General features: G+C 42.6%; 9 protein-coding genes across 9 annotated transcripts; 4 read left to right on the top strand and 5 right to left on the bottom strand.

Annotated features, from left to right (window-relative positions):
* The first annotated feature begins 21847 nt into the window (after positions 1-21847).
* Positions 21848-28396, top strand: LOC128719619 (protein N-terminal asparagine amidohydrolase). The gene is made up of 6 exons (XM_053813246.1): positions 21848-21970; positions 22694-22823; positions 22902-23084; positions 27758-27966; positions 28031-28192; positions 28271-28396. The coding sequence occupies exons 1-6, from the start codon at positions 21848-21850 to the stop codon at positions 28394-28396; spliced, it is 933 nt and encodes a 310-aa protein (XP_053669221.1).
* Positions 28397-30625: 2229 nt separating this feature from the next.
* On the bottom strand, positions 30626-39820 carry LOC128708913 (uncharacterized). Its single transcript, XM_053803893.1, has 5 exons — positions 39760-39820; positions 32533-32732; positions 32187-32464; positions 31596-31774; positions 30626-30717 (listed from the first exon to the last, which is right to left on the bottom strand). The coding sequence occupies exons 1-5, from the start codon at positions 39818-39820 to the stop codon at positions 30626-30628; spliced, it is 810 nt and encodes a 269-aa protein (XP_053659868.1).
* A 12983-nt stretch (positions 39821-52803) lies between these two features.
* LOC128718678 (cytochrome P450 6g1-like) lies at positions 52804-57023 on the top strand. Its single transcript, XM_053812298.1, has 6 exons — positions 52804-53144; positions 53250-53397; positions 55726-56146; positions 56221-56327; positions 56398-56673; positions 56736-57023. The coding sequence occupies exons 1-6, from the start codon at positions 52804-52806 to the stop codon at positions 57021-57023; spliced, it is 1581 nt and encodes a 526-aa protein (XP_053668273.1).
* A 50-nt stretch (positions 57024-57073) lies between these two features.
* LOC128707760 (probable methyltransferase-like protein 25) lies at positions 57074-58622 on the bottom strand. The gene is made up of 2 exons (XM_053802719.1): positions 57990-58622; positions 57074-57925 (listed from the first exon to the last, which is right to left on the bottom strand). The coding sequence occupies exons 1-2, from the start codon at positions 58620-58622 to the stop codon at positions 57074-57076; spliced, it is 1485 nt and encodes a 494-aa protein (XP_053658694.1).
* LOC128707761 (protein LTO1 homolog) lies at positions 58606-59052 on the bottom strand. The gene has a single exon (XM_053802720.1). The coding sequence runs from the start codon at positions 59050-59052 to the stop codon at positions 58606-58608; it is 447 nt and encodes a 148-aa protein (XP_053658695.1).
* Positions 59053-59864: 812 nt separating this feature from the next.
* LOC128707310 (protein preli-like) lies at positions 59865-61108 on the top strand. Its single transcript, XM_053802262.1, has 3 exons — positions 59865-59956; positions 60473-60686; positions 60761-61108. Exons 1-3 carry the CDS (start codon positions 59865-59867, stop codon positions 61106-61108), a joined length of 654 nt encoding a protein of 217 aa, XP_053658237.1.
* Positions 61109-62379: 1271 nt separating this feature from the next.
* On the bottom strand, positions 62380-63487 carry LOC128707994 (uncharacterized). The gene is made up of 3 exons (XM_053802950.1): positions 63233-63487; positions 62725-63162; positions 62380-62655 (listed from the first exon to the last, which is right to left on the bottom strand). Exons 1-3 carry the CDS (start codon positions 63485-63487, stop codon positions 62380-62382), a joined length of 969 nt encoding a protein of 322 aa, XP_053658925.1.
* A 6250-nt stretch (positions 63488-69737) lies between these two features.
* LOC128718676 (calmodulin) lies at positions 69738-102409 on the bottom strand. Its single transcript, XM_053812297.1, has 4 exons — positions 102182-102409; positions 86995-87169; positions 74093-74335; positions 69738-69854 (listed from the first exon to the last, which is right to left on the bottom strand). The coding sequence occupies exons 1-4, from the start codon at positions 102407-102409 to the stop codon at positions 69826-69828; spliced, it is 675 nt and encodes a 224-aa protein (XP_053668272.1). The 3' UTR covers positions 69738-69825.
* A 6792-nt stretch (positions 102410-109201) lies between these two features.
* LOC128707067 (gamma-tubulin complex component 6) lies at positions 109202-114174 on the top strand. Its single transcript, XM_053802012.1, has 4 exons — positions 109202-109621; positions 109682-110258; positions 110326-111041; positions 111169-114174. The coding sequence occupies exons 1-4, from the start codon at positions 109202-109204 to the stop codon at positions 114172-114174; spliced, it is 4719 nt and encodes a 1572-aa protein (XP_053657987.1).
* Positions 114175-128132: the final 13958 nt, after the last annotated feature.

Raw genomic sequence — 128132 nt, 5'->3', positions numbered from 1 at the left:
ATCCGGAGGTCAGGTCGCTGATAGTGCGGTGCGTTACGACGGTTACGAACGGAGCGCGTTTCCAGTGCTTTATGCGCGATCACCTTCGCATGATCTCGAATGTTTCTGTTCTGTTTGTGTGGTGATCGTGCCGAACCGTATGAAGTAGGGCACCAAACATTGAACGTAAATGGTGATTTGAAGGGTTGTTGCCAAGTGCCGGGTATTTACAAACGGAGTTTGTTTACCATAATATTGTGCTAGCGGACAACGTATGGAGATCTTTTAGTGAGTGTTTGTTTGCTGTATATTATCTTACTTGTATAAATTACTATCCAATGTGTCAAAGTAGTAGAATATTTAATAGAAAACCCCATAAAGATGACTGAGTTTGTTCTCAAGGATTTTTTGAGTTAGTATATCGTTTTACTCAGTCTTTATCGTTCATAAATTCAGCCAGTGAGCTTATAAGTTGAACTTATTCATTTTACCCAGTATAACGCAAGTGATGCCCGGTTACAATACTGTTTCTTTTCATATCATGCCATTGCTCAAAAAACAGTTCTGCAAATTGCTTTAATTTTTTATGTCAAATTGAGTGACATGATATCGATTTTTTTAATTCTTTGTATCAACAAGATGCAACTATGTTGATATTTCTTTCTGTGTGTTGAATATTGAGTGTATTTTGTTGTATATTTTGCTTCGCATGTTCAACTTCTAGCCATTGTTCATGCATTTTGTGGCAATGTATGCGCCTAGATATGATTTTACTATTGTCTCGCTCGGATCTTGCCGGCATGAACGAAACAAAACAGGGGCGCAAACCAGGCGGAGATGAAAAATAAAACTCTCGGGATGGAAACCCAAGCGAGGAAACGAAAACCAGCACCAGAGGCACCGGAGAGAAAAATGTATACCTACAAATGCTTCCCGGTTCTTGCCGGCGCACGATAATAATCTTCCTTGCGCGGTGAAACGCCATCGCCCGGCAATGGCGTTGTTCGCCCTGGTAAAGAGTCAAGAGTAAATAATATTTAACATATTCCAAGTCGGTTGTCTGGGACCTGGCCGCCAGGCCTAGTGTTGCGCAGAATGTGTGTGAGTGTGTGTGTGTCGTGGTGTCTCCATATGCGCTGTGGCTTACGCTGATCTTGAGCTGCGTCGCCCGATCAGTGTGCTTCTCCACCAAAACTGCTATTTGTCGTCTTTGTAGAAAACTCTAGGAAGCTGCACTCGGATCGCCACTGCTCTGCCACCGCGGCCGGTTCGTCATCATCACCCAGCATTTTGCAGGCGTAGCTTTAGCCATCGCTTTAAAGACCCCGTACATCCCCAACGGAGAACAGAGAACAGCTGAAGAAGTACAGCAACTTTGCCGTATGCCACACTTCTTACCAAGCTACACGAAAAAAAAGGCCTTGCCCGTGGAGAAGAGTTAAACATCGACAGAAAAGTAAAACAACAAGCCGGTCGGCTTGCTGCGGCAAACTGGAAACGTAAACTCCCAATGCTGCGCAGCAGAAGGGGGAAAAAAACATTAAATCGACCATCGAAAGACTCGAGGGGGTCGAGATGGTTTTACTGCGCACCCGTCTATCACCCTGGAGGTGATTGGGTTCGGTGTTCGGGCCGTTGTTTGGACCGCAACAGAGCGCAAAAAAGGGCCTGCGGGAGCAAGCTTTGGCATTGATGGGAGCTCGCCAGCCCAGATGATTTGTGTGGGAAGTTAATAGCCGATCACTTTTGACAGCACTTCGGTAAAATTCTTTGAGGAACCTAATTGCATTACTGCAGCGTTTCGTTCACCTCATGCAAGGATGTGCATCATCTTAATAGCAACAAAATTCTAGAGTAAAATCATAGCAATAGACGAAAAGACGAGCTTCAAGTTAATAGCGGGGATTAGATGATATCTAACAGTTAATTTAAAATTTAAAAATTGCATAAAAAAATTAAAAAAACATGCATTAAATTAATGTAATTTTTGTCTGAATAATAATTAAAATTAATTTCATTTATTTAAAAAAAAAATTATATTCAAAAATAGTTATAATTTCAAATTTAATAAAATCTAGAGTAAATTTTATAAAAAAAAAATGGGTTTACTATGTTTAATTTGTATAAAACAAGAAAAATTTAAATTATTCCGCTAATTGCTCGACCTTTTATTTTTAACTCTCATTTTCTCTGTTTCTTAATAAATTAAGAGTTATTTACTTTTGCTTTATTATTTATTGTAATTAGTTTTTTTTATACCAATTAATGATGAAATCTTGTAATTTATAATTTTTAAATCAAACATTTTCCAAGAGTGTGTTTACCTGCTAGTCAAAATTAAACTCCTCTCTCTCTTAGTGTTCTTTACCCGTTGGGCGATGCACTCGCTGGAAATTTCAATGCGGCGCCAGGCGAGAAAAGCCTTCATGTGGACTTCTTTCCATATCCATTCTCTTCGCTCGCTGTCTCGCTTGTATGTGCGCCATGGCGACACTTGCATACGGTGCGGTTCTGGATATTCTGGTTGTTCCACCCCTTGTGCCTCGCAAGTACCACTCTAGTGCCGAGGACACTTGGAGCCCGTTCAGGGATCATATACGATAAAACACAACACCGTAGCTCTCGCGCGCACTGAGAATGCAGCGTAATGTGCATCAGCTACCATCGCGATGCGTGTTCGCTTGTTGCACCGATTTTATGCGCGACGACGGCGTTGGACGCAATGTTGCCAGGCGACCACCGATGCGCTTCTTGAAGTGATGCCTCGTCTAATCTCGATGTGAGCGTGCGCGCGGTTTTTTTTTTGTCCCAACTGTCCTCCGTACCGTGAAGATTTATTTGAGGTTAAACTTTTGCACCGGGTAGACATTAGTTTGCGGCTTTACTGCAACCGGTACACCTGGTCAAATACGATCACGATGGCAGGATTTAGCCAACTTTGATTAAACACTTCTAAACGATTTTCTCTTTCGCTCCTTAACTTAATTTGATAATATATAATAGCAGAAAGGGGAACAACAAAAAACAATACGGGGGAACAGCAGAAGGACGATTTGCGCAGGGGAAAAGTAATGGAAATAACTAATAGTATTATAAAAATTAGTCAAGCTCGCCCGGAACGCAGCTTCAACCCGTCCCGTTCCTACCCTAGGCGGGTGCAATAAAGCCCAACCTCACGGTGCAGTGAAATATATATTCGCAATTAATCTTAGGCTGGCAATCTTGTTCCACCACAACACAGAGAGAGTGAGAGAGAGACCACGGTTGCGGTTTTCATGTTGTTCGGGCTCGATCTTGGGTCCACCGACAGTACACCGCGATCGTCAGCGCGCCCGGGAGTTGTACTGCAGTACAGCATCTTCACCGCGCCGGGCTTCGTGCGATAAGACAAAAACCATACAAAAAAGAAGCACAAAACATAGCTTCTACGTTTGCCCACTTGGCGGTGGCGGTGGACCGAGCGATGACCGTGCGCAAGGCAAACTGCACAAAATCCCAGGTTGCCGCTAGATATCCAGAACGTTCGCCCCCGGGTTCACCCTAATTCCTAGACCACGGGTGTGCAGCCAGACGAAGCAACAGGACCCCACCCCCAGGACAGTGCGATACTTTATCGCGTCCGCCAACGATGGTACCGTGCTTCGTATTGTTGTTGGCCACGGACCGGAGCAGCTTATTCCAGTTGGATACCGAATGGGTTTTTAAACTTCCCTACCAATGCGCATACTGCTGCTGCTATCGAGCGAGATCAGTTTTGTAGACCACGTCGCTTCCCTGTTTGCTGCGGCGTGCACAACAACATCGGCCACAGGCCACCAGCCGGCTAACGGTGGGGCGGAATTTTAATGGTACGGATTTAATTCTTACTGCCAGCAACATATCCGCAAGCGCCATTGGAAGGCGGCAATCCACCCCCTTCCACACCACACCACGACGCGAAAGAAGATGTTCAACCGTCAACCGTTCCGTTCCGTTCCATTTAGTTTTATGTGGCCGAACCTGACCGACCTGACGGCGATCGTTTCTCGACTTCCTGCTCGCATTGGTCGATGGACACCCCGAAAGCGAAACAGCGAAGAAAATCGAACCGAATTGGCCTTTTTTTCCGTTGCGCGTTGCCCTCCCTTAGGTTGGCCACCGGTGGTGTGATCCAACGTTCCAACAGGTAACAGTGCTTCTCATTGTTGGCATGAAGTGCACTAGATGCACTCGCGTACGATCCACCCATCCGTTTGGTGAATTGCATTTACGACACATCGACATCGTGGAGTATATTTAGTTGCTGGTCCTGGGCGTGATGGATGGATGTACGGCTCTAGTGGGAATGTTTTCGAGTAAATAAAAGTGATGGCAATCAGTGGTTCCTGGCCAATCCATATTAAATCGCGGTACACCAGCAGATGTACTTGGCACGAAATGTATTTGTTCGATTTTATTTGTATTTTATAGTTTTATTATTTTACATTTCTATTTTTGCATCTTGACATGGCGACGTACTAGGTCGAACTGGTCATATTTGGTTTACTAGAACTATTTTGCCATATAACTGGAGGGTCAGTCCTTGTTACGGGGCAATGGTCCGAATGGCACTGGTCTTGTCGTGTGACACCACGCGCTCTTATCAAATACTCCTGGCCGCCATAAAATAAATACGTATCATAGGGTATGATGACCATCTAGGGCATGCCTGTAATTTGTGGCTTAGTAGACTTAATTGTACCACGTAGCTGGATAGTCAGTCCTTGCTGCATGGGATTGGTCTGGATGGGATTATGAAGCGGTCCTGTCAGTCCTGTCGAAGACCGGCGCCGCTAACAATACACCACCGGTTGTCTAATCGTAGGATATATTTGAATATAGTTGGAATATTAAAAACATTAATAGTTACAGATACTATTTTTAAACGATTGTTTATTTTGGAACGATTGGGCCATGATGTGCCAAGAGTAACAGTTACATTTGATTTGAAATGCATATTTTTCCAACCAATTTTAAAATGTGCAGTGAAAATCGTGATTACGATTCGCCGTTTCGATGTCTGAATTGTGGCGCAATTTGTAACAAAAAAAAGTATTAAAATACCTTAAATGCTGTAGAGAATATTAAAAATTATCACAAATAATTTTTTTGTACACTTTGGCAAGATCAAAAACAGTTGTTTTCACAGAGATTTCATGGTCGATTCCCGTTGGTTTGCAGAGTCTCAATCACGTTGAGTTTTTTCAAGTTTCAGAGTCTCTTAAGGATTTATTAACAATTTCAACTTTATTAACAAAATCAACAATTTTATCTATTAATGCTAAGAAATGTTGGGCGGCCCGGTGGCATGATGGTAGCGGCGCCGGTCTTCACACGAACGGACCGGACCAAAATCTCATCCGGGCCAATCCCGCGTAGCAAGGACTGACTATCCGGCTACGTGGTAAAATAAAAAATAAATAAATGCTAAGTAATGTCCTGTCAAAAGTAGATAATCCGTTCTCTGAAAAAATATCTTAAAAAATACCAATCTTGGTGTTTGGCCATGGTGTGCAAACATATCTTTGGTCTCACTCTTCATATTTTGTTCAATGACTACAAAAAAAAAAACGGATTTTTACTTATCATTTCACAATGCTGATATCAAATTGAACTGAAATCATAGACAATAAAATGGAAATGTACAGTGTGTAAAGGGCCACCCGTCCTCAAAATGAACACTCACGAGTTGAGCGAATAAATGGGGTCTCTCAGCACTATTCGTACTGTAATTGGCCGGAATCATACTCTAGGCCAGTTTTTTTGTATGCGTTTTGACGTATCCAGGCTTATCTGTTTTCAGCTCTCCATGCAAATGGCAAGTCAAGTAAAGCCTAAGAAAATAAGATTAGATAATTTTTCTAATGAAAATTTCTGGTCAGTTGAGTTTCTCGACAAATGTCAAAACAAACCATTTTGTTGCCTCCTCTAAACCAGGTTAGGACATGAGTTTAGGTTTATTCTAAATTTTTTCTCGATTTTGTCTCAAATTGTTGTTCTACATAAAGGATCCCTTACTTCATTCGCTATGGCTATGTGCTTTACGAATCTGTACAGAATGATACAGCCTGGATTATTTGACAGATACTGGTTGATAGCTTAAGCTATTTAACTTGTGGTATGATCTGCCCCATTATTGCAACGATAGAACGACGAAATTTTGGAATTCAATTTAATTATTCTATTAGATATTCTTGAACATAAGTTTTATTATTAAGTCTTTATTAAAGAGATGACTATATTATATTAAAATTTATCATAATTTGTATGAATTGACTATTGTTTAAGAAACAAACTGCTGCAATATAATACGTGTCTTCGACGCCAATTCATGCTTAGCCTGATTCCTTAATATTGATGATGGAGTATAAATTTCCGCTACGTTAAATCACAGAAAAAAAACAAAAGGTTCCAAAAATGCTCGTTGCATTTGTCGCCAGTGAACCGCTGCGCCCCGGAATGGTAGATGTTGTCGAACGAATTGTGGACATTATTTAAATTGAATCCTGCCAACTGACGGGTGATCGGGCACCTTATAATGGCGGGCGTACAGTCTGCTGACGGAGCTGACCCTCAACACGTGGACGAGATGGGCAAGCGTACCCACATCGGATCGAAAGTGTCAGCGTCGGCGATGAAGATGCGAAGGGCTTATAGATGTACGTGATGTTACGGTTGATTAAAATTTGCGACATTTCTCACGACTTGGAAGCGTCGCCAATTTTGCCCTTTTTTTCGAACAAATTGTGCATAACACGCTGTGTCACTGCTGTGGGGTGTTGGGTTTGTCTCGATAGATTTATCTTGCCGTTCTACCATACCAGCGCTAGTTCTGCCGGTAGTTCTCACCAGTTAGAAAGAAGCTTTTGCCGTTACCGGCCAGGACTGCAAGGAAAGGTTTGTCAAGAAAATCCTTGCGATGCTATCGTACGATGCGAGTGTGTGTCCCTAGCAGTAAACTAGGACCATAACTGTCCGGCGAAACGACCGCTTCAGCAGTGTTAGCTTTAAAATGGTTTGAACTATAACTTCTAGCCGAACCCAGCCTGTGCCGTCGCACTCGATGGAGGCGTGTGAAAGCGAGAAATGTTAGCCATCTGTAGAGAGCACCGCAGCACCGCAGTTCGCGCTGACCTGGTGCAATGCGATCGGAAATTGTTTCATTTTCATTCTTTACGGTTATCCCTTTTTGCGGATGCCCGGTGCAGTATCGTATAATTAGTTCGTTAACTTTTGTTTTTCGTCGCTCGAACTGAACCAACCGCTCCGATGGTGCGGTGAATTTATGAGCGAATTTTTTTTTGTTCACCTACACAGAAAACAGAATAAAAAATTCTCTCCAACCGCGTCCAGTTATCGCCGACGGGTTTGTTTTGAATTTGAGCCTATTGTTGGGAGAAGGTTGGGTCGGTTCGGGAAATGGAAGTGAAAACACCAATAAGAAGTGTAATGAAACCTGCAAGTATGCCCGTGTACAGTTCTTGCCAACTGATGCGTTTGCCCTTGAAAAAGTCATCCAATGTTATGATGCGAATGTTTGTTTACGAATTTTTTCTCTGGTCGCTTTATTGTTGATTCACCGCTACTAATTTATTATGCAATTTATGCATGTGTGTAAAGTATAGGTTTGATGTAGAATGGTTTTGCTTACTCTTCATGCTTTCGTTTATTTTAATTTTGAAATCTCAAATTGTTCATTTGTATATTTTCATACCTTCGTTCTTTCGTTGTTTTCTTTTGCTTAATCTAAAGTTTTGTAACCTTTCTTATTATTTAGTTTTATATTCTTTTGTTTTTTATGTCATTTTTTCTATATTACCCCCCCTCTACCCTTTTTTTGTTTGTGCCTTTTTTACCAATTTGTAATTATTAGCTTTAAGTTTCATCTACTTTTTTAAGTTTTGATATTTTTGCTTTTGTTTTTTATTATAATTGAGTTTTCGATTTTATTTTCAATTTTGTTCATGTTTTAACTTTTTTCCTTCTGTTTGATATTGTTGTTTTGATTGTTGTTCGAAGTTCTCGACCTTTTTTTGACCTGTTTTTGTTTTTTTTTTAAATATTTGATTTTTCGATTTTGTTTCATATTTTTTTATACTATCTTTTTTTTTCAGTTTGATACTGTTCTTCTTTCGTTTGATTGTTGTTCGATATTCTCGTATTTATTTTACTCCGCACTTTTTTTATTAATTCATACAAAACGGCTTCAAAGAAAGTAGTAAAAATCATTAATTTGTAGGCAGTAGTATTACGTTTTCTTACTTGATCTTAATTTTTTTCCAAACGTATGATCAGTTTATGATGCTAAACACACAGTGCAACATTTTCGCTATGATTAATGTTGTTAATAAAATTACACTCACTGTACATCTCGCAGCAGAGCGTCTATTGCCCGCAGCTCTTGGGTGGAAGAAGGAAGTAACCATCAACTTCTTGCGAGCGTTGGACGATGACGTATGGCAAAAGCTGTTCGGTTACGTGCTTCGGTGGCGTCGGCCCTCTATCCCTGCAATCCTTCATGTACGTTTTGCTATCTTTGGAGCTTTGTGCTTTTGACGTTTATTTTCGCAACACAAAGCCCGATCGCGCACGGTACACACGGTAAAAAGATCTTCGGTTCAAGATATTGTTGCCATCCCGCGTGCGCACGTGGTTTGGCCACCACAACCGTGGCTGCTGCACACAAACCTTCCGATGGACGGGACACACCGAAACACTCGGTACGGCACTATCCCACGGAGAGGGAGTGGAGCAAAAAAATGTGCGGGTTACTTTTGCGCGTACGGCTGGCAGAAGATTATAGCGAACGCGCATAAAACCGAACGACCCAGCGCGAACCACAGAGTGCATTCGTTGCACTTCACACCACGCTGGAACTCATTTAGTTGGCTGTATGCAAGACGCGGTCGAGGGAAGAGGTGACCGTGAAGGAATGGGGAGAAAAAGCAGCAACAAAAAAAAGCACTCGCGGCAGACGATAATAATGCGCGCAAAGTAAATGATATTTCATTGCCCGTATGGACCCCAACTATGGGCCGAGGCTCACATTTCGCATGGTCATAAAACATGCTGTCATAGTCCGACTCGCGCCCAGCAACGAGCGGTTCGCTGGGTGTGTTAAAGCACCTGAAGAACAAAACAAAAAGGGAAATAAAGAAGGATGGGTTTTTTTTTCCCCCACTTCACATCCCAGATTTGCGCTTGGGAACCCACATCCACCAAGTGCATCGAAGACACAGCGCGGTCCGCAGTAGACGGCGCACAGGTTTTCACTGCTCTTGCGTGGTGGAATCATTTTTTACAATCATTACTATTATTACGTGAAATCATAAAATTATTAACATGAGAAGCAAACAACAACACGAACGTGCGCACGTACCGAGCACCGAGACCGCGATTTTGTGCCCGTCTCATATCCCCGGTAATTGGGTGAAGGAAGTAACCTTACCGGCGTGGTAAATGATGCCCGTGGCTTTTATGTCTTTTTTGTTTTGTTTTGTTTTCGACAATCCGTGTGCACACGGTGTGAATCATCGAGTGGTACCTTGTCGGTTGGGTAAGGTGCAGATGGTCGGATCATTTCGCGGTGCGGAATTAGGATAAATAGCATTGCAATGCATCGATTTTTATCACCCCACAGTACAGGCAGTACAGTTAGATGGCGTTTTATTGCACTGAAATGTCCGACACGGTTTGACCGGGAAACCCCGGGAAATGACTCTAACAGGCAATGTTAAGGAATGCGCTGTTTTAATAGCGTAAAACATTTTGCTTTTAATTCATTTATGAAACCTTCGACATATTTACTGCTTAGCATGATTTTAATAGATGTATTTTAAATTATTTATAAGCTTTGAAAAATCGAATTTGATAAATAATAATAATAAAATAATACCGTAATGCAAACAGTTTGCTAATATTTTGCAAATCTTTTGTGAAATTTTGTTAAATTTTCAAAATATCTAGTGTTATCCTAATAGTCTTACATACTGTACAGTACCATTGTCAGTTTTTCTGAGTTGTTTGTAGTAGATTCTCTTTTCGGCACCAAAATCTTTGCCACAAGCACTTTTATATCGCTAAGCTTAATAAGTCAGTTCTGTCCTGCGTACGGAGGTTGTGATGGGATTTCATAACAGAGTCGCACTACTAGCACTACCATCGATTTTTATTTTTTTATTTTTGAACTATTTTTTAAATGTTGTGGTGTATTTTCAAACGTTCAAATCATTTTATATACGAACAAATTCAAACATTGTATCATTACTAGTGTTGGGCGAATGCAATCCAAATTCATCAACCGGAATGAATTGTTTAACTGATTGAATGGGTCATAATCTCTTTTCGGAAGATTTATGACTTCTCTTACATATTTGATTTCCACAAGTTCCAGAAATCCAACGATTATATTCCATGAGATCCAGGACTTCTCATAAAATCTCCAGCAATCTTCAAATTGTTGCGATTTCTTTTCTTAATTTGATGGTTTCTTGAATTCCATAAGTATCTGAAATTAAAAACAAATCATGAATCTACAAACAATAAAAAAATTACAAAGATATATGAATTGTTATGAATTTATGATTAAACTAAGGTTATGGTTTTGTTTTGCAATTTTTAGAATAAACAATTTATATTTTGATGAAATTTAAAAAATATTAACACCAAATATTATTGATATTTGGTGATTGATCAATCCATAAGGATTTCATAATATATTGGTATTTTACTCATGGTGTTAATGAATTTGCGAAAACGATTTATTTAAAACATCACTAACCAGTACCAATTCAAAGCGAGTAATCTATTTCTTCGTTAAAATATTAAACCTGCACCTCAAAGCCAATAATTGAAAGCATTACTCAAAGAATATTTTTCCCTGCCTCTTATATGCGATAAGCCGCTGGTCTCTCTCCCACGGCAATGGCCATTCTGAGTGCCATTTACATGCCGCTTTTCTTGCATCCATGCCCCCAAATCGTGCTGACCGGCGTCAACTGACAACAAGCTGACAGGCAAACATAGAACAATCACGAATCCATACGAGCACATGATTTTGCAAATGAAATGCAAACCGTATCAAACCTTCTCGCCACCGGTCCTGTCAACCGCTCCCACTGTCCCGCACGATTCACTTGGATTTTTCTCCCGTCCCACCGCGGCACGGGTTGGTGCCGAAATGCGGACTGGAGAAGAACCGTTCGGCCGGCAGCTTCGACCAACGCCAACACCCGCCATCGTTGGTGTCCGCTTTCCAAAATCGAATATCGGCATCAATCGACATCCTAGCGTGTCGTCGTAACCCGATAATGTATTCTAATGAATTCCATTTTCAATTTCACCGCCGTAATGTTTAATTAACTCTGCTGCAAGTGGACGGAGCGTGTGTGTGTGTGTTTGTCGGTAGCTTAAGACACCACCATACGGAACGAATATATTAATCAAATATGTAGCTCGTACTCGGTTGCCCTCACCAGAGTCAGTAGCACTGCTACCGGTCGACTCGTCTTCGACGCCCATCGACTTCAGGAGTGACCACACAATCCGAGCGTTTCAGATACTTTCAAATGTTTCGCCCAACGGACATGGTGAACTTGGAAATTGATTCTCACAAGCCAATTGCTCCAAGCTGACCGAATTCTGGGGAGGGCTGGTGTTGTCAAACCTAACCTTATGTCGACAATAATCTCGAACAAGAAGGGTGATAAAACCTTGTGCGAATTAGACAAAATAACGTATTATTATTATCGCCGGACTACTTTCGCCCATGCTGTTATCGCCGTCCATTCTGCCAGCCACGCTTTATCATTTGGTCCATTCCGGACCATCGTTCGGGCTACTTCTTGCTTTCTGCATTGATCTAATGATGGCGCCAGTCCCTCTCCACTTCTTTAGACACCTAACTTGATTGGCCAACCCATTCAGTCCAATCGCATCAACCCCGCGCTCGGTGTTGATAAGATAACAGGCGCACATGTACCCACACTCTTGCGCCCGTGTGCATCTTCCCGATGTGGAGCACGTGGAGATTAGACGCGCCCCGGGGAAAAGTTTGACAGGTCCGTTCGGTCCGGTGCTCATAACAGCAAAGCGAGATACGGGAGGGAAACGCGACGCGATCGCACTTGCTCCAGTGTTGCTCCTCACTACAATCTGCCGCAGTTGCGCCTTTGATAACGTTTGCCCGCATGTGCTCATCATATTGGGCCCTTATCAATAATTTCGTGAAAAAAGGTTCCGGGCTACAGTCATGGATTTTAAGAACCGCGAGAAGGTTACGATCAGACGAATTCGTAATCGGTTCCCCCTTGCGGGGGAACAATACATGTCGATGGACTGTGCGCGTGTGTGTCTCTGTTCGTAACATAAAGAAATAACAGAAGTAAGGTGAAATCAAAATGTGTTTTTTTTTTCTTGTTGCTTTTTCATTCGTCACTCCATCATCCAGTAAACAAATTCTTGTCCAATCAGTGGAAAAGCCAAACAAAAATGTTGATTTATGGTAGTTGCTTCTCTTCGGCGTGCGTATATGATGCTTGTACAATTGTCGAACATTCGAAAATTAACCGCAAATCGCATGGAAAGTCGGAAATGTATGGCTTTTTCATTAAGTAAATTGATTTGTATAACACGTTATTCATTGTATTAGGAAAATTAGTAATGTTGAAGCATAGAATAAGAAGAGTTTACTTTCTTTTTAATGAAAATCCCGAAAGTGATGGTACACTAACATAGGTTTCCGGATGGAGGGAACTTTAAAATAGCGGATTGTCTTGCTCGAAAAGTGGAATTATCAAAGATATAATCCACGAGAACTCAACAAATCTTATTAACCTCCTATTTGAAATATGGAGTTATGTTTAGTATCAGAAATTCTCTAACACCCTGTTTGATATAGCCAATCGTCCAGATATCTCTGATAGATAGTGGGTCACTACTTCCCAGGACATCACTACTAAATATCTGACAAGTTACCCTAAGTCTCAGTAGTGTTTCAATTTATTCATGATGCTCTTTAACTACTCCCATGTGACAGGTTATAATTTATTCTAAGGTGAAATTATATGAAATAGAAAAGTCACATAAATTTGTCAAACACTGGAAATTAAAAACCACTGCATCTTTTGTGCTACAAGTTTGGAATCAAAGCTGTTAAGTGTCTACATAGATTTGCAATATAAAATTATATTAACATAATATTTACATAAATCGTTTAAAGTTACTTAAACTGATGCTAAAATTGGATACAGAACACTTTAGAATAGAAATGTTGATGTATCCAAAAACGCTGTATTTATAAATGAGCAACGTACACAACAATTATAAAAATAAACCAAAAATATTGAAAGAAGCATAAAACCTATTATCATCCTCTTAAGTTATTGAAATTTCGTCCAAAATGATTGTTATTTTATCACATGAGGTCACGAAATCTCGAAGATATTAAATATTGAGATATGAATGTATATTTTCTTGTTACTTTTATTAAATATATTTCATTCTATTTCTTCCCACTTTACAGACATATAATGCGACAATCCTATTGACAGCGGAAAAGGTACGGTCGAGCCGCTGATCATCCCATCCTCCTGGTGAGCGCTTGACAGTCAGCTGAGCCACTTAATCGAGTACGGCACGTACCGGCGAGAATCGAGAGTGGTGGATCGTGTGTCCAACAGTGCAGCAGCTCTCAGCAGCATCTGTCCGTCCGTGGAGCGTGCGGGTATTCCCAGTCGCTTGCGCTCAGTCATCCCACAACCTCGTCCGGGTGAACATCTTGAGCACCACGCTCGTCCGCGTATGCTTCCACAGTGGTGGATTGGCAATCGTTCAACCTGGTGTAAACCGCAGTGAAATGATTTCGGTGCATGAAGTGTGCTGGTGATGCGAAGAAAAAAAGATATTTAAAATCGAATAAAACCCTTCCACAACCCGTTGTGGAAAGTGAAGTAATGATCTTACACACTTGCAGACAACGCGACTGCCTGTGGCTGTTGGTCGATTAGGTCGACTGTTTGTACTATTTCATGGGTTCGAAAACAAACTGATAGAAGCTGCTACTATTATTGTTTGATATATCTTCTCGTGTGCTTATGGTTTCGATGATAGTGAACTGATTAGATGCGATTGTGGAAGTGGTAGTGGTATGTAGAAAAGTGGAACGCAAGTGCTTCGCAAGTGTTGGTGAGTAGTGGAAAGTAAAGTGTGGAAGTGATTTGTTTCCCGGTACCGATTACGATCGTTCGACAGCGTTTATTTAGTTTTTTTTTTTACCGGACCGGTACAGGAGTGGGTCTGGCCTGCCTGCTTGTTGTTTGCAACGTGAGTGATCCAATTGATTGACCGCATGTAAGCATTTTTGTATTACTTATTCTCTGACGTATCTCTCTTGTTTGTTGGTTTTTTTTTCTCTATAATTCATACGATGATATTGATTTTGAACTTCATTTTTTATGTGTTTTCATAAAGCTTGCGATATCCAACGCGATTGTAGCCACTTTTATATAAGCAGTGGCACTGCTCTGCACTACTGCATCAGATTAGATCTGTGCTTCAACCTCATGCCAACATTTAATCGGAATATCTAGCCATGATCAGGGTTGCGTCTCGTTGCGACTCCACCGGCTTGAACGCCAACAAACTGTAAGACCACAGGCAAAGTCTGCCAAGAATCGGCTTTATCTCACATCCGCGCACTACTTTCTTGCTTGCTTTCGCAACTCTTCCGGGATCGTGATCATCGATCGGTTGGCCCAATGGAACCAATATATCACCACCCGTAGGTATAAAAGAGGCAAAAACCTCCCGCACATCTCGTTGCTGACCCCGTACCACGTACGATTAGTTCGTGCCCAAAATCGCTCCCCACAAACCACCGGGGTGTAACTATGGCAGCAAGCAACCAAGCGCTCAATTGCTAACCTCTGGCCATTCCTGTTTTTTTTTTTGCCAGCCCGCAAGGCATCGCGGAGGTAACTAAAAAAAAAAAAGCGCCCGACGATATCCACTCACGAAAGTGCAGTTCAGGCCGGGTCTGATTAATGAAATAGATTGAAACTGTTCAATTCGTACCGTTTAATTAGTTTCGCTTTGCAGGCTGAAGATCTAGGTCGAACCGTTTATCCAAGGCGGCTGTGAAGTATCTGGTCGGGATTTCCGCAAGGTCCGTCCGTCATACTGCCGGGCCTGTAATGGCTCGATCGTAATGTGCAGATTGATGGCGCACTGCCCCAAAATGCCCGCGGGATGTGGGACCGAACCGCGCGGTGTTTGGAAGATATTCAGCAAATGAATAATTACCATACTGTGTGTGTTCGAAAAATAGCTATCTTAACGAATCTTCGCCGATGAAATGCGAATTTCAAGCGAAGATCATGATGCGCTGCTCGCTGTATACCGGGGCGTGCGGGGTTTATTCCATGTCGTGCCGGGTTCGGTGGTTTGTTTTCCTCCGTAATCTAATGTGTGCTGTTTGTTGCTGGGGTGTTGCTGGCGTGGTCGAAGTGCTCAGCGGGACAAACCCGCTGGAAGTTTAGGTTCCATCAATTACAATAATGATGACCGCCAGTTTGCAGGTACAGGTCGATAAATCTTCCACTGGGAGTGTGAGGCGCTCCTAACGAGTGAGAATTCTTTGTTGGCATAACATGGGCTTGCTTTCTCACCAACTCGTAACTTTCTCTCCAGAAGTTATAGTTTTCCTTAACAATTTCTACAATAATTTATTTTTGTTCAGCAGAACATCTATTGCATCATTAAAAACGCTTCCAGCCTCTCATTGCTCAATGTTTTCAACTCGCGCCTGTTTGTCATTTGAATCGACTTTATGATTTATGGATTAGTTGTACCCATTTGACGCACCTTCCGAAGACGCCGAAGATTTGTGGCCGCAGGCAAGACAACCCTTGCAGAGCATCATCCGTCCTGCACCATAACCAAGCGCTACAGGTGGCCAACAACAGTTTATCGACACCCGAATCATTTCTCACTGCTTAGACCGTGAACCCCGTACCGTGCATGACGCTACATTATGTACACTTTTTAATTGTTAACCGATACTGCGCACAGGCTCAGGCTTTTTGTGATTGCGGCTAGTAATCAATTTCAAAACTTCATATCGAACGTTGACAACGGTTCGTTCAATTAATCAATTCTCTGCCGAGGGGTGCCGAGTGTTTGTTTTGAGTGTGGAATTTCTCACACAATTAAATTAATTCCATGCTCACGTATCGGACACCACACTCCGGTGTGAGATTAATAATGGGATTTGTAACCGATCATTAACAATACCGAGATGCGAGGGTCTTGTCTTGAGCTGGCGCTATTAATTACTGTTGCTGTGGGGTTTCACGTGACATTAAATTCTTGGTCGCATATTTGCATTGCGGATGTAGCAGGTTGCAACGCTAACCCTGTGTTGTTAGCAACGATTTTTATTCTAATTGAATTAGATTTTTTAAATGGTACTGTCGCTATTGGATGTACAATTTATTGTTCAGTTAACGTAATTTGAAGTTTAAATATAATAAGAATTCATCTAAACATACTAAAAATACATACTTTTTAAGAATTACTGTACTAGAACGTTTTTTAGGATTTTTAGAACACTTTCGAAATATTCTACCGTTCCTCAATTTGTTTGCTAATCGAAGTTGAAGGATGTCTGCCACTTTCTTGACCTTTTGCATATTTAAATCAGTTCTATTCATAGCTGTCTCGTCTCGTACATCGCTACACTCCTATGTGCAAAAACTGAAGAGTTGGCCTCAAATTTCGCACTTAAACTCAACAACTCTGCAATTGCAAGATTTTATTAGAAAAAATGCTTTAGTTAAAAGTATTGTTTTCTTTTCAAATATTATATATCTTCCATGCTGTCTTGCTTTTGAATGGAAATGCCTTAATGTTCTAACAATATCCATCACAAAAGGGTCTCCGTTGCTCTTTCATATCTTACCAGCATACTGCCCGTTCCCAGCCTAAGCTACAATTAAACCCCGCTTTAAACTGGCAAAATATGCCTTTCCATATCATTTTCGTCTCACTTTCAACACAGTTTAGGGCAACCCTGAGACAGACGGGTGGGCACTGCCTTCCCAAAACAACCCTATAATTTCTACACCTCATTACGTGGTTCGTTTTCTACAATCACCACACAATTGCCTTCCTTTCATCAGTTCGCTCCACCATCCCTGATCCAGCGTCGAATGTAACCTATTTGTTCTAGCATTGTCATCCGACTGTCGATGAGGGAGACATTGGTGCAGCAAAGAGCAAAAAAAAAACCCCCCGACTGTCTACCATCCACCGATTAGTTATGGGCATGATCGACACTCGAGTATACGGTGCCTCGAGTTGCAAATTGGTATGGAAAGGCTCCGCCTCTTCAAACTGGCAGGAGGAATGAATTAATGATAACAGCTCGCCCTCTTGACGTACCAACCAACCCCGCTCGGACGGCAAATACCCCAGAGCCGCAGCGTCTCACATCAAATCTGAAACTATATCTGAGATATCTGACATGGGCACCGTTTCATTACCGGCGAACGCCACTTCATCTTCCGTGCGCGGTTTCAACTCTTGCGCCACAACACCCTAACAATGCCTTCGACAGGTACGAAGCGGTGGGTCAGTGGGCAAATTTACACAACAGTGCACGCGCACCGCCAAGAGAATGCTGAGATGACAGAGAATTAATGCAACTGCATCCACCGCGATGCCCCATTCCACGACAATGCATCGACACAAAGGCCTAGAATGGAGCAATGGTGGCCGTCGGTTTGTCGTGGAAACCCCGGCGAGAGGTGGGAACGACTGGCGGGGAAGATTTAGATAATGACTTACTCAGTGCTTACCGTCGGTAATTAGCATTTTGTACGATTGATACTTTATGACGACATGGTCATGATTAGCCCGCTGGGCTGATTGAAGGCACAATAACTGCCCGGATGTTTGGTTCCGACCGAGGTGCGAATGGTATTAAATTTAATTTTCGGTACTCCCACACCCGTAAAATGTGACCATGGTACGTAATGGACGCATCGCTCAGACAAGCCGAGGAAATGGATATGCAAAACGGATATTAATCTCCAATTGCATCCTTATACGGGGGAGTTTCCCCGGTCTGTGTGACGAGCAATGCTTGACTTTTGGATGTGTGTCATTTGACACCGAATGTCCGTCATTATAGATTTTCCACGAGTGCACGTCAATTACATGCCCGATTGGATAATGTCTGATTGCTCCGCCGGTTGTTACATCAAATGGGCAACTCGGGTTATTAGTTCCACGTATTTCCATAATGCTGTTTTATTGGGCGTACTATAAATGTTGTTAATGTCTTTTTATCATATAATTTATTCATCTGCCCAACACTGAACGACCCTATTCCGGATGTAAGTTACATCTCCCGACACATCTGAACATCATCAATCAGTCACCCTCCCACTGTTTATCGCTATCTCTGGCTAAATGTTATTAAATAATTAAAGCGTCTTAACGATCCATCCAACTCCACCGAAACCCCATTTCCGAATGTGTCGCCAGCATATCGCAAAAAGTTATTCAATTACGGTGCCAATACTTAGTGCTTCTGGCAATTCGTTGGCAGAAATGGTACGATCGTTTTAAAACGATGGTGATGGTGATGATCATGATGATGAAATAAATGGCAGCAGTTAATCAAACATAGCCTTAATTGCTAGCGATCTTCCAACCGAACGAGACGGAGTGCGGCTACCGTGCTGTGTCGGGAAGATGGGACCCGCAAGTCGCAAGGTACCCTAGAAATGGGTGGCAAATTCTTGTGTGAGAAACATTTACCGTGCGTTGTAACGTCTTTTTCCTTGCATTTCTTGTTGCTTGTGTACAGTTTTCTGGGGCGATTTTTTTTTCTCTCTCGTTGTCTTTATTTTTTCATCTGCACAGACGATTTACACGATCAGGGCAGAAGAATGTGGACGATGTATCGACATTAATTAAAATTGATGCACACCGTCATCTAAATTACGTTTACTGGTTTCTGTTGCCGACACGGTGATGTAGTGTCAGTATCGATGATCACGTATTTTGTTATAGCTTCAGAACAATTCGTACGCCTCTGAGACATGGACTTTGTCCAAAACTGACGAAACCCTCTTAGCCGCGATCGAGAGGAAGATGCTCAGGAGGATTTTTTGTGTGGAAGGACAATGGAGGAGTCGCTACAATGACGAGCAGTGGTACAGGAGATTAAACTCGGCAGGGTCCAGTGGGCTGGTCACGTCATGAGAGTGACACCGGATGACCCAATCCGTAAAGTCCTTGTGGATCGCCGACATGAACAGAGAAGACGTGGTAGGCCCAAATTAAGATGGAGCTCCGGCAGAAAGCCCGGGTTTATGGATTGGCAGACGACCGAGCTCGACCGTGAGCGTTTTATAATTTTATAATTTTTATTTTATAATCGGTCTAGATAGCCTCTAGACCGAGGTACTAGAATTAATGTCCAGAAATTGCCGATCACCAAATGGAAATGAGAAATTGAATGAAAAGATCTTCCATTTTTTCCTTTTCAATAATTATTAGAATAACATTAGCAAAACTAATAATTAGAGTAACATTAGTAAAGTAATTGTTTGAAATATTCAAATCTACTATAAGCTTAAGTCATTTCTGATGAAGTATTATGTTGCAGTGTTCAACTTTCTAGTTTAAACTTTTCTCTTTGTGAATTATAAGTAATGAAGCGAGGAAACTAACTCTTTTTCATTCCTTGAACTGATATACATATTTAGACAATCAATTCAAGCCCACTTTTATTGCTTAATGTATAATATTTGACCCTAATCTGTTTCTCTGTACTTAACTGTTTAAGGTCTACGATGTACCGCTGTTGACTTCCACATGAATCTAACCAAATATTTGCTTTGCTACATTGTTAGCGGATGTAAATCTAATGCCTCTAAATTTTAGAAAATGTTGTAAATTTCTTAAATCACTCCAATTTTTATGTAAAGTACTTGAACTTAAACTTAAACTTAGCAAGACATTTTGTTCATTTTCTATCGCTTTAACACTTCCAACATATTTAACCGGCTCAATTCAAAATCTAGCAATAATTAACATATTACACGACACATTGCTCCGGGCCTCGCTAATCATCTGCATACACATACATCAAACGTCATCACCACTGATGAAAAACAATCAATCGACCAGCGGACTTGCTATGGAGCATGAAAATTCTTTCAATTGCCGCATACACATTGTTGCACTTTTCGCCGTACTTCCAGGCAGGGGACTGCGGGCTGCAAATGCAATTACGGTTCACCACCAACAGGGGGAAAGAATGTTGATTGCGTCGGCAAACCAACAATGCACTCATTTGATCGTTCCCCGTCGAACGAGAGGACCGTCGAAGGACGACTGCGACGTAATGATGTGCACTGTTTGTATTGTGACTGACGCTGGGCCGTTGCCGGGGTATGTAGCAGCATGTAGGAAAAGCAACAACCATTAGACGCACCTTTTTTTTTTTTTTGTTGCTTCGCCGATCGGATTCGGAATCGCTGCATCGATCATGCTTACCTTCACGATCACCCAGACAGCCAGCTTTTGACTTGCAGTGTATGTGTTTATCTTTGGTGGAGAAACACCGGTGAATTATGATTTCTCGCCGCACAGCAATCTTCCCATTCATTGGCTGCGCTGTACACTACTGTCGCAGTTACGATCGCGACGTTTTGTGGCCACAGTTCCTGAAGTGAAGCTTCCAAAGCATTGTGGCATAGGAAGCATAGAAATTATCGCTCGAACAAGCGGACTGGGCAACAGGGCACTGGGATAAGGGGGAGTCGCGCAGGAAATAGGCTTCAAATCAGCTCACCGCCGAATGGCGTGTGCGTCGGCCTGCCTGCAATGAAGTTGGTTTATCATTAATCATCCATCATCATACGCCTCGGCGCAACGGATAGGCGAGGTTGCTTCACGGGTTCCGACAAGAGTCCCGGTGAGTGAAGAGACACATTCATCCCCGGTACCGTACCGCGGACAATGATAGTTTGCGGCTCGCATTGGGTTTTGGAGGAAAAATAGAAGACGGCAAGCAACCCGGCGGCGGCGGCGGTAAAAATCACTGAATTGTGGCTATCCCGCGCGGTATATCCAGCGTATAATCTCTATAATTTAATCAAGCATCAAAACGCAATATGACAGCTTGGATCGTCGAAGGGTGCGCCGCCTGTGTTGGTTTGTATGACGCGTTGCGTTGCGCAGACAAACCACCGGGGCACCACCTGGGGGTCTTCTCCTCTCCAGGACGCACTGTAGCATAAAATGTCAAAAACGGAATCCGGCGGGAGATGGCGGTATGTCGTCGCCTCAATAGCGAATGGGGTGGATTGATGCGACGACCTCGCAGGTGACTCCGGTTTGCATCATCATCTTCTACATCGTTCAGGGTGTGTGTAGTGTCCCGCACACTCCATAATGTCCAACAGCATGAATGATTAATCAAAACATCAAATCAAACCATCCCAAAACAAACTGTGTGAACGGCATCACCGCGGTCCGTGTGCACTATTCCGTGCCCGTACTCCGTGTCATTCTGTGTGGAGCTATTCCGTCCGCATCACCGATCCTTGGGAAGTGCGATCGTTGCCGTAGATTAGAAATAAAAGCGTCACCATCCGTCAAGATGACTATCGCATTAAAAAGGACTTTCTCTCTTCTGTTTTCAGATTTGCCACAACCACCGGAAGTGAACCGAACGCTCGAAGGAAGCTGTCCGTTCGCGTGGCTTTGTTCACGCGTTATTTATATTTGCCCATCAACACACACACACGCAAGACGTGGACGGTTGCTCTCCATCATGGTGCTGGTACTGAACGGTGTGATACAGGATGAGCGCCCCATCAATACCCATGCACTGTTCCTGGAGCATCCCGTATACCGTGAAACGGCCACACAGCTTCTCTCCATACCAACAAAAACGGTAAGTTACGCTTCTTTAGTTCCGGGTGATTTATTCAAGAGTATCGATTCTAGAGAATTATTTTTGGAAGAAAGATGGATGTTAAGCATATGAAAGACATAAGACTTCAACTGTTGTAGACAGAAAATTAAAACAATTACCAAACTTCACGAAAGACTCTGGACAACATCATCCGACCAACGGTTGATCAAAGTAGAGGATGTAAAACTCCAATGATATCACTGATGGAAGTCAATCTTTTAAAGATCCAGACATAGAAAATATCTCTCGGCACGACGTCCTCCACTTCCTCAATATTTCAAGAGGTATCTGCAATTGAAAAAGTCTTCAGAAAAAGAACAAAAATGGAAATAGATTACAGAGTATTAATTGAATAAAGGCAATAACATCAATAGCCTAAGTTACTCAAGTCCTCCAGATATTCAGGAACAAGATATACGATATGTACCAAACATGATCTCGCCACTAGAGCTATTTTCAGGCAATTTAGACAGGTGTTAAGATAGGAATGTTAGAGTTTTTAAAGAGATTATTAACGTGTTCGGAACTCGTAAACCGAATTAATCTGTCAAAGTCAACACTAATCGAAGAGATTAAAGTAGAATACTTTCAAACGAAGGGAGAATAACATTTCCATAGGAAGATGAACTCAATATTCTTAAAAATAATAAAACTATATGCTAAAGATACTTATTGAAGATTCTTTCTATTGTCCCATTACAGGTAGGTGCTCCAGGATTGCTGTACGTTTGTCAGCGCGAGATGGCTGCAGTGGCACCACACGATCGAAACGTCAACATTATTGGATCCGATGATGCAACGACATGCATAATCGTAGTCGTACGACACTCAGGTATTTAGCTTTTAATGGAAAACCCATAAATAGTAGTTCCTTTGCTTTGTCATGTCTAACTTCTCTTCCCTTTTGCAGGATCTGGAGCGATCGCGCTGGCACATCTGGACGGTAACGGTACGGACGAGGCCGTGTCGGCAATGGTGGCCCGCGTACAGGAACTTGCATTCGGCTATCCCGAGGGACGCATCGAGCTACAGCTTATTGGCGGCTTCAGCGACCCACAAGGCTACGCGGAAGATCTCTTCAGCAACATTATGCGTAAGTGTGTGTGTGTGCGGCTTCTTTCTGCCCATCTGCTAGCCATAAAGTGTTTTACAGTTTTACAACCACGGTTCCGCGGTCGATTGTCCGCCAAACCATTAACCTAGCGAAAACCTAGCCGGTCAAACGCATGACAGACAAATGCCGGCCCGAGTCGCACATTTATCGAGAAAAGGTGTGGAATTTGTCTTCCGAACCTTATTCGCGGAGGTGTGCAATCTTTCACCTGGACAAAACAAAATACGCTTGCCAAGGTGCTGCATACCTGGAGTTTTGCTTGCGAGTCGGTCAGAGGTTGCGAATGGTTTGGCGTTTAGTGTCTATAAAAATCGGAAATGGGCAAATGAGACTGGTACGCCGAGAACATACAAGGCGCAAAAGAGCACAATGATTCACTTGCTGGGGCACATCACAGTGCGAGGTTCGCTATAATTATGGAATTGAAATCTATTTAAAACGATCAAACGGCCGACGAGCAAAAGGTGAACCGTCATCGTTGGGTTTCTCTGCGCTTTCCTTTCGTTTTATGTTCGGCGGGACAACATAAAGCTCGATAGTCCATAAATGTGATGTGGTAAGCAGTACTGGTAAATGGGTGGATTACATTTCTTTCCAAAGCCGTGGATACATCACGAGGAAGGCTCGTCTATAAATCATCATAATATTGATATTCGCAATAGCCGATTCGATTCGGAGTTTCAGTTGTGGCGGTTGGATTCGTGGGTTGCATGGGCATTTTTTTTTTGTCTCTAAATTTGAAAGCATAAATCGCAGTATGAGTGCACATGAGATATTGTTTCAATCACACTTTACGTTATTATTTTCAATTATCGATACGATTTACGTTGCCATTTAGGAAGAGGACTTAGAACATGACTGTATGTACAATGCACATGTAATGATTCCAAACAAAGACTCTCCTACACCTACTGACGGAGGAAAGTCACTCACCAATAAAGCTTAGTCAAAATTTAATGACGGTATATGGATGCCACATCGGTAGACGATCGCACTGAAGTATGGTTTAAGCACAAAATCCTAAACCGTTTCGAATATTCTCCCGAAACCCCCTCCGGGGCTTGCATATATCGTCACATCGACCGATAAATCCCTATGGGAAGCGAACAGCTTTCTAAAATTGATGATAGAAAAAGATTAGGTAACACCATTAGTATTTCTATTTTCCCCCACCTGTTCTCTGGGTGATGCTGTCCCGGGTGTGGTGCACTGCATCCTTGCCTTATAAACATATAAGCAGCACCAGTGATGGGCGACTGTGTGTGAATACTGGCCAAACGTACCATCCCATATTAGATGCCGAGAGCACTGACCATTTTTCCTTACCACCATTAAAGGGCTAGACAAATCGTGCAATGTCCCCACATACTCGTTCCGGTTTCCAATTCTCCCCGAGGTGGCGTTTGATAAACAACCTTATCGAATTGCTCGTACGAGATATTGGAGGATTTGCTTGAATAATTGGGCGCTTTTTTCCCTGAAAATAAAGCTACCTCAAAATAATGGAAAACCGAGCATAGTGACCTTATGTTGTGGAAAATTGGATGCCTTCTGCTAAAGTAATCCCTCATTCATTTTAATCACAATGTTTCATAATACTGTTCTGTATTTGATTAAATTATTTTTTTTCCTTTTTCAATAGAATCATTAAAGGTAAAATGTAATTTAAATACAGTAATATAAATACAGTACAGTTGACTGGATTCATTGAAATATTTTGTAAGATAGTAGTATTTTAGATGAAATATAGACAGTTTTGATATCTTTATGTATCTTTTCTGCTCGTATTATGTAATATTTTGATGAAGAAACCGTTTTTTTTTTGGTGGTTTGAACAAGAACAGAAATTTACGTCTTTAAACATAAAAAATTGTTTTACGGATCAAAGTCTTTTTCCTTCATGGGCTATTAAAATATCAAACATACTCAATTAAAAGTAAGAATTAATTTTTATAGGTTTAGGAACAAGTGTAACTTATATAAATTTGTCAAGAGAGGAAGAGATTACAATGGCAATGGAAGACTTATGCAAAGTTTACTATAAATTGTTATATACCAAGGCACACATGGTTCGTATTTTACACACTTCCATCGTCTTTTTTTATTATGGCATAATTATAATTTAATTATAAATTCTTATTTTTAATATGATTTTTCAATTTAATTTGCTTGCAATATTATCTATCCGGAGGTGTCCACTGTCGGACAAATGCCGTACGTAATGCATTCGCTAATCACCCAAGTTTACATGCGACTTAATACGCTATTAAGTCCACCGACACGATATTTATTGCACGAATCAAGCAACCCCCCCTCGAGGGCTGTATGATTCTCGATACTCATTCATCATTCATCTCGACGGATCTTTACACACGATCGTAACGTCCGCCCGGGTGGTGGTGTAAGAAATTTAATTATAGTGATTGTAACATCTCGTAAATTATAATTGACCGCCGGAATATGGGACCGCTCGAGCCGATGGGTGGGATATATCACCCACGGCGAGGATGCCACCGCACAAGATGCCTTCCACGGCCATTTATGCATGCCGGTCAGCATGCATGTATGCTGGTGATGGGATTCTAGGACACCAACAAAAAAAAAAAAGAAACCAGTACCGGGAGGCTAATTGTGACAACGACATCACAAAACCATAAGGGTACGCGTACAGTCATCGTGCCGGTGGAGAGCGAAGAGGAGATTATGGTTCTTAAGAAGTGTTAATCACCCACGAACTGGTTGGGTGCGTTGTTCTGCGCGACTCCACGATCCCACTCCAAACTGCCATTACGTTCATTACACGGCACTTTGCCTTTTTCCTCGCATTAGTCACGAGTCTCCTGAGGCTTTAATTGAATGAAGAATAATGTGTTTAATTGACATCAGGCCGAGTGTAAGAGAGATCGAATTGGAAGAATGAATGTAACGTACTTTAGGTTCGTTCAAGTACTTGAAGCGTATGAGAAAAAACAATAAGTTTCGTTTTTGTTTTCTTGCGCCTTTTCCTTCCAATCCAATATGAATGAACAGTCCGCCGGCCACGCATCACCCTTTTTCGAAGATAGCACTTACGCTCCTCATTCTAATGGCCACTTAATTCAATCAAATGCAAACCACTACCACTACCAGCGGGGGGGCCTTTTAGCTGCTAACGGTGGCCAGTTCGGTCAGCACAGTTGACGGCAAAAGGTCAATTAGAAAATAATTAAATCAAAAAATTGACACCAATCAAGCACCGTTCGCTGAAGAGCGCGTCTTCCAGTTGATGTTTGGGAGGGGGAGATGAACTGATCTTTCCGTTGAGAAGATGCTATAAAAAAATGGTTTTTTGTGCTGTGGAACGTGAAACTTGAGCGACAAAAGTGAAAATAACAAGAGTTCTTACTTGCATTACACTTAGGGAATGTCTATTTACAATGGTTTAAGGTTCTGAAATAGATGCACTGTTAGTAAAGACAGTAATTTTTAACATAACAAAACTATCAAGCTTCTTGAAGTCTCTTGTGACACTACATTCCTTCGAATTCTTGACTTGGCATTACTGATTTTGCTTGAAAATCCTTTACAAAAACTAAATATTTGCTATACTTTGAATACTTATCAATTATTGACCGCACATATCTGTCAAGAACTCAAACATTCAGTACGACTACCAAGGTACGAACTAGTGATGGGAACTCCGGAGTGAATATATGAAACCATTCCGACTCCGAAGCCGAAAAACCGGATTAAACTGCAGAAAAAATCCGAACTCAAATCCGAATCTCCAGATTATTCTGAAGTTTACTTCGGTTCGCCCGTAGTTTCGGCCTACGAATTCAACTCCGAAGAAATTCTACAGGCAGCCAATACACTCCGGTGATTCCGTGTTATTTAATTACCACCAAATTCTACGAATTTTTCCAATTTGTTCCGGGTTGAACTACTCCAAAGTACTCCCACTCGAACCAACTCCGAATATCTGCGAAGTAACGCTCAATACTGATCCAAGTATGCCGATTTGCATAAGGATCATCAATTTGTGATAGACAGTCGATTTCTCCAGGATGCTTCTTTTGATGTGATGTTAGCAAGAGTTGTACTGTCCTCGTATTATTCAATATAGAAATATTCCATGATAAGTTCATCAAGGAATATTATCAAAAAATTAAATCCTCATCCTCAAGAAAGCATGTTCCTAATGTCATGTTTAAAGAAATGAACTCTATTTGGAGTATTCTACTTGTCCGGTGCTACGCTACAATCGCCTCGCGGTCTTGGCCTGCTGCAGGAGTCCTCTGAACCACTCACGGTCGAGCTCCGTCTTCAGACAATCCATAATGCCGGCCTTTCTGCCGGGACTCCACCTTCATTTGGGCCAACCACACCTCCTCTGTCCATGTAGACTAGCTAAAAGGACTTGACGGGCTGGGTCGTCTAGTGTCATTCTCATGACGTGATCAACCCATCGGAGCCTGGTCTAGTCTAATCCGCTAATTAAGTTTCTCCGTAGAGCTCATAGAGCTCGTCCTTGTAGTGTCTCCAACATTGTCCTTCCAGACATACCATTGTCCTTCCATTTTATTCTTCTAAAATCTAAAACCACATATCTATAAGTTGTCTTAGTCTTAATCTTTCCAATGTCAACTAATTTCTTATCTTACGCCTTTCAGAATCATTCCACAAGCATCCACTGGAGATTGACCTGACACAGTCGTGCGTCGGCGAGCTGAACACAATCGTGCGCGATGACGTGAACTGGCCGATCATATACGGTGTCGGCGTGAACATTAAGACGGGCGAAATCTTTCCCGCCACCTTCCCGGACAAGGGTCCGGATCTGCCGCTACGAATGGCGCGCCATTTTACTGGTAGCCATCAGGTATGGTATAGACCGCCGGTTTGCTTACAACAGCTCAGTACCATAATGGTGCCTATTATTGCAGGTGCTGGACATATACGATGCGGCAGTAGGCATGTTACGGATCGGACCATTCAATTACGATCCGCTGCGAGGCGTTGATCTTTGGTTGGCGCAAAGTGATGAGTTTATACTAAAGCATCTCTCCACCAGTCCGGATGTAGAACCGCCCCACTTTGCCATGCAAGTGAGTAGTAGCAGCTTCGGCAGTAGAATTGAAAAACAGATGAATAGTACAATATGTTTTTTTTTCCTTTCGACTCAGGTTCGTGCCACACTTAGATACATACAGGACAATCAATTTCCGGCAGTTACCGTGTTTCGCAACAACAATCCACACTACTTCCGGCGGGACGAAACGACAGGCTGTTGGGCACCGGTTCGATATTGAGCTAGGCGTTGCAAATGTTTTGACTTGAACATTAAATCATAAAACAAAAAATGCATGACTAGGATCGTAATCCTCTGCCCCTTGTCGATCTATTTCCCTTTCCTACAAACCCATTGATAGGTTCCCAAAACGTAAGGTGATGTAAAAAAAGGGGAAACCCCTCCCTATCTCTCCATCTCTCTCTCTCTTTTTCGCTTCCCATATTTATCGAAAAAAAAAGAAACTATCGTGCCAATATATGAAGTGGTGGCTATCCTCGTTAGTTGTCAATATTATTCCAACAATTTGTTACGTTACGTTTACTCTACTTACTTCTGGACATGGATACATAATTTTAGTGCCTTTTTATTTGTTCCGTTGCACACATTGATTCCCGTTTCGCGCATTGTTAGGAAATAATTTAAAGGACAAGGAACAAGGTATGCAGAAAAGGGAGGAAGGGTGTGCTTCATATGTACAATTGGTCTAACTTTTAACCTTTCCTCCTAATACGATATTGGTAGTTTGTGTACTAGAAAAAAAAAAACAAGATTAAACAATACACTCGTACACATAATAATGCTGTAAACGATTACCCTTGCTCGGTATTGAAAACTACTTGCGCAGTGATTGCAAAGCTATTTCAACAAACAATAAATGAATTTAAGTATGTTTCATTAGGAGGGTTGTGTTACTTCTGGTGTTTCTTTTTGTACAAATTTAATGTCACAAATAGCTGCATCAAATAGGTTTCATAACTAAAGATATTTGTCAGAAGTGAATTAATGAAATAATTTTCCTGTTTTTCTTGTTTTAGGTCCTTCAAAAAGTTGGCGAACTTTACCTTTTCCTGCTATTGTTACACATCGAATATCAAAAATGGTTCTCGATTTTCACATTTATGCTCATTTATGCTTTTAAGACGCATTGGTGCCGTCTCAAACAATAGAAAGTACCCTAACGACTGCTAGCATTAGTCAAGAGATGATTGGCTTAGTCAATGAAGAAAGAAGTCCAAAACTCGCCGTCTACTAAAGCTAATGGATTATCGAGTGTGTTGTTCTATGATAATCCCTTGAAGACTTCATTTCCCAATTGTGATTCAATCGTAACCCCTAATGATTAGGGAGAATAAGGATCAATACGTCCACGAAGAAATGCTTGCTGGTTGGAAGCCTTCGATCGTATCACAGCCCAATTAAGAGCTAGAGTTGTTCAACGAGCATAAGTTGTATTAATCTTTGACGTAATATGGAATCAGAACTTCACGATCTACTTGAGCTAATTGATGGAGCAGATTGGTGGTCAATGGCGAAAGCCACCAAGGTCATGAAAGTGGGCTCAACGCCAAGAATGCTCCTCTAGGAAACTGCTCGTCTGTCAATTTTTCGGATGCAATGATAATGCCAGGACTCCGGGAATTCAATTAATTAAACAAAAAACCACATACTCCAATAACTTCGGTTTTTAAATATTATCGTAATTTTATTCGGCAACGGTGTGTTAACGTAAGGATCATTATGATCGTCTCGTACATCTTTGACTAAAACAACACATTTAAATTAATCACGGACACGCGCACTGCCACTGGACTCGGTGGCAACAGAATGATCACATGAAGCATAGAATCGTTTCCATAATGTGTAATGTTGCTATTGCGAATTTTCCACTAGTCACTTCATAGAGACAAAACAAAACACAGACTCTCACACTTTCCACGCAGCGGGTTAATAATTTAAACATTTACAAAATATATTTTAAATATATTTCTACATCCATTCGTTGAATGCACGGGCCTGGTTGCCCGATCCGTGGTCCGGTGAAACAACTCCGCTCCCGAAAGGCACAACGTATTTCGTTTGACGAAACGACACTGACCGAACTGGTGTGTGTACAAACAAGCGCATTCTAAAGCAGAAACAAACAATTATTTACAACAGGTCCTCCCGCTACACCACTACCCATCGGCGCCACCCTTAGCGGGCACCGAATGAGATGGAGCGCAAGTATAAGTTGGGAACGGGAACGGGGATGGGAAAGTAAGGTGGATGATGGGTACCGGTGGTGGTAGTGTGTAGCTACTTTCGTTACAGGCGTATGTGAGGGTGCTTCCTCCACCTGCACATTGACACACGCGTGGAGAAAACCGTGGGAAGACCAGGATTAAGACTGCTTCCGTCCAAGCGTACGCCAACCCGGAACGGACAGGCATTCGATCTGCTTCCACACATCCTGGAACACCCGGTGACCCTAGAACATGGTCAGCATTCGTGCAAGTGTCACAGTAATGGCGGTGCACAGGAACACCTGCAGTGTGGCGGCAGTTACTCGGAAGGCGGCACCTGCGGGAAGGAAGAAACCAGGAGAAAAGCATGCATCAAATAGAAGTAGACGAATCAACACACTCCCTGTTGGGCATTTAGCTGGGATGGGAGCCTCTGTAATTTTAATCCGATAAAAGCCCAAGCGAAGGTTGATTGTCAGTATGTGAAATTCGAAATCTTTTAGAATAATATTGTATGAAAAGTTGTGTTGTGTTATAAAACTAAATGCCGTTCGAATCGTCTCGAAACTCAACTCGCATCGACGCAAGGTTTAACACGTTTTAACTAATAGTTGGCGATTCTGAATCAGATTAATGAGGCTTAACGAATCTTTATACCGAAAAAACGAATCCGCAAGCGACTCTGAACATGCTGCATAAATAAGAAATTACTTAAAAACTGCTGTTGCTTCGACTACATGGACCAATAATAAAGCTAAAGTTGTGTTGCTTCTAGCGATATCTAATAGTTTTAAATTACAATAGTTGGTTAAGAAGCTAACTTCTGCATGTCGCTTCCAAGATTCGCAAGTATTGGAGATCTATGAATCGTTTGATTCCAAGGAGGTTTCACTAAAGATTCAAGTAAATGATGTTCTTCAAAAGATTAATCAGGTCGCTTCGGCTCTATACAATCCAATCCAACGTGTTCATTATTAGACAAAATTTAGATATTTTGTATGTTTTTATGTACTAAAATATATTACTTTATGGTACTGCAATGAACAAGAGTTCCAATTTGATAAAATTTCCCAGATTATACATTCAAAAAAAATATATACACATATTACAAAATTTCAATTTTAAATGCCAATGTGCTGGTTTATTATTGATCGTAGCTTCGTTAATGATTGCTTCACAATATGTTGTTTGTTTCTTCGTCCGAAGACAACTTACCCTGATAAGGCATGCTGCTGTGTAGCGTGTAGTCCGTTGCCGGTATCGTCACATCGCACTGTAGCTCCAAGTCTTTGTTCGGATCCGGTAGGATGTACTGTACGGAAACGTTGTAATAGCCCGTGTATTCCTGTACTTGCTCGAAAGCCACCGCGTCTGACACCCTTTGATCGTCAATGCTGAAACGGAATGAATATTACCATCAGTATGAGTCGTAAAAGTAAGATAAAAACTTAATGCAAAAATTCAGTCTTTCTGAGGTGGACCGATACCGTGAATTGTAAGTTAAGTATGTAAATTTTGGTAAAATATTGAACCACCTCATGTGTTACTCATTTAAAATAACAATCAAATTAAGTTATTTTAAAAACGAACAGAAAATAAGTTGCTAAGCAGCAGCGGAATTTATTTTCGTAATGCCGCTACTCGCCAATAGATGGCGCCACACGAAAAGCTAGTTGAATATGTCGGCTGTGAAGGCTTTACGTTTCGATTGCTTGTATTGCTTGTAGTAAAGAAATCCCAGCTTTTAATATGCAATTTGTTCTAGTATTACTAAATTTCAATTCATTTCGAATAGATAAAACTCACCGCAAAGCAACATCAGGCAGCGGGTATATTTCCCCCACGTTACAAAACACCACCGTACTTCCGTTCGTTTCCCGCTGGAAGCCCAACGAAAAGTCCGTCTCGGGTACGATCATCTGCAGATGGGCGGTGCTCGATACCAGCTCTTCGAACGTCGACACCTGGCACGTGTAGTTGCCGGTGTAGTTGGCCATTGGGTTGATGAACTTTATAACACTGTGCTTGTGGAGCCGATCGTCCGATTCGGAGTAGTCTAGATCGATGTGTCCCTTGAAGGAACTCTGCAAAAAAAAGAGAGAATTTTACACACCCCTGTTCCATTCACAGTTCGTTCGAATACAACACATACAAACACGATCGGATTTCTAGACGGTATCCATTGGTAAAATTGCAGATCGTTGTGTTTCCACTTCAGCACGAAACCCTTCGATGAATCGTCGTCGATGTCGTAATCACAGCCGAGTATGAGCGGTTTACTTTCGCCTTCCTCGCGCGATATGCTGTACGACGAAGGTACGCGCACTTTGGTGATTTTCAGAGCGGTGATAACTGGAAATACATATAGAAACGTTTAAAAATAAAGCGTTAATACAATGAAATGTCATGAAGAATAGCTCTAAACATATTAACAAACATAGGAATAACAGGTATACACGTACAAAATCGTTAATAAAAGCGGAATTAAAATATACCTTCTACGCAACGAAAAAGACAGAATAGTTAAAATGAGAAGGTGAGTGAACAGAGTTGCCATAATAGTAGTAAATTAAATGCTCATTCGCAATGAAAACTTTAGGGATTGTTGATTCATCGGGTCAAGCTAACCCCATAACACTTGGCTCGATATTTGGTTTGAATCCTATGCCTTTTGATAAAGCCTTTACAGCCTACTCGATCTTCAATCTTCCTCAATGTCATCGAAGAGAAGAGAGCAGCAACCTCATACATTCTCACAAATTTGCAATACACCAAGTCAAATGTGGTAATGGTTACATTAGTGCGATATAAATTTATTTCATTTAATGTTTTATTTTTCATTTATTATTTCATTATTCAGCCAATAAACTTAAAATTGTTGGCTATTAACAGTTACTTAATTTCACGGATAACCGAGCTAAAACGTTACCATAATATTTTAGAACATTTGTTCTAAACTAATATGTACTAATAAAGGTCATTATAAAGAAATTAAGATCCTGAGTACTAAAAGAGTAGTTACAACATTTTACAAAATTAATTAATTGCTAAGTGAAAAAGACTTTTTTTTTTCAAAAACTACAATTTGATACATTGCCAACATGAAATGTTTCGTACTGTAACGGGCAAACGCTTAAAGTTTGAAAAAAACAAATACCGAAAAACATCTTCATTGCCATTGCATGGTGTATTGGTGTGTTACCGTACAGTTTCGCACTGCAGAAACGTTTGAAATTGGTGCCAACAATCAGCATTCAACCGTTGTGCGGCGTTGTTCTGGTGTTGTACACAAACAAACGCTATCTTGAAAGCGATTTCCAACCTCTGGCGTTTCAGCTCAACGTTGTCCACCCTTCGCTACTTGCCTTCGCTTGTCACCCCGCTTGGCCTATTTTCATCACCGACCACCACTTGAGGTTCGTACAGGATCGTTGAAAACCGAACCCATATGCCTTCCTAACGCGGCGCGTTTGGAAAGTAAACTGTCCAACGCTTAGAGACGACGGTACGTTACTGGGTATTTTGATAATATACTAACCACCATCATGCAACGGACTCGGACGAACACAGACAAACAAGCATAACGATGAAACGTTGCAACAAAAAACACAACACCACTCCTTTACGCGCACGGCAGTCAGCAGTGGTGGGAAGTATACCGAGTACACAGTATTCAAAGTAGCAACATTTATCGGTCCAACAACATCCGGGCCGGGAAGGTTGCTAATGGATGGGCAAATAGCTTTAGGCAAGCGCGCGTAGCCAAAGGCATAAATCAAACGTCATAAGTCGTCAACGAGGTACTGGGCGTTTGATGCTACTTGTGAAGGGAGGAAAAAACATCCAAATGTTAATAAGCGGTAAAAGCCATTAGAGCGATTGTTCATAAACCAAACTGAAAAGAATGTTTTGTAGTGAAGTAAAAACAATCAAGTACGATTGTTCAGTATAAACCAAAAAATATTGAACGAAATGATTACTTATAAAAAAAGGTAATTGAAAAAAAGGGAAGTATTAACTGCTTTCGATATAAAAACAAAAGGACAGAAACGAAAAAAAACTAAAGAGAAATTGACAAGTCAAGAATTTTTTGATTATCAAATTTAAGTCGATTTAGTTGTGGGCATAGACTGTCATACTTAAAAATGACCAAATAAATTAATTATAATCTAAAAATTATTTCATATTTTCGCTTTTCTAATGTGTCATTTTGATATAAAAAATTAGTTGTATTGGTTTTTCCATGTTTTTATTGGTTTTTAAATAATTTATTAAATTATTTTTCACCTTAAACAAAATTATCATAACACATGAAGATATGAAAGGTTGCAAGGTGAACCACCAGGCAACTCCATCTCCAAACTTTACCTTAACAAATAAAAGATGTAGAAAAGAAACTAGCTACTAGTAAAAGTTATATTTAAAAAGCAAGTGAAAAAGTGTCTTAAAGTAGATGGAACAGCGAGCAAACGTTTAACAATTAAAAAAAAATAATTGTTTTATCTGTCCATCATTTTGCTAAAGTTAAATTTTTATATCGAATTTATCAATGTGTTAGTTTGTAAAGTGAAATGTTTTATCTATCATTGCTTTGTTGTTTAGTTTTTAATTGATTTAGTTTAGTTTAAGTTCTTAACTATTTACTTTAAATTTTGAAATAAAATTATCAGGATTAAAGATGAAACTGATGAAACACCAGGCAGCTCCACCTCAAAGCCATCCCTTCAACATAAATAGCTAAAATGGACGATAACTCTTTAATATTAATTTTCCATCGATTTTCAACAATCTCAAAGCTTTAGGATCAAATGCAACTCATAATATAAAGTAGAAATTACTTTCTGTTATTGCTGTCTGCTTACTACCCTTATTTTTCCTCCCTTATCACTCCACATTTGCTGTCTTCAGGGTGTGTGTGTGTAAGGGTGTTGATGGGAAACGAAAACTATCACTCAATCCCCGACTTCCCGGACCGAGTTGGCCACAAAGCCAACCACCCTTGCCTGTTGTTTTTGGGGGTGGAAATTCTTCCCCGCGTGGAGCTATATGTACCGGAAGCTTATTCTTCCTTAACGCCAGTCGCACGTCCCACTGTGCGGCGGGGCAAAACGATAAATTAAGGTCACGCAAACGCACACTAAGAACCACACGTTTTTCTAACCATTCATTCCACTTCATTCTGACCCCCTCGTCGGACGCGTTTAAAAAACCAGCTGAGGCTGAAAGGCGTCATAAATCTAATTTCAAAACATGATTGACGCGATGCGCATCGGTTCCCGGTCAGGAGACGCAACCATTGACCGGTGTTTTTAGGTGTTGGCAGGGAGGAAAAAAACTGTTGCTTCTGCGGGTGGTGGAAATCGATTTCCACTGAAAGTGTTCCGCACCGGGGAAAAAAAACGGGGAATATACCACCACCAGGTGTGCCATTGCCGGGCTTTAAATGTGCCTTCTTCAAAAGGGATTGGCCACTGCAATTAGATCACCGTAACTCACGGGGTAGTATTACTTTAGTGCCGGTTAGCGTTCGGCCAACCGTGCAACGGCGCATGGCCATTTATCATATCGCCTATTTTTCGCTTATATGCAATTCCGTTTCAGGTCGGTGCATCTCACGTGCATCAGTAGAATGCTTGCCTTGGATGTTTGGAGGCCACATTGAAACATTGTGTCACGATCGTAATCTACTATGATCGATGATTGATAGTCTCTTCTTGAAGGGATATGCAAATACGTTGCAGTACAGACTAAATAAATTTTCCGTTTTTTTCAGCATAAATTTGAATAAAATTTCCCTCTCTTTATCTATCTCTCTCTCTCTGTCTCCCATCATCAAACCAACCGACCCGACCCGATCGGTCGGGTAGGAAGTTTCTAAAAATATTCATCCCCCTGATCTTCCAAACCATCTTCCGGTCAAAGACACTCGAACGGACGCTGTCGCGCCCGAAGACAAGTGGACGGAAAATGTGTGCCAAAATTTCAGCACAGCGCACCCTCGTTCCAGACCGGGGTTTGCGCACTCGGACCGCGTTTATTTTCCTAACGCGGGGCCCGAGTTTACTGAATGGCAATGGAAATAAACCTATTTGGGCGGCTTCACCAACCGGGCATTTAAAAATAGTGTATCGCACACACCGAGCAAAGGTTTGTTGAATTTTAGGATATTGTTTTTTGAACTTTTATCACCAAAGTTTGCTACAGTTATGCTGCTAGAAAAGTGAATGATCTCATTTGTTGCATTACACTGCACAAAACGATGATGTCATACAGGTTTATTATTTTAGTAAATATTTCCTCCCCTTTGATACTGCACAAAATGCACGTGTGTTTCACACTCATACTTGGCAATTATCGTCACATGTTACTGTTATTTACCTGCAAGTGTTATATATCGTACAGTTTGCTTCCATCCACAACAATTATCATACGGCTATGAATGTTTACTTTCACACCATGAGTAACGTTTGAGACAACATCACAAGTACATCATGAAAATGGTTAGCTTTTTCATCAACACGAAAATACATTTTGTAAATATAAAAAAAAATTATAACGAAAATGCTAAATTTTTTTACAAATTTTTAAAATAGTGTACAGGCAGTTCCGAAGAGACGCTATTATAGCGGACCGCTATTATCCGGGAAAAAATCAGCGTATCTCCAATTTCCGCACAAGTTGAATCCGGGAGTAAAATTGATTATTAAATTGCTTGTTTTCCTTCTCTGCAAGTCAGGCGATTTTTTAATAATAATGTATTGAAATAAATGAAAAACAAATGTTTTATATGCGCTAGATGGGTTAAACTTGCAGAGGAAACATTGTGTCAAGGATTTAAGCGTCTTGCTTGATACGAGGCTTTCCTTTAAGGATCAGCTTAACCACAACCACATGGCCAGCAGCAGTAGAGTGCTTGGACTCCTCTTTAATGTCGTCAAGGCTCAGGCTCGTGTATTTCAAGACGCTACATGTTCGATCGCTGCTGGAATATGCTAGCATCGTCTGGTGGCTTCACGCAACACTGTCTCAAACACTTATGGCTCTTCGATGCTGGGGCTAGAGGCTAGACTACGGGACCAGATGCAAGGTGCTTGGTCTGCCTTCTTTAGGAGAGCGAATATCCCAAGCCAGGCTGTCGTTTATTGCGGGACTCTTTGACGAACGAATTGACTCCCCCAATCTCCTCATGGCAATTAATCTGTAAGTCCCAGCCAGGTCACATTGTGTCCGAGCAATGCTAGTGGTTACCGAACGTCGGACAGTATTCGGCTCCTCTGATTCGTTTCTTGAGATGTGCCGTGTTTTTCATCGCCGTCAGCGATGTTTTCGAGTCGAAGATATTGACAGCTGATTTCGTCAACTGTACTTCCGTTCACTCGTTTCCATTTCCGTCCCACAGTAGGCGTTCATTCAAATTGCTATTGTAACACGGTATCGAGAGGACTCACCTATTCCGATTGAATAACAAACATAAAACATATGACAAAGGAAAATATTTTCGACCAATTTTTCACCTTTTCGCTTAGATTTTGTGCTATAAATTAACTCAGCTGTCAAATTTCCAAAAACCGCGTATCTTGGGAACTACCTGTGCACAAATATAATGAAACTGTGTTTAAGTTTTCAGGTTCGTTTCTTAATGCATTATACCCCATGGGATCTAAATCTTAATCCAAATAGCTTGAGCCCACATTTTCCATCTAGGAATATCCCAAAATGGACGAACGGGGCACTAATTTTATTTTGCCATCCTTACATTTTATTGAGATACCTTAAGAATTTCCCCACAAAAAAATCCTGAAAAGACATTAAATAAACATTACAACACAACGTAAAATTGTGAACAATTGCCCTAAACGGTTATGTTGTGCTAGCGGGAATTGCTTTCCTTGCCCCAACAGACCTTACGCTAATGATCTTATTTACCACGACTTAAAGCTCAAGCTAACCAAACAAACAAAACTCGTTCAAGCTCCTTTAACGCTCTAGTCGAAAACATCGTCATAAGTTATGACCATATAAACAACCGCATGGGCATATATTTGAGCAAACAAAGCTAGATTACGGGCAACTGCTGATCCCACAGGTCAGATACCTCAAGCTCAGGTCAGATACCACGTTTGGTAGGTCAAGAAGTACGATTATTCCGTCGCAATTCGCACCCATTTCGACCAGCATTACTATCAGGAGTGATAGAACGTTCATCAAACAGAGATCATATAGCCAATGACATTTAAGAGTTTAAGAGAAATAAAGTCCAGGTCTTAAAGATGTTTACTCAAGACACGAACTCATTAGGTTATTTAGTTGTGACTTTGCGCTCAACTTCAGAATTAATGGATTGGCTCCGGTGGGTTGGTTACGTCATGAGAATGACACCGGACGACCCATAAAGTCTTTTTAGATTGTCTACATGGACAGAGGAGGTGTGGTAGGCTCAAATTCAGATGGCGTGATGGCATTGATGCGTCCGCCAGAAAGACCTGGAGAATGGATTAGCAGACGACGGAGCTCAACCGTGAGTGGTTTAGAGGACTCCTGCAGCAGGCCAAAACCGCGTAGCACCCGTTAAAGGAAAGTAAGCTTGGATCTCTACTTGGAATAAGTTGCAACGTTGATCTTCAGGACCGTTTGATCCAGCTCAAGTAAATTTCAAAGATGTTACAACAAATTTCCAGCACACACTTTTAATAGCTTACGTTCGACATATTTTTTTTTCCCGCGAAACACAACTCTTTAATTTTTTAACTTTACTCTTTAATTTAACTCTTAAACTCATCCTTCAAGATGTCAAACAGTTAAAGTTAAACAGTTAAAGGTCACCGAGAAGAACTCTTGTGGAAGTTAACTCGCGATTAAAATCGTGAGTTGAATGTCGCCCCCAAGGTAAAGAGATAAATCTTAATAATTTCGAATGATTTCATTCTGTGTGCAGTGTCCTCAGTTAAATAACAAAGAGTTATATTAATTATTAGTAAATGCTCTTCTAGGAGATTCGAATCAACTCACTCCCTAGAAAGTTTTAAATCATTCCTTCATTCTGAATCATTGTGCACATCACTACAAAACCTCTTTGAAGACTAGCTTGAAGTGTATAACTTTTGCTCAACCTTACATAACTTTTAACACTATAAATTACCAAAAACCTCTACGTCCTTCTTCCCTAAACGCACGTGCACATTAACCTTTCTCGCGGATCAACCAGTTCAGCGAACTTGAATTATTACGAAGGTTTTCCACGCTGACAGCCTGCCCCACACTCTTCACCGGGTGAAGATTACCTCGCACCGAAAGCGTTCCGAAATTCGGCGAAAAGAAATGACACCCTGTGATAGTTACATGACCTCTAGTGTAAAAAAACGAGCACTATTCATATTACCTTGCAGTAGGAAAAGGAGTATTAATCCGGTTTTAAAAATAAGTCCACGCTGCTTATCCATTTTGCTCGCTGTCCGATGGGCTTCGGTTGCTACGATTAGCTCGGACGGACCAGTCCTAGTAGCTGGCTAGACGGGGTTTTCCACTGTCGACCGCGCGTAAATGATGATACGGGCTTACGGTGCAGCAGCTGTCGTAAACGTCACCACGCACACAAACGCACACACTAAAAGGGACAAACCAATAGACACCGGTTAATCCAAGTAAACTGATCCGACGCACGGTTTGAAAGGTGTACACACTAGGAAGGGATATAACATTACAATTTCACGGGTGGGTTTTTTGTTTTGTTTTGTTTTTTTTTTTTGCTGTTCTTCTGCCACATATTGTTGTTTACTCTACACACATGACGGTTGATGGGTTTATTGTTTTCGCTTCTAAACGCCGGGGGATATCGCATCGGTCGCTTCCTCTTGTCACCGCGCGTGATCTCATCGAAGGCCAATTATGTGACGGTGGTGGTTGGTGTGTGTGTGTTTCTGGGTGGTTTTCTTTACATTCCACACGCGCGTTTATTGAATTCACGTCCGGGTGCCGTGTCGTGTTGCCCAAAATAACACACATCAATAAAACTTCATGCTCGGCATTATGATCGCCCGTCCGTCGCGCACTGCGAGAACCGGTATTTCGGTCGTCCTTTTGCGAACCTCCTCCGAAAATCGGTGGTTAGGGGGAGCACTTTTCTGCCCCCCGTTGTGTGGGTGTAGTAATGTGAAACTGTTATTTACTATCCGTTCAATCTTCGTCCTGGGTTTAATACTTTGCGAGATTCTGTGGTTGCCAGCGAGTGCCGTTTGGGTTTGGCTTTTCACTTTTCCTTTCCTGGCACTACTCGTACTCGTATTTTATATATGCGTACACACAGATCAAGGTCACACAAATGATGCGCGGAGCGGATAACGAATATTTTTGTTTGCTAACAGCCACCCAAAATGAGGCAGGAAATTATTTGCTCGTGCTCGTTTCGATTTCTTCCAACGGCAGCATATGCAATAGGCTCGAGTGGAAACTAGAAAGAAGGATGCTGCCTACAAAAAAGGCAACCAAAAAAAAAGAAGCAACTGTGGCTGCCAATAGTGAACTTTGTTAAGGGAGAAGTGCACAGCGACCGAAAAATACAAATTTGTGTTTTTTAAATAAACAATACTATCATTGTTAATAATAGTAATAATAATAATTATTAGTAATGAAACAATAGTATTATTATTATAAATTCTATTGCCTTGTTTCTTAATTTACAATAAAAAACTGTTTGGACAACTCTTTTGAACGTAACCACTGAAGTGCTCTAAAGCACTTCTGACCATAAACTTCCAAACGGCGGACATTAATAGAGGCGAAACCGTTGAAATTTAAGCAAAACCAACTATTTTTAGTTAATTTTCAATAAAAACCCTGTCATCGTACGCAGGATTGTTTGATTATGTTGAAAATATTGTTCATTTTTCAGCTTTGAAAAACAATCAAGATTTCAGCAAAATGGAACAAAAATACTTACACTAGAGAGCAAATTTTGAAGGTAAAAATGGCCTCTTGTTAGGGCTAGGTGCGATGACAGAAAAAATAATAAAAAAACCGACACCTTAAGCAGATTTTAAGTGGCAATCTCCACCAACGTTGAAAATATAAGTTCCCGCTCAAAGCACTGCGACATTGATCTGCGATTTTCTCGGCCAGTAAGTTTTAAACTTATCCCAATTCATGTAATGTGCCATGAACGTTAGGAAAAGATGTGATCGGCATACACTTTAAATAATTACTTGTGTCAAAATAAATAATTTCGTTTAAATCTTGTAGAGTGTACTGTCCCCTTAATCGGAGGCTCTCACTATCTCCAATCCACAACCTCACACCAACTATACACAAACACACACACCAACGGACGGGAAAGCAGCCAGCGGAAAGATGAAATCACATCACTAATGATAATAAGGGTCCCGAGTGCAACGTTTAATGGTTTCAACAACGCTGGCTGGCACATCGCTGGCTGTCCGATATTTTTAGTACACACAATTCCAACCCCACCGAGCGGGGCCGCGCGCTTGGATCCAAATGAATGGGGAGGGAAAATTATCGTCACACAGCCACATAAAAACACACACTCCCGTGCTCCCGCACAAGGAGGAAACACTACCACTTGTTGAGAGAACAGGGCGGTGAAATATTTGCAACGATTTGCAAAATTTTCTGCAACTGCAACTGACAAAAAAACGATCGCCAAAAAGGAAGACACGGACGCAAAATGTGATCGCGATCTTCTCGAGGAGTGTTGGACGAGATCACAGGAGATTTCATAACGAGGATGAGAACGAGGATTTGACGATGGCCGTGATCGTGCGAAGATATCAACGCGAGGACGATCGCTGTATTTTTGTTAATAAATAAACTTTTTGTCACGTTTAATAACAGATGAGATAGAAATCTGCGTTGCGCTTAAACTGGGCTTGTTCTTATGACTTTAGGAACATATCGACATAAAGAGGAGAACTATATTATCTATCTTATGGGCTGTAATTAACTTTCAAGTCACTTTTCCACAGCTGACGTCTAAAAACACTTTGGGCTTAGTTTGAGCTTGTTCCCGAGTGCTTCTCTACATCAAGATCAAGCCCAAAACGTTAGACACTCTCTGTTGAGATGTCATATTCTATCTCCCCACAATCGAAACACACACATTAATCGCACTCACGCATAAACACGCACGGTTAACGGTTGATCCGATCCGTTTGAACACCGCCAAGAAACTGTCGGCTGGCGCAGGAACCAGCAGCTGAACGTTACGCCAGGCGGAGTGTTTCCTCGGCCGCGCAATCCGGTCTCTCGCTCGCACACAATACTAACCTAACCGCCTTTTGGGCGGTCGACAAATACCGACACTCAGTGGGTGAGGTATGGGATTTGGCTGTACTGGCTCTCTCGTTTCCATCTCTTTCGCTCTTCTTGCCACGGTTCGAAGGAAATCAACCCCCCCTAGTAGTAGGAGCTCAACCGTGAAGGCAGAAGCCACTACCCACCGACGTCAACCCCAACCCCAAACCAATCCGTCCGGAGACAGATAAAGACGAAGGCACCGGTAGCGCACATACAGCACTTGAGTTTCCCCTCCCCGTCACCCCTTTCCGTCACTTCCTTCCGGGAGATCGCCTCCCGGCTTCCGAATCCACCCTTTGCCGCTACCATCGGCAGTCGGTTACGGTGGATGACGACGGCGGTCTCGTACTAATCATATACGCGACGTCGATGGTGGTTCAGCATTTTCTCTATTTTCCTTATGCCCCGTTAAAAATTGTACACAATATGCTTGTCTTTTGCGTCTCACTCACCCACTCAATCGCTCTCTTGCTCTGCTTTCTTTCACTTATCTACCTACACGGTAGTAGGACGCTTCATGATAGTGTGTGCGTACTATCTTACCGATACTGATTCTTCCTACCACCGGCCAAGGTGGCTACAAAAAAAACGGGAATTTGGGGAACGGGGGAGGAGTGGAAGGAGTGGTTTGATGAAAAAAAAAATAAAATAAAATCCGCCACATTTCACATCACGGACACCTGCCGTTAGTTGTGCTCGGTTTGTGTGTGTTCGGTCTGAAGGAAAAAAAAAACAGAACGAAACCCAAGGACGGGAAAAACTCACGGAAAATCAGCAAATTAAAGATGACACATATCCAATTGAATTGGCGCGGGGGAGGGGGGGGCAGTGGTGAATGTAGTATGGTGATGACGATAAAAAATAAGTAAATAAAAAACAGCAAAAAAAAAGCGAATGGCGAAAAGGATATTTTTAGAGAGAGAAATAGAGAGAGAGAGAGAATGAGAGATGCTAGGCATTACCCCCAAACATTCGAATGAAAAATATTTTAATCACTGTGTTTTTTTTTTCCTTTGCTTCTTTATTGGTGTTCTGTTTTTTTTCTCTCCACTCTGATGGAGTGGGCCAGAGATTTTATATTTATTTATTTTTTCTTTGTGGATGGTGTTTTGCTTACGCTATACTCACGCTTGTAGACATGCAATGGTAAGGTTTAAGGATATTTTCTTACTTTTTTTACTTACTTATATTTTGTTGAATTACTACTACAATTACTAATCATTCATATAAAAAACAAAACTCTTTTAAAAACAGTTATCAGTAATATATTTACATACAAAAAGACAATGCTCAAATAAATTAGATAAAAATATGATATCAATAACAAATATTAGCAAAAAAACGATTTAATTAAATAACGAATATGTTTTGTAATATAACGAGTACAAAGATTGTTATTATTCATTTAAATTATGCCGACTCTTCGACATAATATCAAGAGGTGGGAATAATTGAATGATTTACATAAAAATAATTAAAATTTCATTTAATCGGAACTAAGGTAAGTACGGAAAATTACTAAATAGACAATAATTTAAAAATTGTTCAGAACAATAACGTTTTAAACCGTTAAAGGTAAAAAATATAATATCTAAATAAAATATATAATCTCTATCAAATAGTAAATTAAACAATAAATATAGCATTTATATCAAACATAATATCCTCAGTTCTTATTATAAGCTTTTCCGTAATGCCATTTTACGTATTATGATCAGGAGCCTCGCTGCTGTTGTTTACATTCAAACGCCAACATCTCGCTAACCTTTGCTCATTCCCTTTGCTTCCCTTTGCTCATTCCGATTAACCAGCCCGACACGGTCTGATAACCGTACGCTACATGGATACACTTGACGCTACCCGTTCAAACGCCTGGCAACTCGGAGCCACTTGTTGCCGAGATTGAATCGCGGCTCTGTGTGTGCCTTTTTTTCCGCTCGACTCGATTGTACGCGCACGTGCCATCGTTTGAGAATGTTCGAACTTTCGGGCGGGAAGAAAAATTAATCACTGCCCATCGTGTGCTGCTGGTTCCGCTGCCACCGTCCAGTACAGTACTGTGAAGAAAAGGCAATGAAAACAAACATAATGGACCGGCCGGAATGGTGGATAAGGGCGCGAATGCACCGGGCAAAACATTCGACACATCTTGATCGAACCGTGACGAGAACGCCTATCGCCATACATGATCGTGTTTGTGCGAGGGTCTCATACTAGCTCGAGAAGAAAATTCGAAGTATTTCAGGTTTTTTTAATGATCCAACGTATTTCATTTGTTATTTCTATTATTCTCTCTTTTGTTTTGTTATATTTTTTTTGTTGTTGAGTGGAAATTTAATATACAAACTATCAATTAAATCTTTAATTAACCTAACCACAACAAATTAGAACATAAAATATTAAAGTAACTATAAAACGCGTATTGTTAATAAAAAATACCATTTAAAATAAAATACATTAACTAATTATTATGGAATTTTGGAAATATTTTTTGTTCTAAAAAAAAACACTTCCTAAACTCTTCTAATCTGTTATGTAACAGTCATGAGTGAATGTCTTCGCTGTAAATTTCACCTTAAGCCAGAATAAGCTCCAAAAGCTGGTTGCTATTCTTAATAAAACAAACACGCGCATTTACACTCGTGGCAGAATGAAACATAAAAGAACAGTAAGATAAATAATTCAAAAAAACGGGGGACCCGTGGCTGAGAAGTCAGATGGGTGATCTACCCCATACGAAAGGCTTTTGAAATCAGCGAAGCATTCGATCCGTAAACTAAAACCCGTAACCGTATAAACCTAAGCCAAATGCGATACGGGCCGTCGCCTAAGCTGGAGGGCTCCCCCCCCCCCCCCCCTGCGTCGCACTTGCCAATCAGTGGGTCCTGCTGACCGATCTCCATCAAGAATGCTCTCCAACGTGGATGATCGTCGTTCATCATCCCACGCGGAAGCATCACATTTCCGCGTGTACACGCGACTTGCGCGACTGTGAGACGTGCACTTGAACAAAACAATTGGAAAGGCAAAACAGTGGGCACTTCGCGTGACGTCATCTGTACTGAGCTCGTACAGAAACAAGAGGGAGAATTGTTTTCAAAGGTGCTAAAAACGCGTTTTGTTTGATAAGAAGAATGTGTTGGGACAGTGTGTGGTGCGGTCATGATGGCCAAAAGATGGTCATTCTTCACTCCGAGCATGCAAATAAACGGTTGGGATTTGGATTTTTTTTTCTTTCGGTACGCACCTGTGTCACCTGTCCTCATAATTAATTCATGGCCTAAACAAACGAGCTTATGGCTTTTGGGAATAACTTTGTCCAAATAACCATTTCCTGCACGTACCGCCAACACCTTCTGATCGATCATGCCAGCAATGCTTATTACAAACGCACTGAGCATACAGTTTGGCAAATGGCAAATAAAATCCACACCACAAAACTATTCACACAGAGGAAAGAAAGAAAGAAAAAAAACCACCCCTTGCCACACAGTTTCGGGAAGTGTAAAGTGATGAAATTGAAATGATTTCATCAGTCGGCAGCAAACATTGGTCTCCGTATCGGCACAGGTTCGGGCACGAAATGCGTTGCATTTATTTTGTGATGATGCGTGATGAAACTTCAATTCGTGACGACGGTACACCAAATAAACAAAAGCCGCGAGCGCCCCCGCCCCGTAGAGTGATCGATGTCTGTCTTGCATCATTTTATTCCGGAATTGATTGAAATGTTGAGTAAAGGGAAAATCTGTTTCCTGCAGCATAGCAGCGAAGCAATTTTGAAATATTATTTATGTTTTAGTTGGAGATAGCAGTGCATGCGCTCCCTTATAATCTAAATTGTCAATAACATTATAGCACACATTTCACCAATCAGTCATTGGGATCTTACAGGTATAATAAGATATAGTTCCAAGTCTAAGATGCATAATGAAACTGAAGTGAAGGTTAGAATTATATCACCATTTCTAAATTTCGGTGATAAAAACAGATACAAGGAAGTTTCAGTGTAGAATTCCATGCTGGAAATTTTTAAACCAACTTAATCTACCCAAAAAACAGACTCATTAGGATTCAACAGAGAAGCATGAGGTGTTGGGATATAAGAATTTGTATTCAATTGAGTCAATTGAGTGATCTCTTCTTGTATGATAAGGAATCTTAGTCTAACTACTCAATCTTTTCAGCCCTAGTCCTTGGGGTCCGTAGAATCTTCATCCAACTTCCGAATCGTTATACTTACTTCGGGCAAGAATCATGTCGGGGACTATCCTGATCCTGATATACTGTAAAGACATCTTCCATTGCCAGATCTCTTAGCAGCAGCTTACCAAAATGTCCATCGACAATGTTGATTTGATGATCACAGAGGAGATCGACGATCGACAAATGAATGCAAGTCGTTAAGCTGAAGATGTGCTGTTTCTCATCAATCTTCTTCTTTATCGGCACAACTACCTCAAGAGGTCGAGAGGCCTGCCATTTCTGGCTTACAGTGACTTTATTTACCCATAGCGGAATATTCAGACAGATATTCGTAAGTTGTTCGTATTGGTAGGATCAGATAACATCAAATTTTTCATTCGCTGAAATCTTGTTGGTATGAACAATCGGCCAAAGTTCAAGGAGAGATACGAAGACTGTGATCTGCCAAGGTGGATATCACTTTCGAGATGCATGGCGTATTGAAACTGCGAGGAGACCTGTTCAGGTGGATGGTAAGTATCTCTGGACCATCAGATCAGACAACAGATGTAGTTACTTACTGCCAACTGCATGGAAACTGCGAAAGGAGACCTTCCAAGGTGGTAGAAAGGTATCTCTGGAGTATCAGATGGAACAAGAGATGCAGTTTATAATTGCTAACTGCTAGAAACTGCGAAAGGAGACCTGCTAAGGTGGTTGGATAGCATCCTGTCCTGAAGACATTCATCGTGAACCTAACTGGCTACGATGTCTACGATCAGATGTCAAATCAGAATTCGGCTTATTCTACTGCCTGAGGTTAGTCGCAAAGATTCCATACTCAAAACGAACATCGAACATCTCAAAGTAAAATCTGAAATCTTCGACTACGGGCCACTAAATAACCTCCTATAACCTATTTTGGGTATGCTGATTATATCAGTTGAGGTGTACTGGAGGACTTCTTCAACTCCAACAAGACTTTATGCAATACCTTCAGTCAGAGGGTACTATTTCACAGCTATCGCTGGTCAGCATGGATTCTGTGTAATCTGAGCTTAACCCAAATAAAAAATGACTTCAAGTGATCTTTGGTAGATGATTATAGTTTAACCTTCAATATAAATATCCAAGCGTTAAATTAAACAATCCACGCTGTTTCACGGTCTATTCAGCAAAATAAATAATGCCGATATTTACCTGAATGAATAATTTACCCCCCCACCCCCCCCCCCCCCCCCCCCCCCCCCAGAACAGCATCTAGCATTTGAAAACACACATGAAAAAATCGCTTCAGTACGGTGACATCACACAGCGAGCACAGTCGCGTCCAAGCAGGAAAGAAAAATATGGCCCTAGGAATAGAACCAAGGCAAAACGTGCCATGTTCTGCAGGAAAAGCGTCCGTAGAACGTGGCGATTAAAGCGATGAGATCAGCGACCATTTCTCTCACCATTAGGTGGCGACCGAGCTCGCTCGGCGTTTCTCTCTGTTGTCGGAGTGCCAAAAAAAAACAAGACCCCTATGTCAACTGCCCGTCGTTCCATCAGCTCCATCTGGCCATAAACCTTACCCATGGAGCAGCCCGGTCCCCGGTGTGATGAGCTGAAAATAAAAACTCATCCCGCACGGTAACGCCACTGGCTGGCATTTCCTTCGAGGACTTCGAGGCCGGTTTCCTACTTCCTCCAATGTCAAAGTCAATGGCACATCCCCGGTGCCCTTCTAATCGGGAAATCTCACCAACTATTCCACCCGAAAACCGTTGCCAACAGGCGATAGAGGATCGTGATGTTTTGCTGGTCTGGCGATCGTGGACATAACAAACACTGAAAAAAAAAGATCCTCCCGATTCCTAATCATGCTGGGCCGCATGTAGCATTTAATATTCATTTTTAGACACACCGAACGATCGACCGGTTCGGATAACGACAGGGACACAGCTGGGACCGATGACGTGATCGAGTAAAAGTAAAACTTGGACGGCCAAACCCATGGCGACCTTGTACGCAACTGCAAAGCAATCATTTAGGTGTCGTAAATAATTGCTATAGTTTTTGGGAGGGAATTGGAATGTGTTTGACAAATAAATGCGTTAGTTACTTACCGCGCGCTTGCGTCATTATTTAGCTGCGATCTTTCATTTTTTGTTTGTGTCGGTCATCCGGAGGCAACAGATGGCGGTTTTGTTGAGCGACCTTCGTGAGCGTGAGTTTTCAGCCATGTTTTCCTAACCTGTGAATAAATCAAAAATATGCCAAAATAAACACAATTTACTAATATGTAACAAACTTCTCGAAATAATATTTTCACTATGACATTGGCTTTTGTTAAGCCTTTCAAACTTCTTTGTTTACTTCCCATTAGTTTACAGTGCCCATAAATTTCCCGACAGGAGCCCTGCATTTTAGACGATCTTCATGACCGCCGCAAAACCATTTTCCACCTTAACATCATCTCACTGGCATTCCTGCGATATGACGTGTTGAAAGTTATAGCGTCAATAAACAGCCAATTCCGCACGCATTCAACACGGCGTGTTCCGATGTGTGAGAGGGTTTTTTATTTTACGCTGTGTGTATTGTATCACCGCCGAAGATGAGATCAACGGAATGTTAGTATATTGAATTTTAAAGGTTATCTTCCAGGGGTTTTTTTGTGTGTTTTTGTTAGACGCTAATGGTTTGTTTCTGGTGATTAGAGATAGGAGTTTTGAAGCACCGTAGAAGCTTTCTCAGTGAAAAATACAGAGCGATAACCTTTATTAAATATGGCCTGTTGTGTTTCAATGTCCCTCGGTCAGAGATGTCAAACACTTAATTGGGATGAATCATATTTGGTGCACTAAAGTACTAGTGATTACATTAACGTATATAAGCGACTACACAACTTCACGTATTCATACTACACGATAACTGAAGACGAAAAACTGGACTTGGATCACTTATGCTTTGAAGATAACGTTTAGTTATTTGGTGGGACCTGTAAAGAGTTATTTATTGTGAGTTTTCACAACTAGACGCATCCACCAAAGTAACAATGCTCATAATTCAATCAATGCGTTTAAATTAACCCTTCAAAAAAGAAATCTTACAAATACAAAGCAAACACACGACAAAAACATTACACTCATTTTCTTAAAGTCTTAAACGAGGTACGTGATCTGAGCTTTGAGTTTCTGTGCTCAAAATTCTTAGAATGCCCATGGAGTTTAGTCGCCTAGTTATGATCATCGATTGCGCTTGATCTCGGAAACATCAAGCTCATCTCGTGAGCAGATGAGATGAGACTCAGATGAGAACTTGATGTGAAACGATGACAACGGATGGATTTGAAATAAACATCAAGCGTAGCCTACTTCAGCCTACCTAGATAGGAAGAATCATTAGCGTGGAATTATTATGCAAAAACATTCGAACTAAATTACAATTTGTTGTAATTTTGGTTAATGCAAATCAAAACTTTAACATACTTTCGTTCAGTTTCTTTGTTTACATCGTGAAGTACGAAGTCATTATTTTTGCCCCGTGTTCATATTCTTTTTTGTTATTGTTGTTAGAATGAACTACCCGTATTCGTTTTAAAATGTACATAGTGTTGACTTTTACATAATACAGTACATAAATACATTATAAACAAAAATAATATAACAACAACTACAACAACCTCAAGAAGTCTAATCGGAACCACTGTCGGTTCTGGCTTTCTTCGACGATATTTACTAGTAGCAGTAGTAGCAGATGGTGTTTCTACCAGACCTGTCCTACTTACTGTACTATGACCTGTGCTTACTTACTTACCAGGTGCTACAACTGCTCCAACTGCGGTCTTGACATGCTGCAGGAGTTCTCTAAACTCCTTTCTAGAGTCTTTTCTGACGGATGCATCAACGCCATCCCTTCATTCCAATTTGGGGCTACCACGTCTCCTCTGTCCATGTAGACGACCTAAAAGGACTTTACGGGCTGGGTCGTACGGTGTCATTCTCAAGTTTCTTACACATCGAACTCTTAATTTACGGTGAGAGATCGTCGAACAGCTCGTAGAGCTTTTTATTGTAGCGGTTCCTCCACACATACGAGACCAAAAATCCTTCCAAATATCTTCCTCTCGCACTCCGGCTAAGAGGGTTTCCACAGTTTTTTTAAAGTCTATTTCCCAGAGGCATATGTGAGTACTGATACGATAAGTACGATAAGTTCTGTATAGTCCCAGCTTCGTTCGTCGCGACAGGTTGAGTGGAGAAGTTTCCTCAAATTGTAAAAAAAACCGGTTGGCAGCAAGAATCAGTTATCGATGCTGACCTTTGACGCGGGATATGTGAAATATTGGACTACTTCAAATGTGCGAGCGTCTATCTGTCTTTTTTCCTGGGCTTATCTGGGTTTTGCCTCGTTAATCCGCCGCCTGTTCAATCTTTTGGTAGGCATCCGCTACGTAAAAGTGGCGTAAACCCATGATGTGTATGTCTTCAGCGTATGCCAAAAGCTGGATTCACTTAGAGAAGATATTCCCTGAGTCGCGGATGGTCTCCCTGTACCGCTAGGTTGAAGAGTAGCCTATCTCCTTGACGGTGACCCTTTCTATATACCTGGCATCAGCAATAGTACGACTCATAATATGTAATTCTACAAAATGACTAATAGTTTGTGTCACGACAGCGTCATACCCTTCTAAATGGCAGCTATTTTTGTTATTATTTTTAATTGTGTAATACGGATTTTGAGTAAATTATAAAACACATTGAAGAATACGTTCCAGTGATCAATAACATTCCCTCTATCAATGTTTCAATTTCTTTTTTTTTTTGTATAAAAATAAAAACATACATAACCTAAAAACTGTCTTATAATTTTGCTACGCACTGTATGAAACAGTGGTAAAAATGTAAAATATAAGAAAATATAAATCTATGAACAGTACAGTAATATAAACCAAACAGTTATAACACAATAAAACATAATATTCAAACAAACAAACTTAATACAATGGAAGAATTAAAAGAGCATATTTATATTTAATAAATAAATAAATACACTTGTTAACAATTCCATTTGCAAATTGAACTGTCTTAATAGCTGCTTCTATCACACTAATCGACGCCAATTTGAAGCATCCATTTGACCATCTCCTCTCTTCTCAACCTTAACCTTCAGACAACCACGTCCAATGAATGATAAAAAAAAAACTGTTCATTATAATTGACGCCGTACGAATAAGAACGCCTACACGCATACACTGTAAAGCCTGAAATCTAATCTATTTACACGCACTGACCATTCCGCTAACGAAACCTATTAAGTGCGGTTGTAGCATGACCACTTATAATAAAAACTCACCCAAACACACACACACACACACGCCTACCAAAGCATAACCCCCCCAAAGGGAGGTAGTGTGAGACCCAAACGAGACCTATTGGGTGTGGAATGTTTTCTTGTTTTGTTTTGTTGTTGTTTTACAGTAAAAAAAAACATAATCAAACAAACAAAACAAATCTTTTAGTACAAACGGAGCCAGAGCCATCCGTTGCACAAACGATCCAGTTACAGCATACAGCATGAACATTGGTTGCATTTCGCATCAGTTAGCAATACCATTTCTTGAGCGTTTTTGCGAACAGCACTGTCAAACGAGCAGTCGACCCGTGTTCGATACAACGGTTCCAGCAGCAAACGCAACATTTAGTACAAGCCGCACACTCTACCGTGCTAGGTGTCCGTCCGTGTTAGCCTGTGTAGCGATCTGCCGTGTTGTGCAGGGGGACGGTGCGTCATCTCTAACCGGGGCCGTTGACACATTTGTATCGTCCCTTACAAATCGATCCGTACGTGTGTGCGTTCTCCAGCGAACCGAATCGTACCTCAGCGTCGGATTACTTCTTCTCAAACGTTGACAACCGGTGACATTTTACCGGCGCTCAACAACATGATCTTCCCGACCGTTGACGTCGTCCAGAGCTATCTCTGGCTGGTGTTGCTTTGTGTCGTGCTGTATCTGCTGTGGTTCGTAACCACCACCGGAACACGATACTGGCAGTGCGTCCATTTGCCGTACATCGAGGGGCGCCCCATAGTGGGCAACTTCCTCGATGCGGTACTGATGCGAAAATCTATCTTCGACCTGACGGACGAGCTGTACGTGGATGAACGCGTGCGGGACAGTGCACTGTTCGGCATCAGCAAGCTGATGACTCCCACCCTGGTGCTGCGCGATCCCGAACTCATCAAACAAGTACTAATTAAAGATGCCGCATTCTTCTGCAATCGGTAGGCGCGCGGGGGGGGGGTGGGGGGGGTTGTTTTGTTGGGGTTGTGAGGGTGGAATATCTATGATTGTTCGATCATTCCGACCGATCTCTCGCGTTATTGCAGCTCCATGTGTACCGATCCACATGGTGATCAGATCGGGTACTACAACTTGCTGATGATTAGAAATCCAGCTTGGAAGCAGCTGCGCTCCTACCTTACACCGTCGCTTAGCCTGAGCAAAATTAAACAGATGTACCGGCTGGTCGATCAGGTAAGTCCATTAACGTGGGGGTAGTTTGTTGTTTGGAGGGATTAAGGAACATTGCAAAATGGGGGATGGAGACACCTGGTCTTTTGCTCACTAATCAAAACAGTCTGTCTTGTCACGTTGTAAAGCATCTTTCAGTACTTCGTAGGGATTTTTCATAAATATATTTTAGGAGTTTCATAGAGAATTTTTAAGAAATTCTGATTTTTTCATCTAGCGTTCTTCAAGTAATGGCTGAACATTCCTTTGATAGTCATTAAAGTGTTCCCTTCAAATTGACATTATTGACATTAGGACATATTCTGACAGTTTTTACTGCAATAAATAACATTAAAAATGAAAAACCCTGTATCTACATTCCTCCACGGTTGATTTAATTCGCCGAAGATCAGTGGATCTAATTAGCGTATGGAGAATCTGATGCAGGTTGATGAGTCTGAATGAATCTTTGAACTGAAAGAATGACTCTGAATTTCTATTTCAAAGATTTATAAACCCTCAAAGATTAATGAATCGCTCAAGGATTATGCCTTCAACCGCTGAGATTGTCCGTCATATACACCTCCCCCCTCCCGGTCGTCAGTTGTCAAAAAATGAGCCCAACTACCATTCCGCTTTTCGCCTCCAAGGGACATAATCCACATCTGTTCTGAAGATTCATGAATCTTTTGAGATTCGATTCCAAATTTGACAGACTCCACACTAAAGTTTCTTACAAATGACTTTTCTATAAAGATTCATTAAGTACAACACTAGATCTAATCTTATGTTGAACCTACTAAAGTATATCAGTAAATATCGAAATTTTTATATAAAGCAAACTCAACACCAAGCTAGACAACTTGTTGTTCGTACGAGCTAGATTATCTTGGTGCAGGCAGCTTGCGCTCACTTCGGAAAACAGAACTCTGAGCTAACTTTGTGGCTAATGGTCCAACACTAGTCAGTGATGTTATTCTATATTAATCCCTATAAATATTTTTATACTCGTTTATCTGGAGTTAATTCCTTTACTATTGTTGATACTATTGGATGAATCTGATCGCATCCTTGAACTAAATGAATGAATCTGAATGTCTATTTTAAAGTTTATTGACTCCTCTAACGATTCGTATGGAAGACACCCATATTTTGAATAAGACATTAAGATATTGAGTCTCCTGCCAGTTCAAGCGAAACCCCCTTTATTACCAATCAATTCTAATAATTCACGTAAACCAACATCGGAGTCGAATATAATAGAATTCAGATGTTTAAATACAAGGGACCTCGGAAAGCGAAGTGTTAAATAAAATTACCAATTGATGTCCTTGGATTACACAGTTGTACTGCCTCAAGCACTGCAAAGTTCCACTAAATCACTCACAAACCCCTTACGTTATGTTACGTTACGTTATAGCTGAGTAGTGGTTACTTAGAACGCAAACAAGGCGATTCCGGTCGTGGCGTCAACGGGGCGCATTAGATTAGAGCGATAAGCAATCAATTCGACCCAATAATTCCCACGTGTATCTGAATGCACTAACGATTTTAGACATAAAATGACCTTAATCGGCTCAGAAACATGCACACAACGGTCAGCTGTCACTGAACTTCGGTGGACTTCGGCTTAACTCGTTATCAGCAAAGCAATCGAACAATATAGAATATATCTCAGACATCCCTAATCGTTGCCGAACGGCTGCATTATTGTATCGCACATCAGTTCATTGTGCGGTGGTGCGTCCGGTGATTAAGCCCGGTTCAGTGTGCTCAGTTTTAGTCCATAGCACCATAGCAATCATGCAGCTGGAAGTGTCCGATATTCTCTGCACACTGGTGGCGCTGTTGATCGTTTTGCTCGGCTGGCGAAAGCACAACTACTGGAACCGGGTCGGTGTGCCGTACATTCTTGAAATCCCCGTCATCGGCAACTTTAGTACGATCTTCCTGCAGCGACATTCCAACTTTGAGTATATCCAGCACATCTACCACCACGCCCGTACGCGGGCAAGTGATTTTTTCGGCGTCAACATCTTCACCCGTCCGGCGCTGGTGTTACGAAACCCGGAGCTTATCAAAAAGCTGACATGTACGGATGCGATTCGCTTCACCAATCGGCAGATGTGTGCGGATCGGTTTCACGATACGATCGGGTACTATAATCTGATCATGATACGCGAACCGCACTGGAAGCAGCTGCGTGGTCTGCTCTCACCGTCCGTAACGAGTGCCAAGTTGAAGCGAATGCAACCCCTTATCGAGCAGGTGTCTCCCCAAAGATCTTTCCTTTTACTCTACTGCCTGCGTTGGTATCTCTCGAAAAACTAATACATGCGCGTATGGTTACAGGTTGGTGCAGACATGGTGGCATCACTCGAAGCATTACCGGAACTACGAGCAGGTGTGCGAGAAACGGAATTTAAAGAGCTCTGTGCACGCTTCACCACCGACGTGATTGCGAGCACATTCTTCGGCATGCAGGCCAACTGTCTGAAGGACGAGAATTCCGAGTTTCGTTACTATGGGCGAAAGATCTTCGATTACGGTCCGGCGCGTGGTTTAACGATGGCATCGTTCTTCTTCGCACCGGAGCTTGTGCCTTATCTACGGTTGAAGCTTTTCCCACGCGACACAGAAGCTTTCCTTAAGGCTATCATCGAGCAGGAGATTGCAAGGCGTGAGAAAACTGGTGAAAGTCGGGGAGATTTCATCGATTCCATGATTGCGCTCAAAAATAACAATGCTACGCTGGGTGTTAAGGAGAAAATACGTTAGTAGCTTTACAAGGCAACTGTTGTACACACGAAAGATGCAAATATCAAAGCTTTTCCTTTGTTTTTCCAGCACTCAAAGGTGATATACTTGTGGCACAGGCGGCAACCTTCTATATGGCCAGCTTCGAAACTACCTCCTCGGTTTTATCGTTTGCTCTGTATGAATTAACGCGACACGTAAGTTATGGAAAGATGAATGTTTTAAATTAAAATTGCAGTATTAAAATTCCCCATCCTAAAATTGCAGCCCGAAATTCAATCCCAACTGAGAGAAGAAATACGGCTGATTATCCGTAAATATGGGCAAGATATTCCCTACGAAGCGTATGCCAATGAGATGCCTTACCTTGGCATGGTTATCTCGGAAACCGCTCGACTTTATCCAGTCCTACCCTTCATCGAGCGTAAGTGTACATTGCCAGAAGGTAACACCGGATACAAGCTGGAACCGTTCCACGACTTCATCATTCCCAACCACATGCCAGTGTTGATCCCTATCTATGCAATCCATCGCGACCCAAAGGTAAGAACCCCTTATTAGTTTTAGGAAATCTTTAAACATTTCGTTCTTTCTATCCCATCCAGTATTTCCCCAACCCGGAACGGTTCGATCCGGAACGATTTTCCAAGGAAAACCTGGACCAAATACAACCCTGCACCTACATGCCGTTCGGTGTTGGACCACGCACCTGCCTTGGGTCGCATTTTGGGACGCTGCAAATTAAGATTGCGCTCGTTAAGCTACTCGCCAAGTATCGCATCGATCGATCGTCCTCCACGCCGGCAGTGTTAACGTACCGCAAGAACGCGTTCACGCTGAACTCCAACGAAGGCCTTTACGCGGAACTAGCGGATGATCCGTTGGGAATGTGAATTACACCACAGCATACAGACAGAACAGATCTTCTTGTTGGTGGAATTTTCTATTTTAATGCTATTAAAGCGTAACAACGAGGTGACACGACCGGTTCGAACAGTTTCACCAGAAAGCTACGATCATAACCACATTCCCTCAGGTACAACAGCCGGTCCAGCAAGATTAACGTTTCGATTACCGGTGCAAACTGTTGCCGTATAAGGTAGAACACCTTTAGCTGTTCCAGCTCCACCGCAAAGCGTGCCTCCAGCTCCAATAAACTTTCGTCCGTTAGCGTGACACTTTCCGTTAGTGCAAGCTTGCGAATGGATTTTCTTACGTAGTCCACGAATCCGTTGCACTTGAGCCGTCCGACCTGGTGGGATTTTTTCTCGCCACACTCTAGAAATACAACCTGTAGCAATGCTCGATATTCGAGCTTTTCGCTCGGATTCTCACGATTCGTACAAGCTCTTTCGATCGATTCCGCTGCCAGATTGCGTGCATTGCGCCCAAGGGCCAAGCAGCGTCCCTGCAGATATTTACTCATCGGGAACCCATACCCGGGATTGTCGGGTGCTTTTGTTGGGTTGTAAAACTCATCGACAATGAACTGCTCCTGCATCAGATGGTAACAACAGCCAACGTTACAAATCCCCCGTATCGTTGGGTTTTGATGAAACAAGCGTAGACAGTTCGGCCCGAGATTACCACACGTATGGAGACCGCACAGACAGAAGGTGCTGTGATTGCCCTGGGGAAAGTATCCTGCGGCCAATTCGATCAAGTTTGTGCTGAAATCGATCAGCTGAGTAGCCGTTCTGTACAGTGTGTTTAGTGTGGCTTCCTCCTTGACCAAGTTGCTAAAATACTCATCCTCTTCCAGATTGGACTTCCGGATGGCTTTGGGAATTTTTTTCTGCAAAAAGGAGATTTATAAGAAGCTTTATGAGTTACTCTTTTTATGCACAATCAACCACTACCTTCAGACGCTCGAGACGCTTTTCTGCATTGCTAGTATTCTCCTCCGAACAGTCCACACCGAGCACTTTAATTCCGTGCTCTAGAGCAATTCTCGACGACAGATATCCTTTCCCATCGCCCGCATCGATGACTAAAATATCCTCCAGCTTTGTCGCAGGATCTGCAGACGCCATAGCCGTACAGAGGGACGCCACAGCGGCAGCAGCAACCTCAACCTCGTGACACTTTTTCACATTCATCAATTCCGTCATCTTCAACCGCGTATCCTTACGATGGTCCGATAAAGCTTCTTTAAACTCGTCCAGTGTGAGTGCCAGCTCGTTCGCTTCGCTTCCACCCAACCGATATCGGCGCGTATTATCGACAAATGATCTCACGCCCGGAAATCGAAGCTCTTTCTCGAGCGCTGGTTCGAACTGTCCCCAGAAAAGTTCCTTCGCCTGCAGATAATCATCAACCGTCTGTAGCTCATGCTTTATCGCTTCCGGCACAAACCGTTGCCAGTGCTGCTCCGTGAGATAATCCACCATGTGGCAGTTGATGAATGCCATGTTCGGCTCGAGAAACCGCACGATCGTATCCACCTGCTTCGTGATCCGATCCATCGTGAAGCGCTTAAAACGAAAGATCATTCGTTTGCGTGTACTTAAACGGAACCTTCAGCAGTGCACAGAGTCTTCGAAATTTGTTCCGAATCTGTTGCAAATTGTGTAACAAATCTATGTTCGGATCGTTCGTGTGCGGATACTTTTCCAGCGCTGTCAATATTTCCTGCAGAATGCTGTGGGCCTTCTCGTTCGACGTTGTCTCTGGTTGGGAAGCAATTTCGTTCACAATGCTGGTGTAAAATCCAATTTCTCGTCCAATTTCGGCTCCTTTCTTAAAACCATAATCTTCCGCCTCCTGGACGGATTCCTCCAGTCGACCGTCTGCCAATCCTTGGTCGAAATGTTCACCGATGATACGTTCCTCGGTTAGAAAAATGTCCTCAAACACATCGTTTATATCACCTTCTTCTGCATCTGTTTCCGCACGGTTCAGCTCAATTCCTGAGCTCGTCATAATTCACACGCAATCAGAGAAAAACCGCTTACAGAAACCACGCGATTGCATGTTGCTGGTAAACTTGTAAACAAACACCGGCAGCTGTCAAATGAAACTGAGCCACACACACAGGAAAATGAGCTACAATCACTAGCGCTCGTCGGTCAACAACTCTGCTCAAAAAGTGATAGTTAAAGTTTCTAAAAACCCCACATTGCACTTTTTAAAGGTTTTGTGACATTAATTTAAGGAAATAATTACAACTGAAACAAAACTCAACCAAAAACCCACTTTGTTATACGTAGGGCCGTGCGCTCAGTTTGAAGCTGTGCTACGTTCCAGAAATTACCAACTGTCAAAACTACCCCTATAGGGTCGCGTTTTCAGTGTGTTTTCCTTTTTGTTGAGCACCGCAACAAAAATCGATCCACAAAGCAGTGCCGACGACTGCTGCAAACTGTTTTGATTTCGGTGGAATTGCAGTGCATTTCCCACGTGCAGTCCGTGTACCTTTGGCCACCACATTCCGTCATGTTTGGGAGCAGTGTTTGAGAGCAATCTAATCAACACGGTTGCTATCGAAAGTGATAAGAGCGAAAAAAAGGTATGGTGTTGATAGTGAGGTTGAAAAATTGATAAAATTAAGCTGACTACAACAGGCGAAACAGCGCCACACATACGGTGATTTAATCGATGCCATCAATTGCAAGTCAATCGGGTCCGTTCAGTGTGGTTCTGGTGCGATTTACATAAGACAACGTTCGCCGAAAGAACCGAATTTCGACAAATCAGCACCCCATCCGCAACCAGAAACCCCTACGCGTCACAGAATGGCAAAATATTATGAAAGCGCTACCATCTATAACTATTCCTGGGATCAAGTAACGCAGGGCTTTTGGAACCGGTACCCAAATCCGTACAGGTAAGAAAGTGCTCCTCTCGGTGCACCATTTCACCATTCACCGTCATGATTTCGTATTTCAAGAACACTCATCGCTGTTCAGTCGGATGATGTTCCGCTAGCGCGGTGGTCAAAAAATAGCTGCAATTTAGGTTGCCGCACTCTCATTACCATGATTTGCAATCGTAGCCAACTGCGATCCGCAGCATGCTTTCCCATCGAGACACACTACACACGGGTACGCGCTACCATCACTACCAACACACAATCATTATGTAATGCGTAGGCGCGCACACTGCGATCGTGAGTTATTCGCTACATCTCATACTTCCGACACGCGGTGCATGGATGTGTGTTTTGTGTGCCGGTTGTAACACGTTTTAATCCCTCTCGTTTTGTGTTCTATTTTTATGTTACCACACACGCGACCCTGCGTCTCCATCGACACACCCAACCCTCGGGGATGCCGCTGCATTATTGCCGGGACGCTTGTTGACATATGTGTTGCTGCAACGCTCATTGCACGCTACGCTACAGCTCGCACGTACTCTCGGAGGATACGGTCTGCCGGGAGATACGGAATGGTAAGCTGCACAGCAAACGGCTCCTAACCAAGACGAACCACGTACCGAAATGGGGCGAACGATTCTTCAAAGCTAAGTCGGTGAACATCGTGGAGGAATCGGTGGTAGACCCAAAGGAAAGGACACTCGTGACGTACACCAGAAACATTGGCTTTAACAAAATAATGGTAAGACTCCAACCGGATAAACTCTCTCCCAACCGTTCCTCCTAACTCTTCTTTTTCCCTTCGTCCCGTTGCAGAGCGTGGTAGAAAAGGTCGTGTACAAATCGCTCCCGGATCAGCCCGGCAAAACCATCGCGATCCGATCGGCCTGGATCGATTCGTCCGTGTACGGGTTCGGTACCGCCATACGTGCGTTCGGGTTGGAGCGGTTCAAGAAAAATTGCGCCAAAACGGTAAACGGTTTTAACTACGTCCTGCAGCATATGTTCCCAAACAATCCGGTCGCACTAGTGGCGGTCGCAGCCGCCAACAAAGACTACCAGGGTTCAAAGGCACAGAAGCTGCGCGAAGCGGCAAAGCACGCGTCCGACCACGTGAAGGCACAGGCCGAACATCTGGTACAGAACCTATCCGTCAAGGGCTAGAAGGCGGGTGGGAAGAAGGAGACAACGGGCACAGAATGACTTGGCTGGCTCCTTTCGTACCGATCACCGCTCATCCTACGCGCGCCGTTCGTACAACCGGACGGACATGTAATTCCAACTTTAGTATGCGTGCATGTCCATTGGCGCGGTACCGCTGTACCCTAAGAACTGTGTTAATGAGGCAGAGATAGAAGAGTTTACAAAATAGTCATAAATGAGGCGACCTCGACATTGCTCTGCCCCTGGTATGTGCGTGCGTGCGTGTGTGTGAGATACCAAATCTTTATCTACCCTCCCTAGTTATCCCGAAGGCCTTAAGGCAACCAGATTCATCTTACTTCTATCCCGCTTCTAGCAGTATTGTATCGTGGTGATCGTGTGGCCTTTCCCAATGCTCGCAGGCTGGTCCATGACGCTTTATGCCACACGAGAGACACCAGCTCACCAACCGGTCCAACGGAGCTGGGTTGGAAATTGTGCAATCGACCTCCATATTAAACGATCTATTCGATTTGTTGATCATTCCACGTGATTGTGATGATGTGCTGTGCGGCACACACACACGATCAGTTCCACTAGCACCTTGCAAAGTCTTAAGAAGGATCGAACAGCGGAACCTACTCTGTTGTTGCCTGCCTGCCTGCCTGCCGCTATAGGGAGATAGAGAAAGCAAACAAAAGATACTATTAAAGTTAGTTAATGATTAGGCGCAAGAAGCAGGCCATTGGACAGAAAAGGTGCCACACTTGGGGGATTCCCTGGAAATGTGTGAGTGTTTGTGAAAAGTTAGATTAGTGGGCAGGTTCATAGTTGGTAAACGAAATAGAATATTCAATTGTAAACGCTACATAATAAATTCAATTTAAATTAAAACAGCTTATGTGCATTTTTTATGAAATATCTAAAATCTATCCAAAAATCTAGCTCTAAATTTCATTATTTTCCTATTTTGTAAAATTATTCTAAAATAAAATAGTGCAATTCACTAATTACAGTTTTGAAAGGAGCTGTATGTACCTTCCGAAGGTGTTCCGTGTTTTAACTGTTTCAATCAATTTAAGGACGTGAACCGTTCTATTATAGTAATAATAGTTAGTCAAAACACACTGCTCGTCTCTTTGTCCTTTTTTTTATTTTGGAAAACATTTCCTCTTGTATAATTCTGCTGCTGGTCACGATATGCAGTAAAACGTGTCTCGATCCCCGGGTTTGAAATTGGAAATAACACAAAAAGCCAACAATTGTACACATAGCGCCACGTCCTGCGAATGTTACTGTTTTTTGAAGCTCTTGAGAATTGGATAGATGTTTTCAAATGCATCGTAGATCTCTTGCCGCACTTTGGCACCGGTGAGCACAACTTTGCCGGACACGAAAATTAACAGTACGATACGCGGTTTCACCATACGGTAAATGAGCCCGGGGAACAGCTCTGGTTCGTACGAGCTGAACCGTCCGTGCGTCAGCACCAAACCTTCGAGCCGAATCGGAAACCGTACGTCACAGCTGCCGACCATGTTTTGTACTTTAAAGTCAAGGAATTTGGCCTGCAAAGGGAGAAACGTATTAATGCACCCGGTTCAGTTCCTTACATTTCCCGCAACGGAGCTACATACCGTAAAGCCGAGCTTCTGTATGATACGTGCGTATTTGCGTGCGGCGAGCCGGGAATCGTCTTCACTTTTCGCCCCGGTACAAACCATCTTGCCGGACGAAAAAATCAGTGCTGTGGTGCGCGGTTCCCGAATGCGCATAATTACTGCGGCGAAACGTTTCGGATTGTACTCGGCGTTACGGGCGTGTAGGGCTATCTTTTTGAGATCGAGCTTGCAGCTTAAGTTCACCGTCGAGACGATGTTTTGCAGCTGGGGCAGAATGGCCGGTTCGCTCGGTGTCATCGGCGTCATCGGTGTAGCGGGACCCATCGTTTGGTGTATGTTTACACTGCCGATGTTTTCTGGATCCCGGACGCTGCCACCGCTGCCCTGCGTTTGGCTGGGTGTTGCTGCTGCTTTCGATTCCGTCATCGGTACCATGGGTGACATTAAGCTTTGCTGCGGAAATTAAACATTCAGAAATTAGCAAGCTTTCGGGTAGCGTTTGCTTTGCAAACGCAATGCTTACCGGCGTCTGTGGTTGGATCATGTTCTGCGGTGTGGAAAAACTGGGCGCATACGTATGCATGCTCTTGCCGGACGATGCACCGATAGCCGGCATTGTGTAGTTGCTAGAGCTAAGGCCACCCATCGGTGTCATGTGCGGCATGGATTGTTGCTGCTGATAGGCATGGGGGAGAATCTGCTGATCCTCTTCCGGCTGGTGCAACGGTGTCCCGATGCTAGGGATTGAAAATCCCGGACTAGGTAGCATCTGATCCATGTTTGTGCTTAGTGCTATAGTACCGCGATAAACGGGAATATCACCAGCACACCGGGTTTGACTACTTAAGCCTCACGTTCTTCACTTCGAATACCTTTTACCAGTCCGTTTTTAGCGTGCATACACAAATTTCACACTAATTGCACTTCCAAAAACAGCAAAATATTGTTCCAAACCCTGCCTGGCTGCCAGATTGCGTCGCTGCGTCCAATTGTTTTTTTAGCTTTTCTGGAAAACACTTTTGACAGTTCAATTGTAGGACAGACATTTGACCGTATGACAGTTTTGCATCTCTGCACAGTGGGCGATGCCGATGCAAAAATTTAAAAATTCAATATTTTAATGAAAAAAACCAGTAAAACATTGTTACGCAAAATAAAATATTAATAGAAACTCATTCGTATTCAGTTTATAAAATATTAGCTTCATTTCATTCCTTGATGTTACCTAACATTCTGTTTTTTTTTCATTCTCAAAGTTATATCAAGTGATTTAAACTACGTAAACATAATTACTTCGCATTAACAAATTTATGTTTTTATAAAATTAAGTTTAAAAGAAGCTAGAAAGGAATAATTAATCTTTTTATTCACTAACGTAAATTGACCCATTGAATCCAAAAAGAATATAATCCGATCCAGATCAGCAGACGCATCGCTGAAAACATTATTATCAAATACCACACTAAACTTACCATATGAAATAACCATTCAAACACCAAACAATACAAATAACATACATAGTAGTGTTCACCAAAGAAAAAAACTTTACTCCCAAGGATAAACACAAATGTACAGAGTTTCACAGCACTAAATCTGACAATAGACGTTAATCTTAAAGAAAACACAACAAATTGCTTGTTTCGTTTTGTGATTTTGGGTTTTTGTCTTTTTTTTGTATCCACTTTTGTTCTCCTGTTCCTTCCTTTGTCCTTTGTTTGTCTTTCACACTATCGGATTTAAATGATATTTAAAAAAAACACAATAATGTCGCTGTTAACTATTTTCCACATCTTTGTTTGATTTGATTCTGGTTTATAATACTAAAATGATACACGTTTAATTCATTCAATCGCATAAGAAAGAGAGTACGGGGAGAGCTTGTTTCAATGTTGAATTGATACCTTTTTATCTCTTTTTTTTTGTTTGTTTTTGTTTATTCTTTGTTCAAGTTTAGCTTTCGTATTCGTACAAGTCACTGTAGTTTTATCCTCTAAACGATCATCCAAGTGATTAAGTTACGAGCTGGATTGTGTGTATTTGTGTGTCCCACTTTCTCTCTCTGTACGTGCTAACACTTTTCGTCCAAACGTCCAAAAATCCCAACTTGGAATGCCTTACGCACCACAAAACTGTTTCGCGCACAGGAAGTTAGTTTCTTACTAGTTTCTAAAATATATAAAGTTGCAACTGTAGCCAAGCTGTCGATTTGCTGATTCGGTTGTTTTTTTCCCCTTCATTACGCCTCTCTGAAATCTTTCTTCGCACGGTGAGAAGCTGTGTGTTCCGAGTGTGTTTTTCTTTGCAAGTAGTTTTGTTTTAGTTTAATACTGTCATGAACATGTTTTGTTTGCGGCTTTACTAAGTGTTGGCGTTTGTGTATACCTTCCTTATTGCCAGTTGATGCAGTAGTCAGTAGTGAACAACTGTTAACAATAGCCACTGGTAGCGCACTAACAGTTTCGTTTTTATTCTCAAAAAGGACAAACTTTTATATGGAAAAAGGACTGGAATAGCAGAGTGTGCTTGTGTGTGTGTATGAGGGTGGAGGATAATAGTAATTGTAGCGATAGTAAAAGAAATCCACACGGTACTAGCCCTTTCAACAAGACAGAACACAATACAAGAGGAGGCAAGAAACTATGCAAGAGAGGCACAAACAACACGGTGTCTCGATATAGATGCCCGTTAGCTTCTTTCACGCAAGGGAAAGGATATCACGTTATGAAAGGTATCAATAGAAACAACTCTAACGATATACAAAAGCATAAAGGATAATTTAAAAAAAAAACGAAACTACGCAAAGAGTAGTAGTAGAGAGTGCTCTTCAGCTGTTTATTAATTATTATATTGTTACTTCTGCTCTTCCTTTCGTTACTCAACACACTCTTCCTCTTCCCTCACTATCCTTTGCTCCACACACTCCCACATATGCAAAACTTCTCCATCACCGGTTCGCCCTCCATCCTCCTTCCCAACAACATATACCTGTTCCCTTCTTTTCCTGTCCACTTCTAAACACATCTCTTCCTTACCCTTCTCTACCTCGCTCTCCTTTTCTGAATGTTGGGTTTTGTTTCGGTTTTTTTTTCTTCTGTCTGTGTAATGCTTAGAGAGTTAGTTGCTTTTACTTCCAACTGCACAAACTAATCATATTCTAACACGTGCTCGGAGGCGCACGCCTGTACGCAACGCGGTGAAGCACTTTACGCACGGGATGCACACACTCATATATGCATACGCACATACACAAACACGCACACACGCACGCACGGTGATGGTGGTGAGTGGGTGGTTTGGTGGTGGAGTTACACGCCTTTGGTGTGGTAGCGATGGTGGGGATTACTGAGTTCAAATGGGTGTTGTGTGTCTTTGTGTGTATATATATATATATAGGTATATATATTTAATTAATATATCTTCGTTATCTCAACTTTGTTTGTTTCTTACGCTTCATTCTCTCTAACTCTCTTCACTTTCTGCTTGTTGTATTATCTATTAGTGTATTTTTAACTTACTTTGTTGTTTTTTTTGTTTTGTTTTGTTTGCTTCTTACTTTCGGTTAATGCTACAACCCCCACACGCGTTTTTTTTTTTGCTTTCCATTTGTTTGCTCACGCCTGGCTCTGCATTTGCGCTGCGCTATTCGTGCAATATTTTACCAAACACAACAAATCTTACTGCGCCCTTGCAGCTGCTGGCACTACTTTTATTTTGCTTTTGCTTTGTTTTCTTCTGCTGTTTTGCTCTATCAAATGTTTCCTTACGCACTTCCCCCAACTCCATGCAATGTGTGTTTGTGAATGCGTGTATTGGTTTGTGTGTCTGTGTGTTTGTTTGTGTATGTACTGTATGTGTGCAAGTTTTCTTCTTCTTGTATAGCTGTTATATCTGTTTGTTTTTTTTTTATTGGTTGTGTTATTTGTTACTATTCGTAAGGTTTTGCATTTCAAATATTTCCTCAACTAACAAACGCGACAACGACGACGACGACAACGACGACGAAAGAAAGAAAGGAAGGAAGAAAAGGAAGAAAATCTCTTTCATTTGGATTTCGCGGTTTTACATGTTTTTTTTCTCTGTTTTTGTTGCTTTTTGCTCTCGTACAATCGGGAACCGTTTCTTGTTTTGTTGGGGTGTTCATGTGTAGTTACGCAAACGCTGCATTGTAACAGGTGTGTAAGGTTTTCTTTTTGTTGTGTTTGTGATTGTATTGTTCTCGTGTTTGCTCTTTATGTACGTGTGGTTTTCATAAACGGTTTTTTTTTAAATACATTCTCTCTTTCGCTTACGTTTTTGCTTGGTAGTAGGTTCGTTTAGTGAAAAGCTCTTATTTTTATCAATAATGTGTTTTTTTTTTTACTGCATTTACTATACCCTCGCTTTTGCGGGATTTTCTTCTCTTTGTTTCGCTACGATTACACTGATGTTATGTTATGCCATTTTTTCTCATTTTGTTTTGCTCATTTCGCATTCCAATTGTTTGCTCCATACTGACACAGTTTTTATCTGTTTCTTTTATCAACGGGTGTTAACTAACAATCTTCTTATTAAATCTTAAAGCAAACCGTTTGTTTTTTTTTCGAACCGACTATCATTATAGCTTAGTACTTGCTGTTTAGTTTCGCAAACTTGGCGCTACACGGTGTAGAAGAGAGTGGCGTGTGTTGGAACGTCGTTGTTCTAAAGTGAATGGATTTGCGCAATCGTTAAGATTCTATCTGCCACACAGCACACTACAATGGCAACCCTTAGAGGCAGGTAAGAGAGACGACGTGTGTCACACAACTTTTTGCATGTCTGATTTCGTTTATCCTTCTTTTTTCTTTAATTCCTTTGCAAAGCAAAACTTGTAACCTTCAGGAGGCGTTGTACACGCAAGTAATTTTGCAAATGTACCACACGTTTGCGACAAAGAGAGATATCAATCGGCTCTATTTTTTGCGCGATGCTAACGATAAAGATAAGCTGCTGGTTTTGCGCTGCTGCTGCTGCTGCCGGTTTTGCCGCTGCTGCTGCTGCTGCTGTTGCCGTTGCTGCTGCTGCCTGCTGCTGCTAAGGCTGCTGCTCTGCTTCCGCTGCTGTTGCTACTGCGACTGTTGAACAAATTCGTGCCTCGTGTTACACACACAGCAATGCCGAAACACACACACACTAAAATAATCGAACAGGGGATTATGTTAGAATGGGTCATGAACATTATACAAAACGATATTTAACAAAAATAGTACACTGCGCTACAACCAATCTTCACTTCATACTCTCCCGAAACCAAAATCAAATGAACCATTAACAACCATCTTGTTTTCACAATTCTTTTCCAACCTCGTTAGCAAATATATGATTCGGAAATACTCATCACCAAATGAACTCCTCAAATATGTGTCCCAAGTCTTTAAGCGAAAAAGATGTGTTTGTAGTGTAGTGTTTGTTTGTAGCGGGAAAGATGGGACAAGTAGTGTGTTTGTGGGTGGGAATGTTTGTTACCTGCGCAAAGGGATAAATTCTTTCCAAATAAACAAAAGTGCTCTTTTCTGTATCAACCACCAACTACAAGACCCTGGTGCAACGTAAAGCCAATGCTCCTAACAAGCTATTCTGCTGCTACGGTCATTCTGTAACAAAGCCTATAGAGTAATAAAACTTATTTTAAAAAAAAACCTGTTTCTGTCCTTCTCATTCATTATAAACTGAGACTTGCTCCCTTACGCTATACTCTGTGCTGTGTGCCAAAAAAAAACAAAACCTTTAACAAACTTTGCAAGTTTTTCTTTCTGAATCTTTTTCGAGACAAAACGTAAATGTACATAACCGCGCGCTACCCGCGTTTGAAAAATTGCCCTAAAATGAGTGTATCAACTTGAATGCAGAAGATATTTCGTAGATTTTAGTTGTTTTTATTTTTACAAAAAAATGTACACAAATAGATTAAGGATAGTGTTTAAATTTAATTTAATTTAACTTGTTTTCCGGTGTTCCTTTCTCGGCTAATTCTGGCCTCTTTCCTGCTAACCATATAGCCTGCGCTTGCCTTTTTCCTTGCTGTTTCTCTCTCTCTCTCTTTCTTGTTCTATAGCTGAATAGTGAAACAAATGTAAGCTGCACGAAGAAAGGTTGTGGTGATGCAGAAGAGTTTAAAGTGTGGCATAGAATGTGTTGTGTAGAAGTAGTAGTAGTAGTAATAGTAGTAGTAATAGAGTATAGAGTGGACACGCTAGAATTTTCTTGTTTTCTTTTTGAGTGGAATTGCGCGGTGTTTTTGCTGTTGTGGTTTTGTGTGTAGTTTGTTAAATAGCTGCTGTTTATGTATATATATAGTTAAAGGTTCGTTTTTCACCTTGCCATTATTACAATTAGGAGTTGATTGTATGCCCTTTTTTGTTTTTCTTTCTTTTACCATTTTTATTTATCTTCTTATTTATAATTGTGGTCGTTACAATTAAAATTTTTTAAGTTATATGTTTTGCCTTTTTTTCTCTGCCGACTGTTTGTTCCTTTCCATTGTTTATCTTTTTATTTTTTATTTTTTTTGCAATAAGGATTTCGGTTTTTTCTGGAAATGAGAATTTTACCTTTTTCTCTTTCTTTCATCTGCGTGGGAGAGAGAGGGTGTGTTGTGTCTCTTGTGATGGTAGTAGTGGTGATTGAAGATGTTTAAATATAGGTTATGGCTGTTGTTGTTCCTGTTGCTTTCGTTTCGGTTATAGTTGTTAAAATATAGCTGTTGTTGTTGTTGTTGCTGTTGTTTTTAATTCTGTTGATGTTCTTCAAGCTGTTGTATTGCTATGCTTTTTTCCATCATGATTTCACTGCTGTTTCTTCTTGTTTGCTCTTGCTCTTTTGTTTGTTTTTTTTCTGTGTTATGCTTTTAAGTTTAATTTAATGTTTATCGTTTGCTTTACTCTCTTGAATGTTTCTTTTTCTTCTTTACTGCTTTGCATCTTTTCCTTCCTTTCTTTGAATCATCATCTTGCTTGTCTCCACTCTCCATTATCCCACGCTGTATCTTCATGTTCTTCCCTTTTAAATCCAAATCGATAGCGTTGCGCAGCTGTTGTTGCGCGTGGCTACAGTCTTCTTAATAAACAAATAGAAAGGCGCAATGTATCGACCTGTAGCTCACTTCGATGTCATCATTGTTACGAATTCTGGAATGGTGAAAAGCAAAAACAATGCAGTAAATTAGTGTTGAACGTAAACAGTCGGGAAAAAATAGTTACTTCTTAAATTTTAGACCATATTTCAATAAAACCCAGAAGCAATTTGTAATAATGAAACTAAAGGTAATAAACATAACTTCCAGATACCCGGGCAGGCTAATATTAAGTACACAAACCATGTTTTAAATTAGGAGTAAGTTGTACAGATAAAGAAAGATGTTATACTAGCGCACAAACATACGCTTTGTTGGCACAAAGTGTTCGCACTACACTTGGATGAATATATTAACAAGTTCTGGCATTTCAACACATCAAGCATATGTGTACGCAAATGTGGAGTGTGCGACAAAAAAATCATTAGTTTACCCAAATGCGTATATGCAGCGACGAGCGACGTATACGTTTTATTTCATGTAAAAATTTTAAAATACAAAAATTTTCATTTAAATAATCATAATTTATTTTTAACTGAAAACCAAATTTGAGCATAAAATTGATAACTATAACAACAATATACATCCCAAAACCGTTTACTCCCCCAAACCGTGCTCAAAAATGAAAACCTCCAGTTATACTAAAAGCAAAAGGAGGAACACATCACGCCTCGTCCATGTAAATATTAATAACAACCGTTGTTGCTACAACACCATCAGCCAAGTAACCGCAGTATTATCTTTATGGTAGGTACAGCCCCGGCGCGGGTTTCTCTCGTTAGAAGTATTAAAAACGGGCGCACACAAAAATGGATGTAACATTATTACTTTTGCTCCAACCATACACTGCCGCTACTGCTGCTTTATAGTATGCTATTTTGTTCTTTTCGTACTGGTTTAGATGATTATTTACTGCTTTGAATGTGGTTCTGGTTATAATCAAACGCCTGGAACGGGACTGTGTGTTCTTCCACATCTACCACCCCAGGTCTGTCTCCTTCTCTGGGTGTATCGTTTTTCGCTAAGCGTTCCGTCACCTTTCTATAGTGAATTCGAGATGCATCGGGTGCCCAGCGCTTGCCTGTGACGTAGATACGGGGCTCTGCAAGAGCATTCTCATTACGACTTTACAAAGCAAGACACACAAACTCCGTTTGCCGTCGTCGTCGTTTTGTCGCGTATGCGCTCCTACTGTGGGTACACATTGAGGTAGTCTGTAGTCGGTTAGACCACACATGGAAGATAAATCTCCACACATTGGGCCGTGTAAACAAAACCCTATATTGCACTGCGCTGAGCAACTTTCCCCACTGTCATACTGTCGACCGACCCAGCCATTGCGTCGGTGTGTTTAAGTAAAGCCAACCAGCAGCAGTGCAGCCATCCGCAATGAAATTATCCGAGCGTAGATTCGACAAATGACGTTGCTCTGGCCTCAAGCAATGTACCGGGCGGATGGGTGGTTAGCGTTGTATTAACAAGACTATTTGTACAACAACATTTGGGGTCATAAACAAATCGTAAGACGGAAGTGCGCAAAGTACAGTGTTGCCATAAATCTATTTAGGTGCTTACGGACGCAAACCTCCGTTTTCGCCAGAGACAAATGCATAAGTGATACAAGCTCCGTTGTTGCACACACTGACGTTAATTTCAAACGAAATTACTAACTAGTCCCCCTTTGCAGCATGAATTCTACAACGATCTATTCTACCAACGATCAACATATCAAATATAGAAGATAAAAAAGCTAATCACACGACCTATTACCCCGTGACTCGATCAACATACTCAATCATTCCTGACCACGCTCAACAAACAGAATCAATAAAACCGGTCCCGTGATTTCGGTTATAAAAAGAACCTTCTGTGAACAACCATAGCCAACCATTTACACACCATTAACTGTTTGTTGTTTGAGCTGTTCAATAAAAACACATGCAACGAGCTCTGACTCAATGAGCGCAGAGATCACCCCAAACAGTAGTTCCCCTTTACTTTCACCGACAAGGTCAAGCGTCACAGCGTTCGATTAACAACATCCTAGCTGATATTCGCCCAAAGATCAACGATCGTTTTACTTATGTTTTCATTGTTAGTGAGGCACTCTTCGCACACACACACCCCCGATTATGGCTATCACGGGTGGGGACAGGACCGTACAAAAAGCGCAAAATAACACCTAAGTATTCTCGTGGTGCGAGTCACGAGCAGCCTCATGGGATGAGTAAGCCGTGAGTAATTCATTTTCTACTCGATTTGTCGAACTGTTTGTAACGACACAAACAAATGGGATATGATGACGCTTTCGTGCAAATAAAACACGTTTGCGTGGAGGCCAACTTGCACAACGAAACCTACGAAAACTCGTGAGAACTCTGTTATGCATAATTTGAGTGTTCTGCGGGTTCTTAAAGTCGGTGTGTCATCCAGTTAAAATTGTAGCGGGATTGAACAGTGGAAATATTTATGCATAAAGTGCATACGCAAGCCAATTGATTGTGGAACTATTTGTTCCAAATAAATAAATTGAATATTTTTAATGGAAAAAAACCCTCAACAAGCGTGCTTAAAACTATAATACACACGCTACAAAAATAGAATGCTTCATGCTATAAAAATAATTGTAATATCCATGCATGTACTCGAAACCTAGCGACCCCTGTGTGCGTTCGATGACTTCTGAACTGTTGTCAGGGCACAACAAAACAAAAAAAAACTCAATTCAATGTTTAAATTTAAGTATTTTGTAACTATTTTCGCGGTAGCCTTTTTTAAAAAACATGTCTACAGGCGACTGGTGAAAAGGTTGATTTATTGTACCATTCTTATTCTGTTTATTAAACACATTTGTAAGAATATGTGATTAAAATTTTCACACAAAAAATTTTCAAATTCAAAATACAGTTACTAGAATATTGCATGCAAAACGCAACGTAAACAATGCGCGCTTACAGGTACTACGCCAAGAGCTGTCCTATTCGCAATCAGTTGCAACATCGCGCACCGTTGTAGGGATGTCATAACAATACGTTGTCGTAGCTAGTTCAATAATACAACGAATGCGGTTCGCACTAAGGTAACAGAGACAAGGTAAACTCTTCCAGCACGTGCAAAAAAATAATAAAAAAAAACTGCTGACTGATGTGTGCAACTTAGCCCCCTTTTTCTGCGAGTATTCAAATCCTCACGTTGGGCTTTTCACTGCAACAAATTTAATAGTCCCCTCTCTCTCTCTCCACACAACAAAGTGACTTTTCCGTTTTGCAGTGCATCGAAATATAAAACAAGTCTACCAGGTCAAACACATCATCTTTCCATTCAGCGGCTGGCTTTGAAGATGTCTTCAAAGTTACACTAAAAAAACCTCTTGCTTTACATGTATCTGCGCGCAAAGCTCTTCCGTCCTCTTGACTGAACTGTTCAAAAAAGAACAGAGAAAAACCGCTACAAAACTGTAGGCTCCAATGGCCAACAGGACACAACAGGAGAGTTCGTGATGAACAATCGTATACTTCAAAGACATTCTTTCTGTAGCTAGCAAACGCATGGGGTGGGATGGGGAGCTAAAGGAGTTTAGGGCAGCAGCTACTAAAAAACAAGTGAATGGGAAAGTCAACAAATGATTGAAATGCAACTTTCAACAATCGTTCGGTAGCAGCGAACGGCACACCACTGAACAAACAAAGAAAGAGTGCCAACGTAGGCAAAATGTACCACCCACAACGGAAAAAAAATTAAGCCAAAACTCAATGGCAAAAAAACCCGTAAGCATACTCCTACTATTTCTTTAACACATCTAAAATGTTCACGAAATACAGTTCCCATCGGGGGCAGCTGTTTGACAACACCCATGAAGTAAACGGCCAAGGATAGCACCTGGGACGCGAAAAACAAAATCATTTCATGACCCTGACAACATGATGGCGCAGTATTATTCTTTTGCCACCCCACGCTCATTTTCTTTCGCCAAAAAGGGGTTCCCTCTCCTTGTCTAGAGGCACTGCTGTGCTAAACGCTGCTGCTACTTGCCACCAACATTCCTGTCATATCGATCAAACGGGGTTCGATTGATTTGCACCCTTCTCTCCGTATAAAGTGTGCACCGATATTGAATTCCACAGAAAATTATACCGGGTGGGGTTTGTTGTACTAACACGCATTGGGGGTTGAGTTTTTAATTCTTGAAAATGTTTGGAAATAACGGACTTGGAAGGTAGGTTCCGTCTAGAATATTTCCAACGTCCTCACCTAAAAGCTTGCCAATCTCATTCGCACTTCTCTGTTACGTACCTTCATAATTAACCTGGCCATCGCCATCTATATCGGCTTCACGGATCATCTCATCGACTTCCTCGTCTGTTAGCTTCTCGCCCAGATTAGTCATGACGTGGCGCAGCTCAGCTGCCGAAATAAAACCGTTGCCGTCCTTGTCGAAGACTCGGAATGCCTCCCGGATTTCCTCTTCACTATCCGTGTCCTTCATTTTACGAGCCATCATTGTTAGAAACTCGGGGAAGTCGATCGTGCCGTTACCTGGAAGATGAGGAGGAGAGAGTTTAAAATTAAAAATTTGTCGTATTTTACAATAGATATTGTTGACAGCAATAAAAGAGAAAATGTAAGAAATATCGTTACTCATATAAAGTTTCCGAAGCTTTCAATTACAGATTTGGAAGACATACAGGCCAAACGTATCATACAACCGTAGATATTCATAATTTAATCTTATATTCACTGCTCTTATGTATTATCCCGTACAAACTAACATAAAGAAAGGTAATAATTCCCACCATGATTGGACACACATAAATACATAGAAATTATGTGAGCCTCCCGAGGGCCAAGGAATCCTCTCTTTCTACGCAACGCAACACCTTACAGTCAGTTACAGCCAACAGTGTATAAATATATTATAACTTCTTACATCGAAAACGAAAAACTTTATCCAAAGAAGTCTCACACTGGCAGCCATTCGCTCAACGCAAACTAGGAAACACGAGCTATGTATTTTTCTTGCATAATATACGGGTATTCGATATCGATTTTTACCTTACTTTGAATTGTGTTACCTTTTTCTTGTACACATACACACACACAGCATGATTTCACAACAAACTGGAACAAAATCACAATTCCCAAGCCTCTTACCAAAAAAAAACAGAACTTACACGTGTAAGTATTCCTACAGCGGACACGGTCAATTTGGGGCGTCGGTAAAAGTGTTTTCTATTTGAAATATTAATGAACGAACGGTAAACTGATTGAACCATCCCCCTTATATATTTTAGTTTCCTATTCACCTTGTACGCCCCCTGCCATTAAAGGTAACCTGAGGAGTGTGTCCTTCCAGAGAAAACGAGAAGTGAGTTTTCCTCTGCTAGCTATTATTTGGCTCTTTTTTCAATTAAACTGGAACATCCTTGTCTGTTCAATTAATAATGTTAACATTTTCCTTACAGCTACTATTCCGATCGCCAATAATGAAGACTTATTAATGAAATTAAATGTGATGCGAAGGCCATTCCCCCCTATTTAATAATTGTTTCCATACGATTATAAAGCTCAAGAAAAGGTCTTTGTAAAGAACTCATTCCGTGTATGGTAAATAAAAGAAAAGCAGGAAAAATAAATCCCCCCGCCAAATGAATAGAATCCAATTTGATTTCTAATCTCGGAAAAAGCTGATATTTGTACTATTTCTCGTACACCGCGCGTCCGTCCCGTGGTCGTAATAGACGACCGCCACAATCACACCACGAAATAGGTTGCGCGGCCATAGGACCTTCCCATGCGGACAACAACCCAAAAGCAGAAGGACAACAGCAACGTGAAGAACCTTTTTCAATGGAGTACACCATTGACGACGACGACGACTAACATGATTGGCAATGGAGGTCATAGATAAGCGGGTGGAAACATGAAAAGAGTGGGTGGTGTGGGTGGTATAACCCCACCCAGCCATCTCATTGGAATGCTTTTCCTTGTGACCCGCCCCTCCCCGTTGGCAAAGTGAAATAGGACTTTTGCCTAAAATAGTAGAGTTGAAGCACAATATGCTTGCTTTTGCCCCAAACTTTACCCATTTAGCCATAAAAAGCAAAGCCACGGTTGTACCGAGAGCGCACCACAACCAAACCAACCAGTCCCGCACAGACACGACGCTCTTACTCTGGATGCGGACTCACTATTGCTTCTCCTCGGCACACACAACAAAAGTGTTATTGCAAGGACTTCTTGCAGAGGGGACACTCTGTGTACACAAGTGGAGGGAATTGATTCGTTCCCTCAAGTCCACTCGCAAAAGGGCACTGTGGATGGTTTTCCCATGGCCGGGTGCGTGTGTGTGTGTGTGGAATCATAATGACTTGCCCACCATCTCCCGAAAAGCCACGACACGCGGGGAACACACCACACCCGCACCAATAAGGGCAGGGAAATTTATTATAATGTGTTTCGTGTATCGTATGGGTGTTTGTGTCCATCATGACCAGCCGATATGAATGAGCTAGATGGTACAGGGACTTTTATGTCAAACTGGCGTGATTACGAATGAGCTTTCACAGTAAAAGCATTGTACGGACCGTCATCCCATCGAACACCACCAAATCGGGGGGGTTGGGAGGGGGTTCACTTTTTGTGCGTGTTTAGGTGCTTTTCTGTATATCATTCTCCAGAAGATTATCCTTGTTCAGTTTTCCCCTATCTTTAGTGCGTCGATTCGACGGATTGATAGCCGAGTTAAAAAAAAATCCTAAACCGTCGAAGACATATACCGGCCGGGTCTCTATCGCTATTGTACATGAAAAGGATAAAATAGAATAAAACAAAAACAAGTTAAATCCAAACTGTCAAGCATCAACGATGGGATATACAACATGGTAGAATTTGTTTACTGCGAATTGCTTGGTGAGTTCTTGAGCGGCAATACTTTTTGCGCGTTCTATTGATCTCGAACGGAGAAGACCGCACCAATAAAACTAACCGCTGACGTTACCAAAAGTATTACGCAAACCAAAGTTTAGCTATCGTGACAAATTTGATACGTCGTTCCACTGTATTGTTGTGACGGAATGCACAATAGGAAAGTAGTGAGCGAAGGAGAGAGCTAGGGAAAAAAATTCAACCACATTCCATAAAATAGTTCTACTCTACTCCTCCGAGAAGGACACAACGAACATAAAAAACAACAAACTTTATTCCATATCGCTTGTCGCTGCGTAAAAGGGCAATAAATATTATTCATTGTGTCTCTATGGTAATCGGATCGAAGCTCCGGCCGGAGAGGACACACACCGGCAACGTTCGACGATGGTGGGATGGTGGTAACAAAGGTATACCCCCGCAACAATAACAAAAGGAATCTTGGCGAGGAAAGTCTAGCACGCACATATACATCACCATCACGCGCGTAAATCCCAAACAAACTTCGAACGATTTACGAACGTGTCATGGAAGAGTACAAGTATTTCACGACAGCACGTATTGTTCAACAAGAAGGTGAAAAGAAAAAAAAACATGTCCAAAGCTTTATCCTCCTGTCGCCAAGTATTGTCCCCCCCCCCCTTCCTTCACTGTTGATACTCCTTATGGTGCACACGCATTTGGAGGGAATCCTTCCCAGCATAAGCTTTTTCGCTCCGCGTGCCATGGACCACACAAAAATACCCTTTCGGTAATGCGCCACATCACCGGGAGCCACAGACGAAAATGTATAATACCACAATAAATTTCATTGTTATCCTTCGCTTCGTCATATTTACTGCCCGGTTTTCGATTATTTATGGCCCCATTTTGACCGTGTCCTCGGATATTTCGTACATGTGTGTGGGTACACACGTGTCTTCTTCCCACTCGCGTCACGTTCTGTTGTGGTGCAATGGTAATTGCCGTATTTTCTCGCGCATTATACCCCCACCCATCATAAAAATATGGAAATAATGTATTAAATAACGAAGGAACGTGAGAGTGATAGTTTCAAGAATTTCTTGTAGAAAAAAAAGGAAAACACAGCCTAAAAGTTCACCCTACGACCGACGACTCTGCATCATAACCACACAGTGGTGGATGTTGTTTGGAAAGAAAATTAAATTCCTCGCGATCCAGCCAAGTGCTCGAAGTACCCGGGTTAAGAGTATGACTAGTTAAATCAGCCAGCCTTGGAAAAGGAACAACACATTTTGGATGGTACCAACCAACCATTCTTCAACTCAGAGAGATACCCCATGCCTACCAGAAGCGACAGTTCAATTTTCCCCATTGCATGTTTGGTGCAAATAGCACAACGAGAAAAAGACCACCGAGAACCAATCTTTGAATTGCGCATACCAATGCAATCAAGGACAAGTAACGGGCAAAGCTATTTCATTGGATGCTTTCTGTGCCCCGTTTTGCGGACGGAACGATAAGACATTCCTCGAGTTCAACTATCCACAATTGTGTTGCAGGCATTTCCTTTTGATGTGTCCCGACCCCCGCGCGTTCAATGAACCGAAAGATCATGTGCTTTTGTTTTACTTGGTACGATGCGAGAGTGTTCGGTTTTGCTTGTTGCGGCATATACAAATATGTGCACAAATGATTGATATTGCTGGAATGAAGGAATTCGTTAAGTAAAACTTTGCCACTTTATGGCCATTAATTACAGCATCGAACATTCTTCACGGAATAGATACAGCGTCATCGATAAAAAAAACCATGCACAACTGCATACCAAACGAATGAACACGATATATTAGATAAGACAACCTGAACTGATAAGCGAAAGGTCTACACCCCTACCGGGACCGGGGACGGTCCAGGTGGATCTTAATCACAAGCGCAAAAGATAACTGCAAACAGTAAACGCACACCACCGGGTGGTGGTACATGTGAAAAAGAGTTAGAATATGCTTACATCCTACTTGGGCCACGCTACATTGACGTAACTGTACGAGGTGTGAAGCAGCCGTGCATGTACATGGTTCTGTTGCATGCTTAGGCCGGAAAGTTAACCAATTGCAATATCCTAATGAAAATACCACGAATTGTTTTCTGCTTTTGATCTGATAAATAGAATATATTTAACGAAAAAAAACCTTAAAGTATCTCAATAATACAGAAGAATTAAATGGGCAAAAGTTATTAGGAATGAGCTTAAAGAATGGAACCCTTTTGTAATAACAAGCTTCAAATATAGGATCATATATTAGAAACCAGATATTAACCGAAATACAACAGGTTTTTAATACCACTAGACTTAAGTCGCAATTTGTACTTATCTCTCTATAAATAAATCATGGGCTTGATCTTTCCGTCGGAGGATCATGAAATACGGATATTTCGTGGCATCGATTATCCGGTTTTTTGGACCAGAAACAAAATGGAATCATTGTCCTTATACGCTCAACAACCTCCATACCATTCCGTTCTTCTCCCGCCCGACTTCTCGCAACGATATCCACACGTACGACCGTACTGGAGCACCACAACAGACAGTATTGCCTCCAGACGAAAGGTTCACTATCAGATTATTATAGTACGTGACCTGTGCACCTTTTAACGAAAACCCCACAACCATCCGAGACAGTGTTTCATTGGGTGGGATTCCACTGGATAAAGCGGACAGTCGGGGGACACGGAACAAAGGACACGCTATAATCAATCCCCCCTTCCCCCCCGTCTAGGGTGGTTATGATCCGACATGAAGGACACCAGCATATGGAACGCATGCACAGTGTTCCAAGTATTTTTCGCTACCCTGTCTCTCTCTCTCTTATCGTGTAGGGACACGATGCGGGGTTCCGGAGTAACCTGCTTTTACCATTGGCGTGATAGTTGCTTCGTAATGGGTTTCATTTTCCCTGGTGTGCCAAAGCGTACCCCGTCCAATGGTGATAGGTAGCAGTATAGGCAGAACCAAAGAACCGAAAACAGCTACACGTCCCGAGGCTTCGAGAGCCAAACCATTTCTCCCGCCCGTGTTGCAACGTGCAACGAGAGATTCACAAATTGTATTAGAAAAGGCTATGTGTGTTAGTTATTGCGTGGTGAACTATTTGCAGCTTAACGAGCTGGTTTCATCAGTCGGATGTAAACCGCCGCCGTTCAATGTTTACATTTCAACCCATTCGCCCGTAATGTCGAACACGGGAGAGCTTTTGCTAGCCACCTTCCCCCCCCTGTAACCAGCATAATAATCAGATAACACACACAGTCCCGCATCTCGCAAACCCGTTATGGCAAATCATAATTTACATTTTAAATTAATTGTTCTTCTACACAAACCATCCCCACTCCGCCTTTTGCATGCGGCCAAGCAGAGAAACATGAGACACCCGAACGTTTCATGGAGCCGCCCAGTACTTCTCAACCGTCTCGACCACTACACTACGCCACGCCAGCACAAAATCGACCCTGGATAATTATTGTAAGCCGTAATAAACAAAACAACTCATTCAAGATGACGATGGTTAGTGCAATTTAGCATGCGGTTTTGTCGACTCATGGTGACGTCAAGACTACCACCAGCACCCTCCCTCCTACCATCTCAAATTCACCCATAAAATGTGTAAAAAACAAGCCTCACAATGAAAGAAAACTATGCTTCTTTTTTCCCCCGTTGGGGATAAGATGTACCCTTGTAGACTATTATTTCAAACCACATCCGGCAGTGGGAGCATGTACTTTGCATTCGTAATTGCTCATGCGGAAAGTGGGAGCTTCTCGTCCCGTTTTCTTGCTACCCCTGGGGCTTTACACAGCTTTTGCTTAACAAATGGGATCTCGTTTTTCACTCTTCTTATCACAAGTTGTAAATTACTCTCTTTGACAATTTGTTACTGAAGCGATTTAAAACGGTTACGGGGCATCATTTTTCGTACAACTTCAGAAACAAGGAAACGATCTTGATAAAATATCATTCTACCACCTACACACATTTCCCCCGTCTTTGCTCTACCACCCCATGGGAATTGGATACTCGGGGCTCGGCTACCAAAACGTTCATCCATAATAAATTGACGTTACAAATAAAAACTGGAAAAGAACTGCGATCCTCAATCGACAATTGCGGCCTTCAGAAGCCCAAATAACCCCCTCCTATTAACTTCTGTCTATCCGTCCCAGAAAACAAAAAATCTATCCTCGTCAATGGATCCTACCACAGAATTACAGCCAAAAACCAATGTTTCTGCTGGTTCGCATCTTGTTTCCGAATGGCAAACAACTATCAATGCTGGGTGATTTATAAGAAACATCATGAAGTCATTTTCCTCCACCGCACACATATATTTGACAGCTTTGTGTAACCGCACGCGGGGGCCTCTGAAGGGGAACATAATAAATCAGCTTTCGAAAATTGATGCCGAGAAAAAAAAATTAATTCTCCAGCAAAAAGAAAGCCTCCAGAAAGGGACCCGCACAGGGCACTCCCCAATCATTAAGACAACAGAGCTTCGCTAGACAGCAGCTCCGTTCGGTGATGCTTTACAGGAAATCCCTGGAAAGAGCCGGAAAATCAATAGCTGCCATTTTTCACGGTAAGCTTCCGATAAAGAACACGCGCGCGGATTACCATGAAACTCGATTGCCGAAGCTATAAAGCTACCAGACGAACGGGAGCATAAAAAAACCCCATGGAGCACATCCCAGGCAGGAACAGTATTTGTCTCGAAACTCATTACACCACACAAACCTCGCACACCCGCGCGACCTAGCGCCACACACATAAAAAAAAGGAACAACAGAGAGAAGTCGAAAATTTGGTATGGTTCCAACAACACAACGAGATTGTTGACACGAAATTCGAAGAATGACAACTCCTTGAAAGCTTTTCCCTCTGTGTAAAGGATGCTAAATTTATCGAACAAGCCGGTGTGACGCGGTACGTAGCGATAGGGGAGATGGTGCCACAACCACCACACGCAAGTGTGGGCTGTGTGCTGCTGGTGGTGGTTGGGAACGAATTCTCACCCTTACTCTGCTTCCGATTTTTTATCGACCCAAACAACCATACTTCTTCGATGGGTGGACGATTTTAATGGAACTACGAGGACGACGATGACGATGGGTAGACGCCAACACGATACACATTCAAGGCAACTGACGCCCAACATTTGCTCATTCCATCATCACCAGTCCCCAAAAGAAGTGAGCTAAAATGGATCAGAAAACTGGAATTTGAAGCCAGAATAAGGCCATACAGTGCCGCCAGGATTAGATAGGAGTGTGTAGAAGAGAAAAAAAAATGACGTCACCAACACTCCATCATCACCAAAAATGCTGCCATCACACAGCAAATGAAGTCTAGGGTTTGGAATTTAGCTCTCTTTTTCTCTATCTCTCTGTCTCTCTTCAGACATTTTGAACCTTGTATCATCGCCTCCGCCTGAACATTCCGTTGGTAATAAATTAGTATTACTAATGTTTTTTCATTACGTTTCTGACCTCCAGGTTTAATGTGAACCTAAAAGATAAAAAGTAAACGTTTGTATTATCACTATGAGAGATTGAGATTATTTTATTGCTGCTTCTCTCGACGACTTACAGGCGATGGAGGCGCCTCGTAGTTTACGACATTACGATTCTTCCCGCACAGGGCAATTGATGTGTGTTTGTTAATCGACTACTTAATGCACATTCCCATTGTTTAACAACAAAACCATCTGTTAGTGTTCATGAGATACGATCTTTTTTTTTTGTACTGCAACATGTTTTTCACGCAGAAGGTCTTAAGGAAATAGGGCAAGGAATTAATTCGGCTAGTTCCGAAGCAAATCCTAACACACACACAGGGTGGGGGTGGTGATGGTAGCAACAAATCTTGTGTAGTTTTATCACATTATGGAACCCTTTTTTCCCCCATCTCGTTCGTTAATCAAACGGACGTGTCATTTCCTGTTCGGTGTGTGTTCACTAAAGCTTCGCAACACCAAAGTCCTGTTTATTTTTCCCTACGGGTGCTTCCGTGCTGGGATAAGTGCACCATAGCACCACACACAAGTTTGGAGGTTTAATTCCACTTGTATGTGTACACCTCCTTAATGCGCAGAACCAATTTCCCCATCCCTGCACGGTTCCCATTGGGGTCAGAGCATGGTTGGCAAGCAGTCCGGGGTAATTCCAACGCAATCCTGGAAGCGGTTTAAGAATTTCCAGGTGTATACGACGTTTACCGCATGCAACTCCCCACCGGGACGATTGTGTGCGTCTTTTAAGCGTCTACACACACACAGATTCATCAAGACGAGCGACTTTCGGCGAACCGAAAGCCCAGCACGGACGCGTTAAAAAGCTGTACACTACACACACCGAGATGGCAAAAGGATAGCGACCTGTTTTGGTTGTGTGTTCTCTCTCTCTTCTTCAAAAGAAATTTCTAAAACATACACACAAAAGCGTTTCACACCATCATTTCGGGGTTATAGTAGTAGTAGAACTGGGATGGAAAAGCTTTTTCCGCAGAATTCTCCGGGCTCAGTGATTTTCCCGGTACCGGCGATGGTTGTGGTATCTTTACTCCATACACACACACACTGTTCGTTGGCCTTTTCTGTGTGTTTCATAGCAAATGGGCGTGCGCACAACACAACTCTTCGTTGGTGGCTGTGCTAGCTAGGAGAGGCGTAGTTGTATTGCAGCTACTGTCATGCTACTGCTGGTTGACTTCGTTCCGATGCTACCGCTGGAAAACGGATCGATATCTTGTGCGCCTCCCTCTCCTCCCTCACACACATCCACATCCACTGCCGCCCTTCCCTTATCAGCGCAGCGATGACACACTGTTGCTTCACAGCAAGAACCATTTTGGGCACACGCCAAAAGCCACCACCCGCTGTCATTTGATAATTTTTCGAGTAGAACGTTCTACACAGCCGCTGGGAAACGGGATTTCGTACGCTCGTAGCGCGCAACAGAAAAAAAGCATGCACCCAAAAGCATACCAGATTCCATATGAAATTCTTTGCATACTGGTGGCAGTCAAGTGGGAATTGGTGGGGCTACCGAGGGTCTGTGCCTATTACGAAAATTGAAACAAAACAACACACACACACCATAGGCAAAGAGAGCTAGAGAGAGAGCGCGCAGACGATCTCCTACAGCGTTGGATTTGCATACCCTTACATGCACACCGTCTCGCAACAAACAAGGGCGGTGGCTCTATATAAGCCCGCTTTCCATTAGCAGCCCGTATTTCAATTATGACAATGGTTAGCACATCATGCTAGGATTTGCACAGCAAGTTCGCTACTATTATTACACAACCACCACTCATCAACGCTCAGCACTGCTACTCCTCGGTAAAAAATATTATCCAACGAGAATCCTAAAAAAAATATTGAAATAAGGTACAATTATTTGTTAAGTAACTTTTTCATTTTAGAATTACCCTCACACACGAGATTAACATTGATTCGCTAATAGCGTTGTTCGGTGCAGGGACCAATTCCTAGCGCTTCCTCAATTAATTTGATTCTGATTCGTAGTAAAGGCACGGGAGGCCTGATACTAATGAGGCAAAACAAAACATCGAGGGAGAGTATTGGTGAAATATTGATAATTATTGATATCGCTTGCACACGATCGACGCGGTCACAAAAGCATCAAAAGCTGTGGATGGAAACGATGCTCATTATGGGGAAATAATGTTTGGATTATGGATCGAATATCCCTATTAAGGATGGAAGAGATAAATTTCTTCCTTGGAACCATTTTAAAAACTTTCCATTACATAACGCTACTCTCTCATTACAATATTCTTGCGTCCATACAATACTACTGTGTTTAAGCAAAAACTTCTCAAAAAACAATAATCATCATTTATCAATTATTTTGCTATAGGTATCAGATTCGTTCGTTCCAGAAAGGAATAAATCGAAATAATAAACAGTGTTCATTTGTGTTCATTTTGGTTAATCTTCTCATCAAAAGTTATTTACAAGGAGAGAAATCATTGAGCTGTTTTTGCTAAGTTGAATAATTTTGTTACTGTCAATATGAGAACAAACAATGGTAATATTTATTGGCCGAAATATTGTTTAGAATTTTTATGACGCCTTGCGCAAATTAGCCTTTTATTTTTGTGTTAATGTAAATTGCAGAAATTTAAAAAAAGTAGCTTTCGAAACACACGAATGATTATGTAGCGCAAAATGTTCCCTTTGAATCTATGATATCCATTTCACTTTACGGCCCTCGGCCGTTCTTTCTATAATTAAAAAATATCTTTTTACCATTTATGGATGTAATCAACTTCATGTTGGACATTCCATTATTTCATACACCCCCAAAAACTATCGTTTGGATAGGTGTTACGAACAATTTTAATCGAACCATAATTCTTCTCGCATGAAACAATAATGAATAATTCATTACGATAAAACAAGCTATTTCCTTCTTGGTTCCCATAAATCCCACGACCACCCCACAATGATGTGCACTAGAATTTCCTTTCATCCCGAAAAAATTACAGTAGTGTGGGGTGTGGAAGGTTGTATGTTTGACCTTTTTTATTCAAATCCATTTAGTTGATACCACGCTACCCCACCTCGGGTAGACCTGAAACGAGTCTTCAGAATAATTCCAATCAGGATATGAAGTTTCTTCGAGGACAACGATGTATATATGGATATGTGTGTAGGCGACAACAGTTTACAAAGCCTAGAGCGCGCCTCGTGTTACGGATGATCTCATTTCCTGCATACATATATTTGATGTTTCGTATATAATCGTTTCATACTCCCATCCCAGACGCACGATATGCAAGTACGACGGTACTGCTGCTCTCGGCCGAGTGAAAGTGGATTTGTGTTAACACGAAGGACACATAACCGTAGTACACAAGACCATTTGGTGGAAATCCAATTAATGACCGGTTTTATGCTTCTCTAATTTTCTCTGCTGCAAATGAGCTTGCCGCCCCGTCAAATAATGCTGCTCCCGGGTGCGCTCAACTTCACCCCGATTGCTAACTACCCTGACCGAAACGGATCGATAGTTTTCGAAACTAATTTTCTCTCTGTTTCCACCCCCCAGTACAAGGGTTACACACACCAAAAGGGAGTGGTACAGTCCGCGAACAATGTGACGATGTAGTAATGGTCGTCCACCCAAAACGCTAACTTCTCTAGGAATTGTGCAATTCCCCGGGCAGGGTATAGTATATCACCGGTAACACACCACCAAAACACACCGGGTACAACCCTCATGGAGTCACACACCGTTCAGAAGGCATTTTACTAATCGGAATCCTTACATGTGACCTTTGCTCTATACCTCACCCAAATTTGTTCCTAAATAGTACACCTTTCTGCTTCATCATCTATATCATTCCTCCCCTCGCCCACAAGCAAAGCATTATCGAAGGTCACAATCAAAATCAACATCATCATAGTCATCGTAATACAACACCACTCATGGCCATTAGTACAGTGCCGTCGACGGCCACCACACCACGAGCAGTGTGCAAACCGAAGGCTCCCTCTCTTGTCTCTTGCGTTCCACAAGTTCTGGAAAATAATTCGAATCTGATTGCGAAACCTTTCTGAGTGGTGATTAATGCGCCGATCGCGTGCCAGTTTACGACGAAGCACCAATCATCTACTGTAAGTTTTCTAGTAAAAATAAAGGCTCAAGATGCCTCATCACAGTATTGATGCAACAAAATCCGTACTGACGAAAAGGGTGCAAGACTGATCAACTATCCCAACTTTCAGCCCTTGAATACTCTACAAAGTAATATGAACAGAGAGAAAGAAATGAAACATTAGCATAATCCTGACGGCAGATGTGAGTTTTTCATCAAATTAAGACCATTTTCCTTCCCATTTCAGATTATTGCTCCCTACACAGCAAGAAATCGAAAGATTGTAGCAAAGTTGTTACACAACAACAACAAAAAACCTACATTTCCATCAACGAAGCACACGTGCTCCTGGGTCAGCTGTTCCGGAATATGTCAATGATTAGTGGACATCTTCCGCTATAAATATGAAACCCCATTTCGCATTACTTCTTCTTCACCCCACGGACGGCGGTTTATAAAGGGGCAATATATTGATCGTATGCATTACATTGATGCGAAGCATATCTCCTCTTCCCCCACGGATGCGGGTTACTACTACTCGTGGCACGTCGGAACCGACACAACAACCCATTAAAAACGGGCAAGGAATTCTAACGAATGCCCAATTAAATTGCAAACATTCAACACTTACCGTCCGCGTCGACTTCGTTGATCATGTCTTGCAGTTCTGCTTCTGTGGGGTTCTGACCTAGCGATCGCATAACGGTGCCTAATTCCTTGGTCGTGATTGTGCCATCGCCGTCCTTGTCGAACAGCGAGAACGCTTCTTTGAATTCAGCGATCTGTTCTTCCGTAAGTTGATCGGCCTGAAAGTAAGTAATTGAATTGCAACATTAGACGGATGTAGTTGGTTTGATCGAACTGTTGCATCTTATTTATGGAGAGTATATTAAAAACAATACGCAGACAAAAACGACAAGGTAGAGGACACCGCTATCAAAGGCTGGTGGTGATGGAGTAGTGTGCGCGCCACCTGTCACTGTGAATGTAAATATTTCTATCGTTCCATTAATTTATCCGGAAACAGTTAGTACGTGCCGAATGATTACGTTTGAACTATTTTTTCCAACAAGCTGTGTGTAGAAAACGCACAACCAATCACTCGACCATGTCCGCACATATACACACATCGCTAGGTATTGATAGGTTTCTTTTACTGGCTTCAAAAACCCTTCTACCTGTGGAGATTGATTGATTGGAGCAAATTTATAACACGTTGTACGGACGGATATTTTCTCTTTCCCTTCCGCTTTTTATAGCACTCTAAACCATTTATCAACACGTTGAACACACGGAGTAGGTATGTTTTGAAAATATGGTTTAAATCTATTTTTCGGTTTATGGGAAATGTTTTGGATCCATCCAGGTATTAAAAAAAACAACATAACTTATTGCCTTCACTGGTCAAAAGACATGACCTCGAAAAGTTTGTAAAACCGAGGGCATAGCAAATGCGATTATTGTGGCGTTTTTGGAGGGTGGGGGGGATTAAAACGTGGAACTGTCTCACGCTTGAACGTGAGAATAAGATTAATTTCAGCACAAGCACCGACGATAACCTTCCACAACTACCGCCAACAATTCCCATCATGCTCGAAAGTCACCTTTCCGTTGCGCTCTAGCAGATTTTTGTGCTTCCGTTCCATCAGAGGATCATAAAATAATCATGCACCATCGCAAACAAACTGCAAACAAACGATGTCATCAATCAAGCAACACCCTGTGCTGTTCAACGGCGAAGATCGTTTCTTCTACTTGCTACTACAATCTCTGCTACTCCCCCCATCTAACGCAAGCCTTAGTTCCAGAATGGAAAAGAAAATACCAAAGGTGCTATAAAACCTTCCACACACAGTCGGAATCAATTTTGTATATGTTACATCCTATATAACCGGAGAGAACCGAGAAATCGAGAGGCACGTGACACACATCGAAAGCGATGGTGTCCGCACGGAGGAGATGCAAAATGCCAATGACCACACCATATACCAATGGGGCGGGGTGGTGTAAAAGGTACCGTTATGGTAGTGGCAAGTTATTCGAGAATCATTAAACATTATTTATATGCATGTCGTACCTTCGCCGCGAATCATTGGCCGTCGTGTGGCGCGACTCGCACATGTATGCGCATTCGTTTGATGTAACACACCCAAAACACATGATGTCTTCATGAACCTGTTGTCTTTTCTATCAGCACATATGAAGCTTTCTTTTTGGGGGCTTTTACACACAATTACTACACCACCATCGGAGGATAATGATGTTCAATAAGAGGTATCAAAACGATAGATCTAATTCGACTTGACGTGAAATCGCTGGGCGATTAACACGATGCTGCCGGCTTCACGAGACACGTTGCGGAGGGTTACGCATACAAACACATACGCCGTTACTCTCCGCTCGTTACTCTCGACGCACTCTAAACACGCAACAAAACCGGCACAAAAAACCGATCTGTAGGTGTAGGCCTTTTGCTGTTACTACCAATACTACTATTCGCGTTCACAACAGCATAAGGCAGCACATCTCCTCGCAACTTCTGCTCCAAGGAAGAGCGTCATTAATGCACATTCATCTTGTCGCAACTAGCCCAAATCTGTCCTGCAGCAATTCTTACCGAAGACGAACAAACGGTAGTAAATCCAACTGAACCTGAGTGAGCAAATGGTTGAGTTATCACGTCTTCAATGAACAATAGTACCGGAGTGTTGAATAGTATGATAACAGACCTTGATATAAGCCTTGGGAAGCGTGGTCGGATCGTCGGCATGACGATACACATTTTTTGTTCGTGCCGTTTTGCGATAAAGGATTATCTCTGGCTTTGACACATTAAATTCATTGCAATAAATCTCTCTCCTGCGCGCCTTGTTTCTAGTTCGCACACATTCCACTCCAGTGCTCCCGGACATTAGATGTCATAACATGGCGCTCATTAGCAACCTACATTCCAAACACGAAGCGAACCGAACAACTTTTACCCTCTCTCTATCGGTGTGATGTTATTGTGACACTTCAATAACATTCCAATATTTTCTAGCTTTGGCTCTCGGAATCGGGATCTGTTGCACATACAACATACTAATGCATTATCTATTGATTCGTTTCACTACCGGACTGGTGGAACGAAATGTTCAATGTGCCTTCTATTTTTTCTGCTTCCTTAAATTAAATTATTATTCCATACGTAATTTATAGTGCTCCATTAGCAAGAGCTGGAAACATATGCCGAACAATTCCAACCTTGTGGTGTGTGTAGAACAAAAGCAACAGAGAGCACTTGCCAAGAAATACACACCTTCTACTAGCCTACCTTCGGAGCTTCGCTCGCCCAGTTTTCACACGCAAGGCTAAAATCGGCCAACAAACAAAATGCATGGACAGCACACCGAACCGCAACATCAAAAGCGCGTAAAAAACCGTACGCCTGAGTCAGCGAAGAACAGGGTGCAACAGGGTCTCTTCTGGGTACCCCTGAAGGCACCGTGTGCCCCAAAGCAAGAGAAAGAGAGCGCGCGTGGTCCGAGCCGGTGAAAATCGAAAATACATTTCCCAAAACACGGACCGGACCGAAAACCACACGCAAGGGGTGTAAGGTGCCACATACACACAACGCACCAACCCGCGCGCGCGCTCCACACCAGCGAGGTCCCGGGACCCGGGGGCCTAATGGCGGCACACTAACCGGCCCCGGAGGAAGGAACCCGGCATACACCGTTATATACCGAAACACCCGAGAACACCGAACAGACGGCAGAAGGTGTCCCAAAAATAACATTCCAACACATCGCGCACACCGCCGGGGCGGTGGTGCGTTGCTGCTGTTTTGTTGCTGTTCTACGGTGGTGCACGGGATGGTAGGGAGTGTTGTGTGTTGTGCTCGCACCTAGCACCACGAATGCAACAAAAACACATCTCCACACAACAACAGCAAAAAACGCATCTGCAACTGCAACCAAATGGACGAATAAAAGAAAAAAAAAACACCTAACCCCGGCTCGAAGTTTGCGGCTTTGCAGTGCAAATCGACAAGTAGCAGTACGTACACGCCATCTCCGATTTCGGAAACATAGTGTGGTGGGATGATGATGGAGAGCGAGCGTGTGCCACGTTGTACGGGCGCGTAGATGCAAATCTTATACAGGGCAGCAGTACACACAGCAGGTCAAATCGGTGGTTATGTTCTCATGCGGAAACATCACCACCGGTGTGTGGTGCTGGTACAGCGGCTTGTCTCTTTTGATGATTCAGATTGGGTGATGATATCCGCCGTTCGATGATCATATTCAGCTTTGATTTGCATAATGCTTTTTCTTCAATTTCTTCCTAAAAAATTGTATGATGCTGTTCGATTTTCACGTTGTTGCGTTCATATTATTCCACCGAAAAGGCAGTAAGATTACTAGGAATAGATATCAAAAAAAATTAAAGCCTTTATATACATATTACCTTTCCTGGTACTACAACTTCAGCAAAGTCTTGTTGTCTGCCGTTGAAGTGCACGATACTTACAATAAAGTTTTCTTTTTCTTCTTTATCGGCAACAACAACCTCAAGAGATCAAGAGATTCGGCCTGCCATTTTTGACTTTCTGTGACTTTTTTTACCCGTAGCTGGATGGTCAGGTCCGTTCGTGTGAAAACCGGCGCCGCTACCATCATGCCACCAGGCCGCTCCAATAATAATAAAGTTTTTTATACGCGAATTACTGATCGCAGACTTATCCGCTACTGGTTTTGCAAAGAAGTTTGACAAATTGCCATACACTGCCAAAACATTCAATCAGCTGCTCGACAAAACATTTTTTTGTTCTTGGTAATACTAACCAGTGTGAGTCATAATTTAGAAATGTACACAAGTTATTATTGAACAAAAAAAAATAGTTTCAATTGAAATAAAAATGAATCGAAGAATTTAATTATGAATTCCATCTCCATGAAAATTATTCAAGAAATAACTCCGCCATGGGCGTTTAACATAACAACAGATCACAACTTGCACAGAAAATCCAAGGCCTACTTTCATCAGCATGATAAAACTTAGTATCAATACACCACCACCATTTGACAGGTACAGTGTGAAGAATTAGGCTTTCCAACTTAAGAAATCGTAGACCACATTTTAGGGGCTTCTTCTTTGACCGAATTTACTCGCAGCTGGATAGTCACGTCCCACGTACTGGGTAATGATATTCTGTCATGACGTGTGAAGAACACCAGCGCTACCGCTGAACCACCTCGAACTGGGACCAGCCAAAATTAGGTCAATTATCGATCTTAGTACTCTGCATTTGTACACGGCTGAGTAAAGTCCGAGAAATTGAACGCAGAAGTAGACCTTTCCAAGGATTGCTGGACTTACGTTAGAGATCACCACTTCCAACGCCAACATTAATTCCATGGACACACCATGCGCATCTACTACATCTACAACTCCAACCCTTCATTACCATCGTGAGAAGTTCATTAGACACTACTGCGAGGTTCTGAAGCCCCAATTTTTCCACCCAAAACACGACGAAATTGAAACGTTTGTAGTAGAGCCAACTGAAGGAGGGGTTTTCAACCCAATCAGCGTGAGAGAAAAGCAAGGAAAGGGAGTCTTCGAAAATTTGTTTGCAGCAATTACCATCCTGGACAACACCACCATCAATCCATGGTTTGGGGATACGACACGCACACACGCCTGACACGTACGCAGGAAACATGCTCCTGCTCCCTATCCTACGGCTGTGGAGGGAGGGGGAGTTTGGAGGTTCTAATTGGATTTTGAAGGCTGGTTAAAATTGGTTATGGAACACTGGCTACCTATTCCGGTTGTAGATGAAAAATTGTGGTTGGCAGGTGTGGTGCTACTGTTCGACCTAGCGCTACAAAGACCGATTCTGTTAATTGCCACACAGGCGACATATGTGGGGAGCTACCTGTTTCGGGGTTTTCATTTTGTTCAACCTAAAACGAGAAGGCTGTTTCCTAGTAGAACCAAGGAAAATATGGCATAATTGTAATCCTGTTTACCTAGCACCATTCAACAACCTTTACCGACCCCAACAGGGTGGCTGTGGAGAGCATGTTTAAAAAGGCTTCCTCCGCCTTCTGGCGTACATTTCAACACAATAGGGTTAGGGCACGGCAGAACAAAAAAAACAAGAACCAGGGACACTGATGGGTGAGGTTGGGGATGTATTGTTTAAAACATCTCATTGCATAATGCACATGTTTCAAGCTTCGTTGAAATACAATACTCAGGAGGCTCCATAAGAGTTCCAAACTTCAAATTTGTACACGCACAAATCGAACGTTTATTCCTATTGTTCGGAAGAGCATGCGATAAAGGGTAATCCTGCTGCAAAAGATAGATGTAACCGTTACCATTCTTTAAAGATACATTTCTGTTTCCTTATCGAAATGATAAAACTCCCCACCCATTATCAACACGAACCGAGGGACAATACAATATTATCAACCGGTCTGTAGAGTAAATGTGAGAACACAATAAAGCAACCCCTTTTTTACCTGACTGATTAAAACCCTTCTTGTGCTCTCGCTCTCTCTCTCGCTCAATCTCTTTATGCTCTTTTGCAAGGAAGTAATTTTCGAAAATTTAATTCAAACGGCCATAAACGGTCGAAGCAAGTTTTCGAGCGAACACTTCTCGTCGAGTAAACCATTTTCACGTGAATGTGAGATCATTCCGGCATGGTGCGTATGGGCGTGTGTGTGTGTGTGTGTTTCAGCGCATTTTCTCTCTTTTGCTCTCCCGGTCACAGTGTGAGAGAATAGTTTACCCCTTTACTTCAGCGGAGGAAGACGACCACCATATACGACCATCGCTACAGTTGTAGCCGCTTCCAAGTAGGCAGTTTCATCTCTTCCATTTCTGGAATTCCTATTGTAGTTATGGCAGCTTTGTTAAGAGTACAAGCAATCTTTTAAAATGTCAACCGTTAGCATTTCCATGACGACCGTTGTTCTACAGAGACGCTGAGCTGTTTCCTTCAAAAAAACCTTCTGCTAACCCATATACTACACCATTTCCTCCCCTAATTGTGCCAGAAACAAAGTGCCTACACAGTGGAATCTTTTAAATGGTCACATTTTCGCAAACGTTACACAAAATAAAACGTTCGGCTTCGGTGTCTCTCTTTCTCACCATCCCTAGTTAGTTCGCCTTCAAACTGCTGGTTTCCTATTCTTTTTAATCAACAAGATGATGATCAATTGAGCAAACGTGCGATGCGCGACTCAAGCACACACACACACAAGGAGGGAAACCGAGAGACAAGGATGGAGAGAGCAAACCGGGACATGGGAAAAAGAGCTGCGAGAAAAAAACCCGCATTGCGGTAAAACCGAACCCGCTGAGCGAGATACGCGAATTCGTACACACGCGCGCTCTCCCTCTCCCGCATTCAATCTCCTTCAACAAGGGAGGGAGGGTAGTTCTTCATTCTCCCGTTTCCATCGCACCGCTAAAAACGCGCGTTGAGAGTTGCGTGTTTTCTCAACTTCAATGTCGCAACCGTAGGGTGAGCAAGTGGGGGCAAGGGGGGAGGATCATGTCATGCAGTGCAGGACGGAAAGAGAGAAACCCTCTAAATTGCGCACGTACATTCACTCGCGCACACACACAGTCAACCTTAAAGAGCGATACGGCGGAAATGTGTGTGTGTGTGTCGGTGAGAAAATGTGAAGTTGAGAATTTTGATCTCAAATCCCCATTTTTTACGGCATCCCATACTGCTCCCAATATGGGGGACTTCTTTTTCCCTATAACGCGGCACTTGTAGCAAAATGACAGCTCTTGTAAAGGTTTCAATAGAAAAAAACGTTCATTTCCCGGAACTCCCGCGCGGTAGAAGCAATTCTACAACTGCCAGGCAATATTCGTCCCCCAACCCGACCACTGCACACACAATCTAATTCTCGTATCATTAGCAGTTTTTTTTGTAGGTCGTTTCGAACGTCTAACTAGCGTGTATAAACGGAACGGGGAGTTAAGTTTGACTCACGAGCTGAATTGTGCGCAAAAAAGTGAGGTTAGCACGCAAAGCCTACACACGGAGGGGACCAACGATGATTCACACACAGGAGTTCGCATACTTTGATCGTTTTCCTTTGATTATTCTTCCATTGTGTGACAATGTTCACGCAAACGGGTACGGTGAGAGAAGTGAACGTCACCGCCGCCGTGCACCGTATCCCATTGCCACATGCACACAAATTTGCACAAAACACACACACACACATATGCACGTACATCAACGTTTAACACTACGCGTAAATGGCCGTCCCGGATTCCATTTCCTGGAGAGTTTTTCGTTGAACCATTATTCTGCTAGGTGTCCCAGTTATTCCTGCTACTACAATTACCCTTTTGCAAGAGGTTCACTTTTTCACAACTTCAAAAAATGTCCCTTTTCAATGACCAAAAAGTCTCTGACGCTCCGGGCTTGAAATGTGCCATATTCACAGTGATACAAAAGAAGACACAGCCTACTAATTCGCCAAGATATGAATTGCTGCCGACCGGGGTTTGGGGCGTAGAGCGTAGAGAAGGCACTCCTAATTTCAAGCCCGATATAAAACTTGCAGATGGTAAGGTAATGGCGCGGCCGGGGATTCACACTGCACACGATACCCCACCACACATCCATGGTGTGACCCAGGGTCCAGCATTTCACTCACTTCAGCGGTGCCTCCATTTGCTTTGCTAAAACCCAACCAAAAAGAATCCCATCGGACGCCATTGAGGTTAGGAGCAGCCTCGTTACGCGGCGACACACACTTGACACATCCGGATTCCGGAGGGTTTGATTGAAACAAAAAAGAAGTTCGAACAGATGCGCGCACACACGTATAAACTCGCCGAAAAGATAGAAAAGGGAATTTGTCTGTTTGCTGAAATGTAGTGTGGGAATTGCTGCTTTCGCGTATAATTACCATCTTTTCCTGTTTAAAAAGGGGTGGTGTTGCGCTGCACGAAAAAAACTAGCTGACAATGTAGACACAGGCTCTGCCTTTTTGCACACTGCTTTGCTGGCTGGCTGCTTCCGTGTGGCGACGCTGGGCTGCGAACTCGACGACAACTGCTAACTACTGTGGCTTACAATTTACTGCTGCCTGCTGCTGCTGCGGCTGCTGCCTCTGCTGCTTGCTGAGCGGACGAACTGTCGGTTCTCTCTCGCACGCTCTGCACTGACCGTGCTCGCTCACCTACTCTCGCACCGCGGGTACGCAACGAAATGGCGCGCGCACACGAAACTGTTCGCTCTCGCTCTCACCGTACACTTCCCCTGACAAACTCGCTCGCGTTGATGACGGCGGGTTCGTTTCTCCACTTCCGGGAGATGGTGTTCGTGGTTCGCTTTCTCGCTCTTCGCAAATGCAACGCGGTGGTTTTTTTTTTACTGTTGCTATTACTTTACGCTGTCAAAGCGCTGTACGCACACTAATGCACTCCAAGCGATCTATCGCGCGAACTTACACAACCACAACGCCGCTGCGAAACGCGTGCACACAACACCGTGGTGGCGAAAAACACGCGAATAAAACACCGCACACACAGACACGCCGCAAAGGGTGGGAAAACGACACCAAGCGGTAGGGTTACAAATTTTTACGCGATCAATTCGTGTTTAACCAGCCCGGAATGGTAACTATGGAAGCAGGATAGGTAAGAAAACAAAGCACAAAAAATATTAAAATTTGGTAAATAGTAGGTACGACTGATTGAATGCGTTTTGGGTTTCGGGTAGCGATGAGGACGGTGTCAGTTTTGTATCTCTAGATGCGAATATGAAGCATAATTTTAAGCGCTAAGTTTTAGCACACCTGTTTTCATAAAACAAAAACAAGGCACGCAAAATCTGGCAATGTGCGAATTGTGTGGAAAATTCGTCTAGAAGCTTCCACCAACAAGCCACTATTGCATCCAGCGCTAGAGAGATACGAAACAAACACTAAAGAAGTCCATGCAAAGCAGCAAGAATAGAGCTTCACACCGAACAAACAAGACTCACGACATAAAACCCACGGGGAAATACTCGTGTGACGAGGTGAACTGCACGTGTTTTTATTCCTCAGAACCGTTTACCACGACGACTCAAATCCAACTGCTCTCGAAATGCTCAATCACCTCGACAACTAGATCTAGCGGGCAGAAATAAATCCGAACAAATAGCCGAGTGTTGCTCCTGCGTTTCCACTGGCGGATTTCCCGGAGTTTCCACTGGCGCTGTGCGCTTGTGTGAGTGCATCGTTCGCTGCCATGGCGATGTGCCCTGTACGAGCAAAAGCTCTCCCGCAACAAGAACGCCGCAGTTTGCTGCTAGAACCCCGCAGGATATTAGATCCGCTTACCGAACACAGGAGGTAGGTCTGCAAGCATTGCCTACTACGATCCTTCACTTGCGTTCACCTTCGCCTAGGAAAAAAAGCATCCCCTTTACAAACGTGATGGGAGAGCGCTTTTGCGAGAGAAACTGACTGAATAGAACACTCGAGCGTCGGCACTCGCTCACCGAGAATACTTCTAACCGCTGCACTGGTATGCGTAGTATAACCTCGCTAGCACGGCATAGGACAGTCGATGGGTTTCGCCTTCGTATTACTGCGCAGAAATGTCGCAATGCACACAAAAGTTCGCTTCCTTCTTTACATATTCGATAAAACAACGCGTTTTTGGGGCTCGTCCCGTACGCTTCGCTTCGCTATTGGGCGCCTCCATCGATCTCCATCCACCCTTAAGGATTCCCTCCCCCCCTCCCCCCCCCCTTCACCCCCGTTTCCCACAGTAGGTCTCATGAGGGAGGGAAAAAAACGGTCAAGTCCGATGGGGCCTCAAATTGCCCCATCAACAACCCATGCCGGGTCAAACCCCAAACGCACACACACACTAGCAGCTTTCACCCTCGCGCATAATAAACAACCATTTCTCGTTGCTCGCTTCGCGCATTTCATAGTGTGGCGCAGTTTGCCGGGGAGGGACAGGAGGGGGAGTTGGGGTTGGTTATTTTCCCTTCTTGTTCGGGGGTGGGCTTTTTTGTTTTTTTTGGTTGGTATGTTTTATTGCGGTGAATTTTGTGCAGTTGGGTGCACCCACGCACACACACACACACTAACGACACTCACGCACATGCCACTGACCGGGATGGTTCTGTCATGGCCGGCCTGTGTTTGCTATTCCCAACCGGGTTGCGCACACCCGGCCACCGCGTATTTTGGGCCGGAGGTTTTTAATTCCTTTTCTTTTCCGTTTGATTTTTGAGGTGGCAAATGGCTGGCCACCGTAACGACACTGCAGTAGCCGCACTCGATACTCACGTGTTTTAGCTTCTTCACTTTCTGCTGGTTGCTTTTTTATCTATCTTAATTCTTTTTTTTTTTTTAATTTTATTTTGGTGGGCTTAATTCCCTTTCGCCTGATCATAACGGGCGCACCGGTGGATTGGTGTGTCTATTAGGCGGTTTTAACGTTGCACGTTGCTTTACCGCGTGTCCGTGTGCGTGTCCGATTGCGTATGGCATTGGGCATTTCTGGGGTTTCACGTGTTTCACCTTTTACTGGCTCCGCGGTCCGAAGTTTGATAGCCCCTCCCGCACACACACACAGACGGTTGGATGCAGCACACAGTTGCGCTGTGCTAATGTTTCATGGTCATCGCGTTTCATCCGGTTTCACACACCGGTGGCAACACTTTGACCTGGCGGGTGCGCAAACCATCATTCGGTTCGAATTTACTGCAAATTCCAACGACACACGCAGGCGGTGCTGCGGGTTGCGGCGCATGTTAATGTAATGTGATGCACTTCTTGCGCCCTTTTATAAACTCCCCCTGAAAACCTTGAAGTTTGTGTCGGATGGTCTGATCATTAGTACAACTCAACGAACTTACGAGCTTTGAGGTTATGGGTCATATAAATAAACGTGTAATTACTCACCTACTTACTTAACTAGTTAGTACAATATGTTAACATTGTGATTTTATTTTAAAGCATTCTTTAAAAGGGTAAGGAAAGTGTGTTTTTTGTGACAAAAATACTTGTTTTGATGTAGGTTTTGATTTAGCATTCTGCTAACCGGCGGACAGTATAGTAGCCGCACGTAATTTGAAGCTAGAACTTATTCAATATGTTTAATTTGCTTTACGATAAATTTCCTATTATCTTACGAAAGATGTTTTTATTATTATAATTTATTATTAATATAAATATTATTATAAACAAAGATTATCATTTCTATTATTTTAAAAACTGATAACTTTATTTTAAAACAATTAAAAAAATATTATAAAACTATTACGCCACAAAAATTATCATCAAAACTTGGCACGGAAATCATTTTTTTAAATCACAATTCATGTACGGCTACAATATCAGATAACACAAAAATAGTATAAAATTATAAATAAAAGAGTTCTTATAAAAAAAAGGAAAAAATCCTGATTCCTCAAAAACTTTTTCCGGGCATCAGACATCAACATTTTCAGTTACTCTGCAAAGCTGTAAGTTCTGTTACGGAATGTATTAAAATTCTAACTTCAGAAGCGAAAAGCATGAAAACAAGCCTAAAATCATGATCATCAAGCCTGGAGCGATTTATGAATCCGTGCGGATTCATGAACCTTTGAGGATTCGTAAATCTTTGAGGATTTATGATTCTTTGATCATGAGTCTTAGAGAACTGCTGAATCTTTAATGATTGATGAACCCATGTGGATTCTTGAATCTCTGATGATTCGTGAGTCTCAGAAAACTCCTTTAGAATCTCTGAGGATTCATGACTCGCTGAGGAATCAATAACATTTGAGAATTCATCAGTCTTCGAGCAATCATACATCCTTGAAGATGAATGAATCTTTGACGATTTATGAATCTTTAATGAATCATTAATCATTGAGGATTCATGTGTGTTTGAGGTTTCGTCCACCATTAAGGATTCATGAATCTTTGATGATTCTTTCATCATTGAGGATTAAAATATAGGAGAATCAAGAAATATAGGATATAGGATTCGTGATTCTTTTGAATATAGACTCGGATTCAGCTCAGCTCAAGCTTGTTATGGTGTCCGCAAAATTTGAATACCTGGCTTCGAGACACTCGTGCTTGGAGTATGGAGTCCAAGTGTCCAAGAGATGTTACACGAACTTCGTATAAAATTTACGATAATGTACACAAATTAAAAACTGTTTTACAACAAGAATATAAAAGATTTTGCAAAGTATTCTACTCCTTTACCCATACAGCATTTAGTGAATGTAATTAAGTTGAATTTTAACCGTATTATTACATAATTTAATTGTAACAGATTTAAGTTATAAATTATGAAATATGCTGTACCCTGTACCTGTATTTCTGTGCATAAAAAACAGTTATAAATCACGTGTCAACCAAACTACCTTGGCCTCTTATACACACACATCCAAGCGTACAGTCCGCGATGCTCGCCATACGCTAAACGACGAACCCCGTTTTGTCACCTTCCCAATCGGACAGATCAGGTGCCGGTGGATCGGACCGCTTCGATAGCGACCACTATCAGCGAAGCTCGAGTCTAACTCTGCAATCAATTAGCTAATGGCGATAATGAGCCATCGTGAGCTCACACACAAACACTCACGGGCGCAACTGGCTGGCACAGCGACGGGGCGAAAACCAAAATGAATGGCTTACATCGCACCCAAGCACAGCACAGATTTGGTGCAATTCCGTATAAATTTGGTTGATTAAGAATTATGTTACATGTTGCGTAACGAAACGACCGTACCGTTCTTCACTATCTGCGTTGTGCTCACTGTGGTCATCGTTGAGGTACCGAGCGGCACACTACGGGAAGGATTGGCGTGCTGATAAGCAATGCCCTTACGTTGCTTTGTTTGTTCATACGTTTGATGCACAATCGAAGATAAAAGACTCCGTGAGTGCTGTTTGGGAAGCGATTAAATTGGGCTTACACATGGTCGTTTTTAAAAAGAATGTGATTAAAATGTAAGTTTGATTGAGAAGCTTTTTAAGCTTTAATTTGAATTTAACTGTTTTAAAAGAAGTTATGAATTCTTTTGCTAAAGGTTTCAATCTGTTGTATTTAATTACGTATTCATTTTAAATTTTCCTTTTCTCCGTTCTCGTTTCATTTTCTCTACATTTTGCTTGTTTTTTAGTTTTGCTGTTTTGATACATTATTTATTGAATTATTTACTTTACTTATAAATATCTTTTACTTATTTGCACATATCTTTCGTTTAATTTTCTAAAACATATAAACAAAAGGTTTATGTAGGTAATATTTGTCTTGTTGGTTGATTTTTTTTATTCCTATTTTTTTTATATTCAACATTACTTAGTTGCTCATCAGATCAGATCATGATCAAGATGTTCCACAGTAAAATTCCACTCCGGCTCTTCTGTCAATTTGTACGGCTTTGAAAAACTGTATCCGCCTTGTTTGGTGTCATTCTAGTCACATGACCAGCCTATCATAACTTGCAGAATCTAATTCGTTCCCCAATAGTGAGGTCATCGTACCACTCGGAGTACACCTCAAACGGATATACTTTGTTGATATTCTACTTGAAACTGAGGCACTGCAGCTCAGCACAAATATTATTGACCTTCAAAACATCTGACACAATATTGATCCTGCACCCTAGCTCGTCCGTTGTCAATCTCCCTCCCTGGCGAGATTATTGTACTTATCAGCAAAAATAAAATGATACACTTCACATTCATTGATAAGCAGTAAAGTGCAGTTCACCTCTTCAACCTCGTCGATTGGCCAATAACCGCATTAATTGAAACCGTTTTCCATTTTCTTTACGTGCTGCTCGCACCACTTTGCGGGTGAAGTGACTGTGCCAGTCGCTTTCTTCTTTATGGAACTGTACGGAATCCCCAGCGGGCCATTTGTTTTCCGCGTTTTCTCTAAAAAAAAAGACAGATTAATTTAGAAAGAAAGAAAATCGAAAACCGACTGTATGTGTTTCAAAAGAAAAACACTTCGGTACGGAAACTGCCATCGGAAGCTTTCATTTTCTTTCTTGGTAATTATTAAACAAAAGCTTTTGTAAAGGCGACCGGTACAATCGTCTGATAATGGGTCGCGAACCATAATTGCTGTTATCTTTATTACAGGGAATTTTTTCCCTCTAAACGGCTAAAGTATAATTGAACCGTATCCGAAAGCCCCCCAAGGGTGGATCAGGCCCGTTTGGGTGGTGATATTAATATTTATGGCTGACGAGAACGTCCCGGACATACCCGACTATTACGGGGATATCTCCGTATTCTTCGGGGTTGGAAATGATTGGTACAAGATCATTATCTGCGTTTCCTGCAAGTGTACATTTTGCTGAAGTTGGTTATCAAAGTTTACATTGCCTCAAGCTACATTGGGACTTCCAGGCCTTAAGGTTAAACACTTTTTTTTTAATCATTTACATTGCCTCAAGCTACATTGGGACTTCCAGGCCTTAAGGTTAAACACTTTTTTTTTTAATCATTTCTGAATTATGGATCAATTTACTCACAAACTTCATAACATTGAGTAAAAGTAATGAAGTTTAAAATTTCATTATTGAAAAAATGACAAACAACGGTAGGTCATATTTCACCCACTAATGACGCTAAGTCTAAGTAGGCTTTGCCCAAGGCTGTGCCTACTATATTATGGTGAGCTTTCGTCCTCGAGTGGCATAGGGAGACCCATTTCGCCGAAGTCCTGGCTCTAGCAAAATTTCACAATTTATCGTTGCTTTTATTAACCTTTCCGCACTACGCACTACGGCGGTGGGTTGCCGCCCCTAACGCTTCCAGTACCTCACCAGGGTCTTCGAACTGTCCTTCCCTCTTTGCAGCATCCTTTACACGCATCGCGATGACTGTACGCTCGCGTATCGGGCCGTGCGGACACACATCCACATGAATATCGGGCGGTACGCTGGATGCAGGCGCTACAAGCGAAAGAGATGAAAATCCAAGCGAGATCGGATTTGTGCGGATTGCTGACCGACTACTAGGAGAGTCGCTTCCGTGGCGCTTAGTCATCTTTGTCGGTTCGGTCCGACAGTCGGGGAAAAAAGGCAGCAGTTCTGCGGGCTTTTTTAGCCTTCTCACCAGCAGCTTCCATCAACAACAAACCAACCGGGTGTGTGTGTGAACATGGCGAAGTTAGAGGATGAGCAATTCCTGGGAGCGAATGTCGTTTTTTTCGTTGGAATATTCATTACTCTGACGTTTAAGTGCTCGTGTAAGAGAGTTGAATAAGAGTCGCTCCCCGTTTCTCGCTTCCCCGCTGCCTCCATTGCACCTACACCAAAGCGCGTAATAGTAATTGTTACAACCCAGCAAAGGCAGCATATAGCGGATCTACTAACTCACCCACTCTACTCACGCTGACTCTCGTGTTTTACTCTCCTCCAAACAACACGGCATCTCAATACTCTCCCGCGGTTTGCTTGGATCGACGTAGTCGCGTCGCGCGAGTTTTCGTACATTTGGTCGGACGCGCGCGCGAGACACCCAAACCGGCTTTTCAACTACTGCGTCCGGCGACCGATGCGTGCCCCAGTGTGTTTTTGTGTATGTGTGTGTGTGTTGGTGGCACCGAACCGGGCGTTCCGATTGGCGCAGCAATACCTGCAATGCGAAAAATCGTCTCAACCACGCCGAGTGCAAACACACACACACACACACGCACACACGAAGAGTAGCACGGGATCATCTTTTACTACCAGAGCAAATATGTGCGTGAGAGAAAGAGAGAGAGCGGGAGGGGGAGATGGTACAGTAGGTGAAGCTTTCATCAAAAAGCGGAACGATTTTTGACGCGGCAAACCGAATCAAATCGGGCGCCAACGCCTACACACATACATACCGCGTTTGGTGAGAAGATTTCCCCGGTATTAGTTGTGTTTTTTTTTTCGTATCTCTTGCTGTTGTTCGGAACAGGTGGATGCCTTTTTGGCAATGCAGATAACGCTGCGCTGTGACACACATGCACCCACACACGGCTGCCGGTGTGTGCGTGTGCAGAGGTGCAGAATTTTTGGCAGGTGGATGGTAATTTTATTGTCTTTCACACTTCGTGAGGTTGACTAATGTTTTGCGCTGCTGTGTGTGCGTGTGGGGATGCGGGTTTTTCCCTTCAATCCAGTAGCATCATGGCATACTGGATGCTGCATACTACGCGTACACGGTGAATATACGTGATGGTAGTGTGGGGTACCATTTTTTTTTTGTTTCCCCCGCGCTAATGACAGTGTAGATGACAGTAAACATTTCTCCTGTCAAGCGGATGTTACCGCTGCGGTTCGCACAATTGTCGCTTGTTTTCCAGCGCTCCTTTTTGTTGTTGCTAGAAGTTGGTCATGCGGCAGGTGTATTTTGTTCCGTTTATCACTCGTCCCCAGCGATAAGCGACCCATTTCCTTCCCCCAAGTAACCATCTTTGCCCTGCTCTCATACCCTCCAAGTGCCCGTTATCATGGATGCCCGTGCATCGTATCAACTAGTGCGGACCAGGTTGGAAACACAGCCTTATCGCCCAAACGTGCCCCCTTTCGGTATTGCTTGTTATCGGCTGTAAACTGTCTGGTCGTATCTGCCATAAACGACACCCGGCGATCGATCGATCAAAGCGGGTTCGATCGGAATCGCGACGATGCCCACGTAATTGACCAATAAAAGATGCCCCGAAGGGAGGAAGTGCTGTTTGATGGAGGCGCCCAGCACCAATGCTGAACCAGCTGAACGCGTCGATCCTGCAGTGTAAACGCAGCGCAACAGGTCAAACCGCGCGTGGCATGCTCGCGATGCTCCGTTCCATCGGTCACGCGTGTAGGGGAAAAGCGGATTTTCCCAGCACCTCCCAGATCAGTTATCAAACCCCCACTCGCGCCACCTGCATCACCACAGGGGTGGTTACAAATTTGCTGACGCAAAATCGTCCAGTTCCAGGCGGGGAAAGGTTGCCGTGTGATAACCTTATTTTAGATTCCAGGGCAAGGCACGCTCAATGACATACATATACACGCGCAGTTTTGCAACCGTTGTATACCACGTACAGTGAGGGGTGTTCCCTCCCCCCCACATCCGAACATTTCCCCCTTTACTCTCCCTTTGGACCGACCGAGCAGGGCTGGTAAAACAACACAACACAGCTCCAACCAAGTGCCCCAAACCGAGATTCGCATCTCTGCACTCTGTTGACCGGAAAGCTTAGGCGCTTTCTCTCCAACATCGGCTTACGAGCTGGGTTTTTGCTAACGGTGAGCTGTTGGCGAATAATGAGCGAGCCTTCTTCCGGTGGACGGTCCCGATGTAAACAATTCTCACGCGAGTCCCGCGCCCCTTTTACAAAGCACATGCACATGCAAACATCCAATGCATTCGGTTGGAGAACGCTCCTATTTTGTGTCGCTTCTAATGTGAAGTTATAATTAACGTTGAGTTTTCTACAATAATGACGCTATATTAACGTTGCTTTTCATCATGATTATGGTAAACTCCTTTTGATTAGTTTTTTTCCAAAGATGAACAATGAAGCTGTAAAAAGTAACTCAGTAACAATAAAATTTTTTAGATTTTTAATGTTCTTTTAATGACCATAACCTTAAATATTGGATTTTCTGCGCCTTTATTGCCCCCGCCACATTGCATTGAAGAGTGTGTGCAAAGATTGTAAGAAAAGCGTTGAGCGATTTGCGGAGAAATGGTAAAGTTGGAACCATTTCGGGATTCTTTTGAAGTTGAAGTGGAATTTGCGGAGAATATGTACATTTGGCATTTTTCCTGTATCCTGGAAATAGCCCTGAATATCTTTGAAAGAAGATACTTTGGAAATTGACGGACCAGACTTTGAAAGATTTTATTTACAATGAAATGGCTAACAAAGCGAAACTCCACTGCAACTTAGTATTTTCCCTATAAAACAAAGACCAATTGTCACGAAGAGTTTGCATTAAGTGTAGTACTGGATTCAAATGGATAAACGGTAGCGACGTTGGTCTTCACACGGCAGGACCGGTCCAAAAAGCCATCCGGACCAAGCTTCCGTACGCAGGACTTGACTATCTAGCTACGGGGAAATAAAGCCAAAGAGTGGCAGAAATGGCAGACCTAGGCCTCTTGAGGTTGTTGTGTCGATAAAGAGGAAGAAAAAGAAGAACTCTCTGGACTTTAAATAATGTAACTTGGAGTTGTAATTAAACGATATAGTGATTTTTTTAAAATTTTATCAAATATTCCAAGGAATTTAAAGAATTCTTGGGAATATCCATCTTGAAGATAAAAAATATTAGACCTGCTGACGGTATTTTCTTCTTCTGAGCGTGAAGATCTTCTAGTATATCCCTACCATAACTGGCTTAGTTGAATTAATTTACCCAAGGACTCAGATGTTCAGCCATTCGTATGCAGGAACGATTCAGATGGAATTCGATGGTATGTAAGAGCTCGGAGATGCGAAATACCAGTTACTTTTGGAGAGCACGCGGAGTGTTTAAGTTGACTGCATCTTTTATCCTAAATTAAGAAGCCTTATTTTTTTTCAATCTTTTGTTTGAAAATCCTTTTCCACTAAGATTTTCAACTGACGCGATTGACTATTTTTAAGCAGTACTTACACTTTATAGCATTATAGCAGGTAGCTTTATAGCAATGATAAGTTTAGCAAAATGTAAGCGAATAGAGTGTGAACTAAGAAGAATTGAAATCAATTTAGCAAAACCCTTTGATATTAGTAAGATAAAGATAAAGTAAACAAGCAGGTCCTCTTTGCGTAACATAAATCCACTTTAATTTTGTGATTACATTAAAGCATTCCTGCCAAAACTGTCAAACACACTGGGCCGAAACCATCCTCATCATCCAGACCGCGCCACGAGCTGACGTGTACCTTTCGTCGGCAATCGTTGAGCAAATCAAAAACACCTATCCTAACCTTGAGGATGACAAGGATCAAGTGCAGGTCCCGGTTGGTTGCGGCATGGCCGTGGGCGGCATCGGCACCGGGTCTTAATTTGATTAGTTTGCAAACGGGGCCAACAAACACCCTTCGGCAGCAGAAGCAGGCACGTAACGTAACAGCCTCAGCCGCCCCCCGATCCTGTTCTCTCCCGTCCCCCACCCGCCCCGCTGGAAGACATATCGGCCCTTGCAGCAACATACGCGCCAGTCCGGGGCGTATTGCAGCAGACGTGACGCTACCATTGCGGGAAACTTTGCGGAAAATGCAGAGCACCCGGTACGGAGACGACGCAACCGAACGCCAACTTGAACCGGGGGGTTGAGGTGGTGTAGGATTGGGTGGGTACCGTATTCCCGGTTAGGACAGGCGCGTAGCAAACCGAATTGGCTAGTAATGGGCCCTGTTCGCCCCTCTTGTTTCCCCCATCGTTCCCGCCCCGTTTGGCGTGTGCATTCTTCGGACGGGAAGGATACGCGTCAGATGTTGTCAATGCAGCAGTGTTATGCGGTGGCCTGTGATACTCGTAATGCTGCGGCAAACAAACAAAAAAAAAAAATGGATGTTTGCCGCGTCCGCTTTGGAATGTTGCCTGGTCCAACCTTCGTTCTATCATTTTCTACCTCGCTGCAGCTGTAAATGCAGAGTAAATCCTGTGCCATTCCGTTGCTTTTGTTTGAGGGAAAAAACGTGATCTTTCGGTTGGAAAATCCTTCGCGAGAATTGCGACTCTGTTGCCAACGTTAGGACGGGACCTTTCCCTTCACCCCATAAAGCCATCCACAGGACCGGGTGGACACGCGATAAAGAGGCTGCCACGCTATGCGTGGCTCTATTTTTAGCGCAGCTAAACATTACTCCGTAGAAAAGACGCAAAGCAAAACAAATCAGCATCATCCCGTGGCTGGAACGCGCTGCTCGTACTGTTTCTTCCCTGCCGTAGCCTGCAAAACCCAAGCAAAAGCGCTTTGGGGACGCAATAGGGCGCCATCGGTTTTGTGCGCATTCTGGTGCGCTAACGGAAGCATTGGCGTAATGTGAGGAGGAACAAGAACGAAATACGAAACAAAAAAAAAATCCGGCTACCGCTATGCTGTCGACGTCATGCGCATTTTAGGTGCCGTTGGGTAGGTGCCTCTCCCATACGGCACCGACGCATTCGCCGGACTTGTTTGAGTGGGGGGGGGGAGTGGGAGGGTAGAAGGTGGTTATTATATTCTCCAGTGGAGAACTTGTTGATTGTTAGCTAAATGGTGTTTCCAATCACTAAAGAAAGCACGTCATTGCGAAAAAACGACGAGCAAATGGTCCTGCTCAACGTGGAGGAGAAAGTGTTGTGCGTCAGGACCAGAGAACCGGGCTTAATGAAGAGCAGAAGAGGGTGCGAGAGTGTCGTTTCGAGAGCATGAGAACCTCTGCGATGGGAGCTGGCAGAGTGAACGAAGCTTCCATCTTTTTGTCCGTGTTTGTGTGTGTACGAACCGAACAGATTTACGAAAGGCTCCCGGGGATCCTCAACGTTGGACGGGACTAGCGGGAGCGGAGAGTTCAACAAAGTAAATCGGGCACCAGCTCGCGAGTCTACTGCATACAAGTATCCCGCGCCACCGTTGGCCACTGTTGCCCACTGCAGCTGCGGCACCAGGTTCTGGAATGGCGTCCAGACGCGTTGCGGCATTTATGCTGCGTTCGGTAGCGTTGGTACTTGCTACCACCACGACGCAATTGTACTGACCTCGAACGGGTGAATCGCCACAATTTCCGGCCCTAGCTCTCGGGGCCACGCTGCTAATCCGCTTCCCCGAGGGGTCCGAGCAGTGAGCATTGCATTGGCGACCGTGCCTACCGAGTGAATTTTCTTCCAAGGTCCATGTCGATTTATGGACCGCTGGCCAACTTGGGGCCGGTGCACGGTGGGCCTGGCGTCAACGGGCCGTGATCGCATTATTATGTTAAGGAGTAGACACGCCGGGGACGCACTGGAACAAACACGACGGTCCGGCCGACCCGTTACTGCTGCAATGCTGTGGCAATTTTGCGCAATCGAAGCCATACGTTGCAGCGGTTGAATGTTAATAAAATTATCCTACCAACCGTTGGGCGCCCCCATCCTGGTGCCAACTTGTGCCGTACTGGGTGATGCACCAACATTGGTCGCGCGTGCGAAGGTGTGCGGACGATCATCTGTGTGGAGAACAAATTTAATTTAATCATTTAATTAATATACAGGTAGCAAATTAAATTACAAATGTTACACACGTTCGGTTGAAAGGGAAATCAACCGTGGAGCTTACATTTCAAGTTTAAAGTTCATTTGTCATTAAAACGGGTTTTGTTTTCTTTTGTAAATCGATTACATCAACATTTGAACATTCGATTAAAAACTGTGCAGTCTGCTAAATATACTAATTCGTCCCATTATGTCAAATATCCTTTAGTTATGTAAATCTTAGAACCAAAAGCATCACTATAGGAAGAAGAATTTTACTCTGAATATATCGTATGCAGGATGAAATGTATTTTAAAATCTCTCCCTATACAAAATTGTTGTGTAATGGGTTTGTTTTCAAGCAAAAATGATTGTAGACATCAATTACATTCATGCAACACGTGGCGATTTGCCGTTAAATATAAATTTAAATTATCAATTTCGAAAACACCTTCGTATGTTCGAAAATGTACATCGATTTATCGAATTCAAAGTATTCGACTCTACGCATTAAACACATCTCTAACGAAACGGTCGATTTGACAGCTGGGACGAATAGGAAGAAGGTGAAGAAAAAAACATTGAACCAAGGTCCGAAGCAAACAACAACAAAGTACCGCAACGGGTCGAATATTGATTTTTCCAACGCAGGGCAAATGCAAAAATGCATTCCGATAGTGTTTACCGGCTCGTTGACGAGCTGGTCGAATCGATCGGGCAACAGTATCGTGCGCGCGTGGACGTAAAAACGGTGAAAAAATGTAAATCACGAGCATTTGGAATACTGCTCGGGAAACCAGATGCTGCTTCCGGCGTTGTCGAACAACCCGTGCCAACCAGTGTGACGGAATGTGTGCCGTCCGATCCGCTGGCAATGCTGGAATGTCATCACTTTCAGATGCAGATAACTTCACGGTACAGATATCAAATTGAGCGTTGTGAACGGTTCGGGCGGTTGTTGGATCAGATCCGCACGTTTCAATCCGGCGGTTGTCACGAGCTGCACGAAACGGAGCGGGTATTGTTACAGTTTTTACTATCGTTGAAAAATTCCTCCACCGATTGCAGTGACGTCCTCGCGGAGGTAAGCTTGGAAGGTTGTGTAAAGTTATACCCATACTCATCTTAACAATCTATTTTGCAGTCACCTTTTTTCGGCCACAGTAAAATGCCGGCCGCACGGTACGGTCCTTATCCGATCTTCCTCCCCGAAGATTTTCGGATGGATGAACGATTGCTAACCGGATGCTACGATCAAAAGGCCAATCCATACTTGTTTCGTGCAACGCACGACGTTTTTACCACAAACATTGCCAACATAATTGCCAACGAAGCGGACAGGCAGGATCCGCTCCCGGTGGAGTGTTCCTATTTCAGCGACAAAATGGCATCCCTGGGCCATTACCAAGGTCCGTTTCGTTACAATCTGCTTCGCGCGATCCGACAGACAACCGCTGAACCTTACGAGCTGTTTACAAACTTCGACATCGTTCATGTTGGTAGGCGCGTTCGAGCGATCGAAGAAGAATCGTTAATTTTCGGCATGAACTGGGAAAACCTTGGCCAACGCTACATACCGGGCGAGAAACCATTTGCTTCCGAATGTCCCGGTGCGCTTTTTCGGTTAAATGCTGCGCGAGAAAATGCCCTGGGGCATAAGCTTCCAGAAATGAAAGTTGTCTCCCGGTTGAATTTTATACGCGATATCAAATTTCTCATCAGTAAGTGAAAATCTTTTGGGAATATTTTAAGGAGAAATTGATTAAGTATTTTTTTATACAATTCCAGCCGGCGTTAGTTCTAGCCTGTTCCAGTTCAATGAAAGCAATCGTTTTACGGCACTTGCCAACACTACCATTGAGGACGTCAAAATCGAATCGATTCAAACGTTTATCAATCAAGCGCTAGTGATCGGTACCTGCTTTCGGCGTTTGCTAATGATGACGAGAAAAAATCCCTACACGCTCGAGCTCATCATGGAAGGTTTCGTGTTTAGAGCATTCTGTGAAAGTGTGGAGAACTTTCTGTGCTGCTACCGTGTGCTCGTTAACAGCTACGCGGGTGAATCGTTGCTTCAGCTGCTGCAAATGCTTTCCCCGGCGAATGAACAGTTGCTCTCGATGGCTAAACTGTGCAGCCTTCATCCGGGCAATGAGAGTGATCGTGAGTTTCCGACCGGTTCGCTACTGCTCGATCATTTGTACCGTGAGCTGATTCAGATTACGCAGCCGAGCGTAAGCGTCTTCCTGCTGGCAACGCTGAGACGCTGCTGTCTCGAGTATTTTGCGATCTTTCAACGATGGTTGTTTCACGGCCAGCTGCACGATCCTTCCGGTGAGCTGTTTGTGCTCTTCGTCGACCATTACCGTTCGAATACAAAGCACTTCTTCGACAAGGCGTACTTTATCCGGCGGAAAAGTGTGCCCGGCTTTCTGAAGGGATACGCTGAGGATATTCTACTGTGCGGAAAGTACGTCATGCTGCTAAGAGCTTTCCGGCCATTGGTAAGAAATAATTACTTTTTAGTCTAAAAAGATCTTTGTTTTCTATCCATATTCTGGACGCAATTTTCATTCCTCAACACTCTGTCTATGTACACCAATATTAACAAAATATTAAAATTCTTTTTAGCACCCTTTGTTCACTCTTCGTCATCCAGAGCTGAACGTTTGCTTGTCCTTTGACGAAATCTCAAAACTGCGCTCAAAATGGTTGCGGTACGTTGCACAAGCACGGCAACTCTGCGGACCAGCCGTTTCCGTGCGCGAACTGTACGAAACGAAACAGAACGAACGGGTCGAATTTTATCGCCTGGTCGAGGAAAACTTCCGCACCTACATGGACCAGTGGCGGGTGGAGCAGGAAACGGAAGCGCAGGAACAGAAGCGACGGAAGCAAAAGCAGATGGAAGATTTATTGGATCACTTGAACGAGATCCGTGAAAATAAACTCATGGCTAAGCGGAAAGAACTGCAAGACGAGATGCAGCTCGAGCAGGATCGGCTCGAGATGGAAAATAAGCGACTATTGCGTGAAAACCTGGAGCTTACGGATCGTGTAAAGAAGTATACGGCACTGAATACCATGATGGACGCAAAGCTGGATGGATTGCATGCTGCCACGGTGGAGCTGAGCATCGTGCCCATGGTTACAATCACTACGGACGGTACGGATGGAGCGAGTGATGAACCACCGTTTCACAGTTGCCGTGATAGCCGGGCCAGTACGGCAAGCGTTTCCATTTATGAAGATGCTCAGAAATCACCATCCCTGAGTGTGGATTCATCTCCGTACGGTGCCGATAGTACGAGCAGCTGTAGTTCGGCTGCCAAGAGCGATCTTTCAACTTCCGGCGCAGAAGATCACGATTGTACGGTCGTTGAGGGTCCAATTGTTCCAAAACTCGACACAGCGTCGACAATGCTGGAGAGTGATCGCATTAATTCAAACGTTCCAACGGTAGAGACTGCAATGAGCGAAGGTGAAAGAAACCGGGCAAAAGTACTGGGATCAACGGTGGGTGTGTATCTGAATGAGGATCATGCTAACGCGAACGTAGAGCAGCTTGTAGTAGCAACGGCAAGTGCCGGATTACGCAAGCTAACTGAGGCGCAACGTAACAAATTGAAAATATTGTCTCAAGAGTTCGAAATTGCTCCACCGGAAGATGCAACCGGAATGGACGTTAATAGTAACCGGTTGGCCGAACGACGCAAAAATCGGGAACGAATACTGATCAGTGATTACACGAGTCGCGAGGAGACAAACTCGGAGCCACCGGCAAGCCAAGTTGAAGGGCAAGAGCTGACGGAACTACAGAAAAATCGGCGCAAGATTATGAGTCAAGAATATAATTTACTCACCGATCGGGGCGCACCGGATGGAACGTCCGGGCGTGACCCGAATCAGAAGCCCACGATGTATTTGAATCTTGATTCGGACCGCGCTAGGAACCGTCGCCGTATATTAGAGTCGGAGTTTAACATCGCGACCGGGGTGGAAAATTTTCCCGCCTCACCAATGTCGGTCGATAGTGATACGGTCGATGAAGCGACAAGTCCTTCGGTTGCGGTGATAACCAGTAATGAGCACGACTTGCAGCAGGATGTTAACGCAAATCCGGTCACGCAGAAGGCGAATGGTTTGAAGCTGGACGTACTGGCAGCGGCTGATGCTGCGGAAAGGTTCGCTATTGACAGACGCTTTGGTATACCGGATACTGCTGCACTGGAACTGGAGACACCGGCCAGTGCAATGAAAGCGACCGGCGAACCGGCAGATGGGCTTGACGGTGGGTTTGATTTTACCCGGGCGAAAGCACTGGAAAGAAGAGAAGGATCGAGTGCTTGTACGAGTTTGGTACCAGCTTCGGCGATTATTAGTACAGAAGAGCCACAAGTGGAGGAGGAAGACGACGAAATTTACCGTGAATTTGTCCTTGCGATGAAGAAACAGAGTGCAAACTTTTGTCGCTTAGCGATACCTTCCTCGGAGGAGGAGTCCGAACCGGAGCAGGATTCCAAGGGCCAAGCGCTTGAAAATGAGCTAAACAGTGTGGATGTGCTTACCATTACACGCTTCCTGCAGTACTCGTTGGTGATACCCCTGAAAGCCCACATGGAGATAGTGAACAATGAGATATTGAAGATGTATCTGTACGATCTGGACATACTGGGACATTTCGAAAGTCTGCGTAACTACTTCCTGCTGATGGATGGTGAATTTTCGACCCACATCTGTGACAATTTGTTCAACCGGTTGGAAACAGTAAGAACTCCGGAGGAACTGCTTAACTACCAGACGCTTCATTCCATTCTGGACGGTGCACTGTACTCGAGCAATGCTGGAACCGATCAAAACGCCAACCGACTATCGTTCATCGTGTGTCAGGTACCGGAAAAGTTTGATCTTTATTCGCCGAATGTGTTTAGCATGTTGAATCTAAGCTACCGGGTCGAGTGGCCCCTGAACTTGATCTTCTCCATGGAAACGATCGAACAGTACACGAACGTGTTTAAGTATTTGGTAAAGGTGCGCCGGGTGAGTTACGTGCTGGAGGATTCCTTTCAACTGCTAAAGGAAGCTAGCAAGCGGCTGGGAAAACCGTTGCTTCATTCACCACAGTACGCACGCGTGCAGCTTATCCGGCACAAGTTGTCCCATCTGGTGAACGCACTCAAGAATTACATCACCAGCAGTGCACTGCACGCATCCTGGGAAGCGTTCCGAGAGGATCTGCAAGATTCCACCGAAACCATGGAAGATCTGTTCCGGAAGCACCGTACATATCTGAAGCGGGTGATCTTTCTCTGTCTTCTCAACAGAAGGAGCATCGAGTTTTACAACAATATAGAGCAGATCTTTCGCGTTGTGCTTCGGTTCTATCGCCATCTGCGGTCGAAGGAGTGGCGCTTGCAGGAACCACCGGTACCGGGAACGAACGGCATGCAGTATTACGTACATCCACGCTACCGACAGATTCTGGACGACGAGCTGGACTTTGAGAAGCTGATCAAGTACACCATCTTCCTGGGGAATAAGATGTACGACCATGGGTATCAGAAGGAAATATCAGAGTTCCTGCATGTTATCAATATCAATGGTTACTACGATGATGTGAAGCCTGTTGTTAGTTAATTGTTGTACAGCTTGTGTCCCCGTACTCCATTCTTCCTCTGATAACTGAGGGTGTCAAATGAGATCTGTAATGTTACTTAGAAAAAAAAACGCAAAAAATCCTGTAAATATGTAGTTATTTTAACATCTTCCAGCATTCGTCTGTCAACATTCAGGGTACAGTAGCTCGAATCGGAGAAAAAGAATCTATTTTGATAAGTTATTTAATACTTCCTAAACGTTAATGCTTGCTATTTGTATATTTATATGTACAGAAATAAATGAAATGTTCAAATCAGATGTTTGAGACGACTTATGCTATCACCGAGGACTTGTCGAGATTATAGTCTAGAGTGTTCTAGCTTTGATAAGGGGCAGAAACTTCGGGGATCCATACACTGTTGACATCATTAGTTTACGGTTTTGCCTACGGTGATGATGCTTACCAGAGGATCTTCATATTGGAGATTAACAAGACAAAAGCCAAAATAATGGCCATCAGTGCCAATAAATTTCAAAATACTCAGGAGTGAAGTTCAGACCAGTGATCGCACTAGCGTTGCGCTTAATGAATCTTTTGAGAAGATTCATTCATATGGATAGAGAGGAGTCTTTCATATGAATCTTTAGCAGGAAGTCATTCATATCAATCTTTAGCGAGGAGTCATTCGCACCTGGAATCGAATCTCAAAAGAGTCATGATTCCTCAGAGCAGTGATGGATCAGGTTCTTTACAGGCCGAACCGTTGATCGGGAGGGGTGGGGGTGGGTAGAATCCAAAATGGACAAGCTTCTTGCAAGTTTTTACTCTAGCAGCTTAGAGGATTCATGAATCTTTGGAAAGAGATTCAGATACAGTCATTCATTTCAAATATTCTTTCAGGTTCATGAACCTGAATCAGATTTACCCAACACTAGATCGCACCTATGATCAGGTGATCAGCTCAACCCTGCAATATATTGCGCAATTTTAAAATGTATTTGAAACAGTGTTCTTATCAAAACACATCGCGCGATGGTACATTTTGACGCAAACTGTACCAATGATGACTTACCATGTACCCCCGATAGTACAAATTACATGCATTGCAGTGCAAATCTCCGGTAGATATGCATCGTCCCGCTTCCGTTTCGTATGAACGCACGTGTACGGACATGCTCGGCCGTTGGAATTTACCCTCTGAAACACTTTCATTTCATTGGAAATATTCTCCTCAAATACGCTTTCGTGATGTTGCTGGGGGTTGAGGTATGAACGCTCCCGCCAGAAGATGATTACAGCATCGTAAAGTTAACGGGGCCCTCTTCGGGGCTAGGGAAAGATGAAAACCTACGAAGCATGTTAATGTCCGCAGTGACCTAACGGTTATTACCTTTCCATTCTTTCCCATTTCGGTGCCCTTCCCCCAAGTGCCTGGCGTGACGTTTCACTTTCGATCGGCTCCGGCGTGTCCAGCGTGTGCATCCGTTCCGTTCGATGCTCGCGCTGCTGACCATGAACCCTAGGCGCACCACCGTCACGCTGCTTGTGCTGCGCTCGCTGAGAATATGTCGAAACGCCGTCCATCCCATCGGTGGTGCCGGGAACGTGCACACATTCCCTTTCGTTAGCCGCTGGTTCGATTCTGGCTCGATGGGCTTCACTTTCGTGATTGGAACATCTATAAACGGGCCGCCCGTCCCGTACGGGACGAACTGTACACGCCGAAGGTGGTCGAACAGGTTCCGGCGGGACTCGGGGCCAATCATCGTCGAACAGACCTTGGACGCTACACGATACCGTTAGTAGTGGAGTTGGTGGTGCCCGTTGAAGCGTTTTGTTATGATTTCGATAGCGCAATCGGCGAGGTGGAGATCCAGAGGGTCTGGGCATAATGGCTGTTAGCTGTGAGGGATCCAAAAGACGGTTCGGTTCACCATTGACGAGCGGGTTTGCCCTTTCGTGACGCATTCACCTTCAACCGCACCGAACAGTTGTGCGTTTTCTCTTCGGAATATTTAACTATTTTAATATCAGTATCATCTGAATACGGGAGAGATAATTTCTGACGCTGTTAAGATATGCCTATTGGGGACTGTAGCCAAGATTAACGAAAACAGTCATTTGATGATCATTTTTATTTGAATAAGTCCCTGCTTTCTAACGATAATTATTGAACTTGACAGGTATTTCGGAATGGACAATTTGTAAGTAATCCGTAACTGTTTTGGTGTCTTGTGTATATCCCCCGTAGCATAAATATCATTCGTACTTGCACAGCTGCACCAATCGAAGACAGATCGAATCGCAGGTCGTGATCATTAGCTTTCCATCTCTTATACACGCGGTTTAGCATCCCCAGCTCTGAGCATTGCTGAGGTCATTATCGTGCCAAAGGTGCAGCAAATGGCTTTATTCGCTGAGCACTTCGACTGTTGCACCCCGACTCGAACAACCGGCAGCTGACAAACGCCATACCTTTATGAGGCAATGCAAAACTAACGACCAACTGCAGGAAAAGGGCATCCGATTGGTAATAATTATGTGCTCATCTCTACTCACCGTTGCATCGTCGACGGCAGGGTCCTCTTGGAAGGTGACATTAGCCGTACTGTTAAGTACATTTTTTTCCGATCGATTGCCCATCGGTGTACCGTTTTTCTGGCTGACTTCCTCCAAGGACGATCGATCAATCTTGTTAAGCTCATTAGCCTGTGACAGTGGAGAGCGGAAATGCATCGTAAGGAAGGGAGCCCATCGGTGGAGATTAAGTCATTAGTGGTTGTCAGGTTTTTTTGGGCTGGGGTGTGATGTACTTTTTTAGTTGGGTTGGTTGGGTTTTTTATCATCAGGAATATGTAATATGATTCTATAATTAAGATAGATTTGATTAGTTTAATCTGCGTATAAGTATACAGTAGTCTTTGCATACTTGTTGTCAATGCTGTGATGAAGTAAATACAGGCAGTCCCCGAGATACGTTATTATAGCGGACCTCTATAACCCGGGAAAAATCCGTGTATCTTAAATTTCAGCGTAAGTCGAATCCGGGAGTAAAAACGTTTATACTTCAAAGTTAGATGGTCGACTTCCTTCTCTGCACTTAATTTATTCAGCAAACCAGTCTACTTTATGATAGAATACATTGAAATATGACAAAGGAAGCTATTTCAGATCAATTTAACACCTTTTTACATAGATTTTCTGCTATAAACTAACTCAGCTGTCATATTTCCAAAAACCGCGTATCTCCAAATCCGTGTATAAGAGGAACCCCGTATCTCGGGGACTGCCTGTATTAATATAGGAGTTTTAGTTATTGGTAATTCCAACCAAAACTGATCATCTTGGACCCAATTTTAGTTTGATGATCTTCATGGAGTGTCATCAATAACGTATAGAGTTATTATGGTTGATTGCAAGCTATAATTCTCACTTTAATACAACGACTAAAGACCCTGCTACACCAGAACCAGCTATTGGAACGTCAATGAGAAGATCCCTTAACTCTAGGAATTAATTCAAGAGATGTTTTTTTAGTAATCGTAGATGGAAATAAACCTTTTTGATGACTTTCCTGTTTTACTATTTATCTTAATTCTGATCGTGATAGGGTCCGTCCGGTTAACAGAGTTTCAGTTGACAGTAACGATCTTTAGGATATGGAGGAGTTCTGCTAACTTCGGAAAACAACCTAAGCAACCTAAATCGGGAGGCACATTGTGATGGGATATTGTACCTACTATGAGCTCCACAAACTCCTGGGATCTGGAAGACTCCAACAAGACACGAAAAGCATCATGTATCGTACCCTGATTTGTCCAGTAGTACTACGCTATCGAGTCTTGGACGATATGAGACATTAGTTGCAGTAATAAATATGATGCTCAACTGTGAACAGGCAAAGAAGAAGCAGATTAATATGAAAACAAAAGATTTGTATTGTCGAAGATCTTGAGGATTTTTGTACTGATGTATAATGTTGTATACTGATGTACTACTCATGTATTAAAACGAAGGCTTTTTAAAGACACTATTGCAGTCCCGTGGTCTTTACAAATGGAATTCCTTGAAGTTCTTGATGGATACAATTACATACTATGCAGTGTCCCATATGCTGATCCCTTATAATTTGAGGATTCCTTCATTAATCACACCATTAATCTTTCGAACACTTTGAATGACGCTATTCAAACTTTAGATGAGAGTTCCCAAAATTTTATTTGTGGAGTAAAGGACCAGCAACGATGCCTTCTACTTCTTTTTTTTTCTTTATGGGCACAATAACCTCAATAGGTCTAGATGCCTGTCATTATTGGCCATCTTCGAATTTATTCATCCGTAGCTAGATAGTCAGCCCTGTTGAGATACGCACTTGGATGTTTGCTATCAACCAGTCTTTCTACAGTCTGAAGAAACTTCTCAACTTAAAACACTTGTCGCGAAGTACGAAGCTAGGACTACATAGAATTCTTATAGTTCCAGTCCTCACATACGCCTTTGAGACATGGACTTTGTCCAAAACTGACGAAACCCTGTTAGCCGTGTTCGAGAGGATGATGCTCAGAAGGGTTTTTGGCCCCGTATATATGGAAAGAACAATGGAGGGGTCGCTACAATGACGAGCTCTATGAGCTGTACGGCGAACTCACTGTCGCACAGCGGAATAGACTCGTCAGGCTCCGATGGATGGGTCACGACATGAGAATGACGCCGGATGACCCAGCCCATAAAGTTCTTTTAGAGCGTTCACATGGACAGAGGAGGTTTTTAGAGTTTTAGAAGAGAAAGTTTAGAGAAGAGCACTTGGTGGCTTAGTAAGTGCCAAGAAGACTGTAGATCATAAATCGAAATAGTAACCTTAGAAAGTCTTGTTCTGTCCTCAACTCATTTCCTGCCAAATGTTCTGCAATATCATTTATTTAATCATTTTTAAATTTATTTGCTCTAGGTTTTATTTATTTATTTAATTAAACTTTTTTATTCCCAAGAACCATTGCTTACTGATTAACGGTTGTTATGTAGCAATGCTTTGCTGCTTGACCATATTCGTTTGGTTCGTAGAATTTGTAAACTTGTTATCGTTGCAGTTTTCCACATTCCGCCCAGTGGTCTCGGCTCCGTCGAAATTATATCCATACCCACAAGGTCATCGTAATGCTGTGTCATCACAATCACATCATATCAACTTATGCACACACAAACACATAGCGTTGCAATATACGCCTTCATCCACACTGCATAAACGCAGCGTGTCAGCGGGTCGTCGCGAAAATCAAACCCAACCCATTATCAACTTTGCCACATGGCGGCGAGCTACGGCGCCAAAGTTGCTTAGCTGGCAGAAGGGGAATATATGCACGGCTCCATAATTTGCGGACATTAGTTGCAGCAATAAATATGATGCTTCACGTATATATGCCGCGGTTTGAAACCCCTCCGACGAGGAAGTCGTTTCGCGGGTTGTGTGCAACACGTTTCTGTCACCACAGTCGCGCCATGTCACTCGCTTATCGCCTTTCGTCCCCACGGCTTGCTTGGGTCAAGTTCCGGTCGTTTGCGAGACGTAGATAACATCGTCAACAGTTCGCATTTGCTCCGGTGCTGACGGTGGCCAAAAGGTGAACCAGGCTGGTCACCGTTAAAAACCGACCCTTTGCTGCCGGTTCGTCTGACTGTGTTCTGACTCACGGTGCTGCCAACGAAAGGTGAGCACCGCGTGAGAAATGAAGGGGGCAGAAAATTTGATTATGGAACTTTGCTGACAATAGGGATCAAATGGTAAATCACAACGTACGATTTGGAATGTGTATGTGTGAGTGAGTCGGGGTTTTTTTTATTAGAACAATGCAAATTTTCCCATTTGGTTCCGCAAAGAGATTTGTAAGCGGTTTTCGAAGTGACGCGTTACGTAGTTTAAGTTGATTCTTTGCAATAATATAACTTATACTTGTTACTTATATAATACATCACTGATCGAACCAAACATAAATATGACTACAGTACGCACGGATGCAAATGTATAGTAAACTAGTAGTAATACATTATCCTGTATATGGAAGGCATGTTCTAGTAGTACATTATGCCAAGGAAGATAAATAGATAGAATAAATTTAATAAACACTACAAGGCAGTTTTCAGGATTTTATAGCAAATGGAAACATAAAACCCCCCCGGTACGCTGGGCTGGCTATCTAACTACGTGTTATTCAAATCAATGAAATGACCAGAAATGGCACTCCTCTAGACAGCTTGAGGTTGTTGTGTCGATAAAGAATAAGTGGAAGTAGAAAAAATAGAAAAACTTCAAGAAATTCCAATTGTAAAGCACGGAATTGCAATAGTGACTTCAGAAATTCACTAGTATCTTCGTTTTCATACATCAGTAGTACATTAGTATGCATCAGTTTAATACATTAGTAGGACAAAAATCCTCAAGATCTTCGATTATACAAAACGTTTTTTTTTTGTTTTCATATTCTTCTTCTTTTTAACCCGTTAGACTTTTTATTGGGATTCTTGTCCAAGTCTTCGTGTCGTCTAAAGCTTTTTTGCTTTATGGTAATATTGAACTTAAAATCTGATCACTTTAACGGTTTTTAGATAATATCTGCTGAGGACCATTATATTTCTTTCTCAACATGTGTTTTTTCACAATTTCTGGACTTAGTTTGTGGATTCCCCGTATGGTTCTTCCATGGAGTTTGACCAATAATATTTACTTACTGCAGGAGTCCTCTAAACCGCTCACGGTCGATCAATTGTCGTCTGCCAATCAATTATCCCGGCCTTTCTAGTGTACGCATCAACGACATCACTCCATCTCTATCTGGATCCATCACGTGACGAACTAAAAGGACTTTACGGGCTGGGTCGCCCGGTGTCATTCTAAAGACGTGACCAGCCCATCGCAGCCTGGTGAGTCTAATTAGTACGGTAGTGAATGAATCGTATAGCTCATAGATTTGGTCATTATAGCGACATCTTCGTTGTACTAAATTGTACTACCCACTACACTACCTTATTATAGCTCTAAAAAATTATAAATACCGAAACGTTGGACAGTATTATATTACGAACAGGCTTTATCTCTGCGTATATCAGGCGTAAGCGCTTTGAATTCGTAAATTTTCTGTCCAAATACGAATATCCAACATTTGCAGAACTATTTTTTAAGAAAACGTAATCAACGTAAAGTGATAATACAAAACATATTTCACATTTTTAATACACTCTTTCAGTCGAAATCGTTTTCACGAAAGCTCACTATAAATAACAAAACTATTTGTCTAGTAAAATATTGGTTTATGCTGCTAATTTATTCTCTGTATCGATTTGACAGATATTCATATAATACAATTTTCACGATCACGAGTTTATAGAAGATAAAAAAATGGTATGTATTCCTATATAATTACTAAAAATCAAGGTGTAAAAATATTCCGGTCACGTCACACAGTATCTCAACATTACGGTACCAAATAACATACCGGTCTAACAGATTCTAGATACTAAAACTCCACCCGAATACCTCCACAATTGATTAATCATCTGCCGCCCCTTAATTCCCGTGTCTTATCTCAAACGACCATTCATCGCTGATGATACATTTTCCTGCCACAGTGGATAGTAAAACCGATCGGGCGAGCAAAAACACAAAAAAAAAAGAAAACTGCACACTGCACATGCAACCATGCATCACTTTTCATGATCACCATGATCAACATGTTTTCGCTTTCCGCCGCCATCTCGCACATGCACGCACGCAACATTATCCAAGGCATCGGGTCCGACCGGGGGAGTTTCGTAATTTGTGGCCGCCGGAAGGTTCGCCAGAGGGTCGCTGCAACATCGGGCCCATTACATGTGTTCGTAAACTGGACGTATGTAACCTGCCCATCTACCGGTTCACACAACCAACCCAAAACCCCACCACCGAACCATACCCATATGGCGGCAAATCGCAACGCTGTGATCACTTGCCGCGAAGCGAAAGTGGGTCCGAAAGGAAGGCCAACGGAGCGGGGTTGGATGGAAAGTGGAATCTCTCATCTCTCTGCGGGTGAAGGTAGGGGAAGGTGGTCGATTCCAACCGAGTTTTCCACCGTATTGTATAATCATAAACCGCGGTGAGTTCGGAGGAGAGGTTGGGAGTAGGGTTACAGTTGGGAGGTACCGGAAACAAGCCCCCCGCTAGTAGCATCTCCGTAACAAATCATTTAGTGCAATGTATGAAACATGAAAGATGGTGAATTAAAATAAATATTTAATGCAATACTAACTTTATCCAAAATCTTTATCTATAAATATGTGAATTTACTTCATTGAAGAGCCGTTTATTCGTGTAGCTGAACACTGGGTGTTGGATTATCCGTGCTACTCGGAAATGACAGCTTCAAATACAATTTGACAGATCAACTTCAAAACTGATGAAGACAAATAGTAAATGCTTGCTTGTGTGTAAGAAGCAGAAATCATTTCAACCATAAAAGCAATTTAAAATGTAGATGAGTTTTAGCAATAATAATCCACAAAAAGAAAAGGCTGATCCGTACCACTGTTCTGCTGTAAACAGTTCTTGAGGTAGATCTAAGAAGTGTCTACATATCCTCCTCCTCCTCCTCCTCCTCTTCTATTCAACCACTATTCTATTTGTTACCTGGAGTAGTTGTGAAATCAACTCACGTAACCAAGGATGTGAACTTAAAGACACTGGAACTAAATTCCATCGAAAAGTACTGGACTATTATGAAGCAGACACTATGGAAGCATCCCAAAGAGGTCAAATAAGCAGACTTGGAGAGAAAGCGAGTTAAAGTACAGCAGATATTGAAGACAGATGTACAGTGGAGTTAAGCGTAAAAAGCGACCCTCTGACGATGGTATAGTCAATGAATGAGATACATTTGTCATAAAGTTACTAATGGCTTATATTTGATATTCGAAAATGACACGAGGAATATCAGATTGCTAAACATGTTTCCTACCCGCCGTCTTGCGCTATAAAAATGCTCTTTGAAGAGTTTAACCGTACTAGCATGGGATAATAGTGTTAATTATAAATACTTTAAATACAAAATAGTTATATGCTAAGGTTTCTTCTCTATACCCGGGACCCGACGGATGCCGGATAATCCGGTTGGCGGTTCGATTTAGAGTTTGAGCTCTTTTTATCTGATAAAATTTCGTCTATCATTTCTCCTGTCAACGATATTGCATGGAATACGTCAAATTTCCATGCGTGGAACTGTCATTTCCGAGCACGGATAATCAGACACCCGGTTAAATGAATAATCGGCGCTCCACTGTACTTGCATGTGACGGGTACGCAATTGCCCGAATAATCGAAGCTCTGCCAAACATTTGTAGCTTTTATCCGTGGTGTCGTCAAATCCGGCTTTGGTAGTGTAGCCCGATAAGCATGTATAAACAGCGTGCCGTTGCGTTGTGCAAATTACACAGCAAAACAAATAAATTATGCACAAAACTAAATGGACTTTGGCATGCCCCCCCACGGAAAGCACTAAAAAACCCGATTGCACATAATCAATCATCGTGCCACTTAGTGTTTTGTGCAATAATTTTATTCCGCCTGTATTACTCATCGCGCTGAACGCATTTTCTGTTCATTTTCGTGCTGTGCCGCAGAGAGGTGGGTTAAGTGCATCGGAGTGCACGGAACGAAGAGCGCCCAATCATGCCAGCGTCCCACCACATGCTCGACTGTCCCTGGACCGGAGCGCACGAAACAGAGAAGCGAAACATAATAGGAAAGCACCGGGTGGAAGATGCAACGCGGAGATGATCGCATGAAATAATGGGAGAAGAAAGTGGTCGTGAAAAACGAAAGGGCAAAACAGGGCCAGGCTCGTCCCCGTGTCCCCCTTTTGGCGTTTGGTTTTCTAAGCGCCCGACGGTGACGGAACGGCGGGGAGGTTTTTGTTGTTGTTGTTGTTGGCGAGAAACGGCATTGGAGTAACGTGTGGAAACGAGTGCTCCTTCGGCGCATGTAGAGCTTTTTACGGCAATTACACCTTCCCTACCCCGTTTGATTGCGAATGAAATCGAAAGGGAGACATGGGCTGCCCGTTCGTCTAGGGTTTATGCGAGCGCACTTGAAGGGTCTTGGCGTTTCCACTCCCCATCATTGGTCTCGATTGGTCTCGCTTCCTGCTTCGCCTTAGTTGGCAGGGCACACGATGTGCTAAGATAAACACTGTGCGATGGTGTGCGGACGAGGAAGAGAACACGAAACTTCAGGTTTTTGTTTTCCTGCGGTCTATCCACCCTTTCCGATAGCTCGCCCGTCCAACCGCCGTGGGCTCCAATTTAAAGTCTATTCCGTCTTCCGCCTTCCAGGCGAATTGCCAGCCATTTTGCACGTCACGCCAAATTCGATACATGCGCCGTGAAAAGGAAAGTGGAATCAAAGTGGTCTCCACCGGGCGGGGAGGTTGCCCTTGTTCGGCCCGTGCTGCCTCTGTTCAACCAACGGCTGCTCCCGCTCCAAATGTCGCACGTGTACGCTCAATTTCGTGCCCGTTTCCATCGTTACGCGAGTTTCCTGCATGCATGCTACCCGGTTACATATTTGGACTCAATTTCATTCAACTCCCCCGGAAGGTGTGAAGCCGCGGCGCGATCGACGTTCGTTCAGTTTTCGGCACCACGAAGATGAGGAGGCGCAGCATTATTTTTTACTTTTGGGGTGCGATCTTGCCCGAGGAAATGGGTTTTGGAATTTACGATCAAGCCCCATATCTTCGCCGTTTTCGCGATGAGGTAAGAGTTGACATTTAGCGAGATGACATTAAACGGTTGAGCTAATAGTGATGCGGACCTGGACGGTTTCGGGTCGTAAAGTTCCCTAAATCTATTGTGCTGTATTAAAGCTGCACGATGCACCCTACGGTATAGGGGGGATGGTTTGCCGGGCCCGTTTTATGTTTAATCGATTTATGATCGTTTTGTTCAATAAACATAAAAGGTTGTCGCGTTTGCTTGGGAAACTTTGCTAACGAATGTTTATGATTGTTTGTGATGAGAGTTTGATCAACGGATAATATATTTTAGTGTCGTTAGAAAGGCTAACCTAAAACAATGTCCTTTTAATAATGTTTAGCCTGTTTTTTGTTGGAAGCAGAAAAACCACTATGTATGGGATGTTTTTCTTAATTTAGCACTAAAATTTTCCATAAACAAATCACATTTTGTGAAAATCCTGAGCAATGCTTCATAATAGTTAAGAGATTGGTTAAAATTCAAGGTTATTATAGGGTCTCTGGAATTTGGAATAATCTCAGAATCTCAGAATCTCAGAGAATCTCTCATAAGCTTATTCTTATATACCTCAATATCTAGAACAACAATTGAAGGGTATTCAACATGGCCGTTCGAGAAGAAGTCCGTCATTACTTGGAAATCTTTCAACACTCTTTGCAGCAGTTTGCAGCATAATTCAAGAATAGCACTTTGCTATGCCGCTCAGGAGATGAGCCTACTTGAGTTCAGTTTAACATCAATCGAAATTTTATACTTGCGGAGGTAACCATCCATACTCTGATGATATAGACGTTAGGTTTGACAAAGTATAGAGCAAATTGCTCTCCAAATCATGCTCGTATTTAGGAAGTCGTGCAAAACTTTTTCTATTTTGGATTAAACAGCCAGCACCAACAACATCCCAGGCACGTATAGAGTTGTTGATTACCAAGCGGTCATAATTGAACCTGACCTGACCGAACCTGATGGGCTCTGAACCTGCTATAATAAAGATCTTTACGATCAGTGTGATGCATTCTATGTTATTCAACAAGTTAGACATATTAGGATCCGTTGGGTTGGTGTTGTTATTAAAATGACACCAAACAATCCAGCTTGCAAACAAATGGAGTTAAGCTGTCCTAGGATAACAGATGCATGAAGTCTTCATTTTAAAAATTATTAAATATCCAACACCTTCGCCTATTATTCAGGGTGATGTTTACTCTCTCTTAACGAAGTTCAGAAACCTTAAGCAATAATCCTACTAACTCATTAGCAAATCAAACACAAATAAATAAATGGTCCCTTCTCCTATTTGCCATCACAGTCTCTTTGTTCCACCACGTGCATGTGACACCCATGTAAAACAATTAAAATTTGCTCTCCACCAGCATTACGCCACCCATTCAGCCATGCCAATGGTAGCCAACTAATCACATTGCAGCGGTCATAAAATATCTTAAGCAGTATGTTTTTCTTCGTGCCTTTTATTTGGACCTCCCTCATGCCAAAGCGTCTCAACAATTTAATGCACTATTACTGTGTGTGTGTTTTTTTTTTATGGCTCCAATAACCGTTAGCTTCGGAAGCTAATTCCAGCGCTGGAATGTCGTCAGCCCAATGTCCCCAAACCGGTCACCGTCCATTTATGCTGGGCAATGCCGGTACAACTCCAGCATCAGATTGATTACATCCGTTCGGGTTTTGTTCGCATGTTAAAGCATAACAATCGCCAGAGTTGTCACATTCCACCGAGCCAACCGCGGTCCAGCATGCTACCTCGCCGCATTCCTGCCCGGTGGACAACCACCAAACATTGCAGCTGTCAACGGCCACCAACAAGTGTGGTGCAACAGAAATCGTTCGAAATATGACACTCGGAAGCCGCATAAATTTTGCAATCTGCACTCACCCCCCCCCCCACACACACACACACACACACCTACACTTGCATGGTCGAATTCGTGCACATTCCGTGGCACGCACGCACGGAAGGGTGGCATGAAGGGACAACTGTTCGCCGGTGAGTGGCAGCCATGCGGGGTGTGTGTGTGTGAGAGACAGATCTTTTCGGAAGTCAAGTGTGCCGAGAGGTCTCTATTGTGTCATCTCGAGTTGACGGTTGAAGTGAAAAGAAGGCTTTATTGCACAAGATGAGATTTACGATTGCATGAACAGTTGGTGGAACATGTTGTCGTACAACGGCATCCCAGCTTACAGATGCATGTTTCAGCATTGACATCTTTATAGACTCGGTTGCTACATAATGGGAAAAATTGTTTTTTATTATTACTGGTACAATAATTTTTAAGAAGAAAAAAAAAGAAAATTAATTTAAAAATCATCTGAATATCTTAAAAATTATCAACCATTAAAAATTGTGCTATAAAGAGAAAGATTGTGCTATAAAAAGCTTATGCATATAAAAAGGCTTTTCTATCAACTCCTATAAATACGCTGTAGTATTAGCAGCTCGAAAGAAATCCCATTAGACTCTCAGCTACTTTTCAGTTCACCATAAATGTCACTAAAGTGTTCATATCTCGCTCGCGTACACCGGTTTTGGGAAAATCGGACATTGAATGTGCGTTTTCAAGGAGGAGAAAAAACGCTATAAACAATAGCTTTGCCTTCGTATCGTTCACAATGTGACAACCCTTCCTTTTCCATTTCATCCTACTCGTTACACAGACGACAAGCTCATTCATTGTTGATGTGGTTGTACCTCCAAAAATATGACACTGACAGCAAAATGTCGCTCCGGCTCCGGCAAACTCCAAAGGATGCAAATGTGCATCCGAATGTGAAGAAACGGCACGAAATGTGTCTCGTAACAGAGCAAGGCAGTACCCCTGGCAGTAGTAGCAGCAGCAGCAATAGCTGCAACAATGACTGACTCTGCCGAGTGACCCGTTACTAAGCCGTCAAGATGAACGATGTGAATAAACTGCACATTTTGTGTGGCCTCAGCGCTGTGCGCTGTCGGTTCGATGGCCAAACTGCACCGGTACGCCCGGTGGGTGGTACGATAATTTGCATCAGCCGCTTTGTTGGTGTCGCCCTGAGTGCTTTTTGCCTAGTGCAGCGAACTGTACCACCGTACCGTTGTTTCACTTTCCATTGAGTCAGCTGCTGTGCCATGCCTTTTTGTGTTGTAAATTGGACAGCACAAAAATGGGGTTTTTTTTCGAGTGGTATGCAGTACATGACTACACAGCAAGAATCAATTCAACGA

The sequence above is a fragment of the Anopheles marshallii genome, chromosome 2 (genome assembly GCF_943734725.1).
Source record: "Anopheles marshallii chromosome 2, idAnoMarsDA_429_01, whole genome shotgun sequence".
NCBI classification, from domain to species: domain Eukaryota; kingdom Metazoa; phylum Arthropoda; class Insecta; order Diptera; family Culicidae; genus Anopheles; species Anopheles marshallii.
This window is presented reverse-complemented; position numbering and strand designations above follow the sequence as displayed.

Coding starts and splice junctions, on each gene's coding strand:
- LOC128719619 (XM_053813246.1), top strand. CDS start 21,848: ATGGTGCTGGTACTGAACGGTGTGATACAGGATGAGCGCCCCATCAAT. Junction 22,824..22,901: donor CGTAGTCGTACGACACTCAG/GTATTTAGCTTT, acceptor TCCCTTTTGCAG/GATCTGGAGCGATCGCGCTG. Junction 23,085..27,757: donor TCTCTTCAGCAACATTATGC/GTAAGTGTGTGT, acceptor TACGCCTTTCAG/AATCATTCCACAAGCATCCA.
- LOC128708913 (XM_053803893.1), bottom strand. CDS start 39,820: ATGGATAAGCAGCGTGGACTTATTTTTAAAACCGGATTAATACTCCTT. Junction 32,465..32,532: donor CTAGAAATCCGATCGTGTTT/GTATGTGTTGTA, acceptor TTTTTTTTGCAG/AGTTCCTTCAAGGGACACAT. Junction 30,718..31,595: donor CAGCAGCATGCCTTATCAGG/GTAAGTTGTCTT, acceptor TCCTTCCCGCAG/GTGCCGCCTTCCGAGTAACT.
- LOC128718678 (XM_053812298.1), top strand. CDS start 52,804: ATGATCTTCCCGACCGTTGACGTCGTCCAGAGCTATCTCTGGCTGGTG. Junction 53,145..53,249: donor GCCGCATTCTTCTGCAATCG/GTAGGCGCGCGG, acceptor GCGTTATTGCAG/CTCCATGTGTACCGATCCAC. Junction 56,328..56,397: donor TGTATGAATTAACGCGACAC/GTAAGTTATGGA, acceptor CTAAAATTGCAG/CCCGAAATTCAATCCCAACT.
- LOC128707760 (XM_053802719.1), bottom strand. CDS start 58,622: ATGATCTTTCGTTTTAAGCGCTTCACGATGGATCGGATCACGAAGCAG. Junction 57,926..57,989: donor AGCGTCTCGAGCGTCTGAAG/GTAGTGGTTGAT, acceptor TCCTTTTTGCAG/AAAAAAATTCCCAAAGCCAT.
- LOC128707761 (XM_053802720.1), bottom strand. CDS start 59,052: ATGACGAGCTCAGGAATTGAGCTGAACCGTGCGGAAACAGATGCAGAA.
- LOC128707310 (XM_053802262.1), top strand. CDS start 59,865: ATGGCAAAATATTATGAAAGCGCTACCATCTATAACTATTCCTGGGAT. Junction 59,957..60,472: donor CGGTACCCAAATCCGTACAG/GTAAGAAAGTGC, acceptor GCTACGCTACAG/CTCGCACGTACTCTCGGAGG. Junction 60,687..60,760: donor TTGGCTTTAACAAAATAATG/GTAAGACTCCAA, acceptor GTCCCGTTGCAG/AGCGTGGTAGAAAAGGTCGT.
- LOC128707994 (XM_053802950.1), bottom strand. CDS start 63,487: ATGGATCAGATGCTACCTAGTCCGGGATTTTCAATCCCTAGCATCGGG. Junction 63,163..63,232: donor TGATCCAACCACAGACGCCG/GTAAGCATTGCG, acceptor TAATTTCCGCAG/CAAAGCTTAATGTCACCCAT. Junction 62,656..62,724: donor TACAGAAGCTCGGCTTTACG/GTATGTAGCTCC, acceptor CTCCCTTTGCAG/GCCAAATTCCTTGACTTTAA.
- LOC128718676 (XM_053812297.1), bottom strand. CDS start 102,409: ATGACTAAGCGCCACGGAAGCGACTCTCCTAGTAGTCGGTCAGCAATC. Junction 87,170..102,181: donor AGTTCGAAGACCCTGGTGAG/GTACTGGAAGCG, acceptor ACTTACTTTCAG/GCCGATCAACTTACGGAAGA. Junction 74,336..86,994: donor CAACGAAGTCGACGCGGACG/GTAAGTGTTGAA, acceptor CTCATCTTCCAG/GTAACGGCACGATCGACTTC.
- LOC128707067 (XM_053802012.1), top strand. CDS start 109,202: ATGCATTCCGATAGTGTTTACCGGCTCGTTGACGAGCTGGTCGAATCG. Junction 110,259..110,325: donor CGATATCAAATTTCTCATCA/GTAAGTGAAAAT, acceptor ATACAATTCCAG/CCGGCGTTAGTTCTAGCCTG. Junction 111,042..111,168: donor TAAGAGCTTTCCGGCCATTG/GTAAGAAATAAT, acceptor AATTCTTTTTAG/CACCCTTTGTTCACTCTTCG.